The following is a 109,164-nucleotide window of genomic DNA, read 5'->3' as shown; positions in this document are numbered from 1 at the left end:
TAAATAAATAAATAAATAAGGGAGGGGGGAGGGAGATGTTTGAGCAGATTATCACTAGAAGATGATTTTTTAAGAATATGGAAGAATGACTAGTAAATTTTAAACAGCTTTACTCTCCAACACAGATTTGTCTGTAATGCTGCTGATGTTTAATATAAGAACATGTAGGAGTTCCAATAGAGAACATTTTGGTGCACCTTCCTTGGATCTACAACCTATGATCTATTTGGATATTTTCTCTCCTTTTAAAGAAAATTTAGTCCTATTTCTTTAAAGTAGAGAAGCATATGACTGTTTCCCTCTGAAATCTTTTCCGTTGCTTTGAAGTACAGCCAAACATATCCCATGCATAATCCTGTTAATTTATTTCTTCTCCTTATGGAAACATTCCAAATAAATGTGGCTACTTGAAAGGTGCTAATACAATTAAAATGACAAACTCATTTCAATGGATTTTATTTTACTTTAAAACAAGATATTTACATCACCAGTTTGTTGAGAATTTAAAGCTTATTTAGATAAAAGGCCTAATGAGACTCTAAGTTATGAATATTATTAGCCCTTAAGATTTTAAGGATAATTTGGCTGCTTTATAACATTATGCTGTAGACAAACTTCAGCCAGGAGTTGGACTCACAGCAAGAAATTGAACCAAACTCCCCAGACTGTGGTGCTCATTGTAGTTCTAAATCTAAGCTTAGGACAATATTTATTGTCTCTCCTATTTTAAAGTGAATTATATCAGGAAGGTTTGGAAACTAGCCAATGTTTGAGGGTAGGGAATTTCTGCTCTCACAAAGGTAATGGTCAGACTGATCAGAACAAATTGTTCTTGAGACGAAAGCCCAAGAATTGTTCGGAAAAATGGCTTAATTTAGAAGTCAGCCAACTTCTTTACCCACCCCTTCCTTCAAAGTCCGACTGCCCCGTATTTTCTCATAAAAATACACAATTTCACTTATCTGTACTTTATCTGACAACTGTGTTCCTCCAGCCCTCTCCTCCTCTGGGCTGGGTTCTATAATATCCTACCCTCCTATCCTCCACTTGGTTCTACCAAGGAGATGAGCACCTCAATTCAGTGTGTCCAAATTAGGGCTCCAAGGAGTAGTAACTACCTTCACTGGGCTGTTTAACTCTGCACATTAGGCCCCAAAAGCACAAACCAGGCTGTGTGGCTCCTAGCCCAGGAGCTCCAATCTCTCTGCTTCCAGTCTCCTTGCTATCTGCTCACCTGAGGAGAGGTCTTCCATTTCCACTGCTCCCTCTGGGTAAGCATGTGAGGCAGGCCTGTGGGCTTCACTACTAGCTGATACAATGAACTCTGTTTCTACTCCACAAACCTTGCTGCTCTCTCCCACTGCCACTCTAGAGCAGGCAGGGAGACAGGAGAGCCTATCTCCTGTCTTAGGTCTAAGCCTATTTTCCAACAGAATTTACCAGATGTTCTACATTTGGGAGATTTACTGGACCTCTGCCCAGCCAGTAATAAAGATGGTCTCCATTTTGCTGGCAGTTCTTATATAAACTCTATCAGCCAGAACCTTGGAGAAAAGAAAATGGGTTGCCATCAAACCTCATCTTCAAACCCCTAATACATTCGTGATGCCCTAACTCAGATCTAACACCACAGACACCAGGGAATTAGAACCAAAGTACCCACAATGAGATTGAGGCTCATGCCACAACCATGGCAGCTGATAGGAGTAGCTACATAAAACTGGGCAATTGGCCTTGGTCAGTGTACCAAGTTATAGCAGCTTTCACTGTAATGTCAGCTGCTTTGACACTGGAGTGTCAATCACAGCTCTAGCTGGAATCTTCAGGTGCCAAAAGATTGTAGAAAAAAAAAAAATACATTCTAAGAATCAGGAGTAGCTTTTCTTTGTAGCATACAATGAGCAAGCAGAAATCTGGCCTTAAGCAGATACAGGTGGGAGAGAAACCGTGTGTCCTTAAAACTAAAAGGCAATGCTACCTCTCAAGGACTTTGGAGTCCCAGTAGATAGGACAGCATGCTTGCTAGAGCCAAGAAAGGATCCCTTCAAATCAGGCTTTTCTTCTTCAAGCATGGATGAGAACCATAATGGCTAGATTAGGCAGACCTCTAGTGTGGGAACTTATGGGCATGGCTCTCCTTTGGTATACAGGCTATGTCAAGGGACTAGCAACCAAGGCTATCAGAGCAGAGAGTAAAAGGATCAGCAGGCGAATGGAGTCTTAGAATCCCTGGACAGAATATCATGTTTCCTATCTCAATGAATGGCATAGCTTGCCCAAGCTCTATCATTTGCTCTCCATCACAACCCACATCCAAGTTTATCCCATTCACAATTCTGTTGATAGTGTAGGTTAGGTGCTACTCTCCCATCTAGAAATATTCAAGGGTGCTAGAAACTTGTGTGTCTCTGCCTCTGGTATGCTAACAAGAGCATCCTTTCATAAACATAAATCATGCACTCCATGGCTTAAGATTGATCAGTGGGTCTCTAATGGCCTTTGACATAAAACCCAAAACACTTCACACAACCTCTCTAGCTGAATCTTGCTTTGAATTCTGTTATTTAGCTGACTCTTCATTAGTCTTCAAATGGCAACTGAAACATCTTCTCTAGCTTTCTCTGGCAGCTCCTCACCAGCTTGTTAGATGCTCTTCATCTATGCTCCCATCATTTTTTTTTTTTACATCTGTGGATCCTATCACAATAATGTTGGGTTACCTAGCTCCTCCACCCAGGGAAAAGCTCGGTAAGTGGAGGAACCATGTCTTTCATGATATCTAATGATAGCTGCTAGCACATGGGAGGCTCTCCAAGTGCTAGTGACCCAAAGATGAATAAAATACATCTCCTGCCCTTGAGAAGCATAGTCTAGCCTAGAAGGCAGTTACACAAATAAACTAGAACAAATTAACTAGAACAATGTAAGTGCTATGACAGATGTATCATCAAAATTCTATATAAGCAACTTCCATCCCTACAGTTCCATCATCTTATACATACCACTAGTCACACTGCTGAAATTTTGCTTGACTGTCTCCCAGAATGCTGTAAGCCCAAGATAAGGGTTGGGAAAGGGGAGGGGAAGGAGAGACACAGACTGTATCCTATTCATCTTTGAATCCTCAGTGCCTCACACAGAAGAAGCTGGCATATAAAGGTGCTGTATATATTGAATATACGGAGAAATTAATCATACCTTTCCTAGGGGGTGGGAGGTGACCAAAGCAAGCTAAAATGAGAAAATCGACACTATCATTGAACCTGAAAGTCATCTCCCAGAATGAAAGGAAGACAAATGACATGAGCAAAGGCATCAAGAGGCAGAGCCGGGGGGGGGGGGGGGGGGGGGGGGGGGGGGGGACAAGCACAGCTGATTTTAGGAAGATGCCCAAAGTAAATTCAAAGCCTGAGTATATTCTGCCACTCCGCTCCATCCTCTCAGGGATCCTTGGATGTCCTAAGAGACTCACAGTGAAGAGATACTTACCCTAGGTCCCCTATTCACTTATGAAATACCCTGAAGAATTCTGACCTCACATCACATAACTCAGAGGTAGTCAGTCACAAGAATGGCACACAAAATTCAGCACTTTTCATTCACTACAGACCAGGTACTAGCATGCCCAAAATTCAAATAGAACTGAGACCATAGTTGTCATTCCCCAAAGTCTTGTCTCAAATATGCCAAAACAACTTATTTTGGTAATGTAAACTGTAACTTTTTTAGTAGGGTTCAATAAAAGGAGCTATAGAAAACATGTATCAAAAGAGAAAAAGGCCTAGTAATTTCACGTAATGGAACTGAACAGTTAACAATGATTCTGTGAAATTATTTTATGTAACATAACCCATGCTCTTTAGCTGGTGGAGTGACAGTGAACTTCAGGCTTTGCTCTAAACCAAACCCTTAAATGTGCATCAATGGCAAAGAATGAAGTCAAAATGAAAATACTGTATTCCGGTTTATATTTTTAATTTATGAAAACTTGTTGAAGGAAGTTCACACACACACCAATACACTCTCTAAATTTCCATGCTCCTGATCACTATTTCACATTTGGCCTGTTTTTTAACGAATGAGCCAGAACCAGACCACCATAAACTCTTAGGGGAAAGCCCCTAAATCTATCATGCATATAAGACAGAGCTGTACTTACAAGGCTCCATGGCCTCAGTGTCTATAGATGTTGCATGTTTCTGCCTCATAAAAGGGAAAAAAAAAGGATAAATCCCACTCATGGTTTTATTGAATACATTATTTAGAATCTAACATGTATAATTTCAAAAACACAGAAGAATGGGGCACCTGGGTGCCTCAGCTGGCTAAGTGTCTGGCTCCTGATCTCAGCTCATCATTATCTGGTGGTTCGCAAGTTCAAGCCCCGCATCGGGCTCTGCGCTGATGGTGCGGAGCCTGCTTGGGATTCTGTTCTTCTCTCTGCTCCCTGCTTGTGCTCTCTCTCTCTCAAGACAAATCAACATTAAAAAAAATTTTTTTTAACACACAGAAGAGTAAAATAAACAGAAAATCTATTTTGTGTTGTCTGAAACTTTTGAAATAAGGAATGTTGACTAGAATACTCTGCATTAAATGGCAGTGTGTGATTTTGCAGCCTATAAAAAATGACATTCTTGGGGCGCCTGGGTGGCTCAGTTGGTTGAGCGTCTGACTCTTGGTTTCAGCTCAGGTCATGATCTCGCGGTTCGTGAGTTCGAGCCCCACATCGGGCTCTGCTCTGACAGCATGGAGCCTGCCTGGGATTCTCTCCCTCTCTCTCTGCCCCTCCTCTGCTGTCTCTCAAAATAAACAAACTTAAAAAAAATGTTTTTTTAAATGACATTCTTTACATTAATAAAACATGGTGAAAAGAGAAAAAATTAGGAACGTGGAATTGAGAAATACCCTAAATATGGTGGAAAATGTCAAGAGACATAAGCGACATGGAGGGGAAAATCCTAGTACCAAGAAAGCAGTATAAGATTTCAATGAACCTCTGGCAACATAAAATTGTGTTTCTAGCATTGTACAAAGTCTACCATGATGAACAGCCTATCAGATTATAATGCCTTCCACATCAAAATTCAAATGTATCTATATGGGAAATGTTCCATAATGTCAGGTCTGGTTATACAATGGGTCAGTAAGCAATCCTTACAAAAATTCCTTGACAGCAATATTTGCAGAAAAATATTTTAGCCCAATTGATATTTATTCTGTGTAGGACTAGAAAAAAACAAAGAGATTCTAACTTTCTATATTCATCTTAACTTAGAAACATATCTATTATAAGAAGGCTTACTGTATCAGGGGTGCCTGGGTGGCTTGGTTGGTTGAGCGTCCAACTTTGGCTCAGATCACGGATCTCACAGTTCATAAGATTGAGCCCCACATTGGGCTCTCTGGTCAGCACAGAGCCCACTTCAAATCCTCTGACTCCCTCTCCCGTCTGTCCTCCCCTGCCCCCCTCATGCTCTCTCTCTTAAAAATAAACATTAAAAAAAATAAAGTGTTACTATATCAAATTCATGCCATATTATTTGTCTTCGTTATTAGTAAAAATATTTACAAATAGGATACCAACATCAAACTCTGTAATAGTATCTTTTTAAAATTCAACTTTATTATGGCTTTAAGGAAATATAGGCACCTAAGCTCTTTCTAAACTATAACATTTTTTAAATTATTATTTTCAAAGAATGTTGTAAACACTTTAGTTTTCAATATAAAAAGATACTTGAGATGAACAATTCATGATTTTATATAATCATACAGAGTGAAGAGGAAATGATATTGAATCAAACTCCCAAACCCAAATATCTGGGTAACATAGTCAAATACTTTAAAGCTGATGTGTGTGTGTGTGTGTGTGTGTGTGTGTGTGTGTGTACATTTATAACAATTTTTAACTACCATAGGAGCATCCAAAATCGATCTGAAAGCTGCTTGTCTAAACTTTTCAAATTCAACAATTTCATCATTCTTCCTCATTAAAAACCAGAAGATTTAAATAGCAGAAGTGCAGGACCAGTATGACCATTCCTCTCGATAGCAATAATATCTACTTTGGGATTGGCTAAATCTAAGGCTAATGGTTAAATGGAATCTGGAATCCTCCCAAACCAGCTATGATGAATTCCTATGAACACTGTTTTGGACAGACAGCCCCTGAGGGGTTCACTCTGGAAACCAGAAACACGAGGTCATTTCCAAATCCACTGCATCAGGGAAGAATTTGGAAAAACCTCTTGAAGACACAGCCATAGTTTTATGCTTCATGCTGCTCAAAGATAGCTCTAGTCTACCATAGATCTAAATAAAAAGAAAATTAGGAAAGGTATTTCCAGGGGCGCCTGGGTGCCTCAGTCGGTTAAGCTTCCGACTTCAGCTCAAGTCATGATCTCACAGTTCATGAGTTCAAGCCCCACGTTGAGCTCTGTACTGACAGCTCAGAGCCTGGAGCCTACTTCAGATTCTGTGTCTCCCTCTCTCTCCGCCCCTCCCCCACTCATGCTCTGTCTCTCTCCCTCTCAAAAATAAATAAACATTAAAAAAAGGAGTTTCCAGGAAACATTTTAAGACCCTACTGAAACCCAAGGTCTGATTTTAGTCTTTGACGAAAAGATGTCACTCAAACATTTATTTTTCATTTCTGATTCTGTGAAAAGGCTTCTGAAGACCAATTTTAGCTTCCGTCCAACCTAGGTCCTCAATGCTTAGAGCTCAAATCTTTTTCATAAGGTGTAATTATTTCAATTCTGTTCCTAAGGAACCAGTGGGGTTTGTTTTCTATGGATGTGCTCCCTGTTCCCCCAGAATGTGTCACATTTCCTCTGATCTTCACACAACAGTCCTCTGAGATAGGATAGACAAACTCTCTCCATTTTACTAATGACTTGCCAAATAACTTGCTGTAAGCAAAGCTAAAATGCCAGAACCAAATGCTCAAGTCCAGAACTTCATTTTTTATGCAAAAACATCAAAAAGAGGTATGACTACTAATTTACTAATGACTCTATTTGAACATATGGATGATATAATCCACACATGGGTTATTCCCCTTGGAGCTTAGCCACAACATCAATCTAGGCCAAAATTGAGAGTTTACTTGCAAATGATGGCCACAAATTTACCTTCATTTGTTTTAGACACCAAATACCTAATTGGCCCTCACTAGGAGACTACTTTTCTGCTGGGCAATAGAAAGGAACTTAAAAATCCACAGCTGCCATGAGAATGACATAAAAGGGAAAGTTGTTAGCCCAGGGGAGGAAAAAAGAATTCCCAAGGAAGTTATAAGGAAATGTATACAATACTCGTGTTATTTTTAAGATTTTAAACATCAGAAATGAATCCAGCTATATCACTCATGTTTTCCCATAAATAAATGTAAATGACTTCACTATTTTATAAATTTAAATGACTATACTATCGATGTGACTATGCTATTAAACTAGAACCTTGTGATTAAAGACTTTTATACCTATAATATACTTAGTTCTTCTTCATGATTACTGCTTTAAATCTAACAAAAGAGATTCATCATCTTCCACTTTCACCTGGGGTTTAAAAGTAACTTTTAAAGCCTCAGGGGTTGAGACTTCCCCTCCTTCTGTGGGAGGATATACAGCCCTGGCCTCCTCACGGTCTGTTTCACTGAGCTCATCAGTGTAGAGCTCAGTGATGGGGCCCAGAGACTCGCTCCTGGCAATGATGTCCACACCCATCTCCCTGACCTCTTCTGCATCTTCAGCCACAGTTTGGTCTTTAGCTTTCCGAAGGCTACGCATCTTAAAAGCTTCCTTTGAGGGAGCTGCGTTAGAAATGGATTTCTTAAACCTTTCCCCTGACTGTTTCAGCCTCTCTCCTGACTGCCTTAACCTTTCTCCCGACTGCCTTAGCCTTTCTCCCGACTGCCTTAGCCTTTCTCTCCTCTCCGGGGTCACTATTCTAGTTCTAATTCTGTTCACTTTCTTGTCAAAATTCTGCCGTGTCTTCTGCATGTTTTCTTTGGAAAATGCCTTTTTGATATTATCAATGCGCTCCTTGCCTGACTTTCTAAGTCTGGCAGATCTGCTTTCTTCAACATAATACTCTTCATCCGAAGACAGATCTATTGGAGGGTCAAAGACATCGTCTTCAGCCTCTTGATTCTCAGTTAGGTTTCTGTCTTTAACAATAGACAGGGATGTCGGACACCGAATCTCCTCCTGAAGGAGAGAAAAAGAAAGCATGTTAGACATCAGCTCTTTTACCTTCTGGCCATGCCTTTTCAATCTCCTCCATGGGCTGTTCACCTTCTGCCTGCTCCTTAACTATTAATATTTCTCAGGGTTTCTCTCTCTGTGTCCTGTTTTGCTTTATCTCCCAAGTTCAATCAGAGCAAACTGATCCACTCTTCTGTATTCAGATCCAATTGTAAGCAAACTCACAAATATTTTATCTTCACCTCTCCTCTTCTCCTAAGGTGAAGATGCAATTCTAAATGATAGACTTCACCTGGATGTAACAGGGACACACCTCAAACTTAACATGTCCAAAAATTAAGGTCAACCCAGCATCCTCTCCACATCTTCTTTTCCTGGGTTTCTCAGCACCAGCGCCCATCCAGGTGCCACCCAAATAGAAATCTGAGAATTTTCAACCCCAGTATTTCCCCTCCTTGTCATCCCATGTCCAACAGGTCACCAAGCACTCTCAATAACACTGCTTAGTAACTCCTGTCCCCTCCTCCTTCCTCCTTACCACTACCAATGTCCTAATTCAGGCCCCTGTCACCTCAGACCTGAGTTTGTACAATAATATGTCTACCTCCAAAGCATCACCTAAGTATTTCCCAGGAAATATTTCTAAAGCATAGCTCTTATCACATCCTTTCTCTACTTTAAAACTTTTGGGAACTCATAAATACTCAAAGGAGAGAGTTTAGTTCTTTAGTATGATCAGAAGGCTCTTCAGTTTCAGCTAAACCTACTTTCCAGTCCAGCAACACACAACCACTCTCTACTCCTCAAACACAGTGTTTTCATCCCTCCATGCCTATTTGTATCTTTCTTTTTCACTATTCTTTTTTTTTTTTTTTTGCTCACTTTAATCCCTTTCACCTCTTTTCAGCTCTGTCAACAAAATCTTCAAGAATCAATTAAAAAGTCCCCAACTTTCCTCAAGAAGCTAATTCTTTCTCCAGTTTACACCAGAATGACATGTGCATACCTCTACTTATTAATACCACTAATACCACTGTTTGAATGAATTGGAACTCTGCTCATTTATATGCTGAGGCCTTCACTAAATAATAGGTTCGATGAAAGCAGAGATGTGTCTTATTTATGTTTTATGCCCAGTATCTATCAGAGAGCCTTGTGCATAGTAGTTATACTCAATAAATAACTATTCAATCAAAAAGGGCACAGACCTTCATTCAACAAATAGTTTCTAAGCACCTACCATGCACCAGTCAATGTTCTAGGAACTGAGAAACTCCTGTGGAGAAAGCAGAGTAAAAGAGCTTATATTCTTGTAGGGAGAGAAATAAACAAGTTAAATATATAGTCTGTTGGATGGTGGTAAATGCTAAAGTGAAAAATAAGGTAGGGAAGGGAGATATACAGTGACTGAGGAGGATGCTTGGAAAGGCTTCACTGATAAGATGACATTCTAGCCTAGACCTGAAGGTAATGCATATATCTGAGAGGAAAACCAAAACAGCAAGAAGGCAGCATGGCAGGAGCAGACAGATCAAGGGGCAAAAGAGGAAAGGGGGTAAGAGAGGTAGCGAGAGGGCCAGCTTATGTAGGGGTTCTATATCTAATAATAAGGACCATGGCTCTTATTCTGAGTCTAATAGGAAGCCTTTTAAAAAGTTTTGAGAACAGCAACATGATTTGACCCATGCTGTAAGAGGATTGCTCTACTGAAAACAGGCTCTAGGGGGCGAGATAAGAAGCAAGGAGACTAGTTGGAGACCACTGAGGTAAGGCAGGTGAGAGATGAATGAGGGTGTTGGCAGAGGCGGTGGTAAGAAGCAGTCTGATTCCAGATCTACTGGGAAGGTAGATGCTGACAGGACTTACTGCTAGATTTGGATGTGGAGTGTTAGTGTCAAGGATGATTTTCAAGCACAAGGTTAGATTTCCCATTAACTGACATGGGGAAGAAAGCAGGTGGAAGAAACTGGAGGGGAAAGATGAGATCTGAGATGTCAAGTAGGCAGCTGAGTATACAAACTTGGAATTCAGGAAACAGGTCTGGACTGGAGATAGATATAAATTTTGGAGTCATTAATGTCAAGAATTAAAAATCATGAGACCAGATGGAGGAGACTATTAAGAGACTGACTGAATGGGACAACACTTAATGTTATTCTAACTCCTTGGGGCCAAGGTACATTTCAGAATTCAGAACATTTCAGATTTGAGGAAAATAACTTTTATATTACATCTCCAGTCAGATCTTGTGAAGAAACAATTTTGTGACATGAATATGAATGAATGTTCACTATAAGATGCAATAAAGAGTATAAACAGGGGCACCCTGGGTGGTTCAGTCAATTAAGCATCCAACTCTTGATTTCAGCTCAGGTCATGATCTCACAGTTTTGGGGATAGAACCCTGCATCAGGCTCTGTGCTGACAGTGTGGCACCTGCTTGGGATTCCTTCTCCCTCTCTCTGCCCCTCCCCCACTCATGCACACACTCTCTCTCTAAATAAATAAATAAATAAATAAACTTAAAAAAAAAAAAAAAGGAAAAGAAAGAGTAGGGGGCGCTTGGGTGTCTCCGTCAGTTAAGCATCCGACTTCGGCTCAGGTCATGATCTCATGGTTCATGGGTTCAAGCCCCACGTCGGGCTCTGTGCTGACAGCTCAGAGCCTGGAGCCTGCTTCGGATTCTGTGTTTCCCTCTGTCTCTGCCCCTCCCCTGCTCATACTCTGTCTCTCTCTCTCTCAAAAATAAATAAACATCCGAAGAGGAGGAGGAGGAGGAGAGGAGGAGAGGAGGAGAGGAGGAGAGGAGGAGGAGGAGGAGGAGGAGGAGGAGGAGGAGGAGGAAGAAGAAGAAGAAGAAGAAGAAGAAGAAGAAGAAGAAGAAGAAGAAAGAAGAGGAGGAGGAGGAGGAGGAAGGAGAAGAAGAAGGAGAAGAAAGAAGAGGAGGAGGGAGGAGGAAGGAGGAGGAGGAGGAGGAGGAGGAGGAGGAGGAGGAGGAGGAGGAGGAGAAGAAGAAGAAGAAGAAGAAGAAGAAGAAGAAGAAGAAGAAGAAGAAGAAGAAGAAGAAGAAAAGGAAAGAAAAGAGTGTATAAACAGCCTTGTGCTATTTCAGGTCAGGTTTTGCCACCAAATGGGTTCAGGTCAACCCTAGGTAGCAAGCTACCCAGTATGTTATGAGAAAATTTTAATTTTTAGAAATTTTTGGATTTTGGATTTCTAATATAGATTTCGAAACTGTAGAAGGAAAAGATGAGAAAGAACCAAAAAAGGAGAAGTATCAGCTATTGAGGCAGGAAGAAATCCAAGAGAGTAGCACCCTCAGAAGCCAAGGGAAAACAAGTTTCAAGATGAGAGGGAGGGACCAACTATGTCATATGTGTCAAAGGATAAGGATGAAGATTGGGTTTGGGAACATAGCAGACACTGGGGACCCTTGAGAACCAGCCCAGAAACACAGCTGCTAAAGAATCCCAACTTACTATTTAGGGATTATTTCCAAAACTAAACAGGCAAGACTTTAAGGATCATGAGACTCTTAAGGGGATCCATGAGTTAAAATTTCTATTTTGAATTTCCAGTATAATGCCTTTGCATATATCATTTTCTTAATGTTTACTATTTTTTGAGAGAGAGAGAGAGAGTGTACAAAGAGATGAGGGGCACACACACACACACACACACAGAGAGAAAGAGAGAGCACGAATGGGGGAAGGGTAGAGAAAGAGAAACACAGAATCCAAAGCAGGCTCCAGGCTCTGGAGCTGTCAGTACAGAGCCTGACACGGGGTTCTAGAAACCACTAGATCATGACCTGAGCCAAAGTTAGACACTTAACCAATTGAGTCACATAGGCACCCCTCATGAGTTACAATTTCTAAAAGAAACTGTGCTCCTACTTGAGATCTAAATTAAATCTGTTCAATAAGGGCCACCTGGGTGGCTCAGTTGGTTGAGCATCTGACTTCGGCTCAAGTCACGATCTCGAGGTTCGTGGGTCCGAGCCCCATGTTGGGCTCTGTGCTAACAGCTCAGAACCTGGGGCCTGCTTCGCATTCTGTGTCTCCCTCTCTCTACCTCTCCCCCACTCACACTGTCTCTCTCTCTCTCAAAAATAAATAAACATAAAAACATTTTTTTAATCTGTTCAATAAAATAAATTAAATTAATATGTAAGAAACAGGTTTATTTCAAAAACCTATCAGCCTGATAGTCAAGAAGGTCCTTGGAACCTGATTTCTTTGGATACTTGCTTAAAATTAAATTCTTTGGCTACAGGATTGGAGAGTCTATCTAGCAGCTTTGAAAAAAAAGAAGAAAAGGCAGGTGGGCGTGTCATAGCTCTCAGATGAATCAGTGAAAGCAGCAAAATTATTCCTCTCCTTTCCTGACACCTGCTACAGGGAGTAGCTTCAACAACACCAAGTGGGTTGGTATGGCCTGAGAAGGTGTAATTAGAATAGGAAGGAGCCAAAGAATAATTACTGCTTAGTAGGGGGAAAAACCCTCACAGTCTTGCTGTGAAGGAATCAGATATAGCTTAACTCAGGAATCACATACCCTTCTCTTCAATGCACAAATTATACAAAATCAGGCTTAAAAAACAAAACAGAGGTAGAGTAGGAGAAAGTACTTGTTACACGGATCTATTTGTTGCAATTCCTATGAGTCAGAGATACCATGAGTTAATGATGAATACGCTGTAATAATAATTAAAGATTACAGGCTGGGTTACGGTTGATTTCCAAATAATTATTGTATCTCTTTTTATGTAAAAGACCAGGTAAAACGGTGATTTTTGTAACAAAACGAGTACTATGATGAGAGTAAAGTGGGCCCTATCAAAGTAACATAGCCAGGGGACTTCCGAATACACAGAAGTCTGGGATTTGTCACTAGGGAATAACCAAATATCTCATTTGGTAACTGCAGACATGTGGTTTGTAAGCAAAATTGTTAAAAGAGATGGTTAAGACTGCTGGCTTTCATGAGAAGGTCATCAAAGTGGACGTATGTTAAGGAGAAATGATAATTAATGAAAACTAGCAGATAGTTTTTTAAATGCAAATGTCCAGGATTAGGTGAAAGCTCAGCCATACACAACTGTGGGAAATAAAATGCCAATAAAGATTGCCACCAAGGGGCGCCTGGGTGGCTCAGTCGGTTGAGCGTCCAACTTCAGCTCAGGTCATTATCTTGCAGTGCGTGAGCTCGAGCCCCGCATCGGGCTTGCTGCTGTCAGCACACAGCCCACTTCGGCTCCTCTGTCCGCGCCTCTCTCTGCCCCCTCCCCCACTCACACTCTCTCTCAAAAATAAATAAATAGAACATTAAAAAAAAAAAAAAAAAAGATTGCCACCAAAAGATGTAACTAGGGAAAACTTTTTGAGGAAAAACCCAAATGGAAATGAAAGTATACTACAGCTGAATTACTCCAGCTTTAAGTTCATTTTGGAAGGACAGGTGATCTCAAAGTAACCACTTAGACGTATTAACTATGAGAATGAAGTGTAGAAACTAATTTTAACTGAGAATAACCATGTGAATACTATATAGTGTTCTAACAGCTAAAGAATCATCAAATCCATTCTTAATTGCCTTTATCTTTTCTCTAGAAGCTCTGCCATCATAAAAGAGCAACTGCTTACTGACAAACCATTGCTGACCCTGAGCAACTTAATTTCATAGAAGCTTCACAACATTATATCTTACAAGGAATAAGATCTGACTTAAATTAGTGCCTCTCAGTTGTTTTTTACATACTAATCTTTGACTTGTTCAAGTAGCTATAGGAGTTCAAAGAGAAAAAAATAGCAAGCGTCAGGTAATAAATAGGTGAATAAAGAAAATAATCTTAACTATAAAAAAAAAATTAGGTCAACAGACCAACTGACAAAAGTTCAATTAGAAATTTTCAGAAACTTCTTTCCTCTAGCTTTTGTAGATCTTGATTGGTACATGGCCCACTCTCCATAAAGGTTCTCAGGAGAAATGCTAGATGCCAAGAATGCTGCCGGGCATGCCCCATGCAAGTGAAGGGTGCAACACAACCCCTTCCTGCTGATGCCCTTGGAAGGTGAACTGAAAAATGGATCCTACATTCTCTAGTACCAAATCTAGATCCCTATTACATGCATTAACACTAGGACTGGTCTCTTCTTAAATAAAACACGTTCTTAAAAACAGATCCAAAATACTACTCTTTCATGCCAGTGTAACTGTATCAGTCAATAGAGTGCTATGGAGAACTGCCTAATGTGTAAAGAATGCTGTGGAGAGTTGTGGCCCACATCCTTAGTGTCTTACAAATATCTGCCTACATACATAATCCAACTGTGTTCTTATTTCATTTTGGTTTTGCTCTTCTAGGGTTTTTTCCTATGCATAGGGATAGCCATCTATTTTTAAAATACACTGCGATAACACTGTATATTATATATACACTGATGAACATCCCTACACACATTCCTGATTTTATGCTTAGAAAAATTCTTTGACGTAAAATTTTGGTGCCCGAAGGTTTGTGAAGGTTCTTAATAACATACTACCAAAACTTCCCTCCAGAAATGTTGTACCAGTTAATACTCCTAACCAGCAAAATATGAAAGTACCCTTAAACTCTGGGTATATGTTTTAATAACTGAAAATATTTAAATGGGTGAAAATGGAATTGTTCTCATTTGTCTTTTGTGAACAGTCTGATAATGACTCTCAGTTTTCCTACCACAGGACGAGAGTTCAACTTTTTCCTTTTGATTTGTAAGAGTTAAAAAACATATTATAAATATTATGCATCTTGCCATGGATGTGTTCCTATTTCAAAAAATATGAGTGCCAAGTGCAGAGTAATGTAAGAACTTAGCGCAATACACAATGCCACACAAAAACTACTATATTAAATAGGCTAAGTCAAAAGACTATAAGCATTTATAAGCAATTACTTATATAATTGACTCCTATGCTTGTAAAACTGTAACAAAACTATATTATAAGAAACATAAAAACAACTGCCTGATTGTTAATAACAGTAATAGTTTTGCTTATTGTAATTATTTTACATATTCTCACATGTAAAAATTCCAACAGAGAAACAACATTCTGAAAAGTTTACATTTTACTGTTTAGGACTTTCCAGGGTCTCCATAGAAGAGGGAAAACCACATTGTGGGATTACTATCCTCCATTTCTCTTTTTAGGTGTTTTAAACCACAGGCTTCTTAGATCTCTTCTAGAACTAACACTCTCAATGTATGAAAGGGCATCATGCTGATATGGCTAATATGCTGGAGGAGTCTTACCAATATTAAGTTTCAAAGGCAAGAAATAGCCTCAGCTCTGATCCACAGTTCATATTACACAAAATGGTTGAGAAGCTCAAAATACTGATAGGATAGTACATTAGTCAACACAGTAATGGCTTTATCCTGAGATTCTTGCTGATACAGAATGCCACTCCGTGAATAAATACAATAGTAATGACGAGATGCTGGAAACTTCTGATAGGACTGGTTGGCAATTCAAGGATGTTAAGATTTTTCAGTAATCAAGCAAAACACAAGTGGCAATCTTACCTGGAATATTACCACACGGAATTTGTTTTTCTTCATTATTTCCTCTTGCTTGGATTCAACTTTTCTCACGTGAGTTTGCTGCCTCTCCACCCGGGCCTTCACATCTTTAATGTGAGCACTGACTTTTCGAGTTTTCTCAAACAACTTGTTAATGACGTAGCCTGTATTGCTGTGTGACTGTGAAAGCTTCAACAGGTCAATCTGGACAGATTTTATGGCATTTTCCATTTCCCTGTGTCTCTCCTCTAGTCTCTTCTGGCTTGCCTGCACACTGTCCACGATGGTGGCTACTTTGTCCAGCACAGTCACAATGGTAAGAGCAGCGTCTTGGTCTTCATCTTCTGTAACACTTGACAGGCGATTCTGATGGGTTTTATCAGCATTTGAAGCAGACCCATTATGTTCCATTTTACTTATTTTTCAGTGAAAGATGTCCCACCACAATCAATTCTGGCACTAAGAGCAAAAAGTTAGCTTGATAACAGGCAACAGGGTTGTATAAAGGGTTGGAAACCCCACCCCTGGAGACTGGTCAAGTATTTATAACTACAAATACCCACACGTGACTGTTCTGCAATATGAATCCTTGCAGAGCACTGGGTACTGTTCCAAACATGCTTGGTGACTGACTAATGGACTCAAATAAGACTGTGTGGAGAGAAGAGGACAGTTTAAAAAAAAAAAAAAGTTCCCTGAAGCCACCATGTTACTAATATTAAGCCTAGAAACCAAATGATCAAAAAAGCAAACACTAAATATTGGGGGAAGCTTTTGCCTTTAAATAATTTGAAGCAGTATTTGAAAAAGCAAAGGGGAATTCTGAACTGAAATCTTTTTGTACTTACTTCACACATTAAATGTACCGATTTATCAATATCAAAGAATGTAGTAAAATAAACACACCAAAACAGAGGCCATATAGTGAAAACATTATATTATAACATGCTTTTCCAAACCAAATATTAAAATTAATATTTAATTTTTAACATATTCTTAAATTCTACATGCATACTTCTGATTATCTAAACTACATGTTAAACAGCTGAATACATTCTACTCACACTTCAGATCTTTAAACACCAACAATCTATTAATATAACTATTACTACAGGACAAATTTGGATAGAGGTCTTAGATAATTTTTAAGCTCACTTTAAGAGCACCCATCATTAACAATCATTTTTGCATTTTATTCACAAACACTGATACAATTTATTTATGTTAAAACAAGTATTTTTTAAAAAATGAATGTGTATTAAAGTAGTTTAACTGATAGAGAAGGCTTTATTCCAATCTGTTAAACAGACCATTTTCACAATACCTAAACCTACTTTTCAGTGATCTGTTCCATCTTGGCTACCAGATATCTTTCCGAATTATCAGAATTATTTTTTCAAAGAGAGGAATAATCAAATTCCAATCCATACAGCTTATAAATATTTTACATCTAACACACAGCTCTACAGTTCATGCGATAGGCAGGGTCTAAAAAATCAGTTACTAAATCTCAAAAAACATTTAAATGTCTATTTAAACACAGTGTCTTCTAGATTTTTTATCTTTTTTTGTAAGAAAAGTAATCTGTAAACATCTTTACCTTTAGTTCATGCTTGGTCATTTGTTGTGGTCACTGTGGAAGAAGTGGGTATGACTTTGTAACCATTTGTGAAGTGGTCCATCTTTGCAAAAATATTACATTCCATGGGTAAAGAACAAGTCTTAGAATTACCATGTGGTATAAATTTGTGAAATCAATTTCTGTATTTAAAAACATAAAACAAAGACTACGAAACAGTCCAAAACTGTTGTAGCTGAATATTCTAAATACGAGCCAACAGTACTACACTAAAAATGTCCAAAAATAAGGCCTCTGAAATAAATATTTCCATTCTTTAAAAAAAGACATAATAAATGTACATCACATGGTCAGTGTACATATAAAAGTCATCAGTTTAAACCATTCTGGATGACGTATCTGAAGTAAAATGACCTAGGTTTTGCTTCTGTCGCCGTCCTCTGTTGTTTTTAGGGCATTTTCTGTTGAATTAAAAAAATAAAGAAAAGAAAAAGGTCATTTTGTTTAAGATATTTCAAATGTTTCCAAAGTAATACACATTTCACACATAAAGCCTTAATGAGAAACAGGATGCTGTTTGATGCAAGACAAGCTGAGGACCAACGTGTCAGACTGCTATCTTCCCTACACAGCTGGGGACTAGAGGTTAGGTACAGAATGCAGGTGTAAGCACAAGCAAAGCTCACTCCTGGGTCTCTACTGCTGCAGATGCACTTCCCCGCCCTTCTTCTGGCCTGACAACTCCCTAGCTGCGGTGACCAGTAACATATAAACCTAGGATAGTAGAAAGGATCCTGATCCATGTACTTCCTCTGAGCATTATGACACACCCAAAGTGACAAGAACAGCTTGGACGAGGGAGTAATCGGGAAGAAGTGTGCTTATTAACCTCAGATATGAATAGACAGGAAATGCTTAGCGATTTTAGACAAGGACTCGAAAGAAGTTTCTCTGCACCCTGCTTGGGCAAATCACAGAACCCAATAAAGAACTGTCATCCTGGGGATAAGGGATAGTCTTGGACTCTGCTTTCCCTTTAGTGTACATGTTTCTCCGTGGTGGTATCAATCTCATTGTGCTGTAATTGCTCTTGTGCCTGCCCACCAGAATGCAAACATACGAGCTCTTACTATGCACAAAGTGCTGCGGTATGCAGTGTGGAACAAAGGCACTGGGATGAATTCTGGGAATTCTGAGTTTGGACTCTGCTAAAAACTAGCTGTGCAATCTCCTTTTCCTACATATGAAATATTAAAAGTTGTACCAACCTCTAAAATCTCTGCCAGCAAGGTATTTATAATCTAATGGAAAGAAAGTCTTGTGACAAGGAATATTCCTAAAGTTCTCTGTTTCTAGTTCAGTTTCAAAGAGCACTGCTTTGCCTTGACTTAAAAGCCTTGGTGTTAACACTTTCATTTTATATGCTGTTTTTCGCAAATTTTATCTCACTAATCCTCATAAAAACACTTTGAGGTAGACAGTGATGAAAGCACGTCCATTTCATGGTTAAGAAGCCAAGCAAACCTCTTTAACTGTCACCAACTCACCATGACCTTGGAAAAATTCCAACTTCCTGGGGCCATGGTTTTGTCATCTATAAAATAAAGGTGTTTGGCTAAGATGATGTTTGAGGTCCCTGCTATTGTCATTCTAGGAGTCTCAAAACATAAAAGAAGATTCCAAGTATAAAAGAAGAAAATTTTACTCATGCAGTCTTGCTCAGTGAGTCAGTGGGAACATCCTTTTAATGGAAGATTCCTCACATGTAACAGCCACCATGGGATAAGTGAACAGCTGTCCCATAATGGACCGTGTGGGAGAGGCACTCCTTAAAAATTCAGTGGAGCTAAGTCCAAGTACATAATTATAATATCCTAAATTCAAGAGAGCAAAACATTTGAGGGGAGACAACACCACAATAAAAAGACAGGCCTCAATGAGGAGACATGTAAGATAAATTCAATGAGATGAGCCTTCAGTCACGGAGACAGTGGGCAGCAAAAGACAGCTGCAACACAGTTATAAAAACACTGTGATGTCTAAGGTCTGTGAAGGCAGCACATGGATTTGGGACATAAATTTGAGGGCACAAACTTGAAAACTACTTGTCAGGTAATTTTAATTTAGTAGAATTAGAATTTTGAAGATTGTAGCACGCTGAAAACAGAAGTGTAGAACAAGATAAAAGGCTGGATTGGGATTTGTAAAGGGCTTAAGTATCTTGAGTAAGGTATTCCCCCATCTAAGCCTTCAGTCTCCTCACCTCTCTAGAATAGAAGGCATTGACTCAAAGCTGCTTCCTGCTAACTCTAACATCCTTTGATCTTCTTAAACATGACATCGTCACCAGGCCTCAAAAGCTTCCCTCATCTTTACCTTCTTTCTTTCACCCTCCAAATAATTCATTACTCCGCTCCTGCTTTACTCGAATAACGTCCTAAATAGTTCCCCTGACCTCATATTTTCTCTCCTCCAGTGAAATTTTGCAGATGACACCCAGATTAATGCTCTGAAGAAATGATTCATACCAAGTCGTTCCCCTCAGCTCTATTCAAAAGCCCTGTCCCTCTAACAAAATTAAGTTTGAACCTTGCTAGCAAGCAATGGTCATACTTGGCAAATGTATTTCCTGAGGTGACTCAACATAGACCCTCCTCTTGATGGTTCAGTGGAAAGAGGAATGGTTTGGAAACCAGGCAGCACTGAATCCAAATCCAGCACTTCCACTTACTAGTGGGATGACCACAGGCAAACTACTTAACCTCTAAGCCGATATTAAATGGCCACAGGCAGCTCTGCTGTTACGTGGGTTTTTTTTTTTTTTCTATTTTCTCTTTCTGCTGTCATTTTTTATATTATTATCCCAATTTTAATCTACTGCCCATTTTTTTTTCCTACTGCCCAATTTTATACTCAGTAGTCTTGCCTAAGGGCAGATCATCTGTTCAGTGGAATAAAGTCCACTGATTTTAGCACATGAATTTTATGAAAAATACCTGTTATTCAGAGAACATTTTTTATCATTTCTAGATTTATCATTTCAGCTCCAGATGGCTGAGACTAGTGAAGGTCTGGCTTCTATCCAGACCTTGGATAGAAGAGCTATAAATCCATTATGGCCTGCCAATATCTGTACTTGATATGCTCCGATCCTCTGCCCAGAATAATGCAGACAAGTACAGAAATGATGTTTATGGGACTTCTGAACCAAATCTTAAAGGAGACAGGAATAGCCAAGCAAGACAAAAAAAAAAAAAAAAAAACAGGACACTGGGAAGCAGAAAGACAATATGAACTGGATTTAGCTGGACTTTTCTTGGGTCCACTTCATTTCTGACTTCTACATTTCCACTAAGTTTGGAAAATACCCATTTTTTTCCCTGTTGCAATCCAAGAATGTCCTTTAATTTTGAGTTTAATTATGATAAATGCCAATGGTTTTAGTTATGATGGAGAATTTTAAAGATTACTTATAACTGTGTTCCAGAAAATGAAGTAATGAAATGTTAAGACAATGATATACGAAGAAAAGCCATTTTCTTTGATCTCTGATTTCTTCCTTTCTTATTATATTTACTATGGATAAAGTATATCCTTAGGGCAAAAAACACCTTGCAGTTCATCAGCACTTTAAAAATTGGGGCAGGCCCTTCTGTGCATGTGCAGACCATTCTGCTACTACAATCATCATTCCAGAATGCAGTTCTAAGATCCCTACATTCTTTATGCCACTGAATATTATCCATGCTCCCTTTGCCAGTTGCCCAGCTACACCTGTAACCCTGAGAATGAGTTCTTGTCAATACTCTAAGGAAGCAAGATAAGGACAGGTCAGACCTACTTAGAAACCTTAGGGGGGCGCCTGGGTGGCGCAGTCGGTTGAGCATCCGACTTCAGCCAGGTCACGATCTCGCGGTCCGTGAGTTCGAGCCCCGCGTCGGGCTCTGGGCTGACGGCTCGGAGCCTGGAGCCTGTTTCCGATTCTGTGTCTCCCTCTCTCTCTGCCCCTCCCCCGTTCATGCTCTGTCTCTCTCTGTCCCAAAAATAAATAAAAAACGTTGAAAAAAAAAATTTAAAAAAAGAAACCTTAGGAACTGATCCTAGGATTTTTTCCTAATAGACAGGAAGACTTAAAGCCCCTATCATTCTGAGTGTGCTTCAAGGTTCTTCTTTACTTTAACAGCTATCCAACTCTAATTTAAGGTTGGTATTTCTTAGGCCATTACCTACCTTGTTATGCACATGACAATCGCTACTATAATGGCAATCTGTACAGCTCCAATAATTGCTGCAATAAGAACATGAGTGAGCTTTTGCCTACTTGGCACAACATAGAGAATACTAAAGTCCGTCTTTTCACAGTGCTGTCCAGTGTAACCAGATTCACATCTGAAAAGGGGAGGAAAAAAGATTCCTATGAGAATTACAGATTCTAATAATTCTAGGTTTTAAAAGTAAGAACATACAAAAGAATAATAAGTTTATACAGAAATAGCAAATCAGGTGCTTTCCCACTATCTGAAAAAAAAACCCAAAACTGCCATCTGTGTATTTCCTTAAACGCTACTCAATGTCTATTTCACAGTGCATCTTTCACCTATCATTATAGGACATTAATTTTACAGTTGCTAAATGGTCTTTATTATACCTCCTTTAAAAAAACAGATACATAAGGGGTGCCTGGTGGTTCAGTCAGTTAAGAGTCCAATTCTTGACTTTAGCTCAGGTCATGACCTCAGAGTCGTGGGATGAAACCCCACGTCAGGCTCTGCGCTGGGTGTGGAGCCCACTTGGGTTTCTCTCTCTCTCTGCCCCTCTCCCACTCAAACAAGTACATGCTCTCTCTCTCTCTCAAAAAAAAAAGGTACATAATAGTACATTTACTGGCTATCATATAGCTAACATCTATTCTTCAGTCTAAGAGACATGCCAGCTATTTCCTTTTTTTTTTAGTTTATTTAATTATTTTGGGGGGGGGGGGGGGGAGAGAGAGAGAGAGAGAGAAAGAATCCCAAACAGGTTCCATGCTCTGCATGGAGCCCCATGAGGAACTCAATCCCATGATCTTGAGATCATGACCTGAGCTGATATCAAGAGTTGGATGCTTAACTGAGTCATCTAAGCGCCCCTATTTTCCATTTTTCACAACTATGAATTAGGTGTAACCAATATTGGTGAGTGTGCACATTTCTATATTTGGTGTTATTCAAAAGGCTAGGTACTTGGAAATGGGATGACTAAATAAATAGATATAAACATTTACAGTTCTCTGAAAATTGCACTCTTTATATTATATTATATCCAACACACTTTAGTGTACATAAATATAATCATTTAAGATGCAGGGGGAAAAGTAAAATAAGTTATTGACAAAAGCAGTCAAGCAGCCAAACAGGAGCTAATCTTAGAAATTATCTGAATTCCAAGTAAATAAAAAGGCAACATCAGCTGATGATAATAATTTGACAGGGGGAAACATTTAAGATATTTAACAAATTTCACACTTTGTAGCTGACAGAAGTAAAATGTATAAATTAGCCAGCCTTCAGTTAGAACTGATTAATAAAACCTCTGAAGTGTAAGGATAGTCGAGTTATTAACATCCCACACTTCATTAGAAAAAAAGATTTTTTAATAGAGCACACATAAAGAATAAGAAGAAATAGGAATAGGGAAATAGGAAGCCAGGGGTGATGTGAGTCCACTCCTCCCATCCCTGAGGTTCCTACACACCTATCAGAAAATTTCACACTGGGTTCTAAGTCTACTAGCAGACAAAAAAAAAAAACAACAAAAAACAAAAAACAAAGTAGTAAGGCAGATTTATAGATCATGGAATAGAACCTGAGAGCCCTGAAATACGCCCATACATCTATGGTCCAACTGATCTTTGACAAGAGTGCTAAGACAATTCAATAAGAAAAAATAACCTCTTCAACAAAGCTGCTGCGACTAGATGTCCACATGCAAAAGAATGAAGTTGAACCTCTTCTTTACAACATACACAAAAAATAATTCAAAATGGATCACAGATCTAAAGGTAACAGCTAAAACTATAGGGGCGCCTGGGTGGCTCAGTCAGTCAGGTGTCCGACTTAGGCTCAGGTCATGATCTTGCAGTCAGGGAGTTCCAGGCCCGCATCAGGCTCTATGCTGACAGCTCAGAGCCTGGAGCCTACTTCAGATTCTGTGTCTCCTTTTCTCTCTGCCCCTCCCCAACTCACACTCTGTCTTTCTCTCTTTCTCTCCCTCTCTTTCTCTCAAAAAATAAACATTAAAGATAACAGCGAAAACTATAAAACTCTTAGAAAAAAAAGTGAATCTTCATGATCTGGATTAGGCAAAGATTTCCTTAGATATGATACTAAAAGCATAAACAACAACAAAAAAGTTAAACTGGATTAAATCAAAATTAAAACCTTTTGTGTTTAAAGGCACTATCAAGAAAGTAAAAAGATAACCAAAAGAATAGAGTATTTTTGCAAATTATATTTTTGATAAGAGACTTGTATCTAGAATATATTTAAAAAATTATTATAAACTCATTAACCAAAAGAAAAAAAAATTACAAAATGGGCAAAAAGATCTGAATAGACATTTTTCCAAACAAGATAAACAAATGGCAAATAAGCACATGAAACGATACCAATATCATTAGTCATCACGGAAATGCAAATCAAAACAACAATAAGAGATCACTTCATACCCACTGGAATGGCCAGAATCAAAAAGTCAGATAATAACTGTTGATGAAGATGCTGTAGTGAATGAAAAATGGCAAAGCCACTTTTGAAAACAGTCTGGCAGTGCCTCAAAAGTTAAACACAAGAGTTACCATTTGGCCTAGCAATTCCACTCCTGGACACTTACCCAACTGAAATTAACACAAGTCCACACAAAAACCTGCCAACAATTATTCAGGGCAGCATTATTCATTAATAGCCAAAAAGTGGGAACAATCCAAATATTTATCAATTGGTAAGCAGATTCAAAATGTGGTATTATAAGGAGCAAAGTACTGACATATGCTACAACATGGATAAACCTTGAAAACATTATGCTAAGTGAAAGAAACCAGACACAGAAGACCACGTTATACAAGCCCACTTAAATGAAATGTCCAAAACAGGTAGATCTATAGAGACAAAAGAGACCAGTGATTGTCTAAGACTAAGGGCGGTGGGCAGGGCGATTTGAGAGTAACAGCTAAAGAACACAGAGTTTCTTCTGGGGGCGATGAAATGTTCTAAAATTGATTGTGGTACTGCAAAACTGTGAAAAAAAATACTAAATACTAAAAATCACTGGTTTAAAAAAAAAGAATAAGTGGGAAAAAATGGTAAGATTATTAACATAAAATGCAATCTCCATAAAATAAAATCAAACCAGTTGCTCAAAAGAACCACAGTTACTACTAATATTAGATTCAGGGGGATTTTACCTCATTGGTCCTGATTTAAAGAGGGCACTTTCTGATGCAGAGAACATCATCCTCAATAATATAGTTGTAATAAATTCAACAATATAATGAAATCTTATAGGATTTTTAAAATAATGTCTTTTGTGGTAAGCTAATGGCAAAAAGTCAAAGCTCAGTAAAATAAAAACAGGTCCACAGGGAGCTATAACAGTGTCCTAGATATGCAGCTCTCCAACAGTTTAGCTTAATCCAAAGATTAAAATCAGAGTATCAAAAAGAATGTATAGGCCATGTATCATTCAGGCAATCCTCCTTGGATATTATTTTCTGCAACTGACTTTTGGGTTACACTCTCCAAATATCTGGATAATAACTTCTAGGTTATTACTACTTCTTCTGTTTTTGATTAAAGGCAGATCCAGGCATTTGGTCTTCTACACTCTCCATTCTTTCATCCTACACACATCCATAGTAATCTCGTTCACTACCATGCCCTCATGTGCTGATTCTTCCATTTGTCCATTTACTAAACATCTGACATGTGTCAAGTACTGTGGATATTTGGGATACATCAGTGAGCAAAACAAATAAAGATCGCTGGTCTGGTTAACCTCTAGCTGGAGGAGGGAGGGTCAATAAACATGAATTAAATGGTTATGTTACAAGGTGATATGCACTACACGAAGAGAAAGAAAAGAGTTAGTTAAAGGAAATTATAGGCCAGGAAGAGAGGGTCGCAACTTTAAACAAGATGGTCAGGGTAGGCTTCACTAAGAAGCTGACATGGAAGTGAGGATGTGAAGGAGGTGAGGGAATCTGCCATGTGGACAACAGGAAGGAGAACATATCAGATAAAGGAAGAGTCAGTGCAAAGACCCTGAGGAGGGAGCATTATTAGCACATGGCCATGTCCAAGAATAGCAAGCATGGCTGGAGTGGAGTGGGCAAGCAGAAGGGAAACAGAATTAAGACAGAGAGGTGAAGGGGTCAATTGTGTAGGGCTTCTGCACTCGATGAGATAGAGGAGCCACTGGGAGGGTTTTAGCAGGGAAATGACATGAACTTTCATTTGAAGTCTCCATCTCGGGGTGCAAGGGTGGCTCAGTTAGTTAAGTGCCCAACTTCAGCTCAGGTCATGATCAGGTCATGAACAGCCAACTCATGTTTCATGAGTTCAAGCCCCACATCAGGCTCTCTGCTGTCAGCACAGAGCCTACTTTGGATCTTCTATCTCCCTCTCTCTGCCCCTCCCCAACTTGCAAGCATGCTCACTCTCTCCCTCGCCCTCTCAAAAATAAACATTAAAAAAAAAAAAAAAAATGAAAAGTCTCTATCTGGCTTCTAAGTTGAATATGGACTGTAGGATACAGGGAGGCTGTTGCAATAATGCCAGAGAGAAGAAATGGTGGTCTGAACCAGGAATAGCAGTGGCAATGGGGAGAAGAACTCCGATTCTGGACATATTCTGAAACAGAGGTAATAGGATTTCTCAACTGACTGGGTATGGATTACGAGAGAACTCGAAGATGTATCAAAGGTGTTTTCTCTGAGCAAAGGAAAACATGGAGTTGGCATCAACTAAGATGAAGAAGGCAGCAGATGGAACAGGTTTAGAGGAGGGAAGGCAGATCAGGAGATAGGCTTAGATCCTATTGAAATGGAGGAGTCAAGACATCCACAGGAAAATATCAAGGAGGGAGAGGGATCTATGAGTCTCAAATTGAGGAGAGGGGTCTGGGATTTATGCAAAGTAGGAGTCATCAGCATATGTCATGGAAAGCTCTAAGGCTGGGTGGCATCACTAAGGAAGAGGACCAGGACTGGACCCTTGGACATTCCAACAATGAGAGGTCAGGAGCAAAAGGCGAACCAGCCAAGAAGATGTAAAGGAATGGCCAGTGAGGCAGCAGAAAAGAGAGAGAGAATGCAATCCCTAAAGCCAAGTGTATTATTATGCATATTGCACAGGAGTCAAATGCTACTGACTGTTCAAAAGTAATTTAAGACTAAGAATTGATCACTGAATTTAGCAACAAGAACAGCCTCAGGGAAGTGTTGGAGCAAAAGCTCACTGGGGTGGGTTCATGAGATACAGGAAGTGAGGAGCTGGAAAGAGAGCACAGACAACTCTTTTGCGTTCTTCTACAAAGGAAATAAATGGGACAGCAGCTGATGAGAGAGTGAGAATTTTTTTCAAAGACAGAAGAAATGAAAATATATATATATATATATATATATATATATATATATATATATATATATAAATGTATCTATACAAGAACATATGAAACACAGAAAAGCCGGGAGAATTTCTGGTTGGTGCGGGTGAAAAATCTGTGAGAGTCCTCCTCATAATGCTTCAATGTTCTCAGTGAACTCAGAAACAAGATGATCAGCTAAGGAGGAGAAGGAGGTACAGCATCTGGGACAAGAGGAGGATGAATGGACTGAAGCTCAGAAAGACAACCTGGCAGCTCGTAGGGCCCATTTTGAGTACAAACATCGGTGAGATGCATTAGCCTGGTGGTGTGCTTTTCATCAACAGTCATGTTCAGCTGGATGGGTATACAGAATAGCTGTATAGGTACACATTAGGCAGGAAGGAATGAATCAGGATTATAGTTTTGTCAAGTGAGTATGATGAAACAAGAGAGGGACGACCATGACTGACCATGAATTTAAGCTGGATAAGGAGGGGATGAAGACATTCAAGGGGCTAGGGACACGGAAAAAAGGTGAAAGGATGGACAAACTGGAGGCCTAGAGGGACAGAAGCAGGGCTGGGTAGGAACTACAAGGGATATGCTAGAGTAGAACGATTCCCAAACGTATGCCTCCAACCTGCATCTGTCTCCTGAGTTCTCAAACCAACATACATCCATCAGCCTGCTAGACTTCCATTGGTGGATCCCCCACAGGCACCTGAGACCAAGCATATTACACTGAATACATCATTTCCACCCAAACCTCCTCCCTCTTCCCGTTCCCTGTCCCCACTCACTTCTGCCTTACCCAGAAACCCAGGAGACTCTCTTGAGTCTTCCTTCCCACCACCCTCCACCAACTCCCACATTCCATCTTCAAACAACTGGTCACCAAAACCTAGGGGTTGAACTACCTTATCTTCTCTCTGCAATTCATCTGCTGATCTCAGTGTCACTACAACTCCTTTACTTAGTTCAGGCTCTAATTTCTTACTAACGCACAGTCTCCTAACATTCAGTCTTCTGATCCATTTTCCACAAAACCAGCGGCTTTCAGATCTGATCATAACTTTCTTAACTTAAATCCTTCAGTGGCTTCTCAAGCATCCTTTAAAATAAAGGGCAAGTTCCTGGAGTGACACAAATGTTCCTGTAAGACCTGACCCCCTTCCCACGATGTCCCTCATCCTCATCAAGGTGAAGTGCCTTGTCTGAAGTTCCAAATCATCTTGAGTATATCTATCTCTGTGTGGCAGCATTTTTCATATTATATTTTAATTGTTTATTATTATTGTCTTCAACCAGACATTAGGTTTTTTGGAACCTACAGATGGTAGGTTTTTTGGAAGGCAAGATGCCTGGATCCCTGTTATACCTGAATTTGAGACGCCAGGGGCAGGCAGAATTTGGTACAAAGTAAGTAATAAACAAACAAACAAATTAACGGTGGGATAATACTAAAAGATTTTAACCTAATAATAGGACTGTGGCTAGCGATTGTTCATCCCTGCCTGCTTACTGTTACCCAAACATACCCACCTATTAGTTGAAGTGCATGTGATATTATGGCCTGATTCTTACAGACTTTGTAAATGCTTAGACAAAAGAAAAAGATCTGCTGCTTTTTAGGATTATGGGTATGCAGAAAAGAGATTCTCTGGCATTTAAGAAACAACTCTGGTCTGGAGAAGAAGGTAGAGTTGATCATCAGCACATGGCATTCAAAAGATAGTTAACTGGGGCACCTGGGTGGCTCAGTTGGTTAAGCGTCCGACTCTTGGTTTTGGCTCAGGTCATGATCTCACAGTTCATGAGTTTGAGCCCCACATGGGGCTCTGCGCTGACAGTGCAGGGCCTGCTTGGGATTCTCTCCTTCTCTCTCTGCCCGCCCCTCCTCCTCTCTCTCTCCCTCTCTCTCTCTCAAAATAAATGAATAAACATTTTTTTAAAGTTACCTAAGTAGCTACTGGAATAGGCCCCCTGTGAGGCAATGGGAAGACAGGTTTAGCAAACAGTCTCAAACCTAAAGGCAATTATAATCTAATAATGTCAACTCCTATTGATTAAATACATACTAAGTACCAGGTATTGTGCTAAGCACTTTGCATATATTAGCTCATTTAATTTTAGCAACAATTTAAATTTAAATTTAGTAACAGTTTTAGGAGATAGTTACCATTATTATTTTAATTTTTGAAATGAGAAAATGAGGCTTAGAAATTTAAATAACTTCAGAAGAGCACAGTCAGTAACTGGCCAGTCTGGCGTACCTGCTTCCAAAGCCTTTAACCACTATACCACTGAATCCTCTCACTGTCAATTACTCACAGTAAATACTGCAAAGTGACCTGGTATCACTTGATTATCAGGACACCGTCTTCTCTCATCCCTCACTTTTAGATACCTTGAAAGATGCCCTATCCTAAGAACAACATAATCTGAATTTCTATCAAGATTATGTATGCCACTTGGGACAAATAGGAGGAATCCATTGAATGATTTTGTTTTAAAACTGGCTTGTTGGGGCGCCTGGGTGGCTCAGTTGGTTGGGCATCCGACTTCAGCTCAGGTCATGATCTCACAGCTTGTGGGTTTGAGCCCCGCGTCAGGCTCTGTGCTGACAGCTCAGAGCCTGGAGCCTGCTATGGATTCTGTGTCTCCCTCTCTCTGTGCCCCTCCCCCACCCTCTCTCAAAAATAAAGATAAAAAAATTCTAAACTGGCTTGTTCCCCTTTGCACAGCTGTATTTTTTTAACATTTAGGAAAGAGGGGTGGGAAAGGAGCGATAGCACTTTCAAACAGGAAAAAGCCAAAAGCTTAACAAAGAATTATTTAATCATTAACAGTTTATAGTGTTTTGTTCTGTTTTTAAAGCAGGAGAAGAGGAAAAAGAGAGCCAGGAGAAGGGAGCTAAGGGTAGAGGGACCAGGATACCTGCTTTCAAACAGCTTTCTTTTCCTTTCTGGAGAGAAAGATTCACTGGCCTACTAGGCTGACAGAACAAAGGAAAAGTGTAGTATTTCTCCATCTTTTGATGTTTTGACTAAGAAAGGAAAAAAGGACTCTGGCCAAACTGCAAGAGGCAGGAACGTGCAGAATGACAGGAATCTCCCCTTGTCTAAGGAAATACTGTACCCTGGCTAACCAGACCAGTCTGAAATAGAGGATGAGCTCCCAGCACCAGCAAGAAGTGTTACTGGTAAACAGACACAGAACAGCAAAACGCATCACGATCATTAGGCTGAGTGTCAGGAAATCCGAGATCTAGTTTTGCTGCTGCTGACCTTGAACAAGTTTCATAACCTCTCCTGCTTCAGACAGTAGAAGATTTACACCTTTCCCATTTCTACTTCTCTCTTCACACCTGGTTCTACATCCCCATTCCCTTATTTTTAGAAATCTATTTCAGTATATGTTTTGAGTTACATATTCTCTGTTCTTAACACATTCTTTAGTCCCTAAATCACCTTGTGACAGATTGCCTGAAAACCAAAATAGTGCTGAAATATGGCATATTCATTTCTTATATAAAAAATGGACATCATATTAAAAATGTTAAGCCCATAATCTTAAAATCCTAATATGACATCTGTTTTTGGTTTTGCATATTATACATGTCAGCTTTTTCCAAATGATACTGCTAATTTATTTTTGACTCAACTGCAAATAAATAATACTTTTTGGTAATATTTAATCTATATTTCACTATAGCTTTCTATAGAGCAGTGACTGCAGGAAAAAGTTCCTCACCTCTGATCTGGAGATGCTGACTTACCTACAAGAAGCCTTCTGAGTGGAATAGATGAATTCACATTTCCCATGGATGCAGTAACCATTGAGGTTTTCAGGGCAAGGCATGTGGTTTCCAATATAAACATCTTCTCTTTGATCACTAGCATCTTAAAAGAACATAAACCAGGGCAATAAACAGTGAAAAGCAATTGAAAAATATGGAATTTTCAAAGATTCTAACAACAAATAAATTGGCTGGTAATTTGGAAAAGAAAATTATCAGATAGGGGGCTGGATAAGAACCAAGGTCTCATTATGACATAAACACATTAAGTAGACTGTTTAGATTCAAAGCATTTAAAAATATTTGCAAAACATGACCACTATGAGTTACTGTTGTTTACAAACAATCTGCCCCCAAAACATAAACATCTTGGTTAAAGAAATAAATGCTAGCTCGATAAGAAAGCTCATCTCTATGAACCAGAGATGGTGTACTACAGCTCTGGGTTTTGAAAAACTGACTTAGTCTAGTCATTAACCTGGGGACTACGAAATTGAAGTAAAAAAACCTGGAATGGCAGAGAGCAAGGTATGGCACTTTGAAATTTTTAGGGTGAAATATTTTTGGAATGAAAACTATTATGCATGTTGATTTTTTCTTCCAAATGAAATTTCTTCCAAATGCTGATTTTTTATCTGGCTGTTCTTAGTATATGTTATTGTATAAAAAATTCAATAACATAGAGAACAAATAAAAAAAATTTTTTAATCACCCGAAACCCCTCTATCAAAACAGAACCATTGAAAACATGTTGATGAACATCTGTTCAATTAGGTATATTGATTTGAACTGACCTGAGCTGAAGTGAAGAAAATGAGAGTATGGTGAGTAATTTCAATGTCATAAATAGGAAGAGAATCAGGAAAGAAGGACAGAAAGGAGCAGGAGGGAGGGAGGCATAAGGACTCGGTCTTCAAAATAAATCATTTCATCCATTCATTCTCTCTATCCCTCTCTATTTCTCCCTATCCCCTCTGTTTCTCTCTTGCCTCTCTCATGTACTTACATAAGCGTATACCTAACACCCACACATTCTGCAATGGACTTTTAAACTTTTTTTCCTGGCGTATACATTAATATATTCATCCTTAGTCTATGGACTCAAGAGTTCCTACACAGGCCTGTGCTTATGTAGGAAAAATTCCCAGGCTTCCTGTCAGTTTCTCACATTTCTAGCTTACAAATTCTGTGATCAGCTGTGTGACCTTGAGAGTACCACCCTCTCTAAAACTGAGATTTCATAACTGTAAAGTCAGGATCATAACAGGATCTTTACTTCATGTAGTTCTGAGAGGATAATGTGAGATAATTGATGTATGCACAAGACCACTAGAACAACCAGCTCTCAGTCTATATACCACACCATGTTACAGCAAAGGCTATCTCCCCCAAATACAAATAAAGGTATTGCTATAATGTGGAAATTATTAATGGAACCAAATTAAGAAGGAATAAAATAGAAGACTGTGTGTATAAATATGTATGTATAGGAAAGGGGAAGAGCAAGGGAGAAAAAGGAATGGAGGTACTAAGTAGGAAAAGAAACCTGAGTATAAAAATGCAGATTTTCTGGAGACTGAAATTCACATACAAAAGGAAAAATGTGTAATGATTATTAGGCTCAATAATAGGATACCTAAAAGCAGAGAGATCATGTCATCCCTCACAAGACGAAACTGATGCTATTTTACCTCAAAATTTATGTATTTACATTGTACTAACTTATGCCTGTAAAGAAAACTGAACCAGAAATCAAGAAATCCAACATGGAAATTCTCAAGGTATCTCTGCTGTTTTGTTCTGTTTAAGTATTTATTTATTTTGAGAGAGAGAGAGCGCATGAGCAGTGGAGGGGCAGAGAGAAAGAGAGAGGAAGAGAATCCCAAGCAGGCTCCATACCGACAGCTCAAAGCCCGATGTAGAGTTTGAACTTATGAACCGTGAGATCATGACCTGAGCCAAAACCAAGAGTCAGATACTTAACCAACTGAGTTACCCAGGCGCCCCTCTCCTATTTTGTGACCTTGGTCAAATCACACTGTCTCTCTAAAGCAGCTGAATAAGATCAGCATTGTCCAACATAATATGAGGTGTGTAATTCTTAGTTTTCTAGTAGCCATATTTTTTAAGTAAAAAGAAATAGGAAAATTAATTTTAATCCTATATTTATTTAATCTATCAAATAAGTATCACTTCAACATATAATCAGTATTACAAAATTGTGATTTTTTTACACACATTTTCTTAAATACGTCTTTAAAATCTGGTGACCACTTAACACTCACAGCACATCTCAATTCTGACTAATCTTGTTTCAAGTACTCAATAACCACATACTGCTAGTACCCACCATATAAGATAGCACAGTATAGATGACTATTCATTTATCATTTATTGATCATCTTTCATATGCCAGGTACTCTGAAGGTGCTGGGGACAGAAAAATATCCTGTCCTCAAAGGGCTTATAAGGTCTCCTCCAGCTCCCAAACTATAATTTTGCCATGACAGAGGAAATCCCTTGGGGCTGCTATAATCCTAAGCACCCACTTCTCCATTACAATACTCATGATATTGTCTTACAACCATTTGGGTTTTTTAACTCAGTCTCTACTATGAGACTGTGAGCTCCTTAAGAATCTAGACATTTGTTGGGGGGCCTGGGTGGCTCAGTCGGTTAAGCGTCCGACTTCAGCTCAGGTCACGATCTTGCGGTCCGTGAGTTCGAGCCCCGCGTCGGGCTCTGGGCTGATGGCTCAGAGCCTGGAGCCTGCTTCCGATTCTGTGTCTCCCTCCTCTCTCTCTGCCCCTCCCCCGTTCATGCTGTGTCTCTCTCTGTCTCAAAAATAAATAAACGTTAAAAAAAAAAATTTTTTTTTAAAAAAAGAATCTAGACATTTGTATCATTTATTTCTGTATAACTCCTAACACTTAGAATATAGTACTTTTCTTGCTATGGTTTCAAATTAAAAGTGCTATTCCACATTTGCAATCAAACCATAAGTGACTTGAGCAATGCAACTGTCTCCCGTAGCACTCATCACCCTGCAACTTCTCAGAACATGATACTGTCATGGTGTGTTACATCATGAAGTATATAATAATGGGACTACAGAGACTAAGGTTATGTACCAACCTATAATAATAAGATCTTGTAATGTGCATCATAATGGTACTCTATAGGTCTACAGAGGCTGTGGTAATGTACTAATCTACCATAAGAAAAGTCCTATCAACAGCAGGAAATCTCAAGAATAATGCAGAACTGAATGCTATCAGAGAATTCAGCTACATCACAGCAATAAGAAAAAGTTAACTAAATCAAGAACAGGGTTTTGAGAAATTAGTAAACAAAGCATAGCACCAGTGGCATTTACTGAATGAATTAATGAAAGAATGTGGTATCAGGCTGTAGACAAGGCAAAGCCATCTAAAAACACAGACATGTCCAGTAAGACTTTGAAATCTGTGGCTGTCACAGAGCCCAAATTTCGCATTCTGCTCAGTGCTAGCTCTATTCATTCCATTATACATAAACACACTATTTCTGTGCATAGCCATATACTCAGCTAAGCTACTGAAGATATAAAGAAAAAGTATACATGGTCCCTGCCCTTGAGAAGCTTATAATCAACTTAGGGAATTAAGGTATACACATGAAAAGCTGAATAACACAAGAGAAGGGTTTCCACATGACAGTTTACAATTAAATGCCAAAAAAAAAAAAAAAAAAAAAAAGTTTTACAATACTGGGTGCTAAGGGAAGTTCAAGCTTTTTTTTTTTTTTTTTTTTTAATGTTTATTTATTCTTGAGAGATAGAGATAAAGCACGAGCAGGGGAGGGGCAGAGAGAGAGGGAGACACAGAATCCGAAGCAGGCTCCAGGCTCTGAGCTGTCAGCACAGAGCCTGAGGCGAGGCTTAAACCCAGGAACCACAAGATCATTACACATGTCGACCAAGTGCCCAAGGAAGTTCAAGTTTAAAGGAGAACTCATTGTAGGTGATATTACTCAGGGAAGTATTCATAGAAAGGACAGGACTCAAGTTAGGTCTCAAAGCATATCCAGATTTATTTAGAGGAAGAGTGGAAACCAAAAGGAAGGTAGAATGCACACAGCATTCTTAAGAACAAGAAGTAGATGAGCCTTAGCAAGAGTTGTATATTCAAACCAGGGAAGGGTTTAAGTCAAAATTGGAAAAATAAGCTGAAATCAGATTATGGAAAAATATGAACCCCCCAGGTGAGAAATGCTTTCCTAATCATATGGACAAGGAAGACACTGACAGTCTTCTAGCTAAAGAACAGCCAAATGAAAGCCATGTTTTGCATAATTAAGAGTGATTGCCTAGAGCTGGTGGTTAGGGAGAATGGGGAGTGAATGCTAATGCATGTGAAGTTTCTTTTTCGGCTAAGTAAAATGGCCTAAAATTTGATTTTGATATGATAGTTGTACAATCCTAAATATATTTTTTAAAAAATTGAACTGGGGGCGCCTGGGTGGCTCAGTCGGTTGAGCGCCGACTTCGGCTCAGGTCACGATCTCGCGGTCCGTGAGTTCGAGCCCCGCATCGGGCCCCTGTGCTGACAGCTCAGAGCCCGGAGCCTGTTTCAATTCTGTGTCTCCCTCTCTCTGACCCTCCCCCATTCATGCTCTGTCTCTCTCTGTCTCAAAAATAAAATAAACGTTAAAAAAAAAAAAAAATTTAAATAAAAAAAAAAAAATTGAACTGAAGGTGCCTCGCTGGCTCGGTCGGTAGAATATGCAACTCTTGATCTCGGGGTTTGAGTTCAAGCCCCATGTTGGGTATAGAGATTACTTTAAAAATGTTTTTTGGTTTTTTATTTTAAAACATTGAATTGCATACTTTAAAGAGGTGAACTTAGTGGTATGTAAATTGTACGTCAAAAAGTTAAAATTTTCAATTGGAAAACAGCATGCAAGATAAAGGGGCAGGGGAACTAGGAAGACCAGGTGACCAATTAGGAATTCACTACATAATCCAAACTTGTGGCAATGAAAAACTACGCTAGGCTTAGCAGTAGGAATAAATATTAGAGATACAGAAAAAAATACATACAGCTTGAAGTTGCTGTGGAATGAGCTCTCAGAAACTCAGAGCTGAAAGGGTCTTTGGGGCCTATCTGGTCTGATGAAGGAATCTCTTTATAAAGTTACAACCCCAAGGTCCTGTTTCTACTTGACCACTTCCAGAAGTTTAAAAAAAAAAAAAAAAAATCAACCCAGTTAATTCCAGTATTATCAAATGTTCCTTATGTCGAACGAAATCTCTTTCTTTAACTATTGATTTCTCCATGTCTGTTTACCCCATAGCCCACTGTCCAACAATTTTTTTTCTTAAGGTCAAACTTCCCCAGTCCCACCCTTTAGATAACTTGTAACAACCATCTTCACAAGTAGTGCCCAGCACTAACCCATTAAATGTACCTTAAGCATTTAGTAGAACAGAACTGTCTTTATTAAAGATGCTTTCAATACAGAATTATGCTCCAAAGAAAATATGCATGAATTCAAAGAAACTATGATCAATAAACACATGAAAAATGTTCAACATCACTAATCATTAGGGCAATGCAAATCAAAACTACAAGACAGCATCCCACACCCATTAGGATGACTACTATCCAAGAAAGAAAAAAAAGAAAATAGTTAAGCGTTGGCATGCATGTGGAGAAATTAGAGCCCTGTGCACTGCTGATGAGAATGTATGATATAGCCACTGTGGAAAACAGTACGGTGATTTCTCAAAAAATTAAACACATAATTACTATTTGATCTAGCAATTCCACTTCTTTTTTTTTTTTTAATTTTTTTTTTTTAACGTTTATTTATTATTGAGAGACAGAGAGAGACAGAGCATGGGAGAGGCAGAGAGACGGGGAGACACAGAATCCGAAGCAGGCTCCAGGCTCCGAGCTGTAAGCACAGAGCCCCACGCGGGGCTTGAACTCACAAACTGCAACATCATGACCTGAGCCGAAGTCAGACGCCCAAACAACTGAGCCACCCAGGTGCCCCTAGCAATTCCACTTCTGGGGATATATTCAGAAGAACTGAAAGCAGGGTCTCAAAGAGATAGCTATAAACCCATATTCAAAGCAACATTCATAATAGCTCAAATGTGGAAGCAATACAAGTGTCCATCACTGAATGAATGGATAAACAAAACACGGTACGTATATACAATGGAACATTATTCAGCCTCAAAAAGGAAGGAAATTCTGAGTTACGCTACAACACAGATTAACCTTGAGGACATTATGTACACTGAAATAAGCCAGTCATAAAAAGACAAACACTGTAGGTTTCCATTTGTATGAGGCACTTAGAGTGGACAAAATTATAGAAACAAAAAGAATGATAGTTGCCAGGGCTGAGGGAAGAAGTGGGAAGTTACTGTTTATTGGGTATAGTTCCAGTTTTACAACCTGCAAGACTTCTAGAAATGGATAGTAGTGGTGATTGCACAACTTCATGAATATATTTAATACCACTGAACTGTGCACTTAAGCATGATTAAAATGGTAAATTTTGTTATATGCATTTCACCATAATTAAAAAATTAGGGAAAAAATGACTCTAAATGTGAACTTAATGACAGGAAGTTCAGTAGAATGAACATAGTAAATGAAGTTCAAATTTACACCTCTAGGTATCCAAAAGTATTTACTGAGCACCTATTATGTTCCAGGCTCTACATATGAATATATGAAACTGGAGCTTAAGATTAAGCTCTAAGGGCACCTGGGTGGCTCAGTCAGTTTAGCAGCCAACTCTTGATCTCAGTTCGGGTCATGACCTCACAGTTCGTGAGATCAAGTGCTACATCGGGCTCTGCATTGACAGCACGGAGCCTGCTTGGGATTCTCTTTCTCCCTCTCTCTCTGCCCCTGTCCCTCTTGCACACTCTCTCTCCCTCTTTCTTTCTCAAAATAAATAAACTTAAAAAAAAAAGATTAAGCTCTTAATTAAAGCTAGAGAACAAATGTTCACCAAGGTGATGGCTGAAAGTATATTAAAGTTCTGAAGCAAATTAAGAAAGAAAGCAAAGCAGCAGTAGAGAACTCTGGAATGGTTGTGATACAAAAAAAAGAGCACCAGGGCTTAGGGTCAGAAAGCCTAAATTCCAGTCTTTGCTCTGCTATTCTACATGAGCCACCAATTCACTGTTTCAGTTTCTTTGTCCACAAAATGAGGATAACTTGGTTGTGATAAGGATCAAATAATAACACAAATATGTGAAAGCACCCGACACACAAAGGGCACACAAGAATAATTGTTGAATGAATGAATATCACAATGATGTCACTCATGAACCACATTAAACATGATGCAGATAGGTAGACTCACCAATGGTGAGACCTTTGACCGCAGTCAAGTACCAACAATGAAAACAGAAAACACAAGTATTAACAATCACCCTAATAACCTCCATAAGGAATTTAGTGATACAGCATTTAATAATCAGAGTAATCCTAGGCTGTAGATAGTAGTATCCCCACTATATAGATAATATCATTAACGATCAGAGAAAGGAGGCCACACAGCCTTTAAGTGTAGACCAAGTCTGATTCCACAGAGCAAGCTCTTAACCATCACACTATTATTTCACCAGCCACTCTGGGAGATGTGAAGGGAATAGACAAAAGCAGAATGTCCAAGCACCTGCTCTCTGGGCCAAGTAAATTAGATTAACTTCAAAAAGGAAATATAAAAAGGCTTTAAAGATGGAATAAAGCACAGTTTCAGAAACCACAGCAGAGATGCAGCCTCGCACAGCAAGAACTGGGCACAGAATGGTCCTCTCCAAACAATGCCCTCAGGCAAGTGGTGACAGGCTCCACGAACAACAGCTGCAACTGTTAGTCTCTGAACAATGTTGGTGTGTGTGCGATATAAAAAGTATACTTGGTCACTCAGTGGCTCCTTCCACCCACAGAGGCATTCAGAAACAAATCTACCACCAGCGGCAGTGTTTTCAAATACAAAGGAGAGTATGGTTCTAAGCGATGATGTTATAAGAAAATCCAGCACCAGATGGCCTATCTGCAAAGGCATCTTCCACTGGCTGGCTGTCCTGGTCCATCAACATACAACCCAAATAAAGCATAAGGAGTTGCTATTAACAACCAAGACACGCACCTGGTAGGTCATCTGCTGAGGCCACAACAACACATCAACACTGCATCCGTAACTCTGGCTCATTTCTACAAATCCCTACACTTAAAAAATTTAATATATTCTTTCTTGTTTCCCCTATACTACCCTGCACCTCATCTTCATTACTAAATATCCCTCCATACATACTTTCCCTACACCAGTCTCCTCATACCCCATCAAAGAATACGTAGGTATAAAAGCTACCTACCCTCCAACACCTCTAACTCTCACATTTCTAAACCCATTTTCCATACTAACCCTAACTCTTCCTTTCCTAGCCTTTCCACTCTTCCCAACAAAACACATTTTCTAATGTGAATAAACTCATCCACTTCCTCAGCCATTCCCTTAGAAAGTATTCCTTTCATCTCCCTGACATACCAAGATCACATTACTTCCTACATCCCCTTTCCTTCCACCTTCCCCTGCTGTACTTCCTACCCATCACCTCCAGATCAGTATTCCACTCTCATCTCCCAGTGACCTTCATCTCTTAGGGGTCTGTGCCATCCACCCAGACAGCCTTCTAAAACTCATCAGGACTCTCTCCCACACTCCACAGCACACACACTCAGACTTCTCTCAAAGATTTTAGCAACTGGCTCAGTCTTACCTTTCAATGAGGGGAATTTATCAAGATTTTAAAAATGGAGCATATCAAAAGAGCTGTATTAAAATATGTAAGTGACAGTCACCAAGTAATGGAAAAAATAGTACCAATATCTCAGTATCTCTGGTATCATCACTGGTTAGCAGGAAGAGAGAATATTGAGAGAAGGAGGTCAAAGATGGGATGAGGGATGGGGTGAAGTGAATGTCTTAGAAATAAAGGTGTTACAGTTAGATTGCAGGCTGTACGAAAATATCTTTGGACAAAAATGGCCACGTTGAAATGTCATATGCCACAAAGGAACTTCCTGGATAGATGGAAATATTAGAGACTGTGGGTATACATGGGTATATTGGGGTGCATTCATTTTTGAAAACTGATAGCTTAACATTCATGTATCTCACTGTATGTAAATTATACCTCAAAAAAACACCTGTAAAATAAGAATAATGATAATCAAGAGGGTAGAGGTATACAGGCAAAATAAAAATGACAGAATGCTGTAAACTGTTGAAGGTGGGTACTGGGGAAAGGAGGGTTCATTATACTATTCTGTTTACATACGTTTGAAATTTTCTATAATCAAGCTTTTAAAATGTCACATACCCATCTCCCATACCTCGTGTTCAACCATCATACCCTGTACGGCATAAACATCTACAACAATGCTTCCAACACTACAATCTCAGCATTTACCACAGGTTTTCTAACAGCCCAAGACAAGCACTAATTCAGCCACCATGCTGGATACTGAAATGTTCCATTTCATGAGCACTACTTTCTAAGAGCTCAACTTTAAAAAAATCTTCCCTACTGAGCACTACCTTCCAATCTGTCCAGCTACCTGCCGATACTGTGTTCCTGCTTTTCACTTTGTAGCCTCCATCCCTAGAGCCCTATCTACCTAGTGAGTCTTGTGTCCTGGGGACACAAGTATTTACTAAGGTCCTCCTATAAATGCCTGTGAGGACAAAAAATAGAAGCAAATGGAAAAATACAAAATAGTACCTTTTGGCCTCTACTCCTCCCTACTAGAACATTTCTTAACTCTTTCAACAATTTGATTTCATATTTATAACTCGAGAGAAACTCTTTGGTCCAAGATTACCAATGACTCCCTTGTCTTCAAATTCAATACTCATCCTCTCAAATGTTTATGCAGCTTCTCCCTTTTGGCTTCTGTGCCACTGTAGTTTTCTTGGTTTTCTCTGGATCTGGATAACTGTGCCATCTAATGGAACTTTCTACAACTCTCGATATGTTCTATGTGTGTGCTGTCCAAAACGATAGCCACTGGCCACATGTGGCTGTTTAAATTTAAATGAATTAAAATGAAATGAAATTAAAGGTTTTGTTTCTCAATCATGCTAGCCCTATTTCAAGTGTGCATTAGTCTACACAATGCAGCTCTATAATCTCTTACTCGTTCTCATGACTTCAGTTACCTATAACCTCTGTCTCAAAGGACTGACTTGCAAATTTATGCTAAACAAGTCATGTGGACTTATTTAGTCCCACAAGAAACTCAAACTCCAAAATTAATCACCTCCACCATCAACTCCTCCCTTACCTTAAACACCTTGCCTCTCCCCAACATCCTTAGTTGTGTAAATAGAATCTATCGTCCAAGTCATCTCAACTCTATCCCTCTGATCTAAGCAGAAGTCTATCCCCTTTGAGTCAACCTAACTGATCTTCCTGCCTCTAGTCCAATATATATAATAATAAGCACAATGTACCTACCACATACCATTCATTCAACTGGTTAACTCTGCAGCCTTGTCTTTTTCAAATATATTAATAATTCTACAAATAAAGTTTAAATGTCTTAGGATAATACAGCATTTAAGACACTACATAGTCTGGCCCCAACCTTACTAGTCTCTTCTTCCATTTTCTACCTCTTAAGCCCCCTACTCTCCAGCCAAAAAAGGACTCCTTACCACTGTCCAATACATTCTATCATAACGTTTGCATCCACACCTCTGCTCATGCTCTTGCATTCTCCTTAAATATCTTTTTGATCTCTGTTAAAATCCTAACCATCCTTCAAGGTTCAGCCCTAATTTCACCTCTTCCATTAAGCTTCTCAGATCCTCACTATACTCCACCAAATAGCAATCTTTTCTTTTCTGAATGTCCATTGCACTTTTCAACCACACTACATGTATAACAATAGCCAATTTCTACTTTGTTATAAGTAGGTTATATTCATTTCTTATTATGAAGAAACTCTTTAAAGAAGGAGGTCATGTGTTAGTTATCTTTCTATCCACCAACAGTGTCTGATAAAACAACCAGTATAGAATAGGCACATAATCTACTGATTATGGTAATTTCATTTGAGTTATAGACCAGTTCTTATGTGTAAAGAATTTTCAGTATCTCAAAAGTGGCCTAGGCACTAAATTATCCCTGTAGTTTTATCAAAGGCAGGCAAGTATTTGGGGCATACATAATTCCCCAAATTACCTTAAGTATGAGCCTCTAGCTACTGAAAAATAGCCTTCCTATTCAGGTCATGTACTAACAGTATAAAGAAATAAAACTGGGGCTGATCTATTATGTCTCCTATGGGAATACAGGAGATTTTCTATTTTAAATACAGCACTTGTATCAACATAGCAAACTAGTATTTCAGGAGCTCATGGAATATAAATGATTCAGGTATGATATGATTCTATTGAGGGAATAACAAATTCAGTGATAATAACAGCTATCATTTATTGAGCACTTATGAGTATGTCAGATACTATTCTCAGCACTTGACATATATTATTTAATTTTTATAAAGCTATGAGATAGGTACGATTACTATTCTCATTTTACATATTTTTTGGAAATTAGGCATAAAAGGTAGATCACACATCTAAAAACAATTGTTCATTAGTATAACCTAATAAATGGATAGAAGATGCATGTGTGAAAGAGCACTTAGTGCCAAACTAGGAGTCCCAAGATCTAGACCTATTTCAGTTCACTAGACAGAACCTCATGGAGTCTCAACATTCCCCTTGATCCTTAGCAGCTCTCAGAGTAGTTGAAGAATCAAATTAAATCAAAGAGCACTGGACTTAAGGTCAAGGAATCCAGTCTCTGCAGCTCTGACCTTTACTATATCTAAGACTCTGTACAAACAAATCCTACAGTTTCTTTGAGCTGCATCCATTCTCTGCAAGTACAAAGCACCTACATATGTGCCAAACATTTTGCCAGGATTAGGAATACAAAAGTGAACATGATAGATACAGTCTTCTGTCCCTACAAAACTCAGAGCCTACAAGGGGATACAGATGAATAAAAGAGACAACTATAATTAAAGTTGGTTAAGTAATCAAGTAGGAGAGTATAATAGAGAGGCACCTAATCTAGACTTATGGGTCAAGGAGTATTTCCTAAGAGGAAATGACTTCTAAGCTAAGACTGAAAGGATGAATATTAATTAGAGAAAAGTTCCAGGCAGAGGGAACAAGACCTGTACACAGAGGGCAAGCATTAACAGTAGATTCTACAGAAGTAAAGAGGATTTAAAAAGCAAATATGAGGGAATCTGTGTAATTTGTTACAACTACATGTGAATCTGCAATTATCTCAATAAAAATTTCAATTGCAAAAACACAGCATATGTGAGAGTACTCTGCAAATTGAGAATAAGTGTCTTAGTCATTTCAGTTCATATTATTACTAATAATATATTCTACAACATACTGCTACAGAGAGCAAAGTTGGAAGGGTCATTATAATGGAAATAGAACTACTACAGACAGATACTGACCATATTTCAATAGTTGGCCAAAATTTGGAAAATCGTGATTCAATACCTTTCACATCCGGTCGATACTGTAGTCCATCATCTTTTTTTCCCAACAAACTAGTGTCATCTGTGTCTATAAAAGAAAAGTTTTCAAATTAAGACACATATGATATTTAACTCATACCATGAAACTTCCAAATATTCCAAATGTTCCAGGTCCTTCCCAACTTCATCCACTTATCCTGCTTACATTTCCCTCCAATCTCTTGACTATTGTGCCATTTCTATCTTAGGCTTCAAGACATCCCAAATATATACACGCTCTGCTCTGCATGATGAACAGCCTAATTTCATCTAGACTTCGGCTCAAATGTCCTCTACTGAAAAAGTCTTTCCTGTGCAAACTAAAATAACAGATACCCTGACGTGAAAAGATTAACCCTGTCTCCAAGGGACAATGGTCTCAAGTTTTACCTTCTCCTACCACTGTTTCCCTAGAAACATATCAGATTAAGATAAATGTGGAATCTCAGTTACGTTATCAGACAAAATTTATGATAGAAATGACCCCAGACTGGCGAACTGTATTTGGACTGGGAAGACTATAAATGAACCACAAATGCCTGTTGGAAACACAAGCTTCAGCTTCCCAGTACATAGTGAGGGAGGAAAGGGAAGGTATCATTAGGGATGAATGGAAATATTATCAAGAGGACCAAGATAAAAATTAAGGACCAACTACTCCAAAGGATTCTAAATCTGCATGAACTTCAATTATCAAAATTCTCAAGTTTGACCAATTTGAAGTTTGAAATTCTGGTAGTACCATTCAATCATGAGCCAGTTCCTCATAAAAAATATTATTTCTCTAAGCTACTGTTTCAACTTAGGCTCTAAACACCATTCTAGGAAAAGAAAAACAAACGCGGGCACCTGGGTGGCTCAGTCGGTTAAGCGTCTGACGGGCTCAGGTCATGATCTCACAGTTTGTGAGTTGGAGCTCTGTGTCAGGCTGACAGCTCAGAATCTGGATCGTGCTTTGGATTCTATGTCTCCCTCTCTCTCTCTCTGCCCCTCCCTGCCCGTGCTCTGTCTCCCTCTCTCTCTCAAAAAATAAACAAACATTAAAAAAATAAAAATTAAAAAAACAAACAGAAAAACAAACCATAATACTTCTTTAAGATCAAGGGACCTAAGAAGGACCTCTACCAGCAAATGGTTTGCTCTCCTGCCCATTTAAAAAAAAAATTTTTTTAATGTTTGTTTATTTTTGAGAGAGAGAAAGAGAGAGAGAGAGAGAGAGAGAGAGAGAGAATGGGAGAGGGACGGAGAGAGAGGGAGACACAGAATCTGAAGCAGGCTCCAGGCTCTGAGCTGCGAGCGCAGAGCCTGACGCGGGGCTCGAACCCACGAACCATGAAATCATGACCTGAGCTGAAGTCAGACACTTAACCGACTGAGCCACCCAAGGGCCACTCTCCTGCCCGTTTTTGACCCCCAACTGGAAATCCTCTTATGAGCTCCTTGGGCATTCTCTGGTAGCTTAGACCAGAGGTACTGCAATCCCTGGTGCAGTATTCCACAAATAATTTGTTACCAACATAAAGTACCAAACTTTGCCTTACCACTTTTTTCTCTTAGCTTAGATAAAAAACATATCCCTTTAATAAATCCAAAACAGGTAGGAGGGATGGACTTACTAAGCAGGACTACTAGGACCACAATCCTAGTCCATGACAATGTGCCTGGCTCTTGTATGTTACTAGGAATGATACATTATCCTCACCCATACGTGTATTACTAGGGAAAGAAGATTGAGAACCTCTGCCTTTAGTGACTGGATATTTCTAGTTGTAATAGAAAACAAAAATAAATTCTTAGCTGGTATCATGGCCTCCAAACTATGACATAAAGCAAAAAGAGAAAAAAAAATTTTAAACTGAAGGTGATAATTTTTCCTTATATTCTGTAACTTCACACCAAAATCTCTTAACAGTATATAATATGTAGGGGCAAAAACTGCAGAGAGAATGTGAAAACATAGTATGTGAAATGTGAATGTGAACATAGAATGTGAAAACTTTTCAGCTGTAGAAAAAAAGATGAAGAAATACATGGCAATGCTTATAGTTTTATTATAATTGAAATAAGTTGACTAATTCTTAAACAGCTATATTTATTACTATAAATTCGAGACAACCTTTAAGAACTATAAATGTATCTATAAGTCCATGTAAGGAATAGCTTAGTAACTATATGAACAACAAAAAAGCATGGTTTGAATTTTAAGAAGATGAAAATAAATGGAAAAAATTCTAAATTAGCAACAGAACAAAGAAATTCTAAAACATAAAGTAATTAAAAAAATAAATAAAGCAAAGATTTCTCATTTTACAGGTATGGAACACTACCAAAATGACAAATAAGAATTCAGACACACAATATAATAAAGACAGGTCTCTGGGTGAGTAGAATAGCTGTTACCTGTGCAATGACCAAGATGCCTTATATCAATTTGTTCTTGCTTTATACAAGATGCTTCTCGAACAAAACAAGGATTGTTGTAGGAACTCCCATCAGAAGCACACACAGGATTAAAACTGTATCCACTGCAATCTATATTACATACACACCTGTTGGAAAAGATATAAATTACCTATATTTTAATACAACAAAATTTCACAATGCTGCATTTCATTTTCTTTTCTGCTTTCTGTTAACAGAAGTCAATATATTATTCTAAGTGATAAAAGTTTAACTGTAAAACAAAAGTTTAACAATAACAAGCTAACAATTTCTTTTTTTTTATGTTTTTATTTATTTTTGAGAGAGTAAGAGACAGAGCATGAGTGGGGGAGAGGCAGAGACAGACAGACAGACACAGAATCTGAAGCAGGCTCCAGGTTCTGAGATGCCAGCACAGAGCCTGACACGGGGTTTAAACTGGTAAACCGTGAGATCATGACCTGGGCCAAAGTCAGACACTTAACCGACTGAGGGACCCAGGTACCCCTAACAATTTCTTTCAAGTGAGAGTTTAGGGATAATTTCATCTAGATATTGTTAATCCGGTGGTTTCCCTGAAATTTTCATATCTAGATATAATAATAAAAAGATGTCAAATGTCAACATTAATTAAAAAGCAACATGGTGTAGTGGAAAGAACACAGAATTATGAATCAAAAGTCATGAATCTAAATCCTAGCCCAACTAATTACCAAATTTTTGTCCAGATTCTTCCCCTAAGTTTTAGTTTACTTACCTGCAAAATAGAGGTTATAATAATATCCCTACCTCGCCAAACAACTGGAAAGATTAAAATACATAATTGATATAAAACATGTAATTTGAAAGCCCTCAAAAGTGTTACTAGCTGCATATCTACCTATACCACTGAGTGTCCACTCAATACTAAGATTGCATAAGGAAGTCTAAGACATGGCCACTCCTCTCAAGAACAATAAAATTTAACTGGGAATATAAAAGTAAAAAAAACCAGAGATTTCTCCTTCTAGCATCGCTGTAGTCTTAGAAGCTAAACTAATATTCCTGATGAAAACAACAAAAAATATAGGAAAGGTATTTTAAAATATTCTCTCAAATGCATTCATAAGTTGACAAGAAATCAGGGAATATTCTGACAAAAGTTAAATGAAGACAGGAAGAGAGAAAGGTCAATTGAGTTTGCTAAAGCTGATTTTCACCTTGAAAGTGGTTGCCAAATTGTGTAAACTCAATTATCAACTTTTGTGGCTTTGCAGGCCTCTGGGAACAAAAGACAAAGAATACTGACCTACCTAAATGGGGAGCCTGAAGACCCTAGATAAGTGGGTATGTCAAAAAGTAACAACTCTCAGCATGAGGGTAAACCAGAAATGAGTTGTCATGTTCCACAGGGACTATTTAAGGGGGGGGGGGGAATGCTGTCCTGAGCCATGGCATTGAAGAGAGGGAAGAAAAACATCTCCCCTGAGAATTAAAAACCATAAGCCAGCCCTCACATGGGTAATTACAACTTAAAATACTACTTGGGTGTTCTGAAAAACCTCAAACCCAGAGTTTATTTTAAGAGCCAAGGACTAGAAGGGGCCCTAGGCAACTGACAGAAGCAAATGCAATCTTCTCTGGAGAAACCCAACTTTATTATCTTCAGCCTCACACATTTTCCAAGATACAGTTGTGAGAAAAATAAGTAGATCACACACACTCACTCAGTCATATATCTACAAGAAATAAGGAAATAAAACACCATGAGTGGAAAAAGCTGATCTGAAAATGAACCAAGCAGGGCATCTTGCTGGCTCAACCAGTGGAACATGAGACTCTTGATCCTGGCATCCTAAATTTGAGCCCCACAACAGGGTAGAGCTCACTTTAAAAAAAAGGGAGGAGAGGGGTGCCTGGGTGGCTCAGTCAGTCAAGCTCTGACTTCAGCTCAGGTCATGATCTCACAGTTTGTGGGTGTGAGCCCTGTGTTGGGCTCTGTGCTGACAGCTTGGAGCCTGCAGCCAGCTTCAGATTCTGTGTCTCCCTCTCTCTGCCCCTGTCCCGCTCACACTATTTCTTTTTCAAAAATAAACATTTAAAAAAAAATGAGGGGAGCGGAGAGGAAGAGGGAAAGGAGAGGAAATGAACCAAATTGCATTTTTAATAGATAAAAAATGTATGATTAGAAATAAAAAACTATTTAGATTTGACAGCAGATTAGATAAACTAAACGTGAGTTAGGGAAGCAGAAGACAGGTTAAAGGAAATTACCCAGACCACAGCAAAGAGAGATGGAACATAAAAAAAAGATTAAGAGACACGGAAGACTGGGGCGCATGGGTGGCTCAGTCAGTTAAGCGTCTGACCTCAGTTCGTGTCACAATCTCACAGTTTCGTGAGTTTGAGCCCCGTATCAGGCTCTCCGTTGACAGTGCAGATACTGCTTCAGATCCTCTCTCTCCCTCTCTGCCTCTCCCACACTCATTCACCCTCTCTTAAAAATAAAAAACATGTTTAAAAATGGTAAAAGGCCTTCAAGAAAAAATAAAGAGAGAGATATGGAAGACAAAAGCAACAGAATCTAGAAAAAATCTGATTGGACCTCAAAAAGGAGTAAAAGGAATGAGGCAAGGGCAATATTCTCAGCAATTTCTTGTCAAACTTTCTAAAACTAAAAAAGATACTCATCTAAATGCCCAAGAAGACTAATATATTCCAAACAGGATTATTAAAAAGGAATGTAGACATGGAGATGTCACAGTGGAATTTTATAAAAACATCAAAAAAGAGTATTTTAAAAGCAGCCAGAAAGAAGACAGAGGGAAAAATAAGGGGGACAAGTGTTTTCAAAAGCAATACTGAAGCCAAATTGTTTATTTATAGCAAAAGACAGTGAAATAATACCTGCAATGTGCTGAAATTAAAAGAAATATATATGAAGAGAAATAACTTTCATGAATGAAAGTAAAATAAAAGAAATTTGGAAGAAGTTAAAACTTAAAGAGTTTGTTACCCGCTGGCTGTCAGTAAAGGTAGTAATCATAAAGGCAGTTGAAAACTGATCTTATAAAGAAAATCTGAAATGCAAATGAAGAACAAAAGTGTAAATCTGTACATAATGTTACCAAAGCTAGCCTTGCAAGGACCTGACAATTTCACTAGTAGGTAAGGCCTTTGGTAGGTAAGCTCCTTGTGCATCAGGAGACATAAGAAAGAATGTTCACAGCAGCATTATTCATGAGAACAAAAGACTGGAAACAATCCAAATGTCCATCAACAGTAAAATGGACTGTAAAAGGATGTGGTATAGTCAAAAAATTAAATTCAATAGGGGCGCCTGGGTGGCTCAGTCAGTTACGCGTCTGACTTCAGCTCAGGTCATGATCTCACAATTCGTGAATTCAAGCCCCGCGCTGGGCTCTGTGCTGCTGGCTCAGAGCCTGGAGCCTGCTTCGGATTCTGTGTCTCCCTCTCTCTCTCTCTCTCTCTCTGCTCCTCCTCGCTCACACACACACTCTCTCTCCCTCAAAAATAAACATTAAAAAAATTTTTTTAATTAAATTCAATAAACACTGAAATTGAATGAACTATGGCTATGTGCATTAACACGAATGAATCCCAAAAACATAACTGCTGAGCAAAAGAAGGTACATATAGTGATGATTCCATTTATACAAAACTAAATATCAATCAAAAGCCAAATCATATATTAAGTGATTTACCATCTGTGGTGAAGCTATTTTAAAGACCAAAGAAATGATTTCCACAAAATGCAGTATACCAGATGTATTCAGGGAGGAACATGGGAGGGCAGCTCTGAGGTTTTGGTAATATTCTATTCCTGGCTTGGGAGGTAGGATTCACAAAATTTTGTTTCATTTTTATGCACTAAACCAAGCATGTAAGTTTTCATGCACTTTTAAATATATACGCTATTTCACAATTTAAAAATCAAGGCACCAGAAAAAAAATTAAAAATTCCTATTTACTAAAGTCAAAAATGGCTTTTACATTTTAGTGGGGGGAGAGGGGGCAAAAAGAACGGGACAGGGAGCATATCTGGTCTGCAAAGTGTAAAATATTTATCAGCTGGCCCTTTACAGAACATCCTTGCGGACCTCAGGTTGACAGGATACAAGTGGGCAAAAGTAGAATGGCAATAAAAGAGAAAGGTGGGCTGATGAAAGATTAAAGTACTGTTCCAGGAATCGAATCAGAAACAGCTCAACAACAAAGGCAAGATACCACACCAATCCAGTGAGGAGAAACAAGCGATGGAGCAGTGGGCACTGAGCACAACTGTGACTAAGTGTAGGAGAAAGTCAGCGCTCCTCGGTGGGATGGCACCACTGCTTGTCAGACTGCAAACTGTGAGAACACACCAGGCTGCTCTTCTCAATGGCACAGGCAGAAAGAAAATCAAATTACCATGTCAAGGAAAGTCCAGGGAAACAATGAGCAGAGGAGGAAAATATTAGACTCCAAAGGCTGCTGATACTACTGATTACAGTGATTACAGCTGTTTGCACAGGGCAACCATAGCAGAGGGCAGGATGCCCAAAGCTTAGGAGTGTGCACTAACGGGGAAAGAAATCACTTCAGTAAAAATGCCAAATTCAAGACATCTAACAACCATTTACTCTGTACCTACTGTGCAGGAATACTCACATTTGCCTTATTAATCCCGACAACAAATAATTATGAAAAGGGAAGATGAATATGAACAAAGTTAAAAAGCCCAAGATCAGTAATAAGTGGCTGGGATGGTGTTCTCTCTACTCATAGCTGTTATGTAAAATAGATATCTCAGTATGGAAAGTAACAAATGAAAGGAGGTAAGTATTTTCCACATGATTTTCATGATTTATCATGAAAAATCTTTCACTAAACTGGCCTTGCTTTTCCCTCAAACATACCAGCGACACTCTTGCCTCAGGGCTTTCCCTCTCCCTGAACACTTTTCCCTCAGACACCCACCAGGTTCAATCCATCACTTCCTTCAAGTTTTTTCTCAAGTCTTAAAAAAATGGCTGAAAATTAAATCACTAAGCATCCATTTAAGAAGCTAGGGAAAAAAAAACAATGAAATAAATCCAATGAAAACAAAAAAGAAGGGAAAAACAGATGATATGGATATAGATACATGGAGATAGAGATATGGATATACAAATATATCTCAGCAGAAATAGAAGACATGGTTACAACAGAAAAGATCAATAAAGCCAAAGCTGATCCTTTGAAAAAACTTTCAAATCAACAAAGGAGGATTAATCCAGAAAGAAAGAAAAAGAACAAGAGAAAAACATATCAGCAGTGAAAAAGACTAGATTCAATGGGGATTATGGTTTAATCAATAATGAAAAGTTATTATAAAGCACTTTAAGATAGCAAGTTTGAAAACATGTGAAATGAGTAACTTTTTAAAAATATTCACTATTGAATTTAACCAAAAAAGAAACAGAAGCTAAATGGTATTATAATCATTAAATAAATTAAATCATCTGTTTGAAAAAATGTGTCCTTCAAAGACAGCTTCAGAGCCAGGTGTCTTTTAAAAAGAAAATTCATGAACACATTCACTCCAATCATTCAATAAATAGGTCATTCTATTCTTGCACAAAGTTGTCCAGAGAATAGAAGGAACACTCCCTAACTCACCAAGGCCGTATAAACTTTAAAAAATACACAAAAGTTAACAGAATAGCACTCACTGAGTAAAAATGAATAAAAGAAAATCTATCCTTACAGCAGACAGAATACCAACCAATAATGCACAGGCACAAAAAGATATTGCAATCATAAAACAACAATAGGATGCAATGAAAAAGGAGCACCATGACAATAAAGGTAAGCTCTTAGAAATCAAAATTACAGAGGGGTCCGGAAGATGGCGGCGTAGGAGGACGCGGGGCTCACCGCGCGTCCTGCTGATCACTTAGATTCCACCTACACCTGCCTAAAGAACCCAGAAAACCGCCAGAGGATTAGCAGAACGGAGTCTCCGGAGTCAAGCGCAGACTAGAGGCCCACGGAAGAGGGTAGGAAGGGCGGCGAGGCGGTGCGCGCTCCACGGACTGGCGGGAGGGAGCCGGGGCGGAGGGGCGGCTCGCCGGCCAAGCAGAGCCCCCGAGTCTGGCTGGCAAAAGCGGAGGGGCCGGACGGACTGTGTTCCGACAGCAAGCGCGACTTAGCGTCTGGGAGGTCATAAGTTAACAGCTCTGCTCGGAAAGCGGGAAGGCTGGAGGACAAAGGGAGGGAGAGCTGCTGAGCCCCCGGACGGCAGAGCTCAGCTTGGCGGGGAACAAAGGCGCCAGCGCCATCTCCCCCGCCCATCCCCCAGCCAAAATCCCAAAGGGAACCAGTTCCTGCCAGGGAACTTGCTCGCTCCGCGCAAACACCCAACTCTGTGCTTCTGCGGAGCCAAACCTCCAGCAGCGGATCTGACTCCCTCCCGCTGCCACAGGGCTCCTCCTGAAGTGGATCACCTAAGGAGAAGCGAGCTAAGCCTGCCCCTCCAGCCCCCGTGCACCTTGCCTACCCACCCCAGCTAATACGCCAGATCCCCAGCAACACAAGCCTGGCAGTGTGCAAGTAGCCCAGACGGGACACGCCACCCCACAGTGAATCCCGCCCCTAGGAGAGGGGAAGAGAAGGCACACACCAGTCTGACTGTGGCCCCAGCAGTGGGCTGGGGGCAGACATCGGGTCGGACTGCGGCCCCGCCCACTAACTCCAGTTATACACCACAGCACAGGGGAAGTGCCCTGCAGGTCCTCACCACGCCAGGGACTCTCCAAAATGACCAAACGGAAGAATTCCCCTCAGAAGAATCTCCAGGAAATAACAACAGCTAATGAACTGATCAAAAAGGATTTAAATAATATAACAGAAAGTGAATTTAGAATAATAGTCATAAAATTAATCGCTGGGCTTGAAAACAGTATACAGGACAGCAGAGAATCTCTTGCCACAAAGATCGAGGGACTAAGGAACAGTCACGAGGAGCTGAAAAACGCTTTAAACGAAATGCAAAACAAAATGGAAACCACAACGGCTCGGCTTGAAGAGGCAGAGGAGAGAATAGGTGAACTAGAAGATAAAGTTATGGAGAAAGAGGAAGCTGAAAGAAAGAGAGATAAAAAAATCCAGGAGTATGAGGGGAAAATTAGAGAACTAAGTGATACACTAAAAAGAAATAATATACGCATAATTGGTATCCCAGAGGAGGAAGAGAGAGGGAAAGGTGCTGAAGGGGTACTTGAAGAAATTATAGCTGAGAACTTCCCTGAACTGGGGAAGGAAAAAGGCATTGAAATCCAAGAGGCACAGAGAACTCCCTTCAGACGTAACTTGAATCGATCTTCTGCACGACATATCATAGTGAAACTGGCAAAATACAAGGATAAAGAGAAAATTCTGAAAGCAGCAAGGGATAAACGTGCCCTCACATATAAAGGGAGACCTATAAGACTCGTGACTGATCTCTCCTTTGAAACTTGGCAGGCCAGAAAGGCTTGGCACGATATCTACAGTGTGCTAAACAGAAAAAATATGCAGCCGAGAATCCTTTATCCAGCAAGTCTGTCATTTAGAATAGAAGGAGAGATAAAGGTCTTCCCAAACAAACAAAAACTGAAGGAATTTGTCACCACGAAACCAGCCCTACAAGAGATCCTAAGGGGGATCCTGTGAGACAAAGTACCAGAGACATCACTACAAGCATAAAACATACAGACATCACAATGACTCTAAACCCGTATCTTTCTATAATAACACTGAATGTAAATGGATTAAATGCGCCAACTAAAAGACATAGGGTATCAGAATGGATAAAAAAACAAGACCCATCTATTTGCTGTCTACAAGAGACTCATTTTAGATCTGAGGACACCTTTAGATTGAGAGTGAGGGGATGGAGAACTATTTATCATGCTCCTGGAAGCCAAAAGAAAGCTGGAGTAGCCATACTTCTATCAGACAAACTAGACTTTAAATTAAAGGCTGTAACAAGAGATGAAGAAGGGCATTATATAATAATCACAGGGTCTATCCATCAGGAAGAGCTAACTATTATAAATGTCTATGCGCCAAATACCGGAGCCCCCAGATATATAAAACAATTACTCATAAACATAAGCAACCTTATTGATAAGAATGTGGTCATTGCAGGGGACTTTAACACCCCACTTACAGAAATGGATAGATCATCTAGACACACAGTCAATAAAGAAACAAGGGCCCTGAATGATACATTGGATCAGATGGACTTGACAGATATATTTAGAACTCTGCATCCCAAAGCAACAGAATATACTTTCTTCTCGAGTGCACATGGAACATTCTCCAAGATAGATCATATACTGGGTCACAAAACAGCCCTTCATAAGTTTACAAGAATTGAAATTATACCATGCATACTTTCAGACCACAATGCTATGAAGCTTGATATCAACCACAGGAAAAAGTCTGGAAAACCTCCAAAAGCATGGAGGTTAAAGAACACCCTACTAACGAATGAGTGGGTCAACCAGGAAATTAGAGAAGAAATTAAAAAATATATGGAAACAAACGAAAATGAAAATACAACAATCCAAACGCTTTGGGACGCAGCGAAGGCAGTCCTGAGAGGAAAATACATTGCAATCCAGGCCTATCTCAAGAAACAAGAAAAATCCCAAATACAAAATCTAACAGCACACTTAAAGGAAATAGAAGCAGAACAGCAAAGGCAGCCTAAACCCAGCAGAAGAAGAGAAATAATAAAGATCAGAGCAGAAATAAACAATATAGAATCTAAAAAAACTGTAGAGCAGATCGACGAAACCAAGAGTTGGTTTTTTGAAATAATAAACAAAATTGACAAACCTCTAGCCAGGCTTCTCAAAAAGAAAAGGGAGATGACCCAAATAGATAAAATCATGAATGAAAATGGAATTATTACAACCAATCCCTCAGAGATACAAACAATTATCAGGGAATACTATGAAAAATTATATGCCAACAAATTGGACAACCTGGAAGAAATGGACAAATTCCTAAACACCCACACTCTTCCAAAACTCAATCAGGAGGAAATAGAAAGCTTGAACAGACCCATAACCAGCGAAGAAATTGAATCGGTTATCAAAAATCTCCCAACAAATAAGAGTCCAGGACCAGATGGCTTCCCAGGGGAGTTCTACCAGACGTTTAAAGCAGAGATAATACCTATCCTTCTCAAGCTATTCCAAGAAATAGAAAGGGAAGGAAAACTTCCAGACTCATTCTATGAAGCCAGTATTACTTTGATTCCTAAACCAGACAGAGACCCAGTAAAAAAAGAGAACTACAGGCCAATATCTCTGATGAATATGGATGCAAAAATTCTCAATAAGATACTAGCAAATCGAATTCAACAGCATATAAAAAGAATTATTCACCATGATCAAGTGGGATTCATTCCTGGGATGCAGGGCTGGTTCAACATTCGCAAATCGATCAACGTGATACATCACATTAACAAAAAAAAAGAGAAGAACCATATGATCCTGTCAATCGATGCAGAAAAGGCCTTTGACAAAATCCAGCACCCTTTCTTAATAAAAACCCTTGAGAAAGTCGGGATAGAAGGAACATACTTAAAGATCATAAAGGCCATTTATGAAAAGCCCACAGCTAACATCATCCTCAACGGGGAAAAACTGAGAGCTTTTTCCCTGAGATCAGGAACACGACAGGGATGCCCACTGTCACCGCTGTTGTTTAATATAGTGCTGGAAGTTCTAGCATCAGCAATCAGACAACAAAAGGAAATCAAAGGCATCAAAATTGGCAAAGATGAAGTCAAGCTTTCGCTTTTTGCAGATGACATGATATTGTACATGGAAAATCCGATAGACTCCACCAAAAGTCTGCTAGAACTGATACATGAATTCAGCAAAGTTGCAGGATACAAAACCAATGTGCAGAAATCAGTTGCATTCTTATACACTAACAATGAAGCAACAGAAAGACAAATGAAGAAACTGATCCCATTCACAGTGGCACCAAGAAGCATAAAATACCTAGGAATAAATCTAACCAAAGATGTAAAAGATCTGTATGCTGAAAACTATAGAAAGCTTATGCAGGTAATTGAAGAAGATATAAAGAAATGGAAAGACATTCCCTGCTCATGGATTGGAAGAATAAATATTGTCAAAATGTCAATACTACCCAAAGCTATCTACACATTCAATGCAATCCCAATCCAAATTGCACCAGCATTCTTCTCGAAACTAGAACAAGCAATCCTAAAATTCATATGGAACCACAAAAGGCCCCGAATAGCCAAAGTAATTTTGAAGAAGAAGACCAAAGCAGGAGGCATCACAATCCCAGACTTTAGCCTCTACTACAAAGCTGTCATCATCAAGACAGCATGGTATTGGCATAAAAACAGACACATAGACCAATGGAATAGAATAGAAACCCCAGAACTAGACCCACAAACGTATGGCCAACTCATCTTTGACAAAGCAGGAAAGAACATCCAATGGAAAAAAGACAGTCTCTTTAACAAATGGTGCTGGGAGAACTGGACAGCAACATGCAGAAGGTTGAAACTAGACCACTTTCTCACACCATTCACAAAAATAAACTCAAAATGGATAAAGGACCTGAATGTGAGACAGGAAACCATCAAAACCTTAGAGGAGAAAGCAGGAAAAGACCTCTCTGACCTCAGCCGTAGCAATCTCTTACTCGGCACATCCCCAAAGGCAAGGGAATTAAAAGCAAAAGTGAATTACTGGGACCTTATGAAGATAAAAAGCTTCTGCACAGCAAAGGAAACAACCAACAAAACTAAAAGGCAACCAACGGAATGGGAAAAGATATTTGCAAATGACACATCGGACAAAGGGCTAGTATCCAAAATCTATAAAGAGCTCATCAAACTCCACACCCGAAAAACAAATAACCCAGTGAAGAAATGGGCAGAAAACATGAATAGACACTTCTCTAAAGAAGACATCCGGATGGCCAACAGGCACATGAAAAGATGTTCAACGTCGCTCCTTATCAGGGAAATACAAATCAAAACCACACTCAGATACCACCTCACGCCAGTCAGAGTGGCCAAAATGAAGAAATCAGGAGACTATAGATGCTGGAGAGGATGTGGAGAAACAGGAACCCTCTTGCACTGTTGGTGGGAATGCAAATTGGTGCAGCCGCTCTGGAAAGCAGTGTGGAGGTTCCTCAGAAAATTAAAAATAGACCTACCCTATGACCCAGCAATAGCACTGTTAGGAATTTATCCAAGGGATACAGGAGTACTGATGCATAGGGGCACTTGTACCCCAATGTTTATAGCGGCACTCTCAACAATAGCCAAATTATGGAAAGAGCCTAAATGTCCATCAACTGATGAATGGATAAAGAAATTGTGGTTTATATACACAATGGAATACTACGTGGCAATGAGAAAAAATGAAATATGGCCTTTTGTAGCAAGGTGGATGGAACTGGAGAGTGTGATGCTAAGTGAAATAAGCCATACAGAGAAAGACAGATACCATATGGTTTCACTCTTATGTGGATCCTGAGAAACGTAACAGAAACCCATGGGGGAGGGGAAGGAAAAAAAAAAAAAAAAAAGAGGTTAGAGTGGGAGAGAGCCAAAGCATAAGAGACTGTTAAAAACTGAGAACAAACTGAGGGTTGATGGGGGGTGGGAGGGAGGGCAGGGTGGGTGATGGGTATTGAGGAGGGCACCTTTTGGGATGAGCACTGGGTGTTGTATGGAAACCAATTTGACAGTAAATTTCATATATTAAAAAATAAATAAATAAATAAATAAATAAATAAATAAAAGAAATCAAAATTACAGCAAACAGAAACAAAAAACTCAAAAGAGGACTGAAAGATAAAGCTGAAGAAACCTCTCAGAAGGTACAGCAAAAATTTTAAAACATAGAAAATGGGAGAAAAGAAAATTAAAGGACTAGTCCAGGCTGCCCAACAACCAAATAACAGAAATACTAGAGAGAAAAGAGAGGAAAGGAAATCATCAGAGAACTAATTGAAGAAAATTTCTCAAGTCAGAAATAAGTAACTTTTGGGGTGCCTGAGTGGCTCAATCAGTTAAGCATCCAACTTCAACTCAGATCATGGTCTCATAGTTCGTGAGTTCAAGCCCCACATTGGGCTCTGTGCTGGTGGTGTGGAGCCTGCTTGAGATTCTCTCTCTCTCCCTCTCCCCTGCTCGCTCTCTAACTCAAAATAAACAAATAAACTTAAAAAGAAAAAAAGAGGAAGTAACTTTCTAAGAAGGGGTGCAACATTGTGAAATTTCACTACACTGGGGACCAAAAGATCCTACATGCTTCAATACAGAGAAAAAAAATCATACGCAAAGGTTCTAGAATCAGAATGGCTTCAGGCTTCAACAGCAATACTGAAAGCTAGAAGACGGTAGAGCAATGCTTTCTCAAGTCTGAGGGAAAATTATTTCCCACCTAGAATTATGTACTTGACAAGTTATAAGTCAGGTATTAGGCGTAGGATAAAACACTTTCAAACATTAGGTCTAAAAAGTTTTTTGGCTTTTTTTTTTTAACATCTTGTACCCTTTTTCAAGAAGGTACTGAAAAATATGCTAAAATGGGAGACTAAAACCAAGAAATTAAAGGCAAAAAAATGCAAGAAACAGACTATCCTATATAGGAAAGAAGTAAATGAATTTCTAGGATACTCATGGTATAACGCCCTGTTCCTGACACCGAGCTCCTAAAAACCCTCAAAACTTTCTAAGGAGAGTCTAAGGAAATGCTAAGGAAATGCATCATTAGGTGAGGGGAGAGAGGGGCCACTTAGACACCAGAAAAACCAACCATGGTAATTAGAGAATCAGAACTTCCATTTCCCCACCCCACCAACCCACCTGACCTCTGGGAAGGGGAGAAGGAGAGAAGGGTTGGAGATGGAGTTTATCACCAATGCCAATAATTTAACCAATAATGAAACCTCAGTAGAAAACTTCAAACAGAAACATTCTAGGTTGGTGAACACATTCACGTGCTGGGAAGGTGGTATACCTGACACCATGGAAACAAAACAGAAACTCCAGTGCTCAAGACCCTTCCAGACCTCATCCTATGTACTTCTTCATCTGCCTGCCTATTTACATCCTTTATGATAAACAGTAAGCACAGCACTTTCCTAAGTTCTGTGAGCCATATTAGCAAATTACCAAACCTAAGGGAAGGTTGCAGGAGATCTTCAAATTAGTAGTATGCTCAGCCAAAATGCAGGGAACCTCACTTGCAGGTGGTATCTTGTGGGTTTGTGCCTTCAATCTGTGGGCTCTATGCTAACTCCAAATAGAGTGTCAGAACTGAATTAAATTGTAAGACACCTGGTTGGTGTAGGAAATTGAAGAACTGGTTGTTGTTGAAAAAGATACAACACTAAAGGAAGATCCCAGGGTGATAGCTATATACAAGATGTACAGGGCAACCAGTCCACATTCAAAGTTTCACTCTGTAGACAGTTCTGTTGATGGCTGTAATTATTAAGAGGCCCAGTGCCACTGTGCCCTTTTTAGCCAGGGGACAGAATGCCCAGGTAAGCCTGATCCAGATTCATACTTGGCTTGTCTTAACTGTATGGTGGTGAATTTCCCACTCTCCCCTCCAATGTCCTACTGCCTGACTCAAATGAGCATACTCCTTTAATTGACTCCTGAGAGCTGGAGGTCAGCTATGGCAGGAGGAGAAGTAGAAAACACAGGGCAGGCCCTTCCCTGACCACATTCCTGCCAGTCATCTGTACCTGGCAACACTAGAATCCTGCCAGATGTCTCAACTGTGGTGAGCCCTATGTTCCCCATGACTCACTCATGTTCTTGCCCACTGACGTCCCCAGAAGGGAATCTTGTAAACTCTCTGGGAAACTAAAAGCCAGACTCTGATTCAGAGACTGTTCAATGTATCTTCTTCTGAAAGGTTTCACATAATAGTGGCACTATTGCCCCTTCCATCCATGGCTGGATTAATGCTCCATATTGGTAATATGGCAATATTTTATTTTGTACCCTAGATGTTAGGTACACAGATGTAGTATTCCTTAAATTGCATGCATATATTTTAAACACTTCTGTATGTAAACATTCATTTTACAATAAAAGTCTTAAATAAAGCATAGACCAGTATGTATAGTGTGCTGCCATTAGTTTTTTAAAAAAGGAAACAAAGAGAATATGTGTATATATTTGCTTGTACATGCATAAAATAATCGCTGAGAGATTAAATAAACATCACAGTGACTGCCTCTAATGAAGACAACTGAGTGGCTGGGGAACAGAGGTAGGAAAAAGACTTTTTACAGTAAAGTCTTTTAAAGCTTTTGCATTTCTAACACTGCAAATTTCAAAGGCATGAATGCATACATACATAAATAAATGAATTCAATGACTTCTATGATTTCTGCAAATCACAACTCTTAAGTCTTTAAAATAGGGATGATACCTCCTAATACTGGTGAAAGAACCAAATAAGCTTTTGTAAAAAAAAACGCTTTGAAATCAAATACTATATACATCTGAAAGTAGTAGTATTTTTATTGAAAAAAATCTATCCTTTTCCTTCTTTCTCCTTACTTTACACAGAAAGTGTTATTCCTTCTTGATATGGTAAGTTTATTTAGCAGTTAAGGAAACACTGGCTTTAAACTAATTCATGTGAAGTTATTTATATTTAGATTTAACAAACACCTATGAAGCCTTCAACAAGTTTAATACCAGTCTTTTTCACATATATTAAATCCTTACAACAACCCCATGTGCAGCTCTAAGTGAATACTAAAGATCTAATGTGAACAGCCATGAGTTCAACAAAGACCTATAGAGGGACCCTACAACCCAACCTTATGGCAAGTTCATCCAGTATAGAAATCCGCAAGACAAAGTCCCTGCTCTTAGGGAGCCCACATTCTGCTAGTGATCCCAAGAGAAGAGGTTATTTCTCAAGAACAAGGAGTAACAGGGAATAAAGTCACCTAACTCATAGGGACTATGGAAGACAGCAAGGGAGGCTTCCAGAAGAGGTGTTATCCTGTGATCTGAGTTAAATTTCATTCAAGTCAGGGGACAAGAGTAGGTATTAAACAAGTACATAAATAGGGATGCGAGTCCAGAAGAGGGAATAACAGACAAACTATCAAAGAGTAACAGAGCATTCAAAAAACTGCCAAAGGTCATGGAGATACGGTGTTCTGCACTTTAATTTTTTTTTATTTGATGGCAGGGAGCACACAAATGGAAGAGAGGGGCAGAGAGAGAGAGACAGAAAGAGCTCCACACTTAGTGCAGAGCCCAACGCAGGGTCAATCCTAGGACCTGAGCCGAGATCAAGAGTCAGATGCTCAACAAACTGAACCACACGGGCGCCCCTGTTCTGCATTTTAAAAACAAACCTCTCATAGGAAAGCTTTACTGGCAGCTGTGTAGCACTACAGGAAGATACTTCTGGACAAAGGAGCCTGTCATTGCTAATATCCAATTTGTACTTTGTACAAAATCATGTTTAATCGTGTTGTTTCCTGTTATCAGAAGAAAAAGAACAGCATACAATTATTTTTCCATTATAATCTAAGGGATCATCATAGCAATGTATTAAACCTAAATAGTTTTAAGTCTATATTCTATGTATCCAGAGTAAGGCAATGTTAAATGACAAAAATTATTGTCATCTCTGATTAGAGGAAATAAGAGTAGAAGATAATGGTAGGAAAGGTACTTCTTTGGTTCTTTGCTAAGAAGTATATGTAGCCTCCAGAAAGGAGAACACGACAGAGGACACACATATATAAGCATCATTCTCTTTGCTTAAACAAGAAAAAAGATTTCATCATACCTTCTAAGGGAGCGACTCATCAGATTGTGACACTGACCAGCTGTGTCAAACAGAAAATGGTCCCACAAATGACAAAGATGTCCAGCAGGTAGATTAACTTTATCAATGTTGTCTGTCATACTGCATACCTACAATGATTCTCTGAGCAACTCTAAGATCTCCTATCATTTAAGGAAAGAGCATCTCCAAAGAGACTGACATCAAAGAGGCAGAACAGGAGCTATTTCCATAAAGTGCACCATACACAAAGTTCAAAAGAAATAATTAGAGGATTTTTATAACTTACCTGTACTGACATTATGCCTGATGACTCTACAGATTCCACAAACCATTTGTGGGCCAAGATTTAGGTCAGGAATATAAAAGGTACTGATGTAAAGGAGTTCTAGGATTATTCAACCCCAATGTCCAGACAAACAGCTGATGGCTATCTTGTAACAATAACTTCAGCTTTGGTCAGATTAGAAATACCATTTAGAAAAAGAGGGGGTGTGGTTGCTAAGATCCCTATGGTTTAAGAAATATAATGTGCTGTAAAGCAGGTGCCGTTTCTGAGTTTTAAGACTAAGCAGAAGGGGTGCCTGGCTGGCTTAGAGGAGTATGCAACTCTTGATCTCGGGGGTTGTGAGTTTGAGCCCCACGTTGGGTGTAGAGACTACTTAAACACATAAATAAATAAACTTAAAAAAAAATTTTAAAAAGACTAAGCACAAGGTCTATCCACTGTACTTCACAATGGTCACAATGAAATACTGAAATCTATCTCACCTAGGTGGAAGTTAAATTTCTTAGAACCTCACTACCTAGCTCTAGGTATAAATTAAAAGGTAAGCATCAATGAAAATAGCCATCACTAACCCATGCAAACACCAGAGTGTCATTGGAGAGGCATCCTATACATCAGGAAGAAAAGGGGGAAAAACCTTTCAGAAGCTAAAAATAATTTAAATTATAAATAAATTAGCCACTGAGCAGACAAGAGAGAAAACATATGCAATAAATCAAGTTCACACACTTCACTCAGGAGAACCTATTTACCGGGCACCTGGCTGGCTCAATCCGTTAAGTGTCCAACTCTTGGCTTCAGCTCAAGTCATGATCTCAAGGTGCGCGGGTTCCAGGCCTGCATCAGGCTCTGTGCTAACAACACAGAGCCTGCTTGGGATTCTCATTCTCTCTCTCTCTCTCTCTCACTCTCAAAATAAATAAACCTTAAAAAACAAAAAGAACCTAATTACTCTGGTTTATGTTTAGAATTTATTCTAAATTATTTATTCTATAATTGTATTATCTCCTATTCCAGAAAAGAAGAGAAGTAAATTTAAAAGCTGGGGTTATCTACACCCAGGCTCATTGTCAAGGCACACTGACAAAACCCAGAAGCAGCAGCTAAGAGCCTGGGAGAAGTAAAACTTATTTTTAAAGAACCCAAAACACAAGACAGAATGGAGCTTTCAGCTTAGGGATAAAACCACCACCACTGAGAACATCATAGTATTACACATGTGTATGCACAACACAATGGATAAATCCATTATCATTAGATCTGTGTGCTGGTTCTGCTGCTTAACTGCAAGCCATTCAGCCTCTTCTGAGCTCAGCTTCACCTGTAAAATCAGGATAATACTTCCTTGCTACCAGACAAAACTGCCATAAAGAGCTAAAAAAATAGTTCATGTAACATTATCTGAAAAACATAACACATTATACGATATGTAACATACTATACAATATGTAACATGAACATAATATATTTAAATAAATTCCCATTTAAATGGCTAAATAAAAAATTAGTAGTTTTCTTAATAGCAAAAAAATAAATTACATGATAGTGCTGACCCCCTCCCCCAAAACGCCAGGGTTTTTTAAAAACTATTAACAAGAGGGGCATCTGGGTGGCTCAGTCGGTTGGGCGTCCGACTTCGGCTCACGTCATGATCTCGTGGTCTGTGAGTTCAAGTCCCGCATCAGGCTCTGGGCTGACAGCTCAGAGCCTGGAGCCTGTTTCGGATTCTGTGTCTCCCTCTCTCTCTGACCCTCCCCTGCTCATGCTCTGTCTCTCTCTGTCTCAAAAATAAATAAATGTTAAAAAAAAAAAAAAACTATTAACAAGAAAGAGAGCTTTAAAGCAAGAGAAAGATTTTAGCTGCCCTTTGGAAACCAGATAGCTTATAAACATTTCTTGTAATGAAATGACATTTCAAAATGAGAAAAGATAAAATATTTTTTAAATGAATACCCATACCTAAAAATATAACATAAAATACAATATCCATTACAGATATATTATAAAGGAATATTTTTCAAACTGTAGGTCATAATCACCAGTGGATATTGAAGCCAATTCCAGCATTTTTTTAAGAAAATAGGACAGAAAATATTTGAGTACCTTGCATTTAATAAAGGTAGGTATATATTTCATAGACTTTTGTTATACTTAGTATTTATTATCATAATGTATACACATACACAGTGCTGGGTCACAGTGTAAATCCATTTCTTACATGGAGTTGAGTTTTTAAAAAGTCTGAAAGTCACTAATACAAAACAGACAGATAGGTATGGGGCATTCTAGATGGCAGCTAAGGCATAAATAAGGAATGTAAAAGCAGCTAGTACTCAGAGTAGGAGAAGACAAGGAGAAAGTAAAGAAATGTCATGTGGGACCAGACTGAAGAGGGCAGTGTTTTGTTTTGTTTTGTTTTGCTTTGTTTTAAGTCATCAAGCAGCAGTCCTTGAAGTAGGGAGGGGAAGGGGGAAAAAAAAAAAAAGAGAGAGAGAGATTAGAGTGGGAGAGAGCCAAAGCATAAGAGACTCTTAAAAACTGAGAACAAACTGAAGGTTGATGGGGGGTGGGAGGGAGGGGAGGGTGGGTGATGGGTATTAAGGGGGGCACCTTTTGGGATTAGCACGGAGTGTTGTATGGAAACCAATTTGACAATAAATTTCATATATTGAAAAAAAAAAAAAAAAAAGAAAAAGATAACAGCATTCCTTCTAGGAATAAAAAAGGCCAATACAGGAAAAACACTCTACTGGAACTTAGGAGAATCTGCCCCCTAAAACTCTCTGAATTTAATCCTTAATTTTCACAACTGTAAAATGAGAGGACTAGAATAGAAGATAAATTTTAAGATCCTAAATTTTCACAACTGTAAAATGAGAGGACTAGAATAGAAGATAAATTTTAAGATCCTAGGGGCACCTGGATGGCTCAGTCGGTTAAGTGTCTGACCCTGATTTCTGCTCAGCTCATGATTTCATGGTTCATGAGAACGAGCCCCAAGTCGGGCTCTTCACGAACAGCATGGAGCCTGCTTGGGATTCTCTCCCTCTCTCTCTCTCTCTGTCCCTCCCCTGCTCACACTCTATTTCTCTCAAAAATAAATAAATAAACTTAAAAAAAAATTTTAAGACCCTACTCAACATTCTCTGATTCTGGTAGAGTTTATAATAATTAAAACATGGCATGAGTACTTGTTCTGTAAGTAAGACCTTTTGTATTTAATAACTACAATATTATCTTTTAATTTAAAAATTATATTACATCTTCCTAATCAAGGCTTGATGGCTACTACCACATCTGGGCATCTCTCAAATTTCCTTACTGAAAAGGTCTGGTTGGCTAGGTCAAAACTACCCTTAGGCAAACATGTCAGTATTCACCTGGAAGTAACCACGAAAAGACACAGAAGGTGCTCTGAGGGAGTTAAATAACCTCCGTATAACTTTCTTGATACCATGCCCATTTAAAAGTTTTTTAAAAAAAATTACAATAACCATTGAGATACATCTAAATTGTTAAGCTCAACTGCAATCAGTAAGAAGTATTTTATACACTCAAAGATTAATGTTCCTAAAATTTCCTTCTGTCTCCTTTCCTAGTAGGATCAACCTTTTAGTTTAATGACTTTTCTAGGTAAAGCTTCCAATTGCTTCCTTAATATTTTCCTATTCTTTGCATTGATTTCCTGGCCTGGACTTGGCTGCCTGTCCCAATCTATGTGCTCCTTGGCTGTCTCCTCAGATTGCATGCTCCTTTCTACTGGTAAGCTCTTCCGTGGTCTGTACCCACTTCCTTATGCTTAAAGCCTGTATCTGCAAAAACAGTGGTTCCAAGCTCTCAAATAGACACACAAAATGAATTTAGTACATACAAGGGAGTTGCCCTAATTGGGCATAGGGTGTATGTCATATCATGAGGTGGTGTACGTAGAAAGATGTGTATTTTACCATAGATGTCATATTTGGGGCTGCCTCTGAGACTAAATGGAATCTGTTCTACTTCTAAGCAAAAGATCTCTATCTCTTTCAATTAAGGGATGAAAAATCAGAGCAGATAAATGACTAAAGCAGGACTAACTGAACAGAGGTACCATCAAAGGAATAGAAACAGATCAATGGACCAAGCCAATCAATCACTGACAACTATTTTGACTCTGAATACCTTTATGTAACAGTCCTGAGAGAAAACACTAAAAAGAACTAAATCTCTACAAACACACACACACACCCAACAGCGTTTCATCATGCCATATCATTAGCACAAAGTGAGAAGAGAACATAACATCTATTATCTCTTCTCTCTGTAGGTCCATATCTCTCATTGCTCTATAGACCCACATCTACTTTGCAAAACATGTTCTTCCTAATCAAATCACTCTTACTGAAATGAATGGACACATGTCAATCCAAGTGACCAACATGTAGAAACAGAGCAAATTGAAGTTATACGGAATTCATTTTTTACTGAACTTGTCTTGTGCCAATTCTCACCAACTCTGATATATCAAGTAAATTATCACGCTTTAATTTTACCACATACCCAAATAGCTGATTTTGAACCATAATCCTGAAAATGGTGTCATCTTGACTTATAAAACTCACTTTGGGTTGTTAATTAAACCACATTACTCCTTTTCAGTGAGAGACCTGAATATGTTTAGGGCTGAATAAAACATGGGACCAGAAAACACACAGTGAAAATATGTGTAAGGAAGAAAGTGCAAATCTCTACAAAATAAATGTTTTAAAACATGCGCTAAGGGGTAATTGGGGAAGTGAAGATCAATTTGTGCTATAAGGTCCTGAAGTCAGCATTAAAGCTTTTAGAATCAACTATGCAAAAAGCAGGGGCGCCTGGGTGGCTCAGTCAGTTGAGCATCATATTCTTGGTATTGGGTCAGGTCATAACCTTGTGGTGGTGGGACTGAGCCCTGGGATTGAGCCCTGCATCATCATGGAGCCTGCTTGAGATGCTCTCTCTGCCCCTCCTCTGCACACTCATGCTCCCTCTCCCCCTCCCTCTCAAAACAAATATACTTAAAAAAAAAAAAAAAAAAAACTATGCAAAAAGCAAACACCACAGGGAAATGAAAGGCTGAGACTGGAATAAACAAACAGGAATCTGATGAAAAGAAGAAACAAACATGGCTATGTTGATGATGTCAATATCATTACTATTCGACCAAACCCATGTGGAAATTGGACAGACAATGCTGTCCAACTACAAAACCCAAAATCCTGAAGGCTGAACATTAGTGAGAAAATAAAACAATATAATGTCAGTCTGTACAACTAGGATTTCTAAAAATATTTTTTACATATGTATAATTACTGTATCTAAAATTTTGAAGCAATTTTGGACTTTTCTTAACACACTGAAATATATGAAAAATTCTGTGTAAAAATGCAAGTTAAGCAAAAGAAAAACGTATTGATACTGTTAGAAAGTATAATGGTAGGATAATTCAGAATAAGGGTATTTTTGATGAATAAAATTAGCACTTAGCATAAAATATATAAAATGATCAAAAATAAAGACAGGTAAAACTGAAAATATTATATGTGGAGTCTCATTCTAAAATATAACACTTTAATTTAAAGAGCTATGATATTATATCAACATAAGAGAAAGTCAACAGACCAGCAGTAAACAAAAAAATAAAGAAGGCACACACGAAATATCTAGAACCAGGTTAAAAGATACCTCTCTACAATAGAACAGTACTGATTAACCTCCACGTAAGTGCATCCCTTTCCCTCAATCAACTCACCCAACATTTTCTGCATCTTCATCACACTCAGCTTTATATTTGCAAGGTCCACACTTGGAGTGTTTTCTGTGAACTTCTGCCCCTGACCCTTCCTCTTCTGCTTAAAAAGAAAAATTAAATTTTCAACCAAAAGTTGGTTTCCTTTCCAGATAAGCTTCATGTTTTCAGCAGCCATTATCCCATTTCTGCGGAAAATGTACCTGCGCTCTTGAAAACAATCAGTTCCAAAATCTATCAATGCTTGCATCCAAAAATGTTGCCAATACTGAGTACAACATATTCTATGAGGAAAACAAGTATTGGTGCTAGCAAAATAATCCCTTAACCTATGTACGAAAGAACACTACAGGTTTTGATAATTAATTGCCTTTAAAAGAATTACCATATAACATTAAATAAGAGAGAGAGAAAATAAAACATGAGCAATAAATTTGGTACAGTGATTACCCTACCCTATGCAATGCCAGTTAACAAATAAATGATTAAATGCAATAGAGTATAACCACTTGTTCCTCACATCAGTTTCATACCTGCCTTTCTTATTACATAACTAACAGGATTCAAAAAAAATATTTATCTCCAAATTTGTAAAAGGAAAGGGGTCTCTTTACAAAGGACTTGCCTCCTTTTCTGTTTGCCCACTTAGCACACCAAAAATACCCAGAATGCAGAAGTGTGTGGATCTCCTATGATCTGGCACAAAAAACCAGTGGTTACCAGTAAGTCTCCAACTCATATCCCACATTCAAGGGATTCTACATTTCTGGGCTCAACTAGAATGAATCCTACCCTGATAATCTCAAACTGGGCAGGGAGATCCGTTCTGAAGCCAATTTAGGGATTACAGTTTACTCAAAGGATCTCTCATTCTGGTTTAGGAAATAACACCTTCTTCAGGGGGTGTCTATCAGTAAAGAAGACATTACAAGGCAAGTCCAAAAACCTAATATACCTATTTGGTAATACTTCCAAACTTTCCATTTTTAGTGTCTGCATGCACTTTAAGTAGAAATCTTTCCCAAATTCTCATGAACACTCCCAGATTCCAGGGATCATAATCCTATTATTTCCGAGGCTTCAGAAACATCAGGAAATCGTATGGCCACCACAAGCTCACTTAAGTTTGTACGCTAATCTGAGCAAACGACTTAGCCTTTCTAAACTCACACTCCCTGAAAAGAAATAGTCAACCTACATTCTCAGAGCAAGACATCCAGTATTTACATGACATAAAAAAAATCATGACATCAACTTCCACTTCTTTAGTATGGGAACATGACTGTTTCCTTACTGAATATCTGACCACAAAGACTAGACTACGTGATCTCTCTTAAAATCCTTTCCAGCTCTAAGATCTAGAATTGATGGTCTGATCCTTCACATGTGATCATGAAGCTTCTGCTTGAACATGTCCCTTTAAATCACATTCTATTGTAGGATAACTTTAATCTTTTTTTTTTTTCCCCTGAAACTTTCATCCCCAAATTTCTTCCTCAGGATGGTTCTTCTATTCTCTAAGTGACCTTTGAAGTGCCTTCCAACTCTGATATTTTAGGATTCTATGAAATGTGGAAATCTGGAATAAGGTTTCAGATAGTATTGAAAGGATCATAACTGTAGTTTTCATTTGTATGAGTGTGAATTTTACTAGAGTAAGTTTTCTTTCAGTGTAGGTATCCCCACAGTACCTCCTGCATTACTTTGCATACAGTAGACAGTCACTAAGTCCTACAGCTTCATTAGACTATGAATTAAATGAGTCATTCTTAATTCTGACAATTTAAACTGTTGCTATACACTATTACCAGATACTACTTTTTTAAACAGCAGAAATAATTTATATATTTGTAAAATAAAATCAAAAACATACACAGGAGAATTTTAATGGCATAAAGTCTAGATTCCACTACAATTATCCTGTAAGCCTTCTCTTTGCCATGCACAATTCGCTCCAGAGTTTTACAACCCAGCACCTTGAAAATTCCTTAGGAGCAAAAATTTGTAAGCAAGGAGTGGGAGAGTTACAAATACTCTGGTCCAACCCAAAATCACTTGTGTGGATGATCCAAAGGAGAAGGCACTTTGGTGCAATCTCAATTTAACAGGAGCTACATTTCTGCTTTGTTTGTCAACAAAGCTTTAGTGAGACATAATTGTATGAAACAATATGCCTAGGGCTAAAAGAGACAGAAGGGTTGGGTGTAATGGCTAAAGGCTTCTTTCTGGAGTAACGAAAATGTTCTAAAATGGACTGTGGTGATGATGAATGCACAACTCTGTACTATACTAAAAGCAACCGAATGGCACACTTTAAATGAGCAAATTGTACACTGTGTGAATTTTAACTCAATAAAGCTGTAAAAATCAGAAAATGACAGAAAACAAATGTCCTTTAAGGGGTACTTGAAACCTACCTCCTTCTCCAGATCCAGAGCCATTATCTAAGAAGAAAAACAAACAGTGAATAGAAATACTTTCGCTGGAAATGTCATCTTATCCAATACTCAAATTTCTCATCAAAAATCAAACTGCAATAACAATTCTCATTTTTTGATATCAAACCATTTATTCTTATGTACCTATTCCATGTTTTTCCCCAAATGTTAATTCCCTAGACACACAATCATCTATAACTCATACATCTTTGTAGCATATTCAGGAAGTATCCAGGTGCCCTGCACCGAGTAAAGACGAATAAATACTGTAAAATAAATGGCTATATAAAAATAATTTTAATTAACTCACTTAAAAGGTAAAAAAAGAAAAAATTTAATTTTGTAAAAGCTTAAGAGGAATAATGAATAAGTTGCTTTTATTAGAAAGGGAGGAAAAGAGCTTTGGGTCTTGCTCCAAAAATCTTAATGAAATCCGTGGATAAAGGCCAAAAGCCAAAAGGTAAGAAAAAGCCTCAAGGCTTAAAAGGAAAGAACTTCTGAGCTGAGGTTTTCATATTACTGATGAAATTAGCTTCCTCTAGGAAACCTCACCAGAAGGACTCACACCAAGGTGTAGGTGGGACACTTGTTACTAGTGAAATTAAAAAGCCTCCCTCAAAGTTACCAGCAAAAAGTCGGCCTAAAATGTAATTAATATAAAATGCTTATTTTATAAATCCTAAAAAGGCCAACATATGATGCAGAGCATGTTGAAGAGAGGGTAGTGCTATAATATCATCAGCATGATGCAGTAAAAAAGCAGAGGTGGCAAAAGAGCTTGGCACACTTTATCCAGCACTTTCAGGGGTTGGGGGGGAGACACATCCTCAGGAACCCGCTCCAGTTCTTCAAATGGTTCCCCAGAGTGGGAGATAACAGCCTTCACAATATTGTCCCTTTCCCTTTGATCTCCTTCAAACAATAATCAAATTCTCAAACATAGTGGAAATAGGAGGAACCGGAACAATACATGTTTTTTGTAATATCCACTGCAAAATCTTCAAGGGATTTTATAAAGTCTAAAACTGTGTTCGATTCTGATTAACCAACCATAAATAATTAGATCTGAGTACACAAAGGAAAAGAAAAAGAGTAGAAGAGCAGAAAAAAGACAAAGAAGGGAACTCAATTAAAAAATTGTTCTATGACCAAACTTTTTTTTAGAAAAACACTCCTTTTTGGGGCGCCTGGGGGGGCTCAGTCGGTTAAGCGTCTGACTTCGGCTCAGGTCATGATCTTATGGTCTGTGAGTCAGAGACCCACGTCAGGCTCTGTGCTGACAGCTCAGAACCTGGAGCCTGCTTCAGATTCTGTGTCTCCCTCTCTCTCTGCCCCTCCCCCGCTCATGCTCTGTCTCACTCTCAAAAATGAATAAATGTTAACAACAAAAAAATTCTTTTTTGAAAAAATTAAAAAAAAAAAAGGAAAACACTCCTTTTTTCATTCCATTCTACATACACTGACTGGGTACATATCATGTGGTAGGCAACATAGTAAATGGTAGGAATAAATTGAATAAGATAGCCCCAGTGCATGAGATGCTCTCAATCTGTTTTCAACCCATGCTAAATTTTAATGAATATAATACCTCAAACTTTCCTTTAGTGTCCTTTAGAATTCTGAAATAGGAGCACCTGGGTGGCTCAGTCGGTTGAGCATCCAACTTCGGCTCAGGTCCTAACCTGGTAGTACGTAAATTCGAGCTCTATATCGGGCTCACTGCTGTCAGCACAGAGTCCACCTTGGATCCTCTGTACCCCTCTCTGCCCCTCCCTGCTTGCGCTCTCTCAAAAATAAATAAACAAACATTAAAAAATAAAATAAATAAATAAAATAAAGATAAAAACTCTGAAATATTGTGACTACTCTGATAATGAGTTGAGTTCTTCTTGTAGATTGTATTTTCATTGTTCATGTGCCTTTCCCCATCCACACAACTCCACCCAAACCCTGGGACTATAATATACCTCCCCAGATAGGGCATCCTGCCCTCCTGTTGAGAAGCAACTGATCCAGCTGAAGACAGATGTGTCAGATAAATGAAATACAGTATGATATATACATAGAGATACGCACAAAGTGTGAAAAAAACTCTGTCAGGAGATGCCACAGGAGAAAAATTTCACAGAGGAAAAAAGGCTAAAGCTCTAAGTAAGCATTTTGCAAGTAAACAAAAGACTTATTTCTAGCAATGTCCCACCAAGCGTCTAACAAGATCAATATAGCACCTTACAGCTTAGCTTATTCAATCTTCATTTAACAATCCCAAGAGATGGTATCCATTTAACACTTTAAATAACTGGGGCTCAGAGTAACTAAGTGACTTGTCCAAGGTCATATAGTAAGTAAGTAAACAAGAGCTGGAGGGGGGCGTCCTGGGTGGCTCAGTCAGTTAAGCATCTGACTTCAGCTCAGGTCATGATCTCCTAGTTTGTGAGTTCAAGCCCAACATTGGGCTCTGAGTGACAGCTCAGAGCCTGGAGCTTGCTTCAGATTCTGTCTCTGTGTCTCTGTGCCCCTCCCCTGCCCATGCACACTCTCTCTCTCTTTCTCTCTCTCTCTCTCAAATATAAACATAAAAAAATTTTTTAATAAAAAATAAATAAGAGCTGGAGTTAAAATTAGGTCTTTCAACCCCAGTGCAGTGCTCTTTCCAATCTACCACCCTGATTCTAATGTTTACCATTCACTGCCTATCAAAGCACTTTGTATCTTAAACACATGCTCCTCATAAGAGACACCTAATTAATTTGGGATTGTAAAGAGCTCCATATTCTTTTTTACTTTTTTTTTTTTTTTTTTTTTACATTTTATTTATTTTTGAGAGAGAGAGAGAGAGAGACAGAGTGCAAGAGGAGGAGGAACAGAGAGTATGGGAGACACAGAATCCGAAGCAGGCTCCAGGCTCTGAGCTGTCAACACAGAGTTTGACATGGGGCTCAAACTCACAAACCGTTGGATCATGACCTGAGCCAAAGTTGGACACTTAACCGACTGAGCCACCCAGGTGTCCCTCTTTTTTAGTTTCTAAACCAAGTCTGTGAAACACAATGTACTTAGAGAAGTATACAAGAATCACAACAAATGATAGTCTATTGGCCTGAGAACATAATCGTTTCACGAAGCACATAATTATTTGATGTAGGGAAAAGAATTTGGTATTGTCCAAAGAAAGGCCTGGTCTTTGCCCACAGCTTTTTTGTATTTTCTTTTTAATTTTTTTAAATGTTTACTTATTTTTGAGAGAGAGAGAGAAACAGAGCACAAGCCAGGGAGAGGGAGAAAGAGAGAGAGACACAGAATCCAAAGCTGAGCTGTCAGCACAGAGCCCCGAGAGCCATGAATGAGATCATGACCTGAGCCAAAGTCAGAGGCTTAACCGACTGAGCCACCCAGGCACCCCTGCCTTCAGCTTCTTTAAGGTAATCTACATCATACCTGCCAGAAGTGTCTCGTTTCAGGAGGGTGCTAACCACATCAGATGATAGGGTGGGGCTGGCCACACTCTATAGCCTTAGGGTAGAGGGTTGGCCAACCACAAAGACCAGCCACTTAATTTAGAGTGGGGGCTTTCAAATATATGGTATTAGTGGACCTGGAGTTTGAGATCAACCACATGGACAATGGATCATTCGTGCTTATGAAATGGAGCCCCAGTAAAAATTCTGGACACAGGCACTATAATACATAGGAAAATAAATAAATAAATAAATAAAGTATATCATATAGGAAGTGTCTACACCTATACTGCTAACCTTCATACGATAATTCTAATTACAACACTTCACTTGCATCCCTGTCCCCAAATACAAATGCAAGTAAGAAACTTACATTAGTGCCTTCCAAAATTAACCACTACTGATTCAGGAAGGAAAAGAGAAATAAATACAAAAAACCTGGGGGAAGATAGGTGACAAGGATTGGCAGACAGAATAGAGACGATATAAAAAGAGACAAGCTTGGAAAGAGACACATCCTGGGATGCCACTAATGACTTTCTATAAATATTCTCCACCCCTTTCCCCTGCCATGAAAATAAAACCCAACAAAATGGATCCCATGTAATTTCCACCCCAAATCTCGTTCTAATATTCAAACCATAAGGCAAAAGGCAGGCAAAGACCCCACGAAATTTCACCACCTGGGGTTAAAAAGCAACAACACGAGGGGTGCTTGGGTGGCTCAATCGGTTAAGCATCTGACTTCGGCTCAGGTCATGATCTCACAGTTCATTAGTTTGAGCCCTGCATCAGGCTCTGTGCTGACAGTTCAGAGCCTGGAGCCTGCTTCAGATTCTGTGTCTCCCTCTCTCTCTCCCCCTCCCCTGCTCACATTATCTCTCTCTATCTCTATCTCTCTCTCTCTTGCAAAAATAAACAAACATTAAAAAACAAATTTAAAGCAACGACATGAAATGCAGACAAAAAAGAGCCCCTCCACTCCCCAAACAACTAATCCATAGAGCAGTTCTGGGAATACATCTCTGACTGGAAATTGCCTTTTAGAAACTATGATGGAATCATCTCTAACATTTATTCAGAAGAGTATCACACATACCAGAGTAGCATGGTCCTCTTGCTACTACTATTATCTCTTTCTGGTGCTTACAAGCAGCCCTTCTGAGAAAGCATTCATTTTGATAAGTGTCCCCATTTGATCCACAGACAGGAATGTAATTTGTATGGCACTGCAAAAGAAACAAAAATAAACTTTCAAAACTAAGCAGGAATATTAATAGTTCACTTCATATTTATGAATGTAATACCATAGTACTGTGACATACTTCTACAGAATAGTTTGTTCTTTTGTTTGGTTTAAATAAAAGAGAGTTATACCATTTTCTCACACCTTTTTTCACATTTATAATGAAAATAACTATCAACTATCCATAAAGATAAGAAAATCCCTGTGCTATCTAGTGCATTTGCTTGCTATAAAAATCCAATGAGGTAAGAGAGAAATTCTTGGCTATGTTTATAATAAGCTAATAAGCACTAATTATATAATGTCATTTTATTAAAATCAAAATTCATTTATTCAATACCACCGGAATGCAAAGTCCCAAGATACATGCTATAGAAAACACAAAGAAATACATGATCTCTGGATCTACCATCCACGTAACTATAGGCTAGCATCATTGCCATTTCCTCCACCTAATGCATCTACCTAATAAAGTTGTTGTGAAGATTAAATAAGAGAAATCCATCTTTAGCATTTATATCTGGCCATGGTAAATTCTCAGTAAATATTAGCTGGTTTTGCTATGCCTTCATCACTTCTGAGTCTTACGTAGTTGCCCACGGTCATAGCTAGTAAGTGGGAGACCCACAATTTCTCACAAGTGATGTATTCTAACCACTACACAGTTGAGTTATTCAGCAGGGTGTTACCATGTGTCATTTGGTGGTAGTGAACAGGGAGCTTAAAATCGTGCCTGAAATTCAACCTAACAAGCACATACATACCTAGGAGTGAGCATGAGATGGAAGGAGAAGACCTGCTGTTCTTTGGTCAGTCTGTTTCCAGGGGTCTCTCTTAGGAGCCTCTCATTATGCTCTAGGCAAATGAAGGGATTTGGCGATTTTAACAACATGCAACTTCTGACGTCGGCACTGACTCTAACCTAAGGTCCGCCTCCTCCATACTGCCACCCTTGCTGGGTGAAACAATTCTCCCTATACCTTCTATTTAGCTAGAAGAATGTAATTTGAAGTAGTTTAGAAAGGTGCGGAGTGTACAACTCTGAGCCACATCCATTCAAGCATGTATTGTGTGCCTACTGCATGTCAAGAACTTTGCTAAATATAATAAGTAAGAAAATAGCAACAAGATTGTGATGGTCAATATTATGTGTCAACCTGACTAGGCCCCAGGGTGCCCAGATTAAACATTATCTCTGGATGCTCTCTGAGGGTGTTTCTTTTTTTTTTTTTTTTTTAACGTTTATTTATTTTTGAGACAGAGAGAGACACAGCATGAACGGGGGAGGGGCAGAGAGAGAGGGAGACACAGAATCGGAAGCAAGCTCCAGGCTCTGAGCCATCAGCCCAGAGCCCGACGCGGGGCTCGAACTCGCGGACCGCGAGATCGTGACCTGAGCTGAAGTCGGACGCTTAACCGACTGAGCCACCCAGGCGCCCCTCTGAAGGTGTTTCTGATTGAATTTCCATTAGAATCAACTGACTAAGTGCCCTCCCCAATGTTGGTGGGATCATCCAATCGATCTGAGGGCCTGAATAGAACAAAAAAGTAGAGGAAAGGAGAACTGGGTCTCCCTGCCTGACTGCTGGATTTGGGACAAGGCTATTCTCCTGGTTTTCAGGACTTCAGTCTTAGACTGGGACTTACATCTTCATCTCCCCGGATTCTCAGGCCTTCAGACTTGGACTGGAACTACACTATCAGCTTTCCTGGACATCCAGCTTGCAGACAACAGATCACGTGACTTGTCAGCCTCCATAATCAAGCAAACCAATTCCTTAAAATATATCGTCCCCTCCCTTTTTCCCCTCATTCTGTGTGTGTGTATTTCCTATTGGTTCTGTTTCTCTGGAGAACTCTAATACAAAGGTCTAATAAGAGGGCATGCAACACCTAGCAATAGCAGACATTGATAAATTCAGGAAAAAAAAAAACACAGTCTGGAGTACTCCAGGGAGAAGGAAAAGGACAAAGAGGAAAAAAGAAAATAGGAAAGTCGTAGGCACTCCTCTTTGGATATAATCCACGTATTCATAGAAAGATGCAATACTGATCATTTTTCTTGGTACAAAATAAAAGTAGGTTTGTGTATATATGTGTCACAAGATATAATAGCTCTTACTAGCAGACTGAAAAAAAAAATTTTAGACTTTATTTAAAATCCTGTTATTATCTGTTAAAATGTATTTAAATTATAAGCCAGAAATTATAATATGGTTAATAAACAATATTAACACTAAAAGCATGCTGAATCATAAGCAAGTTTTTTGAATGAATTGAAAGATACAGCTAAAGAAACCAGCAAATAAGTGTTTAATGGACATAGGAGGTGATTTTTCTTCAACTGGCAATCACCTAGGTCTAAATTGAACGGATCTATAAATTATAAGAAGGCAGAATAGTCAAAGGAAGGTTTGTTCAGCAGCAGGATCAAATCATGCTGTAAGCCCTGAGGCAGTTTGCTCCTACAGGGCAAGCAACTTGTCTTTAAACATCTTTATATCCTCAGCATCTGGCACCAAGCACAAAGCAAGCCTTGGATAAAGGCTTGGATAAATATCTAGTGATCTCAACTCCTAACTTTTATTTCTCTTTCTTGCTTTGCCACCAGGTAAGAATGCAAAGGATTCAGACAGATCATACAAGGATTTTCTAGCTGTCCAAATATGTGACAAAGGTCAAATAGGCTATTTCTTTATAATCTTAAAGTTGCAAGGAAAGACTTTCAATCAATGAAAAGCAGAATCATGAAGACAAAAATAAAATATGATACAAAAATTTAAACTTCTTTATATCACACACATATAATATATATATTAACATGAATTTATTTATTTTTTTTTTTTTTAAATTTTTTTTTCAACGTTTTTTATTTATTTTTGGGACAGAGAGAGACAGAGCATGAACGGGGGAGGGGCAGAGAGAGAGGGAGACACAGAATCGGAAACAGGCTCCAGGCTCCGAGCCATCGGCCCAGAGCCCGACGCGGGGCTCGAACTCACGGACTGCGAGATCGTGACCTGGCTGAAGTCGGACGCTTAACCGACTGCGCCACCCAGGCGCCCCTATTAACATGAATTTAAATTAAAAAAATTATTTATATTAAAAATTATAAACAAAATGAAAATGACACTAGAATAACTTCTTCAAAACTTTTGTACTCTCAATTAAAAAGGAACACTCTAAGGTAAATACTACTGAGTGGTTTAAAACTTAAAAGAGAAACTAAAATACCTACAATTGACCCTTAAACAACATGGGTGTTAGGGGTACCAATCCCCCGCACATCAAAAACCCATGCATAACTTTTGACACCCCAAAATCTTAGCTACTAATAACCTGCTATTGACAAGAAGCCTTACCAATAACATAAACAATTAACACATATTTGGTATGTTACATGTATTATATATTGTACTTTTACAATGAAGTAAGCTAGAGAAAAGAAAATGCTATGAAAAAAAATCACATAAAAGAGAAAATACATTTACAGGACTGTACTATAAAAAATCCATGTATAAGTGGACCCACACAGGTCAAGCCTGTGTTGTTCAAGGGTCAATCGCATATGCCTATAGAACGTACAATATTTCTAGAAGGAAATACAAGTAACAGATGTTGCCTTTAAGAAGAGCAATTGAGGGGCGCCTGGGTGGCTCAGTCGGTTGAGCGTCCAACTTCAGCTCAGGTCACGATCTCACGGTTCGTGAGCTCGAGCCCCGCGTCGGGCTCTGGGCTGATGGCTCAGAGCCTGGAGCCTGCTTCCGATTCTGTGTCTCCCTCTCTCTCTGCCCCTCCCCCATTCATGCTCTGTCTCTCTCTGTCTTAAAAATAAACATTAAAAAAAAGTTAAAAAAAAAAAAAAAAAAAAAGAAGAGCAATTGAGGGGCGCCTGGGTGACTCAGTCGGTTGAGCATCCGACTTTGGCTCAGGTCATGATCTCACAGTCTGTGAGTTCGAGCCCTGCATCGGGCTCTGTGCTGATGGCTCAGAGCCTGGAGCCTGCTTCCGATTCTGTGTCTCCCTCTCTCTCTGCCCCTTCCCTGCTCATGCTCTGTCTCTCTCTGTCTCAAAAATAAATAAAAACATAAAAAAAAAAAAAAAAAAAGAAGAGCAATTGGTAGTCTGGAGTGAAAGACATTTTTCATTGTATTATACATCTTCTTATATAATGTTCAAGTTGTTGTCAATCCTTCAATGTATGTAAATGGGCATACATTACTCTTTTAAAAAACATAAAAACGGTACCCATATCACAGGTTCTCATGGGAGTTTATGAGTTATAGAGGCTTTTATATATATGGATATATATATATATATACATATATATATATACACACATATATATATATATATATCCATATGTATATACACATTTAGAACTATTAATGGATAATGCTCAGCATAGTAAGCAATATATAAGTACTCAAATAGTATACTATATATAGAGTATGCATATGTCTTCACATATCAACACAAGGAGAAAAGAAAATACTCCAAAAAATGGGCAAAGAATATGAAATATAAATTCACAAAAAAATGGTCAATAAACACATGGCAAATTTTCAATTTCTCTAACAATCAAATGAAAATTTAAAAAAAAAATTTTTTGGCCATACAGATTTACAATTTATTTTTTTATTTTTATTTATTTTTTTTTAATTTTTTTTTTCAACGTTTATTTATTTTTGAGACAGAGAGAGACAGAGCATGAACAGGGGAGGGGCAGAGACAGAGGGAGACACAGAATCTGAAACAGGCTGCAGGCTCTGAGCGGTCAGCACAGAGCCCGACGTGGGGCTCGAACTCACAGGCCGTGAGATCATGACCTGAGCCGAAGTCCCGAAGTCGGTTAACCGACCAAGCCACCCAGGCGCCCCCAGATTTACAATTTAAAAGGACTGAAGGGTGACTGGTGGCTCAGTTAGTTGAGAGTCCAACTCTTGGCTTTAGCTCAGGTCATGATCTTGCAGTTCATGAGATCTGTACTTTCAGCACAGAACCTGCTTGGAATTCCCTCTCTCCCTTTCTCTCTACTTCTCCTCTCATGATCACTCTCTCTCAAAATAAGTAAACAGTAAAATAAAAAAATTTTTTAAAGGATTGACAAAACCCATTACCAAGAGGCTAAGAGGAAACCAGCAGTCAAATGTACTGTTATTGATGAGAATGTTATCTGTACATAAGCATCCACTGGCTCAACAATTCCACATCAAGGAATTTAACCTAAAGAAATGTAAGACAGCTGGAAGAGGGAACAGCTTCAGTCTTCCCAATACAGGAGTGGCTAAAACACCAGTAAGAAAGCTCCAATCTTTCTGGCTCAATGAACCAAAGAATAGCGTTCAGGGCAATCAGAGCCACTAAAAAGAGAGAAACCCAGAAAGGAAAGAGTCAGAAGGGCCTTCCAGATTCTGTATATAAACTCAGACCAAATTTCTGGCTGACTCCCAAACCACTCATGAGGCAGATTCTAAGTAGCCCAGGCAAAGACTAAAAGAAATGAACTGATATTTGTGTTGCTTCCCACAACAGGGAAGAGAATGTGCAGTTTGAGTTCAGCCAACTTAATTGCTTCCAAGTGACAGTACTCTTCAGAGGAACATAACAAAATTCAAACACTCTAAAACATATCATTCACAATGTGTACAATAAATTCAAAATTACCCTAATACAAAGAAAAAGGAAAACACAATCCATTTTCAAATAAAAAGACAATCTGATCCCTGAGATGTCCCAGATGCTGAAATTAGCAAAGATTTTGAAGCAGCAATAGGATCTAAGCTAGAGGAAAATATGCTTGTGATGAATGAAAAGACAGGAAATCTCAGTCAAGAAATCAAAACTATAAATTCTAGAAATAAAATATCTGAAAATAAAAACTCACTGTATGTACTGAATGGAGAAGAGAAGAAAAGATTAGGGAATCTGAAGGCAGATCATAAAAAATTATCTAAGGTGAAAAACAGAAAGCGGTAAAAGTTCATGAGGGCTTAGTAACACTATATACACCAATACCTTCTTTTAAGGAAAGAAGCCCACTTTAGTTGCTATCCCTTTCAAGAATGGTTAGGGAGCAGGCAGGGAAGCCAAACATAACACATTGAAGAGAACATTCATTGCATGAGAAACCAGGTAGGTGCGGGCACAAGGTCAGCTAAACCACATCAAAGATAGCTACTGTGAATAAATAGTGCATTATAAAGTCCCTTTGACTATGAAGGGTCTGTGTAGCTGGACAATAGTATATCTCCCTCCCTACTCTTCCTCCAATAGTTTTAAGTTTTCAGAGAATTCATATGCAGCCTCTCTGATTTTGATTCTCATTACAATATCATAAAAAAGGGTAGAAAACATAAAGGGTAGAAAAAAGGTAAAAAACATCTCTTTTCAGATGGAACATATAGGAACTTGCTGAGGTTATAGGGTTACTGGAAATACTGACTGTCCTATGCTTTTGTCTCTAATCTCTGTACCCTTTCCTTCCTTTAAAATCCAAAATGATGGGTCCAATTAGAATAAAATGATAAGTGAAAAAAATTCCAGTTTTGCCTTTGTTTCATCTCAAATCCTAAATCAGGGACCATCTTCTGAGCAACTTTTTGAAGCCAGATTATAATTTAATCACAGCAAATAAAAAGAATTGAATGTAACAGCCTTTGCATTCCTTCTTTTTAGCTTTTTTTTAGACAACACAATCACAACCTAAAAGAGCATCTGAAAAGCAAAGATGTTAGTCTGAGGTTCCTCTGTCTAGTTTACCTCTAACCCTGACCTACCCTGAGGCACTGAGTCAGCCATGTTCTTTGGCATAAAGAGATGAGACAGTAGCAAATAAAAATGGAAGGGAAGAGCATAACATATAAAGAAGCTGAATCACTATGTTGTACACCTGAAACTAACGTAACACTGTGGGTCAACTACACTCAAATTAAAAAAAAAAAAAAAATTTAATGGAAAGCAAAAAACCTAGAAAGAGAAGGAAAGGGGGAAAATTGCCAACGTTTTAAATAAGAAACTCATTTCTTTTCAGTGACAAGTAGAACTTACATTTGAATAGAACTTTTAATATTTTTTCAAAGCATCTTCACATCTATTATTGCCAGTCTGCCCTCTTAACTCAAAGAAAGAAGCAAAGAATGTACAAATAATAGTATTTCATCTGACAAAAAAATCAGTGGGCTGGGAAGTCCAACTTCTTTATGGGATTCAAGGTGCTTTAAGCTTTTTAATTTGAAAAATGTAGAATGATAAAATGTTAAAAATGTAAAATTCTTCAAAATAGGATTGGTTTCCTCACCTGAAACTGACATGCACATTTCAAACCATCTCCATCTTCTTTACAGACTCCTCCATATTTACATGACGATTCATCACAAACTCTTACATCAGACTCCCTCACATTTAATTCTGAAAAAGAGAAAAAAATGTTTCATATGTCTTTTTGTATCCAAATGTCCATATATAAAAGAAAAAAAACCTTAAAATGTGTTCATCGTCTCATTCACAGTGTAACAAGACATAACATACGAAAAGCAAGGACACAAAATGTTCAAAATTCCCCAAAGAGAACCTTGCATAATAATATGCCTAATAAGCAACCCAAACCAAAATAAAACTCAAAATTTCAGGATTTCACAGAATTCCCAAAGGTAAATCTCAGAATTTTTCTAGTTGGCTACCAACAGCTTAAGACAGTTTTCTTACCATTATCTTAATATCTTAGATTATTTTTTAATAGGTTTTTAAAAACTAATCTCTACACCCAATGTGGGGCTTAAACTCATGACCCCCAGATCAAGAGTAGCATGCCCTAACGGCTAAGCCAGCCAGGCACTCCCTTAGATCATTTTTCTAGTGATTAAGTTACTTTTAAGGAGAATAAGAATAATTAGAAGAAATCTTAATTCTTTTGGTATCTAAATAAATTTCAGGTGAACATAATTCATTCTAGACCAACTAATTTAATTAGAAAAGAATTCTAAAGTAAACCTGAATATCATACAATTGATATATATGGAGCATTTATGTGCACAGAATTAAAAAAACTAAAAATCTCACTCTTAAAATTTTTTAATGACTTAATTTCACTCTACCACAGGAAGTAGCTCCAATCAACAATACTAGCATTCTGTGGCCATTTTGCTCCTGCTCCAAGACCATCGGTCTTGCTCTGGAACTATCAAATTAAGCTACCTAGCATCATATGGAAGTAAGTAAAAACCACTATAATGCAATTTTTATATTCTATTAGGAATGAGACATACAACAACAAACAACAAATAATAAAATTATAGCAACAATAACAAATAATAAATGATTATTTTGAAAACCCATTCCATTGTACAGGTAAAGAAAGAAGTCTGGGAGCAGGATGGCCTAAAGTAGCTTCTGACTCTGTCACTCAGTAACTGAGGGACCCTGGGAAGGGCACAAGGTCTCCTGAACCTCTAGATCATGATGAAGTCTTGGCAAACAGATCTCAGGGAGCATTTCTCCAGCATTCCCCCTTCCTCCATTGTTTTCTATTTCTAGATTTCAAAGCAGGACTCAGTGGACTCAGAGACACAGAGTCCAGTGTCTCTGTATCTAATGGCATCTGTCCTGGTGACATTTCATTGGATCTCTCTGCCCCGTTTGTTCTCACTGCTCTGCAATGGTGTCTTGGGTGTCCTACTCCTCGGAACTGACCCTCCAAGGAACTGGCAGTCAAGTACCTAAATACCCAAGGAGTCCACTTATCTGAATAACCACTCTCAACCAAGCACTGCACACTAGGTTAAGTATACATCTATGTAACTATAGGTTACAAAACTTTTTTCTTTTCCTTAAATGAAACTCACATGTTTAAAAAAGACATGAGCTGAAACTTAAAACAACAGGAAACTACTAGAGCTATTTTGTTGTTCTCACTGTTTCACAAGCTATTTCAGACACAGATGATCATCTTTTAACTCCTTTCACCTTGGCTATCTGGCTATGGAGGCTCTATGTTCTTGGTTCCCCTCATCTCCCAATTTTTGCTTACTCACCCTTCTCCTCCTTGATGACTTGCATTAGTACTTGAGACTCAATCCTAAGTGTGGGGCTTGCTTTTTTTCTATATACCCTCATTCCTACTGGGAATTTGCACAAGGTGCAGTTCCAAATACACTCTAATGTACATCTTGAAACCCAAGGAAGATTAACTAAATATTAATAAAGAACCGCTTTGGAGAAGAGGATAACAATGCATAATATTTTTGTTCAACTACAGGCTTAGTCAATTTTACGGGCCATAGAAATAAAAAGAATTGTACAATTTGAGAAATAAAATTGAGTGCATTTCTCCTCCTTTTCTTTGTAGCCTTAAAGTTCACACTGGGTTCCAATACAATCAGACATATAAAACAGGGATAAAATTTTTTTTTTTGGGGGGGGGGGGGTTCAAGATCATGGTCTGAGTAGCTCTGACTTGCTACTTGGGCTTGAGAATCTTTGAGGTATGTTTTACTTATTGTATTTTAAAAGTACAATGGCAGTGGGGTGCCTGGGTAGCTCAGTCAGTTGAGCATCCAACTCTTGATTTCAGCTCAGTTCATGATCCCAGGGTTGTGGGATCCAGCCCCACACCAAGTTCTACACTGAGCATGGAGCCTGTGTGAGATTCTCTTTCTCTTTTACTCTGCCCCTCTCCCCACCCACCCCACAAATAAATAAATAAAATTATACAATGGCCTTGAAATCTAGAACCTAAACAATCCCTGATACTAAGATTCACACTTCTCTGGAGACTGAGGATTGTTCAAAGCATCTATTTGTTTGGGCACCTGGGTGGCTCAGTCGGTTTAGTGCCCGACTTCAACTCAGGTCATGCTCTCACAGTTAGTGAGTTTGAGCTCCACGACCGGCTCTGTGCAGACAGCTGGAGCCTGGAGCCTGCTTCAGATTCTGTGTCTTCCTCTCTTTCTGCTCCTCCCCCTCTCATGCTCTGTCTCTTTCTCTCAAAAAAATAAATAAACATTAAAAAAATTTTTTTTCAAAGCATCTATTTGCATGAAAGACTAAGAAACATTTTAGGACAATAATCATCCTTACTAAAGAGAGGCAGAAAAGCTTGGTTCAATAAACAGAGCTTGAACAGGAGGAGTGTCCTGTGCACAAGATGGTGTCTATCACTTGGACTACTCCCCCAGCCCAGCCCCAAGAACTCAACATAACAGAGGAGCTACAGTAAGAAACTAAATAGCAGCTTTCGCTAAAAGCTCTGAAACAACAAGGTATAAAGAGTTCTGCTTTGATGTCCACACAACAAGACAGAATAGCGGGGGGGAGAAAAGAGGCTGGGACACCTCAAAAGCCCCAGCATCAGCACCACACCTGGCAGGATGGCACAAAGCCAAGGAGATAATCAGGCACAGAGATACACCTCTGATATCTAGGGGCAGCAAACATGGCAGGAAGAAAAAGATGTGCCATGTGGCAGTGGCCAGAATACATTAGTGAGCCCACATGAAACACCCTTTGGTGATTCCAAGAATAAACCTGGAGGGAGAGCAATCTGGGGAAGCTAGAGGTTCCACATTAATAGGTGAGGGCAAAAGTCATGAAATTCTGATTACACTGGCTATTAGTCATGTTTCATTTTATGCCTACCCTGTTATTAAATTCATGATATTTTTGTGTGTATTAATGCGTTAAATGTGATTATTTAGTTGATCAGGAAACAAGTATCTACTATATATCTAATACTATGCTAAGAAATTGGGGCACACAGAAAAATATTAACAGGGAGCCTGTGATCTTGCTAACATGGAACAATTACTAATGCGTTCAATGTAGTCCATAAGGAAAAAATGCTGTTGTACAGGCTATAATTGCTCTAGGAGTTTCAAGAAGGAGATAAAGGGCCGCCTGACTGGCTCAGTCAGAAGAGCATCTAACTCTTGATATCGGGGTTTTGAGTTCAAGCCTCACATGGGGTATAGAGATCACTTAAATAAAAATATAAAAAATAAACTTCTACAAAAAGAAGTGGATAAAAATGGATTTGAGGCAGAGGATGCAAGGTCAAAGATGTCAAGACTTGCACTGGCTTTGAAAAATTAGTAAGACTTTTTTGCTGATTATAAAACACAGGATTTAGGGGCGCCTGGGTGGCTCAGTCGGTTAGGCGTCCAACTTCGGCTCAGGTCACGATCTCACGGTCCGTGAGTTCGAGCCCCGCGTGGACGTGACTGCTCAGAGCCTGGAGCCTGTTTCAGATTCTGTGTCTCCCTTTCTCTCTGCCCCTCCCCCGTTCATGCTGTGTCTCTCTCTGTCTCAAAAATAAATAAACGTTAAAAAAAAAAATTAAAAAAAAAAACAAACAGAGGATTAAAAAAAAAAAAAAAACAGGGGTACCTGCGTGGCTCAGTCAGTTAAGCATCTGATTTCAGTTCAGGTCATGAGCTTGTGGTTCATGAGTTTGAGCCCTGCAATGGGCTCTGTGCTGACAGTGCAGAGCCTGCTTGGGATATTCTCATTCTCTCTCTCTCTCTCCGCCCCCCCTTTCTTTCTGTCCCTCCCCCACTAGTGTGTGCACTCTCTCTCTCTCTCAAGATAAATAAATAAACTTAAAAAAAAAAACAATACAGGATCATTACACAGAATTTAGAAACAACATTTAAAAATAAAGAATGTTTTCGGGGCGCCTAGGTGGCTCAGTCAATTGAGCATCTGACTTAGGCTCAGGTCATGATCTTGCATTTTTTGAGTTGGAGCCCCATGTCAGGTTCTGTGCTGACAGCTCGGAGCCTGGAGCCTCCTGCGGATTCTGTGTCTCCCTCTCTCTCTCTGCCCTTCCCCCACTTGCACTCTGTGTGTCTCTCTCTCCATCTCGAAAATAAACATTTAAAAAAAATTTTTTTTAATAAATAATGTTTTAATTGCCCACACCATACAATACTGAAAGAGAATGTTCTTATCTAGGAAAACAATATAAGTGAAAGTAGAGACACAAATAAGTAAACCGTACACATAAATATGAATACCAGCGGTTCCCAAACCATGGTCCTTATGAAAACTGCTCTCTTAGATTACATTGTACTTTAAATATACATTTAATGTACATTAAAATCAAGTAAGAGTTTCATTTTCTCATTTGCAAGGGGAAAAAAGTCAATGAAAAGAATTTTCTCATTTTAAAAGTTTTTCACATATTTCTTAAACCTTCAATATCTGAGATTACTTCCTTGATAGTTGTCAACAAAACCAATATTCCTCAAATAAAGAATATTAATAAACAAAACTCCAACAGTGTTTTATGAGAACACAAGCTCATGAATGTGCATTTTAAGTTGTTTTGTTATTGTGGCAGTCACAGCTAATTGCCTACCCTGGATCTACTCTTACTTTGTAAAAGAACCCCAACTTTGTTCAAGGAAGCAAGATGCTCAGCTAAATAATCTGTATATCCCAGACCCCCTTGCAATGTACCATAGTTCCATATGTAAGCACTGTCCCTTCCTCCTTCATTCTTCCATTCTTTGTCCTGCCTGGAGAGTAAAACCCTTGCCTAAGATTGTAGCAGCCATCTTACATATATGATGATGAAAGCTACAAGCTAAAGATGGTAGACCAGAAGGACAGGAGCAAGAGTGTGGAAAGAGAGAATTATAAAATCACCACACCTCCCCTGGATTTCACCCATCCAGACTTACTGTCATAGGAAATAAACACATAAATAAATAAAGCCCTTATCATTTAAGCCACCATTGGTCAGGTCACTGATACATGTAGTAAAACATAATCCTGACATAATGACTGCATATAAATTTAATTAAGATAGATATTTCTAAGCCAAAATCTTAAATAATTTGGTGGTACATTCCAGTCCACATGATAAAATTAATTTATCATGAACATGACTTCCTGCTATTCCAATTTCTATCACAAATTTGAGAACCAATGCCTTAGCTCAAACTCAGTACAGAAGGAATTCTATTTTGGGATCATCTTCTGAATGTTACTTCTTTTCAAGTATTCTGTACAATACCAGGCATCAAGAGGGCACTCTACTACCTGTCAATGATGATGATGATTACATAGCTGCCTTCCTGAACCCAAAATGGAAATTCAGCAAAATAGATGAGCCATTACTAAGGCCCTCAAAAATCAATTCTCCAAACAGAAATATTTTACACAAAGAAGCACTCAGAAAAGTGGCTCAAAACAAAAATATTTTGCTCTGGTTGCAAATGTGCCCATCACACAATTCTCTAAATATAAAACTTCTCTCAGAAAAACAAAGAAAGAAACAAAAAGTCTGTCTCAATTTTCATTAAGATCTCAAAGCTGGGAAACCACAAACACTAGAGAAAGGAACCCTACTCACTCTGAACCTGAGCAGCCAAAATCCCCAACTTTTGGCAGCGCTAACTAGGTTCAGGTTACAGTTCAAAATGGACCCCTTAGAGGGCACCTGGGTAGCTCAGTTGGTTGAGCATCCAACTTCAGCTCAGGTCACGATCTCACAGCTCGTGGGCTCCCCGTCAGGCTCTGTGCTGACAGCTCAGAGCCTGGAGCCTGCTTCAGATTCTTTGTCTCCCCCTCTCTCTGCCCCTCCCCTGCTCATGCTCTCTCTCTCTCTGTCTCTCAAAAATAAATAAATGTAAAAAAAATTTTTTTAATTAAAAAATGGACCCCCTTAGCCCTCCAGAATGATAGGACTTTTCTACCACCACTCCATTAAACAGAAGGGAATCTTATAAGATAGCTAACACCAATGGAGAGCCAAAAGTGAACAAACCTTGCAAGATGTTATGATAGAATTCAGGGCTTCTCAACCTCAGCACTACTGACATCTTGGGGAAGATAATTCTTTGATGCATGGGGCTATCCTGTTCACTGGAGGATGTTTAGCAACATTTCTGCCCTCTACCCACTAGATACCAGCAGGACTATCCCAGCTGTAACAACCAAAAATGTCTTCAGACATTATCAAATGTCCACTGGGGAGAAAATTACCATCCACTGAGAACCACTATCAAAGATGACCAAAGCCTTGATTAAAGGCTTTATGTTTCATTCTCTTCACTATAAAGAAAATTAAGTCAAATAAGCAGCAACCTCCAAGACCTCTGCACATTACCATGGTTATTTTTTTTATATTAAATATATTGTCAAATTGGTTTCCATACAACATTCAGTGCTCATCCCAACAAGTGCCCTCCTCAGTGCCCATCACCCACTTTCCGCTCTCCCCCACTCCCACCAATCCTCAGTTTGTTCTCAGTACTTAACAGTCTCTTATGGTTTGCCTCCCTCCCTCTCTGTAACTTTTCCCCTCCCCCTCCCCCCATAGTCTTCTGTTATGTTTCTCAGGATCTACATATGAGTGAAAACATATGGTTATGTCTTTCTCTGCCTGACTTATTTCACTTAGCTTAATACCCTCCAGTTCCATCCACACTGCTGCAAATGGCCAGATTTCATTCTTTCTCATTGACCATGGCTATTTTTCATTTCAATAGAGGGACCTAAATATATTGCCTCCAGGGACACCGGGTGGCTCAGTCAGTTTAGCGTCCAACTTTGGCTCAGATCATGATATCATGATTCGTGGATTCAAGCCCCGCATCCAGCTCTATGCTCTCAATGCAAAGCCCGCTTCAGATCCTCTTATCCCACTCTCCCTTGGCCCCTCCCCTGCTGCATACACTCTCTCAAAAATAAATAAAACATTAATAAAATTAAAATTTAAAAAGTGATAAATGTATGTATATTTTTAGGTTCACATAAAATGCTACACACATTTATAAATCATTTTTGTGACTCCCATCTTAAATGACTTTCTTTTTTTTTTTTTTTTTTTAACTTTGATTTATTATTGAGAGACAGAGCATGAGCATGAGCATGAGCATGGGAGGGGCAGAGAGAGAGGGAGACACAGAATCTGAAGCAGGCTCCAGGCTCTGAGCTGTCAGCACACAGCCCATCGCAGGGCTCGAACCCACGAACTGTGAGATCATGACCTGAGCTGAAGTCGGACACTTAACCAACTGGGCCACCCAGGCGCCCCTTAAATGACTTTCTTGATTAACCAACTAACTTACAAGAATCTTAAGGCACCAGGACAAGAGGATTCCTACTATGTATAAAAATGTCCTGCCCTTAGCCATCCCACTGTGTCCTGTCTTGCTTCTTTTCTCTGAGCATTCTCATCTCACTTACACCACTTCAAGTCTTCAAACCTGCTTTTCCCCAACCTTATTAAAGCCATCTCACCTGTCACTGCCAGTCCTCAGAGCACTGCAGGGGGAACGTCCTATAATGAATGCAAAGTATTCATCAACATGTGGGAATCTTTAGTTCATCTCCAGTTAATTTCTTATTGACTCCCTACAGGACATGTTGAAACTCTTTACCTTGTTCTTCTTAAGAATAACCTCATTTTGGGGCGCCTGGGTGGCGCAGTCGGTTAAGCGTCCGACTTCAGCCAGGTCACGATCTCGCGGTCTGTGAGTTCGAGCCCCGCGTCGGGCTCTGGGCTGATGGCTCGGAGCCTGGAGCCTGTTTCCGATTCTGTGTCTCCCTCTCTCTCTGCCCCTCCCCCGTTCATGCTCTGTCTCTCTCTGTCCCAAAAATAAATAAAAAACGTTGAAAAAAAAAAAATTTAAAAAAAAAAAAAAAAAAGAATAACCTCATTTCAAGGGGTTTATACACATGTCTATATGTTAACAGTGTTCGAGAAAACCTTCCCCCCCCCCCTTTTTTTTAGAAACACACACCAATCCAATCTGACTAGACATCCTGCTGGATGGTTTCACTGCCAAAACAAGGCAGGCGTGTTCCTGACCCTGTATCCAACTGTTGATGAGAAAGTCTCTGACAAAGTCCACAATATCCACACTGAAAACAGCAGAAATATCTGAAATATTTAAATATTTAAAACACCCTGCACCAGGAAGTGGTGTGGTACAGCCATGGAATATTATAGAGCTATTTAAAAGGCTGCATATATTATGTGGCACTATGGAAATATGCTTATAAATGTCAAGTGAAAAAGCAGAAGACAACACATGGACCATAATTGTGTAAAAAACACATATAGGAAAACCCAGCCAGAAAAAAACAAAATGGTAAAGGTACTGTCTTTGTACCAGTTGAGCAATAGATTATTTTCCCTTCTTTTTAAGTTTCTATATTGGTTATACTTAATAGGGGAAAAAACTCAATGTGATTCCAAACACAGCCCCAAAGAGAGGTTGCCTATATAATGGACAAAGCACTAGTTTGTATGTCAACAAGGGCCAGGTTCACATGCTAGCTCTTCACCTCTTAGAATAATAACACCTTCTCTTTCCTAGATATTATAATGATTAGATATGTACTAAAAGCAACAATGCCTAGAACAAGTAGGTAAACAACAAAAAATGTTCTGTCTTTCTTTCTCCAGACCAATCTAAGGAACACCTTTAATGACACAAATCACTGAAAATACATTTCAGGGTAAAAATCAAACAGTAAGTTTAGTAAATGATGGCTTTTGTCCAAGCAAATAAGATGAATTAGGAATTAAACTCTCTTCAACTTGTTTATTAAATTAACCATATTATATTAGTTATCCCCTATGATAAAGATATGAGGGAAAATAAACTTAGTATTTCATGATACAAATCCAAAAGTAGTTTACATTAATACTAAAAAGCACTAACAGTAGAGATGACTAAAACTTCTCTAAGCTATGGGGCGCCTGGGTGGCGCAGTCGGTTAAGCGTCCGACTTCAGCCAGGTCACGATCTCGCGGTCCGTGAGTTCGAGCCCCGCGTCAGGCTCTGGGCTGATGGCTGGGAGCCTGGAGCCTGTTTCCGATTCTGTGTCTCCCTCTCTCTCTGCCCCTCCCCCGTTCATGCTCTGTCTCTCTCTGTCCCAAAAATAAATAAAAAATGTTGAAAAAAAAAAAAAAAAACTTCTCTAAGCTATATTTAACAAAAAAAATTTTACATATGCCACCCAATTAATTGACTCTGATATTTTTCATCCCGTTCTACACACTACTGCCAAACTACCCTTTGTTAAGCACCACGTTGAAAGTGTCAATCCTCCACCCAACACCTAAAATCATTCCCTGCTGCCTCAATTCTAAATGCCTCTGCTTCTGGCAATGATGGGAAGGACTGTCTATTGCAGGATCAGAAAGAACAAAAAATCCAGATCTCAAGCTGGGTATTAGATACTCAGGGTCTTCCCAGCCCTACCCAGTACTAACCACAGATCCCAAACTGCAATACTCTCTCCTATTTCTTTTTCTGACTAGCTTGGCAAACTTGTGTGAGTTTTCCCTCTTGTGGATCTAAAAACTATTACATTGTAGTTATTAAAAAGAATGATGAAGAATCTCCCCATTTCCTGACATAACACAGTAAATTTTTCTTAAAGGCAGACTTTTTTAAATGTATGTCACAAACTAATTTATAATGCCTATATACAAAAATCTGAAAGGTATATACATGTAAATACAAGCCACAGTTATCACTTGGTGGAATTTGAACTTTCTTCTTTATTCTGTATTTTTCTGAATTGTCTGAGTTTCAGAATGAACTTGTATTACTTTTTAAATCAGACAAAAGAGGGGCATCTGGGTGGCTCGGTTGGTTAAGCATCCTGCTCTTGACCTCGGCTCAGGTCATGATCTCACTGTTGGTGAGTTTGAGCCTCCCATCAGGCTCTGCGCTGACAGCATGGAACGACAGCGTGGAGCCTGCTTAGGATTCTCTGTCTCCTTTCTCTCTGTCCCTCCCCCACTCGTACTCATGTGTGCTTGAGCGCTCACTCTCTCTCTCTCAAAATAAACTTTAAAAAAATTAATCAGATAAAACAAATATGTGCGTGTAAGACTCTTGAAAAATTATGTTAAGTGAACAAAGCCAGGCACATAGGGCCACATGTTGTATGATTCCATTTATATGAAATGTCCAGGATAAGTAAATCCATACAGACACAAAGTCTCTACATGGTTGCAGAGGATGGGGGCAGAGAGGTGTTGGGGTTGACTGTTAATAGGCATGGAAATTCTTTTTGGGGTGATGGAAATGTTCTATAATTACAGAGTAGGTAGTAGTGATGGTTACACAACATATTAAATATGTTAAAAACCACTGAATTGGGGCACCTGGGTGGCTCAGTCAGTTAAGCCTCCGACTTCGGCTCAGGTCATGATCCCACGGTTCATGGGTTCAAGCCCCATGTCAGGCTCTGTGCTGACGGCATGGAACCTAGAGCCTGCTTCGGATTCTGTGTCTCCCTCTCTCTCCACCTCTCCCTCATTCACAATCTGTCTCTCTCTCTCTCAAAAAAAAAAAAAAAACAACACTGAATTGTATACTTCAAAACAGTAAACTTTAAGTTATATGAATTATATTTCAATAAAAAACAAAAATAATTTTTATAATCAGATAAAACAATCTTATTAAACTGTGAAAAAAAAGGAAACAAACAGAAATGAACAGGGATTATAATTTGATGTTTAAGAAACGGACCCTAGGACCCACCACCAAGATCAATACCCTGGCTCTACACTTATCAGCTCTGTAACCTTAGTAATTTACCACTCTCTATTCTCTCATCTGTAAAATGGGGATAATAAAAGTACCTATCTCATAATGTTGGCAAAGAATTAAATAAAGATACGGAAAGCACCCAAAGCAGTGCATGACACATCATAAGTGCTATACTATTAGCTTTTTTTTGTTTGTTTTTTAATTTTTTACACCATTGCTGGAGAAGGTATGGAAAATGAGCGCTCAAACCAACTGTAAGAGTGTAAATTGGGGGCACCTGGGTGGCTCAACTGGTTAAGCGTCTGACTTTGGCTCAGGTCATGATCTCATGGTTCATGGGTTCGAGGCCCGCGTGGGGCTCTGTGCTGACAGCTCAGACCCTGGAGCCTGCTACAGATTCTGTGTCTCCCTCTCTCTCCCCCTGCCCTGCTTGTGTGCGCTCTCTCTCTCTCTCTCAAAGGTAAACATTAAAAAAAAAATTTTTTTTAAGTGTGAATTGGTAGAACCTCTCACAGAATAATGCGGCAATAAACAATGAAGTTTTAATAATCTTTACCCTTTAACTAAACAATTCTATTTCTAGGAAATTATAACAGGGATAGAAGAAAAACATACAAAAATGAATGCATAGGTGATTGTTAACAGCAGCATTTTTTATAACAGCAAAGTAGAAAACCGCCTAAGCATCCATCTGTTGGAAATTAGTTAAATAAACTATTAATGAAATACTACGTGGCCATTAAGGTAGATACTAGAAACATATACACTGATATCCAAAGACCAAGATCCACTGTGAAGTGAAGAAAAGCAGGTTGTAAAACTATACAGAGCTATAATCAATCCAATTTAGATTTTACAACATGTACATGTTTACATATGTATTTTAAGATTTTTGTAGGTACAATTAACACATTTCCTCCATCAAAGTTTTTTTATCAATAAATATCAATAAATAAATCTAAACACAACAATATCCCCCTCTGGCTCAATTTTCAACCACTATTCCTTAGTGTCTACAACACTAAGTGGAATAGGCAGTAGCCAGAATCCAGGGAAGTCACCCACAAAGACAAAAATCTATAAAACAAGCTAAAAGTTGGCACTGGGGAATCTGACATTATTTTAAAAGTGCATTTAAAAAAGACTTCACAAAACTCTGCTGCATTAAGAAGAGCTCCAGACTTGGAGTTCCAATTATTTGATAAAATAACTATATGATATTGGCCAAGCACTAAATAAATCTCTCTCACAAATCTCGGTTCCCTTAAGTAAAAATGGGTATTAACAATCCCTCATTGGATTGCAAAGAGTAAATGAGATCTTTACAAAAGAGAAATGGAAACTATACAGGATACTTTTCCTCTTTAGGTGAAACAACCAAAACCAAAACTTTTTTTTTTAAACATTTTTTTAGCTTTTATTTTAGAGAAAGGGGGGGGGAGGGGGGGCAGAGGGAAAGAATCTTAAGCAGGCTCCGCGCTCAGCATCACCCTGGGATCACGGCCTGAGTCAAAATCACGAGTCAGATGCTCAACAGACTGAGATACCCAAGCGCTGAACCAAAACCTTAAAACGACACAATCACAACCTTAAAATTCAAAAAACTGTTGTAAAATAGTGAAGAATTAAAAACTCACACACACAGGGGTACGTGGGAGGCTCAGTCGGTTAAGTGTCCAACTTTGGCTCAAATTATGATCTCACGAGTTCATGAGTTTGAGCCCTGCATTGGGTGGTCAGCACAGAGCCCGCTTTGGATCCTCTGTCCCCCTATCCCTACACTCTCTCTCTCAAAAGTAAATTAAAAATAAAAATATTTTTTAAAAAGAAATGATAACAATTTAAAAAATAAATAAATAATTTACAAAATTAAAAAACACACACACACAACTAGGTCTAATTGTAATTAGGAAATGCTTATGATCTGAACTTGAAGAAGGGAACAATAATGGTAAACATACAGCACCACCTAAAAAAATACGTTAAACCACTTCAAAGAGAAAAAGTATGAAAAACCAAACACAGGACACTAAACACAGACTAAAGTGTCTTGTGAACAATGGGGAATCTAAACGTATCATTTAGGCTATAAACCGAACTGATAAAGAAATATCAGCAGTTTAGACATGGATAGATATCTATTTAGATAATACTTGCAAAGCAGTATTAGATGAAAGCTGACCATGCAAAATAAACTGAACTTAAAAATTCGAAAAAGTGATCCGACCTGTGAACAAGATCTCCAGGTTAACATAAAAATGGCAAAGCAAATAGGGGAAATCGAGAGAAAAGTTCAAATTTTTTCTGGTATAAAATGAAACAATTTCAGTATAAACATTAAAATATTATACAGGAGAATGGCAATCATCACAGATTTCTTCTTTATATCTTTCCGTATTCCTCATGTGTTTAACATCCAATAAATGCTGCCTTTGTAACAACAACAGCAACAAAAAAGATGGGTTTTTCTTTCTTTTTAACCATGGAAAAGAAAACTCAGAATATCTGCACAAAAATAAGAGAAATGGAGCTATGGTTGAAAACATAATACCTGTCAAAGTTTCTGAAGGCAGAAGAATGTATTAAGAACTTCAGAACCTGAAATGACTTTTCAAAAAATGATGAAACAGCTGAGCCATGAAAAATACATGACACCTGTAAAAAAGAAATATATTCAAATAGTAACAAAGGATTAACAGTAAAGCATCTAATAAACTAAAAGCAAATACTGAGGGAATTTTAAGATTCAAACAGAATTTCAAAGTGCATGAGAAGAGAATGTATGCCAACTCCTAAATGCCTCATTTATCCCATGAGAGAAGCTAATAATGGAACTAATTGTAGGAATAACGAAAATAGCTCTGTTAAAACAATGTTTCCAACAAGGAAAAAAAGGGGGAGGAGGGGGAGGAAGAGGATAAATGGGTTGACATTATCTCCCAATCCAGCTTAAAAGAAACTGAGAATTTAAAATTCCATTAAAGAAACTACATATACAGGGGAAATGAGGGATTAAAGAAATGAACTAAAAAGAAAATGGTAGGGTATAATAAAAAAAGACAGTAACAAGTGTTGAGCAGGATATGGAGAAACTGGAACCCTCACACATTGCTGGAGAAAATGTAAAACGGCACAGCCACTATGGAAAACAATTTGTCAGGTCCTCAAATGTTCAACATAGGGTTTACCAAATGACCCAGCAATTCTACTCCTAGTTATAAACCCAAGAGAACTGAAAACATATGTCCACACATAAATCTGTATATGAATGTTCACAGTATTCATAATAGCCAAAAAGAAGGCTATATGATGATGATGGAGGGTAACACAAATATCATAATTACTTCATTTAATTACACCCATTTAAGTGGGTGAATATTTATAAAAACAAATAGTCTAGGGGCACCTCGGTGGTTCAGTTGATTAAGCTTCAGACTCTTGGTTTCAGCTCAGGACATGATCTTAAGGTTTGTGAGTTCCAGCCCGGAGTCGGGCTCTGCACTGATAGCTTGAAGCCTGCATGGATTCTCTCTCTCTCTCTCTCTCCCTCTCTCTCAGCCCCTCCCCCACTCACACGTGCTCACGCTCTCTCAAAATAAATAAATAAACTTTAAAAAATAAATAAAGTAAAACCACGATGTCCCTCAAATCCTGTAAGTTTCCCTCTGTCTTCAAGGCAAGTACCAAACCTTCAGCTCAGCCTTCAAGGCCTTCCACTAATGTGGCAATGTGCAACTCATCTCCTGCCTTAATCCCCACACTTCAGTATCTCAAAATATTCCCTTTGCTTCCCCATCTTTTCTATCACCATTCCCACGGCCTAGAACACCTACCCTTCCCAGATTTCCTCAGTTTCTGTGTTATTCAGTTATTAATTCATTCTACAAGTAAATATATAAGGGGCCCTTAACTAGGTACAGTCAATATAGCCGTGAACAAAACAAAGAAAAACCCCTGCCCTCATGGAGCTACACAGAGCAGACAGATAATAACATGTATAGTTAAGTCACACAGGAAAGGGTGCTTTGGCACAAGAAAAAAACATTAAGAAAGATTAAGGTGGGAAAGGGGCAGAGGGGATGGAAGAAGGAAAAAGATTCAATTTTAACGCATCATTTTGAAAGTGACATTAAACACCTGAAGGAGCTGAGGGGATAAATAATTGGGACAAGAAGTTTCCAAGCGAAGAATATCAACAGCAAAGGCCTCGGGCAAAAGTGTGCCTAGTGTTTCAAGCTGACATTCTACTCAGCTTGGGACTATAGGGCCCAACTGAGTGCCATTTACTTGGGAAGACTGTTTTTTGATTCCTTCAAATCAGAATTATTCATGCCCTCAACACTGTACTACTACCTTTCTTAGAACACTTGTACAGTGAAAACTCCTTTCAAACATATATGAGTGGTTGCTGATCAATTAATCAAAAGTCTTGTAAAGGAGAAAATCATTTAAAAATAAGACATACTTTAACTGTTAAAAATTAAACATTTTAACTGTTTTTAACTTCACACATATAAACATTTATTCATTTTCCTATGTAGCACCAAAACCTTTGGGTCTACAAAATGCTGTTCCCTCCTTTCTTGGATAAGCCACACCCATAATCTACTATCTATAATGTCCACTTTCCCTTCCTTTAAAGTAAAAGGGAGACTTAAAAATACCTGCAAAATTTTGTAGGAGCAGAATCCTTCCAGAGATTTGTAAGATTTCCCCAATCTGTTTCAGTTGTCTTGACCACAGTCAAATTCACTGAAAGGTAATTCTCTCAGCCTCTCACCTTTATCAACTCTTTCTGAAGTATTTCATAAAAAACAACATTTTACATTTATATTGCACCAATCTGAGCGATTTTTATTAATTTATACTCAAAGGACCACTGGTATAAATAAATTTGAAAACAAACACAACTGACTCTTTCTTGGTAAGCAAAGAAATAAATGATACATGGGCAAACTAGAGTTAATCTACCAGCCTGAGCATCTGTGTGTTGTGGGAATTGATTAGAATGGTTTACTAAGGGAATGTGTAATCCAGAAAGTTAAAATCAAGACCGGCAAAGTATCTGAATAGACATTTCTCCAAACAAGATATATAAATAGCCAATAAGTACATGAAAATGTGCTCAACGTCATTAGTTGTTAGGGAAATGTAAATCAAAACCACGTTGATATACAACTTCACACCCACAAGGTTGACTATAATCAAAAAGACAGTAACAAATGTTGGCCAGGATATGGGGAAACTGGTACATTCACACATTGCTGGTGAAAATGTAAAATGGTACAGCTGCTTTAGAAAACAGGTTGGGAGTTCCTCAAAATGTTAAACATGGAGTTATCAGGTGATTCAGAAATTCTATTTCTAGGTATACACTCACGAGAATTGAAAACTATATGTCCACACAAAAACTTCTACATGAATGTTCATAGCAGCATTGTCCATAATTGATGAAAAGTGGTAACAGCTCAAGTGTCCCTCAACTGATGAATGGATAAACAAAATGTAGTATGTATCCATACAATGGAATATTACTCAACCATAAAAAGCATTTAAGTTCCGAAAGATAAATATCATATGACTTCACTCATGTGAGGACTTTAAGATACAGAACAGATGAACACATGGGAAGGGAAGCAAAAATAATATAAAAACACAGAAGGGGACAAAACATAAAAGACTCTTAAGTATAGAGAACAAACAGAGGGTTACTGGAGGGGTTGTCAGGGAGGGAATGGGCTCAATGGGTAAGGGGCATTAAGGAATCTACTCCTGAAATAATTGTTGCACTATATGCTAACTAACTTGGATGTAAATTAAAAAAATAAAATGCTATAAAGACTCGAAGATTTTGTAAAAAAAAAAGAAAAAAAAAAGCATTGAAGTTCTGATACATGCTACAACACGGATGAACCTTGAAAATATTATCCTAAGTGAAAGAAGACAATCACAAAAGGCCATATATTATATAATTCCATTTAAATGCAATGTCCAAAACAGGCAAATCCATAGAGACGGAGTAGATTAGCATTTGTCAGGGGTTGTGGAAAGAAAGGAACATGGAGCAAAGGTTTTCTTTTTGAGGTGATGAATATGTTCTGTCATTAGATAATCATGATGGTTGTACAACTTTGTGAATATATTTAACTGTGTATCTTTTAAAAAATCCCATTGCTGTCAGTGTTCAATAAACAGCTTATTAACTGGGGTAGGAGAGAAAGTCCGGATGTATAAAATAGAAATTTCTTCACATAGATTTATAAGAGGCTAACTAACTACCTCTGTTAGAATATAAAGCCCCTGAAGGTGGGGATGGCCTCTCATTTATTTCCCTTAACATCTAGCATAGTAGAGTACCTTAAGCTGGTATTCAATCAAGTTCAATAAATAAATTATTAAATACCCACATATTACATACCAGAGATCTAGAAGATTCCAAACAGATTGAAAAAACTCACTTTTTGGCCCCAAAATCCTGAATTGCCACTAACAAGGCATGTCTCTTAATATGAAGTTTACACCATCCATTCATAGCATCCTTACCACCATATCACAATCCAGAGGACCCACTTCTAACTTCTGTGACATTTTTTAAACCCAATCCAAATTCTCTACCTTTTATCTATCACCAAATGCCACTTATTGGTCTCTCAGTATGTTTTTCCACTCCTTTAACCACGTTCCTTAAGACAAAAATGCTCATATTTGGCCTCATCTGTTCTTCTCAAACACCCTAGAGTCAAAAAGAACCATCATTATCTTCATGTTGCAAATAAGAAAAGAATGCCATGTCTAAGGTCACCTGGTCTCTCAGGTTCAAAATTCATCTTTCTTCACATAAATCATGTATTTCCCAACTTTCTTCTCTTTGGATGAACAGGGAAATTTCTGATTAAGTTAAATTTTCAAAGAATAAGTACAAATAAAAAAAATAGAAGACCAAAGCAACAATTATAAAGTCCAGAATGATTGAAGACTCGAGGCATGAGAACAATAAAAAAAGGTGTGTTTAGAACAAGAAGAAATAAACAAAAGGCCCACTGCTTTGGGAAGATGTTGTAATAATCAAGAGATGACAAGGACAAATACAAACCCATTCAGTTTCTTCTTTGCTTTGGTAATCTTCATCAAGGACCATGATCTTCAAACTGGGAAGGGCAGAACTCTGATAAAAGGAAGCTAACATCTCAGGTAAGTGCAATGAAGAAAGGACAGTAACAGAATATGGAGCTAGTTCAAAAGAATTTGCATCCTGATATAAACAAATTACACTCCACGACACTGAAAAACTTTTAGATCTGACAAGATGCCAGAAGACCAGAAACGAAGAAAACTCTCAGTTTTCAAAAAAAGAGAAATGCCGATCCAGAAAAACATCAGTGGGTAAACTTGCCATGTATCCCCTGAAAAAGTCTAGAATGTGTAGGTAAGTTTTTGAACACAATAAAAAGTAAAAAGCCACTATGGGCTCTTTACTAAGGCAGGCTATACAACATTTGCTTTTTGATAGGATCACTAAAATGGGAAAAACAGAGGATGATACATATACATAACGGATTCTAACAAGATGATCTGACAGAATCTTTAAATAATAGGCTAGTGAACAAAATGAGAAAATGTTGAACAGCAGAAGTTCAAAAATCTGTTCAACCCTACCAGGAGCGTGCATAGCCGATTGAACATCTGGTTGATTAATGTATCAACATCAACCCATTTGAAAGGAAGTCTCCAGTAAAAAATCGCAGAGTGGTATGTTTTCCCATGATCTAGACATCTTCTATTAATTTAATAAAGCACAGACCTGGTCTTCAGATGTGCAAGGGCCATGATGCTGAGTGACCCAAAAGACAAACAACCTGACAGAATCAGGCTCCAAAAGGTCAGAGTAGACTGAAATGATCCAAAATTCAAAATGAAAATTAACAGGGAGTCAAGACCAGCATTTAGATTTTGAAACTCAAATCTATGAAGGACTAAACTTCGGCTTATGTGGGGAAATACCTGGGTAACAAAAGCAACTAGGAAAAAAAACTATGTAAAATCTCAAGATGCATTCATTCATTAATAGATGCAGAAAACCACACTGGATTTCTATACTCCTTAAAAAAATTATCTTTTTCCATATGAATCACTCCCAGATTTTCATCCTAGAAATAGTTATAACAAGAATGTACAAATTATCACTTAGTTAAAACTCTAGCTTTAGACCCAGAGTCATTCAAATGCATCTTAGCATTAGAAAACATTTCATTTGATAAGCCTAATTTATTGACATATCAATAAATCCTTGAAAGAAGGCTAGATATTAAATCCAAGTCCGTCTTTTAATAGAAGAGGAAATTTTTAAAAATTAAGTAACTTGGCTCCAAATAGCACAGCTGCTTAGCAAGGGTCAGGATCTCCAAATCTGTCTCCTTTTCCTACACCATGTGGGTTTTCAGCCCTCTGCTTCCTTTCTTAAAAGTTGTACTTTGCACTAAAGAGTTAGAAAACATACATACACAAAAACATCCATCAACACACTATTTTGCTAAGGACAAATTAGCTTAGCAAGAACAAATAATCACTGCACATTAGCCAGTGAAATATTTTGACATGGTGTGATCACTTACAAGTTTGATAACAAATATTTACTACAAAAAGGCACTCTAATATACAAATGGTTTTTATTCTTAACCATGAATGCGTGATTATTTATTAAACATTATCCCATATCCCACTTAACATTAGAAGAATAAAGTTAAAGTTATTACACGATGGAAAGGCTTTTAATGGACATGCCATTGTTTACTGTGCTCAAAATCCCATCCCCAACATAAAACACACCATTATGAAAATTACTGAAAGATTTTAGACCCTGAAATCTAAACAGCAAGCCAAAGGTTTTCTTCATGGAGGGCAGCATCTGTGCTGAGGCCCTCCTACTCCCTCCTCACTCCCCCAGAAACAATGCCCCTTCCATTGCCCAAAGGTACAAAGGTTGTCAAGCAGACAGACCAGTAGATCCCAGGTGGCCTGAAGTCCTTCCTCCTTTCCCCTCCTCCCCCTTCCCCACCCCCACCACTCCTCCTCTTCCACCCCCGTGGTTTAAAGAAGACAAGTGGAGAATTGAGAATTGATAAAAGGGTAAGTTAGAAAGACATGGCTGAGGACCACTACCATCTGCTAGGCCAGCTCCAGGAAGACCCACCCACTCCTAAATGAGACCTGGAAGCTTCTCCTTGCCCCAGGGCTCCTCTGGGACCCCTTTTGAAAGGAAGAAGGAACTTTACAGCTCAGATACCTCCTCCCCATTCTTATCCATTAGAGCCCCCAGCAAGCTCTTTGTTTCCAAGAGCTGGGGGGGGGGGGGGGGGGGGAGGGACAGGCGGCCTTGGAGAAGGGGAGAGGTCACTCCCTTGCTCCCGTAGCTGCCAATCTCCAGGCCCTCCAGCAGAACACAAACACTCGCACAGGACTATACTCTCCGAGCCGGTTCCCTCTTTCCACACCACCTTAAAAACCCAGGGTCACACAGAGGCACTTCCTGAGATCTAATTACCTCTTACAATACCCAAACCCTGCACAGGATGACTCCCTAGCTCCCTCCCTCTGGAAGGATACTAACGGGGTTCAATCCGGGACTCCCATCCTTTCTCCTCAATGCATACCCCAGGGTATACCCCTGAGCCCCACGCAAGGCGCATAAAAACATAGGGTCACTTCCTGGGCCCCAGGACTTTTTCCTGCTCACATCCACAGACCCGCCGTCACTCCTAGCCCCCAGAGCCCACCTCTAAACCCAAAGGACATACGCGCGCGCGCGCGCGCGCGCACACACACACACACACACACACACAGTCACTTCTACAAACCACGTCCTCTGGGACACCCGTTACCTTTACCCACACGACCACTCCCCAGTGTCCTAAGAACCTCCAAAGCACATGGTCACTCCCCTGGCCCTCAGGCTCGGCACCCCCAGTCCTTCACCGTCTCTGTCTCTGTCTCTGTCTCTCTCTCTCACACACACACACACACACACACACACACGCTCGCTGCCTCCCCTGTGCCTTCACAACACAGACACGCGCTCCCGCGTGCACACCTACAGTCACACCAGGAACCCCGGCCGGCTTCCCCCGCCTCGCCGGGTCCCGTCCCCACCACCTCAGAGCACGCCGGGCCGGGCCGCTCTCTCCCAGACACTCGACACACATGGTCGCACTCACGGCCACTCCCCATGCCCAACGCCGGGCCCCGAGCCCGCGCCTCACGCTCGCGCCCTGCCCTCCGCCCTCGCTCACCCTCCGGCCACACTCTCCGGGAAGCCCGGGCCCGGGCCTTTCCCAGCGCGGCCGCCGGGACGGGGAGGGCAGCAGCAGCGGCGGCGAGGGAGGGAGGGAGGGGCCGCAGAGGCGGGCTCCGGCCGCTCCTACCTGAGCAGTTGATGCTCTTGCCTTTGCCGCCGGGACAGTCCCCGCCGCCGCCGCTGCCGCCACCCGGGGGCTGGTTGGACGCGCGGCTCCCGGGCAGAGAGAAGGCGAAGAGCAGAAGCACCGACGTGTAGCAGCAGAAGGCGAGCGGGGGCGCGGCAGGCAGCCGGAGCGGCGCCTCAGCGGCCGCGGCGCCCATGACTGGCGCCCCTGGACGGCGGGAAGCGCAGGGAGCCGCAGGCCCGGGGCATCCAGCCGCGCACCGGGAGCCCCGCCGCTGCCTCGGCGCCTCCTAGCAGCCGCGCCGCTGCGCCTGGGAGCAGCCCCTCAGCATCCCGGTCCCACCCGCAGCGCCCGCCAGGCCCCGGCCCGCCGCGCTCGGGACGGAGTCAGAGGGTCCGGGCGCGTGCGAGGGTCGCGGGCGCGCGAGGGTGCGCGCGAGGGTGCGAGCCCGCGTTGGGGAGACCGAGGCTGGGGGCGTGAACGGGCGCGCGCGCGGCGGGCGGGGGTCGCGGGGCGGGGGCAGACCCAGCCCCTCACTCGCCGCTCGCCTTCCCTTTGTGTCCGCGGCCGTCGCCACCGCGTCACAAAGACCCCGGCCCGCCCGGTGAGGGGCGCGTGACAGAGCCGCGGGCGGGAGGGGTGGCTGCGACCCCGCCCCGCGCACACCCCCAGCGCTCGCGTCGGCAGCTCCGCCCCCGCCCGCGGCCGGCGCCGCCTCCGGGGGAGCTATTGTTCCTGCGGCGGGGCGGGAGCGCCGAGGGCGGGGGTCGTAGGCGCTCCTCCGCCCGGCCGCGGGGAGCTGGCGGGCGCGGGGATGCTCCGTAGGCATTAGCCTGACAGACATTTTTGCCGCCCTTTGCAAGTGGTTTTGAAGCATTTCCTTCGCTCAGCAGCCAGGCTGGGAAAGAAGGGCAGGTGGTCTATTATACATCTATTTTCTAGGTGAAGCAACTGAGCCACAGGGAGGTGAAGGTGACTAGTCCAAGGTCACAAACCAAGAAATGGCCAGGACGCGAATTGGAACCCAAGTTCCGACCCCCAACTCTGCAGTTCCTAGAGATGGGCTAAATTTCTAGGCTCCTCACCCCCACCCTTTCCCACAGACACCAACTGAATTTAAAAATCTGTTTTGCCCTCTCCCACCCCTAATAGCCAACGTGGAGAGCAGATTTGCCATATGCAAGACCTGGACGAAGCCCTTTACGAGCAGAACATTCTCTCCAATTCTTTTTTACAGCCCTACAAGGGAGTTTTCATTCTCATCCCCATTCCACAGATGAGGAAGTTGGGACTCAGAGAGGTAAGGTGATCTGACTCCCAATCCAGTGCTCTCCCTATCACATCATGATAGATGAGATTTAGCCTCAGGTAGTAAGATTATGGAGTGAATTGTTCGAAGGTCTCTGACTTTTTTATAGACTATGCTGCTTCTCCCCTAAGAAGAAATTTCTTAGTCTCACTGAAAAACTGATAAATATGACTCAAAATTTTTAGCATGTGGGACAAGCCACCACAAGCAAAAACACATCAGGGGAAATGTTTTCAATGTGAATAAGAGACAATGTACTTAATAGAAAGAACATAAATCAAGAAGAAAAAGTTGACACAACAGAAAAATGAGAAGAGGAGCTGACTTGTCTTATTCACATAAAATACAGTAAATATATGAAAAGATATTTAAACCCACTAGTAATGAAAGGCAGATTAAAACCACAAGATTTTTTTCCTGAAGATGATTAACAATAGTTAAAAGAATTGACAAAACCTAGCACTATTAATATATACATTTGGGGAGGACAATTAGACTATATATCAAAAACCTTTAAAATATGTGTACCCTTTAAACCTAGGAATTCTGTGTATTGGAATTTATCCAAAAGAAATAATTGTACATGGGGCATCTGGGTGGCTCAGTAGGTTAAGCACCCCACTCTTGATTTCCACTCAGGTCATGATCTCATGGTTCATGACATCAAGCCCGAGTGGGGCTCTGCACTGACAGTGTGAACCCTGCTTGGAATTCTCTCTCTCCTCTCCCTCTGCCCCTCCCCCACTCGCACACACATGTTCTCTCTGTCAAAATAAACATTTTTTTAAAGAAATAATTGTACAAGCACTCAAAAATGTGCATATGGATGTTCATCAGAGCTTTTTTATAATAGTAAATATAATCTAAATGTCCATCTGGAAAACAAAGTATCCTGCCTCTTTGTACACAGGAGTATTTTGCAGTTTTAACTATGATGATTAACTGACATCATAGTTTACTGACATGGAAAACAGCAGGCTACTGATGAGTATAATAAAGTCCTATATTTCTAAAATATACATGTGTGTGTGCGCATATCCATAGGAAAGAAATCAAGAAGAATATACAGCTATATATTAACTGTGACTATTGGGCTTATGAGTGGCCCTTGTCTTTTATATTTTTCTGTTTTGTCTGATTTTTTTTTCAATGAAAATTTTTGTTATAATTTAAAACTCTCTTTTCTTTCAAATTGTATTTTCAACATACTTTTTATATAAATTCATATTGTTAACATTTTGTTAAGACTTGCCTCAAACCTCTGAACTGTTAGCAGTGGCATAGCAATTGTTACAATGAAAATTCAGCTTCTGGCTTCCAGTTCAGGTATGATCCCAGGTTCCTGACTGCTAAGCCACAGCTAGCTAAAGGCTCCTTCTCAGACCATTCCCTCAATAGCTTCTCTGCTAATCTTGACCTCTTCTATGCTTCTTTTTTGCCCTCTGTCTTGGCTCTTTCACCCCCTGTATTCTGCCTTTAATTTTCATTTGACTGCTAACCATAGCTCAGGCATAAAAACTAAGAGGAGACAACCCTTAAATAAAAAGCAAAAACACTGTGGCCATAAATCACAAATTAATTTACATCTGCACCTTCCTCCAAATTAGGTAGGAAAAATTAAGCATAGATTTCTCAAAAGTTGTCAAATTAAAAAGGACTCTACTTCAGAAATAAGATTTCTCTGACCTTAATTATCCAATCTCAGGAAAAAAAGATCTTAGTGGTCATCTAATACAACCGTCACGTGCTTTAGTATTGGTGACCCCAAAATGTCAGGTAGCAAGAGTATGGGACTCACTACATGAAAACCACCCAGAGAGTTTTAAAAGAAAGTAGATTTCTGAACACCACTCCAGACATGCTGGGAGTCAGGGGGTGGGGGGGGGGGGGGGGGGTTATTCAAGTATCCCTTATTTATATTAAAGTTCTCTAGAACCTCACATGCACTGCCAATTTGGAAACCCCCGATCTAAACTTGATCAGTTACGGCTCCATAACAAACAACCATAAAACCTTAGCAGTGTGCCACAATAAACATTCATTTCTCATAAATCTGGGGGTTGATTAATCTAGACTGGGCTTGGCTGAATGGCTCTGCTTCAAGCTGCAGGTCTAGCTGAACTTGACTCTGATCTTCTCCAATATTATTCTTTTGGGGGTCCCAGCTGAAGGAGCAGCAAGCAGCTACCCGGAGGAACTCTTATGGAGTTGGCAGTGGTGCAGCAGGGGAAGCCCAACTGTGCAAGCTTTTTTCACACCCCTGCTTACACTTGTCTGTTAAAATTCCACTGGCTCAGTGGAGTCTCCTAGCTGAACCCAAAGACAACAAGTAAGCAACTCTACTCTGTGGAGGTGAGTGAGAGGGAGTGAATATGGGGTGAATATTTTTGAAAAATAATCTATCAGAAATCCTGTACTTGAATGTCATTATTTATGCTCTGTCAGAATGTTTTCAGCTCCCAGTAACAGAAAAACCAACCCAAATTAACTTAAAAAAGGATTTATGGGCTCAAATTAAAAAAAAAAAAAAAAGGCAAAAAGTAGTGCCCTCTCCTATGAGTTGGTTTTTGTCCTCAATAAGGCTTCACTCATGGAAAACATCTCATTCCCTCAAGAATTCTTTGTGAGCATCTGCTGTGTGCTAGGCACCACAGTAGCCTTGAGGGGTGAGAGATAATTCTGCCTCACTGTCTCAGGAGGAGGAGGGGAGGACATCTGAAAATTAGCAATTACAACTCAGTGTGATAAACACTAGATTGAAATGGAGCATGAGGGTGGGGGTAGGAGTAAATGGCAAATCCTACTCCACACTCCCAGCCTGGCCAAAATTCGGGCTTTTCTGGACCTCCCACTGCAGGGTCTAGCTGCATAATGAAGGCCTGATAAATGGTAATGAGACAATTTGGGACAGACAAATTGGCCCTAGTAGGAGAGAGTCACAGCACTTGAGCTCACTCCAGAAACACTGAAATGATTTATGGTACAGCACTGACACAAGCCTGGGGCTGACCTCTGGCCCTCTTCAGAAATTGGACTCCCCTTCCTAGAGAAAGCAACCCTTTTTAAAAAAAAAAAAGTAGGGGTGCCTGGGTGGCTCAGTCGGTTAAGCATCCGACTTCGGCTCAGGTCATGATCTTGCGGTTTGTGAGTGGTTTGTGAGTTCAAGCCCCGCGTCGGGCTCTGTGCTGACAGCTCAGAGCCTAGAGCCTGCTTCAGATTCTGTGTTTCCTTCTCTCTCTGCCCCTCCCCTGCTCATGCTCTGTCTCTCTCTGTCTCAAAAATAAATAAAACATTTAAAAAAAAATTTTTTTTTAAGTAAAGAGTGAAATCATTCATTCATTCATTAAGTCTGTACTGAAGACCTACTTCTCATTCCTGAAAATACAATGGTGAGCACAACAGACCTGGTCCCTGTCTTAATGAAGTTTACAGTCAAATATTAAACAATTATGCAAATAAAAGTGAAATTGCGGAGCACCTGGGTGACTCAATCAGTTAAGCATCCGACTTTCAATTTCAGCTCAGGTTGTGATCTCGCTCTGGGTGAGATCAAGCCTGGCATCAAGCTCTGTGCTGACAGAGCCGATGGAACTGGCTTGGGATTCTGTCTCTCTCTCTCTCTCTCTCTCTCTGCCCCTACCCTGCTCGCTCTCTCTCTTTCTGTCTCTCAAGATAAATTAAAAAAAAAAACATTTTTTTAACGTTTTTTTATTATTTTTGAGACAGAGAGAGACAGAGCATGAACGGGGGAGGGTCACAGAGAGAGGGAGACACAGAATCTGAAACAGGCTCCAGGCTCCGAGCTGTCAGCACAGAGCCCGACACGGGGCTCGAACCCACGGACCGTGAGATCATGACCTGAGCCGAAGTCGGACACCCAACCAACTGAGCCACCCAGGCGCCCCCAAAAAAAAAACATTTTTAAGTGAAATTGCAACAATGTTGATAAATACTATGAAGGGGAAGTTCAGAGGTTTACAAAAAGGGTGAGTAAAGTTAACCAAGTGAAGAGGGAAAGTTCCAGGCAGAGGGAACATCATGAG

General features: G+C 39.3%; 2 protein-coding genes across 4 annotated transcripts; both read right to left on the bottom strand.

The window, feature by feature from the left end:
* Nucleotides 1–5,603: 5,603 nt before the first annotated feature.
* On the bottom strand, nt 5,604–17,486 carry CAVIN4 (caveolae associated protein 4). 2 transcript variants are annotated; one of them, XM_060609183.3, is made up of 3 exons: nt 17,373–17,486; nt 15,776–16,231; nt 5,604–8,210 (listed from the first exon to the last, which is right to left on the bottom strand). In XM_060609183.3, the coding sequence occupies exons 2-3, from the start codon at nt 16,181–16,183 to the stop codon at nt 7,512–7,514; spliced, it is 1,107 nt and encodes a 368-aa protein (XP_060465166.1). In that variant the 5' UTR covers nt 16,184–16,231; nt 17,373–17,486; the 3' UTR covers nt 5,604–7,511. The 2 variants fall into 2 exon arrangements, with proteins under 2 accessions (XP_060465166.1, XP_060465165.1); XM_060609182.3 differs by lacking the exon at nt 17,373–17,486 and having other exon boundaries at nt 15,776–16,311.
* Nucleotides 16,693–104,366, bottom strand: TMEFF1 (transmembrane protein with EGF like and two follistatin like domains 1). 2 transcript variants are annotated; one of them, XM_078436643.2, is made up of 10 exons: nt 103,813–104,366; nt 82,174–82,283; nt 74,727–74,856; nt 70,149–70,175; nt 67,735–67,834; nt 45,801–45,949; nt 43,384–43,449; nt 30,751–30,874; nt 21,582–21,740; nt 16,693–17,812 (listed from the first exon to the last, which is right to left on the bottom strand). In XM_078436643.2, the coding sequence occupies exons 1-10, from the start codon at nt 104,006–104,008 to the stop codon at nt 17,728–17,730; spliced, it is 1,146 nt and encodes a 381-aa protein (XP_078292769.2). In that variant the 5' UTR covers nt 104,009–104,366; the 3' UTR covers nt 16,693–17,727. The 2 variants fall into 2 exon arrangements, with proteins under 2 accessions (XP_078292769.2, XP_078292770.2); XM_078436644.2 differs by having other exon boundaries at nt 67,735–67,831; nt 103,813–104,363.
* Between the last annotated feature and the right edge of the window lie 4,798 nt (nt 104,367–109,164).

The sequence above is a fragment of the Panthera onca genome, chromosome D4 (assembly GCF_046562875.1).
Source record: "Panthera onca isolate mPanOnc1 chromosome D4, mPanOnc1 haplotype 2, whole genome shotgun sequence".
Taxonomy (NCBI): domain Eukaryota; kingdom Metazoa; phylum Chordata; class Mammalia; order Carnivora; family Felidae; genus Panthera; species Panthera onca.
The sequence above is the reverse complement of the archived record's forward strand: the minus strand, read 5'-3'. Positions and strand labels throughout refer to the sequence as shown.

What these genes read in the sequence shown, in the direction of transcription:
- TMEFF1 (XM_078436643.2), bottom strand. Translation starts at nt 104,008, where the DNA reads ATGGGCGCCGCGGCCGCTGAGGCGCCGCTCCGGCTGCCTGCCGCGCCC. An exon ending in AATGTGCATGTCAGTTTCAG is followed by an intron (nt 74,857 to 82,173) that starts GTGAGGAAACCA and finishes TTTCTTTTGCAG; the next exon opens with TGCCATACAAATTACATTCC. An exon ending in ATTGTCATGTGCATAACAAG is followed by an intron (nt 17,813 to 21,581) that starts GTAGGTAATGGC and finishes TTAATTCAACAG; the next exon opens with AAAATGCCCTAAAAACAACA.
- CAVIN4 (XM_060609183.3), bottom strand. Translation starts at nt 16,183, where the DNA reads ATGGAACATAATGGGTCTGCTTCAAATGCTGATAAAACCCATCAGAAT. An exon ending in TCCGTGTGGTAATATTCCAG is followed by an intron (nt 8,211 to 15,775) that starts GTAAGATTGCCA and finishes TCTCTCCTTCAG; the next exon opens with GAGGAGATTCGGTGTCCGAC.